Below are 138382 nucleotides of genomic sequence, written 5' to 3' on the forward strand. Positions count from 1 at the left end.
CTGAGTGCTCTAAAATGCTTGTGTGAATGACATGGTCCCCTTGAAACTTTCAAGGAGGAGTGAAGAATAACACATCATTTGTATCTAAACCCACTGACTACTTTGAAATCCCACATACAGACCTATGCACTTTGCAAGTCTATTCCAGCATATACTCAAAGGCAAGAGGGCACCACAGGAGAGGAAGAAAACAAAATCTTCAGTGTTTTCTGATATACAAAGCACACATCACCTCTCTGGGCTGGCAGCCTCCTTCATTAAGTTGAACTATAGTATGTGGAGAGAACAAATCCTAGACGGACATAAACCTACCAGAGATTAGGATTCTGCCTCCCCGGGAGACAGATGGTCCAGGTAGAGGATATAACATTCTTGCAGACCTACCTGGAAAATTACTTTTCAGTCCAGTAAAAAGCCAAGCCTCCTCTCCCCCACAAAAAATCCCCCAACACACACAAAGCAGGAAGAACAAGATGGATACTTTTCAAAACGTTTTTTAATTAAAACCAAAAAAAGGAGCACACACCAGAGCTTGGCATGGGCTAGTCAAACTGCTGGTCACTGGGACGTTGAACTGGCATGAGGAAGGCTGTGTTTCTGCATATCTCAGGAGCAGGGACTCCCAGGAAAGTACTCTGCCTGCCAGGATACTGTTGCTTTGTGCTGAGCAGATTTCTCAGATGGTGACGGGAAACTTCATCCCGAAGCCCAGACTCTTCTCTCAATAAACAGCAGTCCCAGAGACTGGGGAAAAGACTGTGTCAGCAAATTTGCATGATCCAAGCACTTCCAGAGAGGATTCCCAGTTGTTTCTCCTGCCTCCCCTGGCAGGTTACACAGGTTTACATGGAGACTCATCTTTGGCAATAGCCACACAGTTAGGACCTGGTTCTGATTCCACTGAAGTCAATCCATATCCTTCCCAGGACCATAACTGCAGCTGCACTGGGGCTCATGATCACTAGCCAGTTGTGCTTTAAAGTTAAATCCTCATCCAATCCATCTAGCCAGCAACTTCTGAGAGCTTCTTGTGAGTGTGTACCAGTAAATTCAGGTAAATGTGAACATTTTGGCTACAGCAATGGTGTGAAGTTTGTAAATATGCCCAAGAGATGGAGGAGCCAAAGTTTGTTTTAAGACGTGACTTGGGCACTAGATCAGGTATTGAAACCTCCCTGCCATCTAATAAAGCAGTTTCCAAAGCTGTTGGTGTGTTGCTCCACCAGCCTGGTTTCTTTACCAGAAAGGCTGGGCGAAAAAAGTGACACATTTTTCATACACAATTTTTATCAGTTAGAATTTACTAGATATGCACCTCATTTGTCTGTCAAATATTTAAAAAATACTTCAACCTGCTCTAATAATCACATTTTAACACATGCATCAAGTTTGGATCAGAACAGCATCTCTGGGATAATCTGTAAGCCCAAATTGCTGATTTAAGGCCTAAATATCAGTCACTGGCCAGCCAGCCACAATAAGTCACTCTATCCTTGAACTCTTAGAATTATTTTTGGCTCAGACTAACCCTTGTTACCATACATCTTATCCTACACACAGAAGAAAAGCGTATGTGTTTTTCAAGGCTACTGTTGCACCACAAGTTTACATACAAACACAACTTTTGCAAACATGAGACCAGAGTAAGATCTCACGTGTCCCAGGGTAAGTCAGAAAGTCCTCAGGAGTCCACGGAATGGTAACTGCCATAAAGGATCAGGCCTAATACATGCATTACAGAAGCAAGGTAGCTCCTTTGCTCGAGGTCTGGCTGATTCACTTTGCACATACCACTGCTTTAGCATTACATCCTTATCTAATGGTAAACCTGTTTCAACAACATGCAATACATATTAATGCAATATGCACTGCAACACACAATATGCATCCAAAGAAATATGCCAATGCAAAACTCTGATTGCTCACACATAGCCAGGCTAACAAAGAAGAGTCTTTTGTTAAGAGACAATCAAGAAATCACCTGAAACCATGAGACCTGAGGGGTCTCAAGCAATCAGCAATACTGAGACCTAATAACAGATGCTTATTCATGAAAGAAACACAAACAGTGGGACTGAGGTAATGGCAGAGATTTCATTAGTGCAATTACATTTAAAATGGTATGTTCTTTAATAGAATTTAAATAAGGCTTTGAATAATTACACACACTAAAACTAACATTCCATAACCTTATTCCGCATGGAAAAGCAGCAGAAACAACTCTCTGGACTGTACAAGGTCCAATTAATGAACAATTACATTCAAAAAGTAGATCAAAACAGAAACAACTCTTTCCCCCAAATGCTGCATCATCTTTAAAGTCAACTTTCTCCCCTAGTGTGAGAAGTATGAAGAACAGATGAACTGGGCTTCAGCCCAGCAGATTTGGCCTCATCAAATTACCAGCAGTGCTTTCCAACCCAGTCTCTCCTCATTTCTTTAGGGTGATGGAAGCTCATGGAAAAAGAAGTGAATTTCCAAAGCAACGGAAGATGAGTTGTCCTTTCTCCAGGCTCAACCATGTACATAAATTATGGAAGCTTGAAAAAAACTGTTACATTACACTGTGGCATGTGTTTATGATGCATGTTCTCCTTTAGAAACTACTCACAGACAATGGGGCAGGGTGGGTGAAAAAAATCAAAGCAGCATATGAAATAGTAATATACTGTTTCAAAATCTGCACCGTCCTGCAGAACCAGGATTTATAATTTATTCAGATTGTTCTCAACAGATCCAATCTACGCTGGATATGTAAAACCCAAGAGACCAAGTCATCAAGGAAAACCAAACAAAAAAACCTGCACACTGCAAGAGTTTTTAAAAAGAAACAAAATAAAAAATCCCAAGAAACACCGCCGAAAGCTCAGAAAAATTTATCATCAATTCTGAAGTGGGGCCTTGTGACATCATCCGGATTAATAAAGACAGAGATGGACTTCCCGGGGTTCTCAGTCACTAGCTGTTGCAACTTTTTGGCTAATCGGTCATCAGGCTGGTTGGTGTCCCCTCCATCTGACTGCGGGGAGGGGATGCTGGTGGTGCTGCCCCGCCGCTGGAGCTCAAGTGTCAGTCGGTTGGCTGCTTTGACATGTTCTATGGCAGTTCGAAGGTGCTCGGCAGGGTCTGAGCGGACCGAGGACAACTTCCGTGCGTGCAGCATGACGGTCTCTTCAGAGAGGTGCTCCAGCATATTGCACTGGGGGATGAAATAGTTAGGGCACATCTTGTTGACCAAGCAGTGCTGGAGATCGTCAATAAGACCCAGGAGGAAATGGGCTGCGTAATCCTCCTGGGCCAAGTAGCTGGCTGGCAGCCTGTCACAGGCCCACAGCATCATGCTCCGCAAGTGATATGGACTAATGGCTTTGGGGCGGGACAGCAGTTTGATGATGATAGCTTTGCAGGCCTGATAGGCTTGCATGAGGCTGCTGGAGATGCACTTTTTCAGCTGCACTTCACTCCTGGCAAATGACAACCTCCATTCGTTGTCCTTCTTCCCCTTGTAGGAACATGCAGGCACTAAGTAAAACCCACTTATGACTTCCTCCTCTGTGATCTTCCCATCCCAGAAGTGGTTCTCCATCAGCCAGCTCTGTGCCACAGCAGGCCAGCCTTTGAAGGACACCACAGGGACAATGTCATACAGCATGCGGCTGCTGCCCACTCCCAAAATGATGGATATGATAGTCCCATTCTTTTCTACCTTCTCCACCTTGGGCATCCCTCGTTGGGGCTTTTTCTGGATCTCGGAGAGGACAATGCTAATGGAGTCATAGAACCAGTCTGCCACTTTTGTTGGAGAGAAGAAGTAATTGGTAGCTCCATTGATATGGTCCACGATCGTGCAGCAGTCCTTCCATTTGCTGATGGTTCCTTCATCAAACAGACGCAGGCTCAGCCAGGAGTGGCACAGAGCCGAGTGGCGCATGTCCAGCGTGACCGGTTGGTTGCGGTCGTGCAGCTTCAGCGCAGGCACAAGCAGGGTGAAGTCCATGTCATAGTCTGTGCCTCGTGCATAAACATTCAGCTCATCGAGGTCAATGTCCACCACGCCTTCCCGCACACCGCCTGAAAGCAGCAGATACTCGTTGGCTACAGGCAGCTTCTGGTCAAGTTTCTGAACCATGCCTGCAAAAGACAGAAAGAGAAGTCCTTTCAGAAAAAGGCAAACAGATCTGGGATACGGGATTTAACCAGGATTAAAACCCATTCCATACCCAGCAGGAAAGAAAGGCAACCAGAGGTATCCATCATTGTTTGTGTGACACAAACATACATCAGGCCCAGCACTCAGACAACTTTTAGTCCCACCTGACTCATGCCTTCCCTGCATTCCTGGGAATGGGTGAAGTCCACCCTAAACATCATACTGAGAGCAACGGAAAAAAGCCGAAGCCTCTGGTAAAACACAGCAAAGCTACTTCCAGGACTAAATTTAACTTCTTAAACACCTTCTAAACCAGTTTTTCACCATATTGACACTTATTTCCATGGTATCAAAATGTTCCACCAACAGTTCAAAAAGAAAGGAGAATATTAATTCTTATTTTCTCTCTGGTATAATAAAAGAGCTGGACCACCAAATGAATAGCTACAAATGTTAGTTCAAGCAGGTCTAATTCTACAATCTGCTTTACATTTACTGATTAACAAGGCAATATGAACAAAGGCAATGCATCCTCCTCTTATGGGCGAATGGAGACAGGTTAAGGGACTAGGCACTCAGAGAAGCCAGCTCTGAAATTGGTTCTTCAAGCTGCAATGACAGTATCATGCCATAAAATATCTGATCAGCTCCCCAGAACACAGACATGAAGACAGATTTCTATTTTCATCACCAAAAGCAGACACTTCCCTTCACCCTGCGCTGCCCTCACCAGTTGCACAAAGCTGATTTTTCACTGGATATTCTATATATACCCCTATACTGTGTTCATAGAACACGAACAGCAGACTGAGAAGAGACTCCACACAGTAGCTGAGATATTAGCACCTCATTCAGTGTTCAAATTAGGTTTAAAACTGTGCTCTGCACTTCAAATGCTCTGTAGTCTGCTCCTGCTGTCTGGGCTGTTTCAATCCTGGTGTTTGCCTTGTGGTTAAATGCTCTTGGTTCCTTCCCAGCCTCAGTTCAGCCAGCACACCCAGGCCATGAGGGAACAAAGGCCAGCAACTCTGAATGGAGATGCTGAAGCTGTTGTAAGCACTGCAAAAGGCATAGACCATTATTCCCTACAAGCACAAACGTATTAGTTTCTGTTGGCATGCATTACTGACTCGAGCTTTTGAAAGGCAATGTAGCTTGTTTGTATCAAGGGTGGTCAAATGGAGACCTTCCACTACAAGGAAGCCAGTCTTAGAGAGACATCAGTGGGAATAACTAGCCAGAGGCATAATGGAGTGAGCCAGAAAGCTGCCAATCACACTGCCAGCCCAGGAACCACAGACAGACACATTAGGAATGTTTTTTACTGAAACACAAACTTAAACTGATCAGAGCTACAGTTTAAGCACCCATCCTGGCATAGCCCCAGGGACTGCAGAGCATTTCCTGAGGTAATGCATCCCCATGGCATCACATTCACTGCCTGAACTGAGTGGGTCTCCCTAGCAAAGTGCAGCAGCAGCAGCACCGCAAGGCACCAAGGGCTGCACTAGGCTGAGTGGCACTGCAGTGCTTTGGGAGAGACTCACCTGTCCTTTCCTGCTTGATAGGACAGGAAAAAGGAAATGCTATCTGCAGGCACAGAGGTAAGCCATGACCAGAGCAAAATCTAAAGCTATGCAGACACTGATTCCTTGGAAAAGCCAAGGAGACTGCAGGAAGAGGCCTGTGTGTGAAGTAGAATGTGTCTTGGGGCAATATTCAGTGTAACTATGCAAACCCTCATGTGAAATTCCTTGTTAAATACACTTTATCTGTTTCATTCCTTCCAAGAGCACTGGACCCAGTTCATTTTGCTACACTGAGCTGGGATGATTTTCCTGCCAGGCAGGCAAGAACATAACCCTTTCCATTTCATGCAGCTGCAGGGGCTGCAAGAGAAGGAAATAGCTCTGAAGGAGAGCTAAGAAACTCTTCCTGTTAAATCCTGAGCTAATCCCATTCTGCGATCTTGCCACATGCTGCCCTGTTCATCCTCAAAGGGTAATAACCAGGAAAAGCTTCTGTCAACCACAAAAACGTTCTCTGAGGCTTAGATACACAGTGAGCTACGTAACCCTGATTGTGGAGTGGCAAAGCCTTGCACAGGCTTCTCTATCCCAGAGGCAAAATAAGTAGCAGTCACTTCTTCGTTGTACCCAGAAGGGGTTTTCTAACAGGTACCTAAATTGATGTGACTTCTGCAGCCACTACTGACACGCTGCTTCTGAATCCTGTCCTTGAAACAGTGCAAGCAGCCTTAGTGCTTTACAGCCCACCTGTAAGTTGAGTTCAAGACCCATGAAATAGAATCTGGGTCAATCACATCACAGAGACAGGGAGCAATTGCTTTTACTTCCTAAGTCACTACTGGCCCTGACTGTGGGGCAGCAGAGCTATTCAGGATATGTAGGGTTCTGATGGCCAATCCTGCCTCTACACTGAGCCCAGAATTTTCCACTCAGGACTGTTCCTGAGATAGGCATACAGAATGTAACTATCCTACAGAAGAAACTGTTCAGACCTATAGGACTCAATAAAGTATGCACTTTTCTAAATATTTTTAAACTTGAAGGATGAAAAGTGTTCTGTAAAGTTCTGCAGTTTGCCCTTTGCACCAAAACTTCTATCCTCTGGTACAGCCAGAGCCTTTAACTGAAAAAGAAAATCATATGATTTCTCTAAAAGGTAGAGATTTTCCACTATGGAATCTACCATAAGATGACTTGCTCTCCCTGGCCTGAAGAGATCCTTTGACCTTATGTGGGAGCAAAATGAGTCTTGTCCCATTCAACCAATAGCAAGATGGGCTCAAGTCCTGCTTTCTAAACAGCCCATGTTCATCTGCCTGGAAAATAACAGTGAACACACATGACCCACCTCCAAAGCCAATTGAGAACAGGAGCCACTCCTGAAATGTCAGTTCTATACCATCTTATAGCACTCCTGCCTCCACTAACACAAAGCAAAACTTGCACTGGACAAAACCTGCACTGCCTGCTGTACTGCCAGAGGGGTCACAAAATACCAGCTAGCAAAGAAGAGACTTCTGCTCCTGGTGAGTAGCAAACACTTCACGAAGAAGCATCCCATAGAGCCAGAGACACAGCTCTCCAAGTACTGTCAGGTGGGTACTCCCACCAAAAAGATACTTTTTCCCACAGCAGAGAAAGAAAAAGAGAAGACCAATTTCAAGCGTATTTGCAATAAAAAATGCTTTCTGCCCACAGATCACTCTTTACACTCCCTCTAGAAAGAAAATGTTTTGAGTGCTAACCATTAAGCCTAGTTTGCAAGGCTGAAGACTCCTGACAGGGAAAGGTGTTGTACATTGCCAATAATTCTCTTGATTTTTCTCTCCAGAACTCTAGAACTACCAGTAGAAGAGGAATATGAAAAAATAGTACAGGAAATGATCCAATATATCATCAATTTCTCTCTACCTGGCTGGCTGCGGTTTAAATCCAATCCTTGAGCTCTGCCTGGCATATCATTTCCCCTTCAAGGCCTAAAGCAAAAACATCTGCAGCTCTGCCACAGAACTAGAGAAAGAATTTTTGCTAACAGATCACAACAGCATTGCTGATCCAAATGAAGAGGTGGAGCAGGGAGCTGAGGTCTCCTTGAGGAAAATATATTTAGAATGGGCATAGAGTGTTCTATAAATAGTTGAGATGGCCAAATTCAGGATTCACTAAGGCTTTAGGGGTTTGCAATGTCTTCAGACTGCCCCCCCCTTACTGAAAAATTTATTTGAAATGTGAAGGGATTTCAAGGAATCCCATTAGCCAACACTATATGACATACACTACCCTGGCACAAGCTTTCATCCCAAGTTTCTAGAGCCCAAATGCCAGCTGAAAGAATCACATGAAGGTACAACAGAATTAGGCACTCCAGTTCAGCAAGCATGTAAGTGCAAACACAAAAAAGGAAAAATATCAAGATTGGTACTTGACCCAAGTACTTAAGATAATAGCACCACTGGGCCATTTGAGTTCTTTCCATCTCAGTACCAGGACCACCTGGGAGGAGGAGGGAACAGAGGTTACAGACAACCTTATGAAATTTATAGAAGTCCCATGAAATTGTCTGTAATAACCAAACCCAGAATTTGTAGGGTCAAACACAAAAAAAATTATTTTAGGTGAAGGACCAGCTCTCATGGCATCAAAGTAGGTTCACAGATACTTAAGAAGCCTGCTGCTGCTACCAGGCAAAACACATAATTTGCAGTTGCACCTTGTGTGACACGTTCTTTTGAAAAGGTTGTTTGGCAAAGCTGGTATTTTTCTAAGTAAGAGACTGGTGTTCAGTTACCACTTTCATCCAAAGCACCTTAAAGGACTTCTGTTTTCCTAGAGTTGTAACTTAGTCTAGGACCTTCCCAAGCTATTAAATTTGGCATCCTAACAGCTAAGTATGCTTACAATCATGAGAAAGGCAGGGAATGTGAGAAGCAGGAGCAGCACCTGCAGGCCAAGCTTGATGGTTGGCCATCAATTCAGAGTAACACAGGTGAGCAACTGAGTTTTACCAACAGAATTTCATTCCATTGTTGCTTCTTCAGTGTCAGGAAAAAAGGATTTATTCCTACTCCAAGCACTGTGACACAATGAGAATAAAGACAGAGAAAAGAAATTTTACTTTTATATAACACCTACATTTGGGACACATCCTTGAATGAACTGTGACTGGCACAGATGACACAGACTATTCTTCCCATTAAAAAAAAAAAAAAAAAAGGCAAAAAAGCAATGCAAAGATGCTCTCTATCTTTGGAAATTACAGAATTTCAGATGAACTGATTTCAGGACCATTGCAGTGTGTGTTGAGATCTGCTACTATTTCATGACTAGCTTTGTGTAAATAAGGATGAACACAGATTTGTCTTTGAAGAAACTGACCACAAGAAAAAAATTACATAAAAGCTTATTTATAACATATGCATTTCCTAACTCTGGGTTCCTTATTGAAGTCTTCCTTCCTGATGCCTTAGATAGGCAACCATTGTGACCAAAAGGAAACATAAGCAAAAAAAGATGCTGTTGTTCTGTTAGTCTAACTTGGTCTCACCAAACTGAATGGGGTGACATTCAGGGCAATCGCTGAATTCAGGGAGACTTCTGCTGCATGGGAACAAGAGAGAGGGCAAACAAGCAGTGGGATGCTCAGAGAGGCTCCACAAATGAGAATCTGCAGAACTTTGCACACAGAAGAAGCCTATCACGGGAGTTCTTCTGGGAGTCAAGCCAGACCCAGGCGCTAGCTCTGCACTGCTCCTGGTCTCCAATTTAGACCTCAGCGTCTGCAGTAGCCTTGATTGTGTTCCACATCACCCTGCTGGCGAGGAGGCAGTCCACTCAGGGCACAGCCTCAATTTTCTTCCCTGCCCCCTGCATCACCCACTCCTTCTGCACAGCCTGCAGGGCTTCCTGTAAGCTGCTGGGACCATGAGTCCTTACAGACTTTCTGTGTCAGGAAGGGTTTGCAACCCAGCCCAGAAAGCTATCTTGGTCCCTCACAGATCATCTTCAGCTTCTTAAGATCACAAATGTATTCTATACATTACCTGCACAGGAGGCAAGTGAACCATAAAAAATACTGTGGACAAGCTGCCAAAGACCTTTAGGGGCACAATGATCCCTGGACATGTGTAAACAATATGCACAAGCTTATCTGTGGATAAGCCAGGAGCTTGCCTCTTCTCTCCAGGAGGAAAAGACTGCATGCTAACAGTGAGGGGCTGGCTGCAGCCCTCAGGCAGCTGTGCTGTGCAATTCAGCAAGCAGAGGTGATGTTTGCTACTGCTCTGCTCACCTCTTGACTTTGACATCTAATCTGAGATGTTACACAAGTCTGTGTAACATCAGATGTTAAAAATAGCTGCAGCACAAAATAAACATGCCTGGTACCTGCCCTTCAGCCCCACACTGGAGTTCTGAAGTGCCAGAGTACCCTCTCAAAGAGTACCCTGCTCAAAGACCCAAAGCACTGTGAATTCAGTGTAGGCAGAGTGCTGTCTGTGAGGGATCACAAGAACTAGGACACAGATGCTTTACACACTTCAACACATCCACCTGGACAGAAGGGAGGGAAAGGAGAATTGGAAAAAATTACAAATGTCCTTCTCCCAGCTTCTCTCTCTCCCTCATGCACCAAGAGAAAGCCTACAGAATTAAAACTGAGATTTTCTCTAGAGAAACACAATACCTGAGCTGGCATTCTCATTGATACCTTCTTCCCCCTTTTCTTTCTTTGCAGGTGACTTGATCTCCACAAAACAAGAGGTTTGGATGATCATCTCCTCAATCGATAGCCATGATGTGGTGTTCTGGCACTGATCATTGGCTGACCTTACATTTCAAGTGTGTCCTCTTCAAACCATTAGCTTGTGCTCTAGCATCACTTGTAGCCAGTCTTGCACAGACCTGACTATTATCTTAACCAACGTTTTTTTAGTAATCATATTGAAAGAAAGTGAGCATAATGCTGCTCCTATTGCAACCCCAGCAAGGGGGAAGAAATATGGGTGGCCACCCCTGATAAAAGCAATCAGGAAGTCCCCACTGACATTTATAGGGCTGTATGTTTAAATTCCTCCATAGACGCAGCCAAGGCTCTGGGCAAGTGAACTCCCACACAGGGAAGGCCTCCAGAATGGTTCCAGGAAGCAAACATTTCTGAGGAGACAGTGCTACAAATTGCTTTTGATTCAACAGATGTGATTTGCTCTCATTGGTTCAGCGCTTTCAGCAAGAAGCAGCCCAGAGCCCTTGTAGGGAAGCTTGCCCTGTGACCCTGCATGCCCCAGCTCCAGGCATGTTTTCTGGGACGTGCAGAAATGTGTCACTGTGAAACTAATCACACTTTGTGGGGATGTAGAGCCTGAGCTCAGGATCTAAGCCAAGCTGAGTCCACCCAGGTTTGCAAGGAGTTGACGTACTTGCTGTCAAAGGTTGGGGTAGTGCCTATTCATTTTACTAGGGTGGACAAAAAGCACTGTGCTGGGTGTATGCCCCCCTTGTGCTCCCTGACAGAAGGGAGAAAGGAAAGAAAAGACATATAGAAGGGTTCTTCCTTATACATGTGATCTCTTTTCTAGGGAAAGCTAGGGATCATCCACATATACCACTGCCTCCCTCTTTTCTTCTGCTTAATCCTTCCACAGGACCCAGCATAGCAGGGCTCTTGATTTTTTCCTCCCAAGTCTACCCAGTTTGATGCATATCCTTGGGAATGCCTTTTTTTCTTCTATATGAAATCATTACCATCTTGTAAGCCCCAAAAGCTAAGGAAGCCTGACCTCCTGGATGATCAGAAAGTGCTTGGAATTGCTCAGACAGCACTAATCACACACCAGATGCTATTAGCAGAGAACCAATTTGTAAGCTCAGGATCTTCCACACTGGCCAGGCAATTCTTATTCTTCACTGCTATAACAAATACATGAAACCTCAGGCTAGTCAAAAACCAAAAAGCTTTTGTCACTTTCTGTAAAGACACTAGACAGGGACTCTGCAGTTCCTCGACAATTCTGCCGCAAACAGCAGATCCTGCAGAATAGGAATGCTGCTCAAAGATCTCTGCAGAGGTCTCCCAGCTATGCCCAAGCAATGCATATTGAATTTCAGAGGCTTCTTTAAGACAAGATGGGAGGCCACTCTGATACATCTGGACTGCACAGATTCTTCTGTTTCCTTCAGTAATTGCAAATCTATTTATGAGCAGCACAGGTTTTTGTTACGCAGAAGAACTGAAAGAGTCAGCTCTTTAGGGGAGTCTTTAGTTACAAAGCACATTTGGAGAGGACTGCTGGCGGAAGCAGGCAGGGGGTGGGAGAAGAGTGGGGAGACTGAATCCTGTGATATCAGTTTAGTCAAATATGGGAGGTAAGTGAAGGAAGCTGCTCCTTGCAGAGTGATACACCAGTGTCCTACTAATTCTGCTCCTTTTAGAAATCTTGTGACATGGTGACAGAACACACTGCAGGGAGACAGCACCCCCTCGTAAAAGAAATCAACTTCTTTCTCCAAAGTCTTCTTTAAAAACAATCTTAAAAGTAGTGTCCCAGTTTTTTTCCCAGTTCTCATGCGTCCTGGTGGAAGCCACCCACCTAGCTGAAATCCTGTTTGCCAACGGGAGATGGGTGTTTCATGGTGCAAGCAGAAAAAAGGGGAAAAAAAAAAAAAAAAAGAAAGAGCCCAGATTGAAAGGGTGAGCCTGTACAGCAAAGAGTGATGCTGTCACAAACACCCAAACCCACCCTGGCACCAAAACCAGCAGCAGTGGTACTGTAGTGACCTGCTTGGCTAAACCAGTCAGGTCTCAGAGACCACAAAAGCAGGACTAGATTGCTTCCAGAGCTGGAACCAGCATTTTCAGAGGGAGTCCCCCCTTCACTCCTGTGTACCTCTGCTTTGGGCCAGGAAGAGTTTGACAGTCATGTTCCAAAACGATGCTGGGTTTCCAGCCTGCCAGTCTGCTTATCCAGTGGACTTACTTCAGAGTCACATTAGCCAAACTAAGGTTAAGAGTGATGAAAGCTCAAAGGCTACATAGAAAATGAAGTGCAAGTCAAAGAGGTGCTCTAGAGTCTGAAGAATACGGGTGATGAGGTCTGAGAGCAGCTGACAAGCAGAACAGAAGGAAGAGAGGCAGAAAGGATACTTATAAGAACAGCTTGCTGCTACACCCTGCTTAACACTGTACACTGTGTCCATACGGTGTCCATATTTTCAAGTGTGCATAAGACATAAAATTCCCTTTGGAAATGGCACAAGATGCCATCTACCCTGGAACTGCAATCCCAGAGACAAAATATGCCAGGGTACAGATTGCTTTAACAGTTCCACCCTCTGGGAGGCAAGGGCTACACAGGGTCTAGATGGGCCATTTCTGCTCACACCCTCACAGAGCACTGCCAAGTATTCAGCACAATGTTACATTGAGGGAGACTCACCAGGATTCCTCTCTTGGATCTGCTTACAAGGTAACAGCAGTGGGCACAAACCAGGTTGAGCATCTTGAATGCAAACATGCAGCTCCTTGCAGGAGAGGCTGTTCTGCCCTTGTTTTCCTAGTCCTTTCATTGTTACTGAGATCTTTACAAGAGCACAACAACCTCAGTGAGATACATAACACGTCTACCTACCCTAGAATCCCGTCTCAGACAACTTCTGCTAAGTGCTTTCAGGGGAAGAACATAAGAGTGAGGAAAATACAGCATAATAATTTTCCCTCTGCAATCTTCAAGCCGTCTCTGGCTTTGCGATTTCCCAAACCAGACACAGTATTTGCAGTTTTAACAGCACCGACAGACTTATCTGCTGAGAATGTCTCTCATTGCTTTCTAAATCAGTTATATTTTTGTTATAGTCAGTGCCTTGCAGCACTGTCTTTCACAAAGCACATGTTGTATCAAAAGGACTTCATTTTGCTGGCTTGCTAGGAGACGAAGAAACCTACCTAACCACGGTACCTTCTGCAGATCACTGAAGATTTTACATGACTCCATCAGTCATCTTTCTTCCATGTTGAAAGGGACAGCTTATTTGAACTTTGTATAGCTTACTGTCCTTCTCTGCATTTGCATGGGCCACTGTACTGCTACACTCCATGTAAAACTCCATGGCACATGACAAGGTGACTTCTGGGTGGATGTCTTCCCAGTCCTCTGGGAAACACTTCAGCAGCCTTGCTTGCTAAATTAGCCCCACTCCACTGCAGGTTTGCGCAATGTAATGGAGTCTTCCTCCCCAAAATTTAATTTCACCTTCAGGATATTCCCCTTGAAAAAGTCAACACCAATCCCATCACTTTACAAAGGATGTTGCTGACACTGGAAAAGAACAGTAGAAGTAGGACAGGGTAAGGTTTTGGAGGCTACATAGGAGAACAAAGTCCCGAGCCTCCCTCAAACTCTCATCCCAATCTGACTAGTCAGCGCCAGGTGCCTCTCACAGAAAACACGTGGCAGCTCTCCAGTGATGAGCAAAGCCATTCCCTTCCAGACCTGGGAACAAATTCTCCTCTTGCTCCAGTCAGCCAGAGGGACATGAGTACATATCAGGTAGAACTTGACTCCAAGGTTGCAAAAGCCCTTTGGGCTTCTCTGGGATGGTTTTCTGTTCTCAGTTACTGTCTAGTATCTCTTTGCCCACCCTGAAAGGGCTAAGTTGCTACACCACTTTATGTTCTGGTGCCAGGCAGAGAACTGTGTCCAGAGGAGTGCCACCACACCCTCATATCCTCTAAATAACACAAGAGCCTCCACTGTAAATGCACTTTGAGTTGTTCTGCCAAGCCTCCTGCTTACAGTTATCCAACACCCCAGAAATTCTCTCCCCAGCTGCTAAATTACCAGCTTGCTTTCTGTTTCTTTAGCAGCTGTTTTCTACAAAGATAAGTCACAGCCAGAGCAAATCACAGCGCTATTCCTTATGAACTGGGCCTGAACTAACATTGCCCATCCTCAGCACCTGCCTATTCTGTACTAACAGCTCTACCTCACTGCAGAGCAGCAGGAGATTTGTCCTTGACTCAACAATTCTTCACTAAACTTACATGTGGAGTATACATGGCAACTAACAGCCATCAGAAGGCTGATGAATAACCACAGCTGTAATTCACCTAATGTTCTTGACTTTCTCTAAAAATCAATCAAACTTGGTTCCTGGGGTCAATGACAGGATTGGAATGGCATCCCCTTCAATCACTTTCATTCTCTTCACCCACCAATGACTAAATCCATTTAGGTTTATACCATGGGACAGATCAGAAAAAGAGGGAATGAAGGATGATTCCAGAAAACCAGCCAAGCAACAGAAGAGTGCTGGACACGGGAAATCTGTTCTATGAGTACAGAAGGAAAGCAGGTGCCTTCAGAAGCTTTTCTGAAAACATGAAGCGAATCCTCTCTCCAGCCCCCAGAATTCACTGGACTCAATTCGTACAGACCTAACCCAGCCCCTTTGACAAATCCTGTATCCAAACACTGGGAGAAGCCAAGACAGATAGGCCAAATACACCTGAGACAGTCAATGCCAGAAACACAATATCATTTTTCTCTGTCCTTCCACATGAGCATGGATTGGACTAGCAAAATGAGGCAGGGGATGCAGATCATTGTCAGAGAGTGCTGAAATGAAAAGGCTTAAACAACACAGCTGTTTCTGAGATCATGAAGAGCAAGTTTTTCCGCAGTACTAACCAATTTCCCACCCACCAAGAATACTGGCAAAGCCACGTGGAGCTGGATCAAGTCACCTATATGAAATACTTCTGTCAAGGCCCCATGCACAGCATCAGCTGTATGAAAAGTGCCGGTCGGCTTTGACATTCATGCAGAATTCCTCTTCATCCACATCACCAGGAGAAGTTGTTGCAGGCCAAATTTGCTGTTGGCAGAAAACAGAGCAGCTTCTCTGAAATGAATGGAAACACCTGGCAGAAATTTCAAAGGCATTCCTTCCCGCTTTCACTGGGAAACAGGCAGAGGAAAACCTAAGCCCTCCAAACTTGCCTGTCCATGTCCCATTGCTCCTACTGTCCTACCCCAGCTTCACCTTGCAGAGATCATATCTGACAGCACACAAAAGCCAGTAGAAGTTTCTAATGGTGATTGTCAGTCCCAAATTTTCAGATTTTATAGTCATTTATGTGCAGCTGAGCACCGTCATCTGTTAAAGAGTGTAACAGGAAGCACTGTGTGGATTTGATCTTCATTGAGCATCAAGCCCACGGCCCCAGCAGCTGTCAAGGATTTCTTATCCCTGCAGGACAGACAGCACTTCTCTGTTACCAGAAACAGGGCTTGAAATGCCCTTTGCACAGTTCTTTCATCCCATTTTGCCTGCTCTCCTCACTTGGGAGAAATTCCAGGGGACCAGTCACATTTGTTGCAAAGCCTTTTTGTTCTTACCTGGAATGAAATAAAGCCTCACACACATATTTATTTAAAGCAGGCCTGGTGATCTCTCAGCTCATCAGGATGACAGCTACATTGTGAGGTGAAGGAGAGAAGAGAAAGTAAAATTGTTGCTGATCAAATAGAAAATTCACAAAGAATGTTCCAGGAAGCCATCCCCTCCAATAGCCTATCCCGAAGTAATGCCTCATCTAAAAATCTAGTGGAATATGGACATAAGCAAGATTTGGGTCCAGAGAACTGTCACAAACTTATGCAAAAGACCTTGTGAAGTAGTATCTCCGAGTCTCTTGTAATGGAAAGCTGATGACAATCAAAGCTCATTCTTCAGTTCTCATCTCCTATCAGGGCTGCTTCACCTTGCTGACTCTGAAAGCTCAGACGAACAGAATCCCATTCACCAATCCTCCCAAGTTTTAGGAAGCAGTGTCCCCAGCCCAAACATACATGAAGAGACAGGCCGTGAAATCACAGCAATGCCTTCCCAGTTTCATTTTTTTTCCAGACATTATTGCAAGAAGGACAAAGGAAAGGCAGCTATCGCTCAAAATTCAAGCTCAACAATACAGTAAATTCAGTTAGTTCGCTTAGCTTTCCCCTGAGAATATGAGAACAAGAAATGCTCTATTTACTCTCTACTTCATTTAACAGAGAACCTCACATCACTCCAGAAATAAGCCTTAAGGAAAACCACAGTGTACAGGTAGAATTTTCATAGCAGGTCTGTTGCATTTGAAGTTTCTTTCAAAAATTAAATTACTTTCTTTATTGTCTTACATAGTTCATAATCATGAATTTTAATCCTACAGATTCTCTAATATATCTGTAGCATTAATGAAATATGCTAAAAAGCTTTGTTCACAAATGCTGATACAGAAATTATGCTTAGAAGAGGCAGGCACATGGAGAACACAGATCCTTCATATTAATTCAGTAATTAGAAATATCACCTGTATTTTATAGACGTTGCTGTGAAAATACCTTGTAAAATTTTCCCATGGATTCTCAGCTCCTGCAAGGCTTGCTATCCCTTCCATGGAAACACTTCCCAGCACAATGGGGATGGATATTGTTTGAATACAGTCCTGCTACACAGAAAGCAACGATTAACACAATCCTTGCTAGTTTCCCACTGACAGCTGGTCCCTACCCTGTGATTAACAGACAAAGAAAGAAGATTATAGACCTCCTAAATTTGCTAACACAGTCTGCAGAATTAATTGCATGAGGTAGAAGTTGAAATATGAGGGTGTGAGCTGGTCCTGTAACACGGATGTTCATCCCTGAAGTCAGACAAAGCTGATGTACACCTCGTACCCAGAAGATACCTGAGCACAATCCTACTTGTTTGTTCCTGGCTGCACCTGAGGAAGGGGCTGGCTGGGGTTGTTCTATTTGTGCCCACATAGACCTGCCTTGTATGACAGCTGGGCCAAGAGCTCTTCTACCCAAATACACGTTCCTCTGCTCTCCCTGGCTCACAAACAACCCACTGGGAGGAGTGCAAAAAGACCTTTCAGATTTCTGTCCCCACCAGGGATGGAAGGTGTCATGCTGAATGGGATTTGGGGCACTTCCTTGCTAAGCTCAGACATCAGCCAGGTTTATCTACAGGCATAGCCCAGAGGAGGGCAAAAGTATGCCGATTCCCAAAAAGACAACATTTGGTTGTGCTCAGACGTGTCACTGGCATCCTCTGCCTATAGACAGGGGCACCACTAGGAGGACCCTGTAAATTAAAATTGGTTGCTAAACCACAGCTTCCTTCCTCAAATTTCATTGTGAACACTCAGCAATTAAGCAAGAAATATTCCACAGAACTCTGTGGTTGAGGAAGAAGCAGCATTTTACCCCTTCCCAGAAAGATGTCTTATGAAATCACGGTGCTGCTAAAATATCTCTGTGCTTTCCCACATTCTGTTTTGCTGCTGGTCCTTTAGATCATCATATCGAGCTTCAAATCTTACTTCAAACTTTACTGTCGGTTACTCAGTCACCTTAACACGAAGAGAGGAAACATTCCGCCTGGCTATGGGCACGGTCATTGTCCTTCCGTGTAGGAGATCCCACAGCTGCGAAAACTCCCGGAAAACTGGTGCGTGCAGTGCTCTGTTCCGCCAGCAGATGGCAGGAGTGCACCGGGATCAGGGAGCGCAGGGAGACCCGGATCCCGGCAGGACTTAACGGGAATGTTTTCCCACTGCTGTGGGGAAAGAGCCTCATGCAGGCACACAAACATCTTTCCCCGCCACCTGCTAGGGTTTACAGTGAAGAGGAAGCCAGCTCTGACACAATTATTGGTGAGAGAGGAAGGAGCCATGCTACCAGCTACCAACCCACATTTGCTGCATCTGGTGTATGCCAGAAGTTCTCTGGTAGCAAACAACGTAGAGACACACACATCTTTAAGAGGGGATAAGCCAGAAGATAGACACCAAACCTGTCTACAAATCCTATTTAATGCCAGATTTCCAGCTTGTGACGGCTGAAGGGAAAGGCCAGCATTTTGTCCGAGCCATCTGTACAGGGTTCCTTTTGTGTTGTTTGTTTCTCTTGGAGTATTTATGCCACTTTGCACAGCAGCACAACTCAGCAGGCATTGAGCACCACAGCTTCAAAGCAGAACAATTGCTGTTTATAGAAGCACTGTCAAGAATTTACTGCTTACGTATTTTGCTAAGTTATGAATATAGCAGTGCTCTGGATGAGTCATTGCAGGTAAATTTAGTTCAAAATTTAGATTTCCTATTTCTTCATTGAAAAGCAAGCAAACTCACAGCAATCACATGCCTGCACAGGAGCTGTTCCTGTGTTCAATAGAAGCAGAGACTTCGCTTTAAGGACAGAACCCTCCAGAGTCGGACTAAAGGTGAAACCAACATCTAACTAATCAATTTCCCTGTTTTATTTTCATCCTCAGAACAGAGTGAATACAACAAAAGTAATCTAGAAGCATTCAAAATTAAATGCAAAGGGGATCATCTAGGAATGCACATACACCCATGTGTATTTGAAGAGCAGAACTGGGGTTTTGGAACTGCTTCAAGGCAATAAATGGAGAGTCTACCCAGAGATGAGGGAGGAGGAGAAAGCATTAAGAAAGAAACAACAAAAACAGTGTTCTTGTAAGTTCATGTTTGCATGTATAAAATTTGTGAACTAAATAAATTTAAAATGCACCTAAACAGCAGAGAGAAAGGAAACCAAAAAAAGCATCTTATTCAAGGAAATTTTATGCCTATTTTGTCAGTGTAACTCCTCAGAGATTCAAGATAGAGACCCTCTTCTGTGAATAATGTAGATGTGCTGTGAGCTGCAGAAGAGGTAGGAGGTTACAGCATGACTCCACCTGTAATACCAAAATCCAACCAACTTCCCATGTGTCAGCTGAGTTATGGACCAGCAAAGGAACAAAGAGTGGGAAGTGGGTGCATTTAATGCAGCCTCAGATGTGTTTGCCCTAACAGACAGTTATGAACATCTGGCAGTGTATAACACATCTGGGATGAGGGAGCATCAAAGGAACAAAACCAAGCATCCTTTGAGTCTGCAGAAATAGCAAACTAGCTACCACAAGCACTGTGTTAGTAATGCTGCCACTGCACGCACTACAGCACCGTGCCCAGCAACAGCATCAGCTCCCAGGGGGGCTGGATATCTCCTACAGACACCTCTGAAGCTGCATTTAAATAGCTATTGTCACACCCACACAGTAGCTGTAAGGCAGCACAAACCTTAATGGATGACACAAACACATATTTCTCCACTCCAGAACACTCCCCACCCTGCGAGCACTGCTCAGACACTGTCATAGGAGATACTGCTGGGATACAACCCACCAGCAAGCCCATTTCAAGCTCCAGAATTGATTTCCAAGTATTGAAACATAATTCCCAGACAGCACACCGATGCTCCAGGGCAGGATGCAGAATGTCCTGTCATGTTCTTGCTCCCCCCATAACCCATCTTCAGTCAGGAGTCTGGATAACAGGGAGGTGGATGGATAACTCTAAATCTGCATACTCATTTTCCTATTCCACTCCAGTTGAAAGGGATGGTGTGTAGGGCATGTCTGCCCAGCCCCAGCAGTCACTGTGAGGGGCAGATCTCTTGTTGCAAGGGGGCTGGGTGGAGGGCTCGTTTAAAGACCACGGGAGGAAATCCTCTCCTTTGGGGAAGTGAGGGTAGCAGGAAAGTCAAAGGTCCTGAGGACCTGGAGCACATCCAGAAAATAGCAGAGGAAGCAGGAAAAGTGAATGAAGTAGCAAACAGAGCCCTCACATGGTTACAAAGCTTGCAGATTTCATGAGGAATAATTATTGAATCCAATGGAATGTGGTCTAGGTTTAAAGCAAAATTGTGGCAGACACATTCGGGTTTTAAGCACTGAACAGCAACACTCACTAGAGCTCCTTGATTTTGTTGCTCACTCTGCCAAGAGTAAGATGAGCTGGGCATGCAGCAGAGAGGAGGCAGAGACTGCAATTCAGAGTCATGCTTTTGAAAGCCCACAGTACTTCAGCTCAGAGGCCTGAAACCAGAGTTTGTGTAACAGAAGAAACAGATGTGGAAATATGTAAAGCAAAGGCCACTTAAGGCAGGGAGGAAATGCAGCATTGGGCTTTGGGGGAATCTGGGTTGCTAAAGAGCAATTGCTTGATTGCATGAAGGACGAATGCTGGGAGATGGATGGTTCTCTTGCCTGCTTGAGATGCTCAGCACATAAACAGCCCTGGTTCAGTGAGGCCCAAACCACAGCTGCACTCCCCACACCAGTGGCTCAAGTGAGAGCAGCCTCTCTCACCTTTTTCCCCTTCTGGCTCAGCTGAGCTCATCTGAATACGTAACCATCGTGCAAGCCTTGTGTCCCCTGCAAGCTGAAGCACCTTTCCTGCTTTTCCCAACAAGTCAGCTAGATCAGAGGCTTCTCTGCCAACCCTTATGTTCAAAACCTGGAACACGGAGTTGGCCCATGGAAACACGGAAGGAACATGGGGTCCATTACTTGCTCCCAAGCTACAAGCTGTCAGACTGCCTTCTTGACTTCCTTCCCCTGCTCAGAAACAAAGCTGGGATTCTCACAGCATCATCTACTGGCTCAGAAGCTGGAGTTTTAACGACAGCATGAAATTTAAAATCACTCTTGTTTAAAAACACACCAAAAAAATGCAATTATGAGTTGGCATCATTGCAAGGCACTCAGATAGTATTTTGCCCCCTGCACTGGAGAATGGCAGGGGCATGGTCCAACTGCTAGAGCCTTGCACCAGCTCTGGTGTAAACCCCCTTGGCCCCTGACTGCTCAGGGCAGAGTTGGTGTGTGATGGTGGAGAGCCAGCCCCTCTGCTGCCATGGCAGTGGCATGGCATGCCAGCAGCCTCCAGGGTAACAGGGGAAGACATATTTTACCTCTTCTCTGTTCCTTCAAATGTGTATCTTCACACACCACTCCACTGACTGCCCTGTGGTCACCCTGCAAGGTCACACACACACCAACCAGGCACAGGCTGGGACAGCCAGCCACACACTGCCGGCAGCATTCATGCTCTTCCAATTTTACTGTCTTTTAAAAGCTGTTAACTTGAAGCAGGGAGAAAAAGAATCGATAAACTGAGGAGTTGCAATCTCTTCTGAGTATCTTAAGAGCCTGGCTTTTGGCTATTTTCAGCAAATTAGTGTGGGGCTCTTATGCACTTATTTCTGCTCTCTGCGAGGGGAAAGCAGGACTGCCGCCAGCTCTGTGACTCACACAAACACAGGGAAGGAAATATAAACCAAGCTGCCTGCTTGCTCTTTCCCAGGGCTTATTCACACCCTTTGTAACTATTTGATGTGCCTGCTCCGGCACATCCTAAGTTGCAGAATGAGAACAAGCAGGGCTGCGGCTGGGCTTAGACAGCTTTCGCACTAAATTGCTGTCAGAGCCAGATCTCAAACTTCCCAGTGAACAGAGAGAGGAAAATGGAGACCTATCTGCACTTTTGAGACAGCAGTTCTCAATAGTCCCTGCCAGCTGGACAGAAATAACTGTTATGTTCTGTTACAAACCATTTTTGGCTATGACACACAAGATCCATTCTCATCCATCACCTCCATGTACCAGACACCTACAGACCTGTTCTTCTCAAAACCTCCAAATCCAGAGCCACCGACAAGTGTTTGCATTGCATTAAGGTCCAGGCCTTTGGCAAAGATGTGCTGGAAGTGCCTGGTAAGTGTTCAATATTCAGCATTTGGCCATATAACCAATTCTTTCTTACCTGTCTTCTGTCTTTTTCTGAAGACCCCAGCTTCTAGAGTCTTAAGATGGGACAAAAGTCTCAGCTTAAATTTATGAAAGAAATGAGCAATTCCTACCCATCACAGCTGCAAATAACCAAAAATACCATGAAGGAGATGAGGCTCACCCAAAAAGCTGAAGAAAACAGAACAGAAATAAAAATACATCAAGAGCTTTTCAGTTTAGAGTCCAACTGAGCTTCTGAGTGCCTCAAGTTTAGCAAACCAGTTCATTGCTCTTCTCTCTGAGGTTCCCTTTGGATGTCTGGCATCAGCTCTCTCTATAAATTTATTGAATAAAATAACAGAAAGTAAAACACACTGGATCTCATATAGAGATGTGGAGAGATGGCACTGCTAGGAAAGGGACAGAAGGATCTCATGTATTATTCCCTGGGACAGTGATGTCCCAGAAAAAAACTCTCCAAAAAGGGATCTGCCTGCAGCACTAGAGATGGCAAAGATAAGGGTATATTCTTTTCAAGACAGAGACCTTCCTTCTGTGGAGTGCAGGAATGCAGTGCATCTTTACTCAGCACCTAATGGTCCTTGCCTTGCTGTGATCTTCTAGGTGCCCACTTTCACATCAAAAACTCTGATGGATTTTCTATCATCCCCTTCAAAGTTCTTCCATGCAGCCAAACTCTCTTCAGACTCAAAGCAAAACAGCAGCAATGTACACTTGTACTGGAAAAGTTAGAAACGCCACAGTGAGCAGAGAAGAAAGGCTCTACTCCACTGCCTTCCTGCCAGGTCCTGCAGTGCAGCACAATTCGGGTGCCTCTGCCAGGGACAGTAGCAAGCGGCTTCCAGGAGCCTAAAGAGCCCTCACTTGCTCACCAGCTTTACTGCTGGGCTCCTTGCTTGCTTCCCTGCTCAGCCTGAGTTAATCCTTCCCATCAGAGTGCCCTGCTTGCTGCACTGGGGCACCTGGAAGAAGCATTCTGACAGGGCAGAGTACTGTGACTTGGAGCAAAGAGGGACAGAAATTCAAGCTGAGTTCAGCAGTTATTCTAACACGACACACATCAGCATATCCAAATGCCAGCTCCTGCCTTCCCTTCCAGCTACTGCCATAGCTCTCACAGCCCCAGACATGCCAGGCGAGGTGAGGCTCTGCCCAGGGCTCTGCACACCTCCAGGCTCCTCCACCTTCAGCTGAATGTCCCAGAACATCCCCTGGGACACTGACCAAAGGAAGGGCACAAGCCTGTCAGCACCCCACTTCACCCAGCTCTCAGGGCTGGCAGACTTCTGCTGATACCCACAGCATAGCAGCAGAAAACCTCTGCAAGCCATGCTCTAACACCAACAGCTGCAGCCTTCATGCTGCTTGAGGATTATCCTCCTGTAACCCCCCCTCCAGCTCCTCTTCTGTGATCTGCCCCCACCACTCCACAGGCTGGCACAAGGCCAGGCTCCCCCGCCTCCAATCTCCGTTACTCCATCTGTCCAAGTCCTGGCCTTTTTCAGCACTCATCTGATGCATCAGGGGCACAGCAGCTCAGCACCAGAGCCCAGAACCTTCCACCCTTCAGACCCCTCACAAAGGGTTCCCTCAGGGGCTCACAGCCTGTGACAAGACAAGGTTTTGAATGCAATGGTCCCTGAGACCACTCATTTTTCCTTCCCCTGCCCCATCTACATGCACACAGGGAGCCCAGAGCCTCACTCTCTCACTATTTCTGGATGTGGCCAGACCCCCCTCTGCCTCTGCCATTGAAGATGTCAGACATAGCAGATAGGCCAGCTCCTGGCATTTGGTTACCTTCCAGGTTCTGTTTAGCTTCCATCCAGAGATAACAAATCCCTGCCAAGAAACTTAGTTGTCAAGGAGACTTCTTTCAAACAACAGTTTGGTAAAAACTATGTTATTATCTAGGGTAGCACGTCTCCAAGGTAGAGCTCTCAGGGTAACTGCCTGCTAGCTCTGCTTCAGCTAAAATACAGCCTCAGAGGCAGAGGAGAAAACCAAAATGAAGTTGGCAGCATAACCGAGTCCCAGAGTTCATAATTTTACATACAAAAAGGATGCTCTGGAGGCAATGCAGAGGTCACCAAAGAGTGCTGTGCTCCTCCTAGTGCCATGGCTCAGCCTCCCCCACACTCTCCTACATTGATTTTATATTCAACCCAAAATGCAAAGAAACAGATCCCAGCCTTTCACTAACATTGACTGAGTCTCCTCTGGGAACTGCATATTTCAGGTGGCAATATTTAACCTAGAAACAGATGAAAGCAGAAGCCTCTATGCAGAGAGAGCACAAGACCAGACAGGTGGGTCGAGATCCATGCTCAGCAGAGGGCTGGCAGGCGCTTCTTAATGAAAGATGTAGCCGAAGGGCATGCAAAGAGTTTCACTCTATGGATGCAGTTCTCTAGCTCCTGCTGCATGTTTCCTCCCAGTCCTAGTAGAGGACAGGTCTCTAGAGCAATAAAAGTTCCTTTTTTATTTGCCTCTGCCTTCAGCAATAACAATTTCTACCTTCTCTGTTTCTTTCTTCAGAGGCTGGGAGAAACTAAGAGGGAGAAATCTGCCACTTCCACCCCTCTTCCACCTCAAATAAAGCTATCTCACAGCAGCCTTACTAGCTACCAATAACTTCACCAACAGTGAAAAAGCAGGCAGAGAATAGCAGCCAGGAACAAAGACTGCATGTGGGTAATAAGGAAGGGTTACCCTGCATGCCATCTTCAAAACCAGCCAGAAATGAAGCAGTTGCAGGAAAGCGAGATATTTGCAAAACTACCGGGTGTCAGCTGCTCTATTTCTAATTGCCTGAAATGACAGCTCCTGACAGCATAAAGCTAATCTTTCATCTCTCAAGAGGAGTTTCGAAGGTGGGAGACATTTCCTGGCATGGGGAAAAAAATGAGCTGGGATTCAGGATATAAGGCACACAACAGAGTGGGAGCCATTTTAAGGTCTTCAAGCACTTACTACAACACAGAGCTTTATTTGGTGCAGGCTCTTCCATACAAAACATGTAAAAATAGCAACTGGTGAGACATGAAAATCAGAGAGAGTGAGCTTGTGCCAGAGACATTTAAAGGGAATGATGATCTGCTGTTATGGCTTCAAGCAGTGATTTAAGACTCCATAATTAATTATGTGCTCTACACTGGCCATGAATGAGGGGGGAAGTACCAAGGTTTATAGTTCCATCCTCAAGATAAAACAAGCCTGAAAGTGCATTGCATATAAAGGAACAAAATTCAGCAAAGAACTCAGAATGTGAAGCTGAGAGTGTTTTATTCTCATATCAAGTTTTTGCTCAGTCTCCTACTATCACAAAGACCTGGATAGTTAAGCTTCTCACGTAGTTTGTCTAGAGATGAAATTCAGCATCAGTTTATTACATGGCAAGGTCTTCTCTGAAGAACCTTCCACTAAAAGAGCAGAAAGTATTAGCAGGTAAATTGGTAAATCCTTTTTACTTGACACATTTATTGAAATCTGAATTCAAGCAACAGGGTTAAACTACTAAAGAGTACAGTAAAATTTTAAGTCCCCAATTCACACTTTCCTCCCAGTAATGTATATTTAGGATCTCTGTCAATTTGTATAAACTCTACCAGTTATCACACTGAGGGGCACTTTATGCCTCAGCACCATGTTGAATGCATGGTGACTTCTTTTAACCAAAGTGGTATGTTCTTATCCTGGGAAAACAGGTTCACAGCCCAGCACCAAAGATCATTTGGTCCGTTGATGGGCCACTGGAGGCCCCTAGAATTAGTGCTGAGTGGAGGGAGAAAGTAACCTTAGAGTGGAAACAGCAACTCCAGAATTGTGACTCCAGTGAAACAGCATGTCTTAGAAAAAATTTGGAAACAAAAGGTAAAATTTATCCTCCTCTGTACTGAACTCTGTGTTTGCTAAATATCAAACAAATCCACAGAGTAGTACAGAAGACAGAAATCCATTATGACTAAAATTTAAACATTCTAAAATTTTACTTCCTTTGGAGTTAAAACAAAGGACATAAACCCTCTGAAATTATTCACAAGAGGAAGAATCTAAAAATATTTCAGACATAAGGGTACAGGAACAACAAACAGAAAATATGCAAAACATTTCAAAAACTTCAAGTGCTCTGTTCCAGAAAAGAAACATCAAATCTTGTTATTTTTCCTTTACAATGGAAAATTGAGGCAATGCAGTTTTGTGAGTTACTCCCTTCAGATGAAAAATGATCAAAGGTTTTTGCAACAGCTCTGCTTATCAGGTGTTTAAAACAGCTCCACTCAAGACCTTCTGCCTTCCACAGGGGAACACTCTTGACTTAAAGGCCAAACTGTTGGCCAAGGGCAGCAGAGGTAAGCTTTTCCCTCTTGGTAACCAGCAGAGGACACGTGTGTAGCTTCCTCTTCCCTTGCTTTTACACAGGGGAGAGGTCATGCCCATGCAGACGGACAGGAGTGGGATCCCATCCGACAATACCGGAAACCCACAGCCAGGCTTGGCTGCCCCAACACGCCCAGGACAAAGGCGAACAAGCTGGAACCCAGCCCGGAGCACTCTGCCAAAGCTGTTTGCCAAAGGGAAATCCCAAAAGACTATGGCCTGGAGCCAAGGATGTGGGGAGAGAGAATTAAAGAAGTCCATCTGAAGTTGACTGAATTTCCCCCTCCTCCAATTGCTATGCAGCGTCCTCAGGACTGATGGGAAGTAGTTACAGGTCTTTCTGCAGAACAGGTATCAGGACAAGGAGTGGACCTCCTCTGGAAAAACCCAGGAGAATGGGCAGAAATATTTGTGAAAGTGCCTTACCCTCAATGCAATCCACTCCTTGCTTTCATGCCAGAATGACCACACAAACCACTGCTTCCATATGAACAAACATCAGTGTCTTGTGTACCTAAGTGACATAAATGAGCAGGCAGCACCACATAAGGACTTTGGTAAGATTGAGTGCCAAGATAGACACCAGGCAGCTGGTTCAGGACCACAAAACAGGACTGGATTTTCAACAGAGCAAGAAAGGACCCAGACAAACCAAGTAATTTCTAATCCTGGAAAGTGCAACAAAACCAGAGAGTTTGGTATCCACAGTTCACATCAGGACTTGGCCCCCTCTGCTCAAAAAAAAAAAGCCCTAGAGATACTCAAACAGAAAGAAATGAGACAGGGAGATCAACCAAAACCAATTAGCAGACTCCAGCCAGAAGGCAGAATTATCCTAGCCATCACTGGCATGCTGAATGTCAGCTGCAGATGAAGGCTTGCAAACTTTGACAGTAGGAGAAAATCAGCTTCAGGCCTTCCAACAGGCTGGTCCCAAACCACATAGTTAGGTTTATTTAACAAACAAATACACTATAACTAGCATTTTCTCTTATCACTCTAAACTGGGGATTTTCCAGGTTGTTTTTCTTTAACTCTTTGTGGTTTCCTAAAAAATTCCAGGGGAGGCACTGACTTTCTTGCGAATATATAGCCTCCAGTAAGCTTGTTTCTCTCATTAACCTTTCACAAGCCCTGGAGCAGCTGAACATTCTTTTTCTTTAAAGTTACTTGAGTTGGTCTGAATGAGCAAGATGTCAATCAGCAAAGCATCAGCATGTTCTTAGGGCTCAAAGATCCAGCAGGGTGGGGTAGAAATGAAGATCCAAAAAGGATGTGACATATGCACCCCCAGGACTCAACAGATCATTTTAGTGAGATCCCGCTGGCCTTTCTTTACATGGCCAGTTGTCCATACTCACGTATGTGTGTGGACAGGCACCAATCCCCCTTCTCAGGATGTAGAGCAAGTAGTAAACCCAAAATAGCTCTACTGACATCCAAAAGATTTCTCCAAGAGTAAGGTACAACTCAGTGAGAGCAAGGACACCAAGGATAGCTCATAGCAAGTCCGTAGTTTTCCTTCCCTGGGTCGATTTATTAATTTCTTCTGTGCTGGTGATTATAAAGAAGGGGAAGGGAGTGAGGAGACAGAGACAAGGCCCCTGTGTGCAATGAAATTAAATGCACAGCAGCAGCCATCATTAATGATGCATTATGGAGTAACAAAGGGAGCCTAGTTGATTGACACTCCCTAACAAGTTGTGTATAATAAACACTTCTCTCTAGACAGAAGGTTCCTGATTATGGGATATGTTCCCCCTCATGTTAATGATGGATCCATTGTCATAGACGCACCCCACTTGAAAGGAGAGAGACACCCAAAATAAAAGGAGGATTGACTGGGAGATGCTTGAGTGAAGAAGCCACGAGGCCACCTTGCTGAGATCTGCACAGAGCAAAATGCAGAAGGCTGAGAAGTCATCCAGGAAAATAAATGGCTGCAAAACAAGTATGAAGATCAGGGGTATGGATACTCTGGATTTAGCTTCCTCAGAACAAGATCTGGACAGTATTTTTACAATCTTCTCTAAATGGATGAGTATTAGTGCAGAACCTTGGTTCCTCACACTGCACATCAGAAGCCGCCTGGGGAGCCTGCTTGGAGGTACAAGCAGCCCTGCATACTCACATGCTAAGAGGAGCACCCCGACAGAGGAGACAGGCTCATTTCCTTCTCTCAGCACTGGCCTGGCTCAGGGGTTCACAGACTGAATCTGGAGCTTCAGACCTTAACCAGGACAGCCCACCCTGAACTGGTGGGGATCTAGCCAGTTCATGCTGACACATTCCTGGCCCCCAGGATCTCACTTGCACTCAACAGCTCCTCCTTCTCTCCTCTGACAACTCTCAGTACAATCACTATTATCACCTTCCTGTACCCCTGTAGGAGTACTTTCTTACCCTTTCCATTTGACCCTAGTGATTAGAGGCTGCATAGAGGGTCCATAGGTGACAGACTGCAAGCTACTACTGGCTGGGTTCAAGCCACAGCCCCTGAAGCAGGTAGAGTTTAAGACAAGGACTGTAGGGTCCTCACAGGACTGGGACAGATCGCAGGCCACTCAAACCATGCAGAACTGCACTAGTTCAGACTTCCAGAATCCTTTCTCACTAGCAGAGGTGACATCTCCAACAGAAACAGGCTCACCTAGTGGGGGACAGAATTCTCTTAAAAGGAGGGTTAACTTCACTGCAGGTTGCAAACACTTTTTGCTCCTCAAGATTGAATCCGAAATGAAATGGGATGAAAGGATGCAATCTCAAGAGAAGCAGAGGGATCATTCCTAACCAGAAGTGTTCACATTCGGAAAGGCATCTGAGCAAGCACTCCAACCAAGCCCATTTCCAGGCAATGCAATAAGCCAGAGGTAGGTATAGCCAATGTCATAAGGAAGTTTGCTGGCAGACATTAAACAGAGTGTAAACTCTGAGTTTCCCAGAGAGCGATTAAAAGGGAAAGGCAGGAAATTTGCAGCTCTGTAATTAATGCCAGCAGAAGTCAGAACAGAGGGTGACATCACCACAGCTAATTACAACTAGGGGGAAGGGCAGGACTAATCGTTATCCTGACCCTGTGATCCATATCTGACTTGATTCAATTGTGCTCCTGGCTAGACTTCTCAGGATGAGCGTGATTCCCATGGCATGTTTCTGGCTCTGCTCATGCGAAGCACGTGTGAGTCCAGACCCCACATATTTCACATGGATGTTAAAAAAGGAGAGTAGTTAGGAGTGAGTCTGGGGACAGATCATACGGTGTTGCCCATGGGTGTTGCAGCAAGATACTCAGCCCCTTAAGGCTTCTGCTGTAAGGAGATCCTGTAAGACACTGAGGAGCAGCCAGGCCTGACCTCTCTTCCCCTTCCCGCATTTAACTGTCCAAATCCCTTTTTCCACACCCACCCCAGAGCTGGCATTACTCCAGTAGCCAGAAATAAGCAGACATCTGGCACCAAAAGCGAGTGAAGCACTTCTGCACTCCTTATGCCAAGACAATTCTCCCCAGGCTGTCACCATCGGTGGCCTGGAAGCTGCTATTTCCACATCCACACAGAGGATGCATGGCAGGGCTCTATAGCTCATTGCCATTGCTGCATAGATAGGTCACTCAGAGCAATAAAGGACAGGAAAAGCAGGAATTGCTTTAGGAAAGTCTGCTCTTACCTGCCAGTCAGGCCTCAGAGGACACTATTGATACATCTTGTCCTGATGCTATCAGTGTTTGGGGATGAGCTCCTGAAAAGAGCTCTTTGTCACCATGGGATAGTCAAAGGATGTCCCCTTCTGAAAAGCAATTGTAGTGCTGCACAAGGTCACTAAGACTTTAGGGTACCAAATTTTAAGCCAAGGGCTTCAGCAGCCCCATTCAGCCATTGCAGCTGATCCTCACAATCTGTTTAAACCAGTGTCATTTCAGCTCTCCCACTGCCATGCAAAAGGATACCGGAAGATTGACAAGTGGTCTGCAGAAATTTAACACTACAACAAAAAACCTCTCTGAAACAGGAACCAAAACAAGGCAGCCAGCATACTGCAGCTTGTGCCCTTCACCACCCTAAAGGGACATGCATCCACTCTGCCACATAAAGAAAATGATTTGCAAAGTTGTTTCACAGAAGTGGCGTATCAGTAGCAAGAGCTGTCAGTTCTAAGGAAAACTAAATAAGGTTAAAAATTAACCAGGTAGAAAAAGCAAAGCTATATCCAGAGGAAAGGGAAGGGAAAATTGCATGGTCTTGGTTTTATAAGGATTTTTCTTTGTAGAAGATGTAACATTAGTGTCTGGAATCACTATTTTGGCACTGCATGAAAGCAACAAGCTCAGTGCAGAAGCAGGGAAAGTAGCCTGTTTCTGATGAACTCTTCCCAATGAATCCACTGCAGCAAGTTAAACCTGACAGCATAAAGAAAGAAAACCCACCACATAGAGTTCTACTTTGAGTCTTGATACAGGAGATGTTAGTAACACACAAATTTATTTTTAAACGCTTTTCTAAATCGCTGTGTATATGCAGCACACCTGCCAGAAATATTTTACTTTTATATTGAAACATTGTCAGAGACTGCACAGATTATAAGTTAGTGAAAATTTTTTGGTAGCATTTAGATATGCTTCAATAGTGCTACAAAGATTAAAAACATGATGGAAATGTACAGCATGGCTTCAAAGACATCAGTCAGTTTATACAGAAAACCACAGTAACAGACCTGTAATACCTAATAGCTAGTCTGCAAAGGTTCATTACAAATTCCTTTTAAAATCTTTCTCACATCCTCCTCCCCTTTCCCTATGCTTGTTTCACAAAGACTGTAGGAATCCCCTGGATTAAGGGAGAACTCACAGCATGCAATATTCAGTCAGTCCTAAGGCTATTACAGCACGCTGCTCCCATGCAGAGATAAGCAATGGTTTAGAAAAATATCTGAGCAGTTCCAAACATCAAGATGATTTCACACCCCAATGGAAAATATGCAGGCTGGTATTGCAGCAGTCATTATGGCATTCAGCATACAGTCATGCTAAAATCCACAGAAGAATATAGCTACATTCCTTCATAGGATTAGAAGACTGATCCATATACCACTGAAACCAATAAGATTTTTTTTCCATGAAGTGGGAACTGGGTTGGATCCTATAAAACATTTACTCAGTGAGCTTTCACAAGACATGAAAGTGCAGAACAGCTACATTGTCAATGCCGAGATACACCAGCATGCAGTGATTTGTAATGCAAACTGCATGGGCTTATTTTCTTTCCTAGCAGATGTGAAGAACTGATTACAGAATGGAGTAAGCAATGAGGTTACATAGCTGGGCATTGCAAATAATAAAATAAACAGGAATAAATAAATGAACTCATGACCAGTTAAGGAATAAAGCTAAGGTAAAACCAACAGCACCTCTTTTGCATATGCCAGAAAGGCTATGCATGCAGCTTTTGAGAACAGTCACATTTTAATGTGATGTTTTGAGAAGAGGGTTTAGATGAAACATGCAAGTAGTCCTAAAGGAATACAACAGTTCTTCTTAAAGAGCTTTAAGTCGCAAATTTTTGTAGCATATAAACTAGTGTTGTATGATCTCTGAGCACACATAGGCTTCTAAAGTCTTAGAAACACAGTAAGGAAACCTAACACATATGTATGGCCTTAAAAATCAACCCAGCCATCTGTCTAACCTGCTGCTGGAGAAGAAGCTGACCCAGTGTGGGTTTGAAAGTCTCACTCGAAGCCCCATGGTGGGTGCTAAGGTGACAGGGGCAGAGCAAGAGCTGGGAAAAAGAGGTGCATGCATCAGAAATAAAACTGGAATAGAAACACAGCAGCATTAGTGTGTGTGTGTGTGTATGTGTGTGAAGAGTTTGGTATGAGGAAAAAAGCCAACACTGAATACTGTCAGGATGCCTCTTCCTAGCAATCCTGGCCAAAAGGTAGCCAACTGCAGCAGATACAGGTCAACAGCCCAGCATTTCCAACATGGAAAGTCTCTTTCCACCCTGAAGTTTTGCAGAAAAGACACCAGAGCCTGAACCCCCACCTAGGAAAAAGCCATCTCAACAGAGATTTAATGAAAGGCTGACGATATTCCTATCTACTAAGAAACATCAGATAAATTTGATGAAAAGCAATTAGCAGAGGGGATAGTGGGTAGAAGAAGGAAGGCAGAGAGACACACAACCAATCAGGCCCACAAATAAGAGCTGTTTACATTTGGTCATAATGTTTGTTCCAGCAAAACAAGCTTTATGAATAACATGTTCTGGATTAAAATTCTTAAGAAAGCCTGTGACCCACAGTCTGCTACAGAGCATGTTCCTAGCTGGTCCCAGAGAGAAGGATCTGTGGTGTACAAATCACCCATCCAGACACTAGTTAAACAAGCAGCAGGATCACCTTCCCAGCAGCAGAACTCTTGAGTTTCATATCCAAACCCCTTGAAACAGAGGGTCTGAAAAGGGGGTTGAATAATATACTTTAAATTCCACTGCTATGAGTGAAGATAGTTAAGATGCCAGAAAACATGCATTTATCTCTTCAGCATTTATCTCTTTAACATACTTGTAGATCCTGGTAGTCAAAGTGTCAGAGACAAGGGCTCAACAAATGAAAAAAGAAGATAATGAGCTGCAAAATACAACGGCGGGCACACCAAAGAAGCTCACACAGGTGAAAAGAGACAAACAGTTGATCTATCTGCACAACTGAACTGCTCTGCTGTTTATTTTTAAACACCTTTATTGCTCATGATACTTGTGTCTACTTTTCCTCTCTCACCCACACTGGAGCAGCTGCCCTACGTGTGTGAAAAAGGAACTTGTGGCTCCAGCGCTCATTAGGGCGACGCCTCACACAAGCAGGCTCTGACTGGGATGCCTGTGACAAGTGGATGGGAGAGAGATCGTGGCAAAGCAACAGTCAGTGTTCAACAACACTAGAAAAACAATCCTAGGTCAATTCCCCAACCATGGACTGTCTGACAGAGACCAGGAGTAGAAACTTCAGGGGAAAGTGTGAAAGGGTAGAGTAGCCTACAGCAATGCCTCCTCTGGCACAAGCTTCCCCAGCTTTCAGCAGTGCACAGCTTCAAGATTTCTGCATGAAGACTTGTAAATGTTAAAGAGTCACTGGCAGACAAATTCTCTATGAATTTGCACAACTTCTTTTAAATTCATTTGTATCTTAGCCTTCATGTGTCATGGGGCAACAAGCTCTGTGCTGCAACTACGGGTCAAGGGAAATGCTTGCATTTTGGTGGCCACCTGCTAAGTTTATTGGTGCCTGTAACTCTTCTGCAGCACGGAAGACAACAAAAATTCATACTGTATCATCCTTTTCACCCCATTATCATTCCCATCAGAGGGAAAAGGAGACTTCTCCTAGATTGCAGTAGCAAATGCCATGGATCATTTCATTATTTTAAGCTGTTTCCTCCCTAAAGAAGTATCTCAACAGTTTGGGCTGCTGTATGGGTGCTTTACAAGGAAGAAAAAGATTATATTCCAGCCCAGCCTCATGATCAGAAAAAAACCTTCTCTACTAAGCAATGACAGGTCTGGGCAGACTGCTTCTGTAAGTGGTATGAGTATTATCAGTCCAGACAAATCACTGCATAACAGAGACTGGGGCAAAGAGAAAGGGCACCAGGGCACACACATCCCTCCTGGCACTGCTGGCTAACAAACTCTGCTCCAGGGGAAAGAACTGACAAACTTTGTCTGGCTTGTGCATTGCTAAATTAAAGCTGATATATGAGAGATTAGTAAGAAGAGCTGTACTAGAAGAATGCTGTCAGAATGAAAGGGAAGATATGAGGATTTGTTAGCCAAAAACCCTTTCTCTGTCCATGCCACTCTGCTGACATGTATCAGTCAGACTAGAGCTACAACCACCTCAGAGAAGAAGCAACTGCCTAATGAGTCCATCACTCTGCCTGCAAAGCCAGTTGTCTGGTTCTTTCAGGAGAGGAGGAAAGACCACGAGGTTTCTTCTAACTGTACTGCCCCAAGACACCAGAAAATTATTAATCTTTGCAGCCCGTGGGGTGACACTCCCCAGAGTCTGCTTCCATCCTGGATTCCAGGATGGCAGCACAGAGCATCAGCATCCTACAAAGTGGGGCCTGACAGCTTCGTGGTTCCCTACGCAGTGGCTGGGACCTTATGCTTTGTGGAGGTCAGCAGCTACTCGCATTCCTGAGGAGCCATCTGACACGGGTCTGGCTGGGAATCTGTGTGCAGGCTCCTAAAGGTAGACTCTGCTCCCAACTAGAGAGAAATCTGTGGGCCAAGCAGGGGCTTCCAGGGCACTGCAACCCCTTGTTTGCACTTCCCAGCAGCACCACGTGGATCTGCACCAAGCTCTGTCTTGAAAGGCAGGGTGAAGAGAGAGCAGTGCTGCATAGAGATTTCATTTCCATGAAGCCAATAGCATCATGGGTTATTGGAAGCAATTTTTCTATCCAGGACATTTCAGGCCCAGGGCTAGCACTTCACAAAAGGAAAAAGGAGAATAATACTTCACAGGTTCTGCTTTCCAGCCTTTTCTTTCAAGTGTCCTCTAAGTCCCAATACACAGTAGAGTCCATACTTACTAGCATTGCATACAAATACAACTATCAACTCAGTACTGTCTAGAGACTGACAGAAAAAAGAAAGAACAAGCCTGGCCCATTCTGAGACAAACTCTCAGTATGGGTTGCATTTCTGGTGTTCATAGAATCACTGAATCATTTGGATTGAAAAAGACTTTTAAGATTATCAAGTACAACCATTAACCTGTCACTGCCAAGTCCATCACTAACTCATGTCTCTAAATACCACGTGTGCACATCTTTTAATTACCTTCAGGGATGGTGACTCAACCACTTCCCCAGCCAGTCTATTCCAATGCTTGATGAACCTTTCTGCAAAGAAATTTTTCCAATATCCCATCTAAATCTCCCCTCATGCAACCTGAGGCCATTTCCTATTGGACTATTGTTTGTTACCTGGGAGAAGAGACCGACCTCCACCTTTAGTGGAGAAAATCAAATCGCTGCTTTAGTGAAGAAAATAAAATAACTTATTCAAGCTATCTTGCAGTGTAAAAACCCCCGTAAGGATAATTGGGCAGTAACCTCTGTTAGGTAGTGTTGTAACCTCCTCTAAATACAGTTGTAAAGTCTGATACCATCTAGTGTTCTGATGGATGAGAAAAATTGGCTAAGTTTTGCATTTTTGTATTCACACTTACTCCAGATGTTTTTCAAGGACAAGAAGAGTGCCTGAAATTAGCATCTATGATCCAGCCTTTCTCAGATACCCCAGTAGAGTTTAACAGCCTGAATTCCTGCTCGTTGGGTAGACAGAGTATTGCTTTTTATCTAACCTGTCCTTTGCTCTGCTCTGTTTTCTATCTGTTAAAACTAACCCAGCCTAGGAAATGTGCTGCCACTTATTACTGAGAGATCTGCCACCCTTTAACCACCTTAATGCATTTATTATAAAGGAAATTACTTTTAACTTACTTTCCTTCCTTCCTTCCTGCTAGTCCCTGCTTATAGCTTTGCTTTTGAAACTAAGCAAACATACTCCTAGAGTAGCCATCTGCATAATCAGATCAGCTTGTGGTACTATCAGGTATTTAATAACAGATCAGCTCCATCCCCAGCTTCAGGAGGTTTTCTTGAAGCAACATTCTCCCACTCAGCTGCTCACTTCACCCACAGACTAGTACACACATGACATCTTTGAAGGCTGTCTCCCATCAACTACATCCTTGTCTTTGTATTCCTCACCCTTGGTAAGCTCTTGCAGGTATTACACACTTTTGTGCTGCCATCAAGCAGTCTTCTGCTGTTTAGAGGCACTTGTTGCCTCCTCTTGGAGCTTGGTGATGTAGGAGTGCTGGGTTTTCCCACCTATTCCTGTTGCTAAGGGTGAATTTGTCTTGAAAGGCTCTTTGCATCACCTCAAGATCCTCCATGCCATAAGTGAGAGAAAGGAGATCAAAACACTGAGTGGAGAAACACAGGGTTCTTTCTGGTGATAATTTTATTTTCAGTCCTGCAATCAGAGGGTCCCTGGGGTGCAGGACAATTGTGCCTATTAGGGACACTGTGTTTAACACCTTACCAGTCTCTATTGCTTAATATTTCAAGTGATTAATTCTGGAACAAACTCCCATTTAGCTCACAAGATTAATTCAGTACCAACCTCTGCTCTTGCCTAGTGCTTTACCAGCCTCACTTGCCTTTCTTCTGTTCCTGTTTGGCTAATTCTTTTTCCAGGCCCCTGGAGCAGCCTTGCCCTGCTACCTTGCTCAACTTCACAGACTACATTAAATGCATTGTTACATTGTGGTGCTGTCTCTTGCCTTCATCTTATGTCACCCATTACAGTTTAGGAAGGTATTTGGGCAGCTCCTTTAACCCTTTCTCACCTCTATTATATATGTTCCTACGGTTTATAGCCACAAATTAAAGAACCCCGTAACTTTAAATCACATCATCATGCTTCAGTGCAACCCACGATAACAAAGTCCCTATTTCTCCTCCATTATGTGGGTTTGGCAAACTTGCACCTTGCATCACTGCACAAAGCCATCTTTCTTCTCCCTAGCAGCTGCCTTCTTTTTACCTTTGCTTAAGGCAGAGCCATTCCCGCTCTGAAAAAATTCTAGCTTTATAGACTTTATATCAGCTCCCAGATAGCCATTTATCTGACAGCTCCTTACTAGCTAAGGGAGAATGTAATATAATACACAGAAAACTTGAAATCCACAACTGAAGAATGCCCCCCATCAACCTTACTGGTGCCAGAGTGTGCCCCAACCATTGGTTTATTACTTAAGACACTTTTAAGGGCCTGGGAAAGCCCTTAAGAGACCATCTGCTCCTGCCTTCTGTGGCTGAGCTCATAGAAGGGTTGTTGGCCACATTTTATTAGTCTGAGATCAATGTATCACCCCCTTGGCATTTTTTAACGTGCTGGTTACTGCACTGCTTTTGTTTCCAGATATGATACTTAGAGGGAAACCTAATCTTCATGCAGGCACCTGCTGACACCCCAGGAGGACTCCGAGGCAGTAGCTGTGTGCAACCCGACCTCTTACTTACACCAACGGTTCCAGGCTGGACATAAAGCACAACACACCCAGCCAGGAGCAGGGCCACCTAAACCCATTAGAAGGGTCTTGGCTGTGACTAAGCAGCACAATGAGATTAGGCAGGAGGAGCGGGGGATGGGGAGGGCCCCGCAGCCCTGTGCTTACAGCCACAAGATTTTAAGCACTATACATAACAGGAGCAAAGAGTGGATGGGAGACAGGGCATGCTTTGAGTCCAGGGGATAGGATAATTTTGGGGTTTCCCTGCAGGACTCCTGCTTAGTTTGCTGCAGCCCTGATCATGGTGGTACACTGGCAGTGAAGGGCTCCTCCAAGATAGGAGAGTGGAGCATCTGGGTCAGTACAGCTGAGGCACCTACCCTGAGGCAGAGGGGAGAGCGTGGCTACCACAGAGATTTGCCTCCTCTTTGAAAGGGGCACAAAGGGATTCTGAATCTTCTGGATTTAAATCCTGGCAGAGGTCAGTGCCAGGTTCTTTTCAATATCCCCTAAGAAGGTCAACTTGATAAAAGCTCACCCCCTCAGTACTCAAAGCGATTAGCAAACACTTGAACAGCACCAACAGCTTCTCCTCCTCTCCCCTAGTTTTATTACTAAGCAAGGCTGTGAGTGGGTTCAAAGGAACAGATGTCTTCATTGTGCCTTCCCCCTCCTTTTGCTCACAGGAAGAGGTGGAGCAGAGAGAAATTAATTTCCTTCAAATAATATTTTTTGCCTACTGTATCCTCCCCACTATTCAATGGTTACAGAGCTAGGGGAGGAACTGCAAACTTCTGATATTTCAGCAACTTAATCAGAGTGTGACTAAAAACTTTAACACTTTGAATACACAAAACAGCCTCTTTATCCAAAAAGCATTCACGCTTCCATTCAAAATCCTTGTGGTGAAAGTAAATAAAAACTTGGTAAATACATTTTGTTTCATTTTTGCATCCACTTGGGCTTGGGTTTTTGGTTATTGGGCGGTTTTTCGCCTACCAAGGCACATTTCAGTCTTCAATATGCAGCATTTTACTGCTTACTACCAAAGCATGCATGGAGTTCTGAGTGAAATTCCAGGGGCCACAAAGTACACTGTCATTAAAAAGAACTTGGTAGCAACAGAAAAGCGCTATTAACCCAGCCTCTACTGCAAGCTCTTCTGTCAGCACTGCCAAAAAGTGCAAGAGATGCTATTCATGATTAGCTGAGTGTTGCCATTGAAACCCTGCAGTATGAGCCCAGTCTGTTTGCCACTTGGTGACGCCTTTTGCTCAGACACCGGCAAAGGTAGGAAAGAGTCTTCCTGGGAAAAAGTGCAAGCATCTTGGAAAGATTTGCTGACAGAGCCTGCCCTTACTAACCTGAAAGGACACTGAGCCTCCTGCTTTGAAAGCACCAGCCCCTGCACTTTGAGCTACGCGAAAATCTCCAGTGGCTGGATAGAGAACAGACAACCTTAAACACAAAAGAAACCACTGAAGCACAGCTGGGACCCCAACTGCCTTATTTAATAATTACATAGAAAGAGACAAGCCAGAGTGTGCAAACACTGCTCCCTCCCCAGGCAGCCAGACTCTAGAGGCACAGAGTGTGGGGAGCATCACTGTTTAAAGGACCGTCATCTCCCACAGAATACCAAGGTTACATAAAACAGTATGCAGGAGCCCAAGTATACCACACTTGACCTCTTCCAAATTACCAGGAGCTGTACCCATGGCATTGAGTAGAGACTGGCTGCTCTACTCACTGGCACAGGAGATCTGTTTATAGACCACAGCCCAGGAACAAGCAGCAATAGGGAGGTATCCTGATTTCTAAGGGAAGGCAGGTAGGGTTGCTAAACCATAGAGTGAGCTCTCAGAGGACAGATACTGAGAGTAACTATTGTGCCAAGCTGTGAACTGCTTTCCCATGGGAACAGAATGACAACTCTGAGTTTCTCATCTCCACCCCCTCCTGACTCAGCAGTTGCAGAAAAAAATCCACAGTTCCTATAGTTAGTTCTCTTTATTAAGGCAGAATGTCATACATATTTCAGCAGAAGACTAATGGAGCTTAAGGTTTTCTGGGAACACAGAGAGGAGACAATCCCCACCACCACTTGTAGACATTTCTTTCCTTTGATGCACCCATGAGTGAGGCAACTAGTACCCCGTGTTCTGGCTGCTGGTACCCTGCAATCATTTTGCATAAATGTATTTTCTGACAGTCATAGACACAACACTATAGAATCCACATTCTCCAGTGCCAAGACTTGCTACTTGGTATTCACCATAAATGCCCTCTGTGCAGTAAAAGCCGTGCCTGGTTCAGCAGTTGAGGTTAAGATTTCCCTATTATGGGTTATAAAACAGCCAGTTTCTGTGCTTTGGGCTGTATTCCCCAGGCCCCACCACCAGCACACTTCCCTTGGACTTCACCCACGTATAAACATTTAACCTGATTTAGGGTTAAAGTGCTCCAATTTATATCAGCAATAAAGTCCAAAGAGCTATGTTGTTAAGACATACTGACAATTTGATGAAGCACTTCAGCTCATTCTCCTCAGTCTAAATACATATAAGTTTTAAACAAACAAGTGGGCTTTAACTGTGCCAGATTTTCAGGCAACTGCCCAGTCCCATCTCTGGCATGAGTCTATATATACTTATAGCCTCAGAAAAGCTCATTTCAGTGGCTTTCTGAGAAACTGCCAAGTGTGACTGCAAAGGGAAAAACAGGTGAGCTAATCACATTCCTATTTATCAAAACAGAATTTTCTCCATCTCAGCAGAAGGTGGAAGGAAATACATTTGGCCAAGAAGGCCCCAGTGATCTCTATGCTGATGGTATTCGACTGTAAAGGAACACTTGGAGGGAGAGAAGCAATGTGTAATTTGGCCACAAGCTGTGTATAAGCACCTCCACACATTAACCAAGCCTATTGCAAAGGTACTTCTGTATTCCTTTCAGGCTCCCAGGCTGGCAGCACCCAGTTCTGGACACACATTTCCCATGTTTCCCTGACCTCATGGCACAAGACCTCTGTGTGCACCCGTCATCCCATCACTCTGTTAGACCTTTGCTACATCAAAGGGAACTGTACCTGACATGGCTGCAGTTACAGACACGGATGGCAGAGCCAGCCCAGCATTTCTATCAAGTTATTTCTCAACCTGACTGCCAGCTGAGAGTTCTGGAAAACGTTTTGGCACCAGTCTTAGCTGAATCATCTAGTAATATAAGATACATCTGTCCCACACACTTGATCTGGAAAGCATCTTTTCTTTAGCTCCTCACAGGAGGAGAAGGTAAAATTGATAGCAGCTTGGCTTGTGGCCTTGAGCACACAGCAGACCAAGGGAATCAGCTTTTCTAGTCCAGACTACAAAAGGGAAATCAATCCAGTTTATTCTCCATAACTCACTAAACCACCTCATTTATTACTAGAGACAGTGAGCAAACCCCAGCCAAACTGCTCAACAGGGGAACTTCCAGAAACAAATAAGACAAATCCTGAGGGATGATCAGCAGGGATTTTTGCTGAGATGCAAAAAGAAACAAAAAACCAAGCAACTGCAAGAAGTTCACTAAATGGTTAATACAATCCAGTGAAAGTGAAAGTTAACAAAATAGCAGAAGGCACAGGACTACTTAAAATGCTGCTGCTACTTATACCTTGAAAACATCTTCAAAGCAAGATTGCAGTTTTCCATTAATCTTTTCACAGACTTGAGTACTACAGGGCTCTGTTCCCAACCAAGAACTCCTAGAGGTACTAGCAATATAAACCAAAAAGCCTCTGTTTCAACATGTAAACGTGGTTTAGAGTATTACCGCCACCATTAACCTGACTCTTGTGGGATGGCTTTGCTGGATGCATATGAGACAAACCAGTACTGCTGGTTCATTCCCTACCAAGACATCACCAAGGCAGTGTGGGTGCCTCTCTGGCCACAGCATCAGGAGCTACATGAAGATGCCCGTCCGCAGGACATTCTTCTGGGACAGAAATCTTGGGTAGCAAAGCCAGCTATCGTGTTGTCTCTTTTCTGAAGTGTGACATGTGGCAATCTGGCATGTACAACCTCGCCTACAGTAATCATAACATGCACACATCTTCTGGTATCCAGAAGAAAAGACTAAGGGATGGAGGAATCCGAGCTCCTTGCAGGGTGCTCAGCACCACCAGGCACAGCACACCATTTCGGATCAGTGACTGAGCTCTCAGCTCTTCAAAAGGCAGATTAAAACTCCTTGCTGCATTGGGACAGAAAGAAAAAACAAATTTAAAGAAGGGAAAGATTTAATAGCTTTACTCTTTCACAGTCCTCCTTGATGAAAAGCTGCAAAGAGTTAAGGTAGAGACTGACTAAAACTTAAGTTTTGCCTTCATCAACCTTTGCTGCACATTTTCAATGCCAACAAAGACCAGAGTTGGAAGAAAAACAAAGTGAGAACAGGCAGATAAGAGGATTCCACAATGATCCAACCAAGCACTGCTGTCTTATATTGTCCTTGAAAAGGGAAGGGAGAGGTCTTTTTGGAGAGAGCATTAGAAGCACAAAAGTGATATGTCTAGGAGCATTTTAGGTTGCAAAGGCCACATTATGACCTGAATAATAATTAAAAAAATCATCCTTCCTTTTCTCTTGGGCACTACGATCAACTAAGCCAACTTGCAAAAAAAAGAGTGAAACCTTCCATGTTCTTTCCTTCTCTCTCCTCAAATGCCATTTCATTATATCCTAGATCTAGTCTTCCCTCATGACAAATTACCACAAAGAAGGTTTGGTCTTGTTTGTGTTTTTTTTTTTCATTTAGATACTGCTCAAATATAGAAAAAACTGAGCCAGTCTGGACTGGAAACAAAATGTACTGTAAACTGCTGTGAGTGATTACAATTACTTCGAGATTGGTCTTAAAAATAAAATGGTGGGGGGAAAAAAGGAATAAACACCTTTCTAGGCAATTGACAGGACATAACACAACTAGTTTCAGAGTTAATCTGCAAATGAGTTCAAGGTGACGAAGATCCACATTAAGAAGACTGTGGTGACTTGGTCAGGCCCTCTGTTGTGTGCATCTGTCTTCTCAACTCTTTACTAATATATGCAGAGACTTAAGTTTGTCTCAGTAGTTGGAAAAGAACACTTTACAAACCTACAACCTGTCAAGAAATGCAAGAACCATTGCTCCATTTACTATGAATCTTCCCCAGGGAGAACCATGTATAAATCAAGATGCTGGGGACAGGAAAAGATGAATCAAATATTGATGAAGCACCATACATTACAATGATTTAGGAGAAGAAAAAGTCCAATTCCAACCTCAAAGACTACAGTGGAAAGAACTGCATCAGAACATGTGTAAAAGGAGACATACACATTCTGTTACAAATGGGAGCTAAATCTAAAGCACTGGAAACCCCAGTGCTCCCTCCATGTTTCCAAATAAATGTTCCTCTTTTGAATGTCTACTGTTGTTAGTTCAAGATTTTGTATATAATGGCTAGAAACTAATTTTATTTTTTCTTAAAAGACTAAAACTAAAAGTAAACATTCCCAAAAGCCCCAAGTTTACCTTCTCTCCAGGAATTAGGAATTTGTACAAAGTGTCCTTGACCTGACAAAAATCACAGTTTAGAAGAAGGCTACACAGCAGCAAAGGGGGACGAATAAGTCTCTGTACATGTTGTATGCCTTATGATACAGTGCTATGTATATACCATGAATCACAGTCAGACAAATGTTTTCCTAACTAAACTTGTATGTCCATGTCAAACTACTGCACATTAATTAGCCATCCCTTCCCAATAGCCAAATACAATAGTTGTTTATGGCTAAAGACATTTTGTTTCAAAATAGTGGAATGCGAAATTTACAACACTGAAGCAAAGCAACAAGATACTAGTTTGCAAGTAATCCTGCCGGCCTAGGAGATTAGCATTCCTGAATTATTATCATTGTATTATTAGAAAGAAAAGAGCTTTGCTTTTGCAGAAAACAATCATGTAATTTGGACAGAAAGCGATCACACCTCCAGAGGGATGGAGAAAAAGGAGGAGGGAGGATCAGAGAGAGGGTGAAGCTTGAGGGCAAACCCAACCCTGCCTATGAAACTGAAACAACTGGTGCGTTTTCACAGTGGCTGGACAAGCAAATATGTACCTCCTTGGTCTGTGCAAACAGATGCCACCAGGGAAGAGAAGCTATCTCTCTGCGGCAGAACATGCTTGTGGAGTGACAGCCTGGTGGCTCTGTCAGCTGTAAATACACTTCCAAGCATTCATAGAATTTCACCTCCAAAGCAGGCTGTAGTCTGGGTTGGTACTGCACATGTACCTTATTTAGGAGTGCTTCTGGCAATTTACAGGTAAGGAAAATACGGGTGCTGGGAAAAACAGATCATAAAAAACCAAGACTATTTAACTACAAAATAAAATGCAGCAAAGTGCACTTTGTGGCCACAATAAGTCCCTTAGGAATCCTGAGAAACTTCCTGACAGATCACTGGCAAGCACAGACTATTTCTCCCTCACTTAGACAGCTAACAGGATCCAGTCCTTCCCACCACTTAAAATTCAATATTGCAAGAGACTGCCGACTCCTCTGTACATCGGAAGCAATGGGGGAAGCGAACAAAGCTGCTTTACTTTCTCTAATCTTTCTCCCTTGTGTGCCTGCACCAGATGGTGCCGAGCTGCAGGTTGGAGAGAGATAATAAACCCAGAGGAAAAAAAAAATGGTAATATTAGGTTATAAAACAGTTGACCTTCAAATATGACGTCAACTCCTGTTTAATTGATGGGACAGGTCCAGGCAGACAGACGCATGCACACTGGGATGTCCATATTCAGCGCCTTCCTTTCTAATATGGGAAGAGGCCATACGGCAGCGCTGTTAAAATGGTCTCCTCAACCTTTACAGGTGTGAGAATAAGCAGAGAAAAAGTCAGTCTCCTTTTAACTTGAGAGAGGCAGAACCACTTGTGGAAAGCATTCTTGCTGAGAGTGGTTTTGCTTAAACCTCTGCTCCAGGATCACCAGTCCCTACTGATGATAGCCTGCCTCTCCCACCATAAGGGAAGTGGAATATCCCCAGAGTTAGAGAGCACAGATCTTCCAGAAGATGAAAATTATCAAACACAAGATAGTGTTACATTTCTGGCTACTCTGGTCAAAAAGATTGCTTCTAGTTGCCATAACTGCAGGCACTGCTATGAATAGTGGTTTAAAACACCATATTAAGGACTGGACTTATCCTGCTTTCATAAAACACAAGCTCTGGAAAACTCTGTCACAGCATACTCTAATTTTTCACAGCCTTTTTTGATATGCTGATGTCAAACAATTCCAACCAGCCTAGTCTTGGATTACTATTTTTTATGATGTCCAGCCTTGAGTTACAGCAAAACACTAAATAGTACTCAGTTGATGAAATGGAAAGCCCCACGCTAGGTTAGTGTGAGGAAGATGGAGCTGTGCAAAATGCACAGGCCTGAGAGTGGGAAGCCCTGGGTGGCTCTCTGCCTCCCCTGCAAACATATGCAGCAGAGAAGGTATCTCCCTCTCCTTGGCAAGGAAGTCATCTCCTGCCCACCTGCCACAGCTGTCTTTGCATGTTGATGAAAAGGACTTTAAGACTATTAATTGATTTGAGAAACATTAAATTCTGTTTTAGTCCTTCTAGTACTCTCTAGGCAAAGGTGACAAGTCTCAGCTAGAACAGTGTGCATCTCATGCCATACCAGAGGAAGCAGCCAGCATTGTACAGAGTTGCAGGACTTCATGGCCACATTTTGCCAGTCTCAAGAGAAATCTACACAGAGGCTTCCAGCAGCAAGGGACAAAGCCACATTGAGTAACAACACTGAGCAGTTCAGTATTTATTAGACATGCACAAAAATAAAATAGCTCGTTGTAAGCAGCTCTGTGCTGAAACACTGAATTTCAGTTTTCTTTCGGTGTCAAAGATACTTCAGTCAGGGAGGAATAAAGCCAAGGGCAGAGACACTCAGTCACTGTGTCCCAGCAGACTGTCTGCACCCAGACACCGATACAAACATCTCTCGGTCACATCACTGCTGTACCAGGTCTGCCTGGCTCTGCTCTCTGCAGCCAGACAGATGCCTGGATGTTGGCCAGCACACAGGTCCCTCACCAAACTAGTGTTTCATCATCCTGTGAACTTGCTGTTGTCCTTCTCAGAAACCAAAGGTTGCTGCCAGGGAAAATGCCTTCCTAGGAATTCAGAAATTCTGCATAGAGCTTGGAATTGGGGCAGCAGTGATTTAACATCTACCATTAAAAGCAGTTTAAAATTTTATGGTCAGAGCATAATAAATCCTATCCAGACACTTGCAGCTTGCAAGCCAGGCCGTAAGCAGGGCAGAAATAGATTTGCTGCAAGATGACCAGGAACAATTTTAAGTGTATTTTATAGAGAACAGAAGCCCTGGATTGCCTCAAACCACAGCCTTGTCCAGCACCTAGATGAGAAGACACAGGGTCACGAAAGGAGGTACTCAAGTAACCAATATCTGCTTGTTAAAATAGATGGGACCAAGAAATGAGGAATGAAGCAGAACAACGCTGAACCATAGTGCAAAACTGGAGCATTATCTTCCTTGGAGCACAGAAGAATAGCAACAACCCCAAAAATAACCTAGTATTTTCCTCTAGAATCACACTGGGTTCTCATTTGGGTCCAGGTTGTTTCTTATACTTAGCCTCTCAACTTAAACCACTGCCTAGTTATCAAGTGTGGCACTGAATGCCTGCACGTGCAGGAACTCTGTGCTAACTGAGTATGGATGAGACTCCAAGATGCACTGTTGGGATCTTTCAGAGATGCTGGTCACAAGGTTGTTCTGCCATGCTGAGGACACAAATTGCTTTGCCTTCCTTTGTCTCCTTTGCTGCTTTTCAAAGCAAATAGGAGGACTTTCAACTATTCACCAGAATCAGAGCCAAGGATTGACCAAGGAGGGTACTCCTTCACCTCCCAGTTACCATATCTGCCAAAAACCAAATCCACAGACTCAAGCTGCCTTGTTGTGCGAGACACAAACACAGCAAAGACACACACTTCACAGAGCTGTGGACAAAGCCAAGCAGGTGGCAGGGCCTGTATGACCAGCTTCCTATCTTCCTCCCATATGGGGCAACAGCAGACCTCCCACATCCTCCAACTGGAACAATTTAAGTAGCTGGAGGCTAAAGATGGGATTGCTTCAGCATGGAGGGGACATCAAAAGAGAGAAGTTTGCATCAGTGATACCAGCTCCATCCACCCACAGGCTTTCTCCTCTTACCTCCTTAGATCAATTGCCCCTGTAATTTGGAGCAATACAACACTAACTACAGTCTCTTCACTATTCTGGTCACTAAAGTTGTAATGCCTTAAAAACAAAGGGATTGGGAGAGGGGATGGTAAAGGGAGAGAGATGTGTGTCCCTGTGCTGTGTCAGGGAAAGGGAAGAGGCCTCTCTCCAGTTCTTTGATGCTGACTCCTGCTGTTCTAAACGGAACCTTACCCAGGAAAATAAATCTTCAGTTAAATAATGCTGCAAACAACCACAATGGGGCTTTATCGTGGCAATAGCAACCCCATGTCAGATTCTAAGGCTCTTAGTTGATCAGAGGGTGAGCAGCAGCAACACTGTGCTGAAGTCCACATTCCTAAAATTCCCCAGTGCATGCAGGCGTGCTCAGAGAAGGCAGCTTAGGAGTTATTAGCTGAGAGTTCAGGTTCAGTTTGTGCCAAAAGGCAGAGCTCAGGGCATTGATACAGCCCCTTGTCTCTCCTGGACTTTCATTTGAAGATCTTCAAGCGTTCTCAGTGTAGCACCCTTGGTGTCCTCTTGCTACCCACTACTGCACAAAGCAGTTTTTGCCTGTGTTCCTCCACTCCTTACAGCCTGAGGACGTGCTGTAAGTCTCTGGGGCCGGAGATCCACACTGCAGCAGCCTCCTGGGAGGTCTCATGAAAACAGCAGCAAGCAGCTTCCACCCTACCCCCCTGATAACCACTACATCAGCGTGAGGGAGGAGGAGAGTGTTAATGCAGCAGGAATCAACAAGCCTGCTTGTTTCTAATTCCAAAGCGAAGACAAAGGTGGGGTTTGTTCAGCTAGGGAGAACAGCCATTCCTTGCAGGGAAGGCTGAAAAAAATCTGGGCATATTTGATTTTGGTTTGGACCGAGTACCTTGAAACAGGATGAGCATGAAGAAAAGTTACAAATTTGAAATGCAGAACAAAAATATTTCTAAGTGCTCTACACCTGTTCAGTAACACTGCTCCTCTGGAGACAAAGAGGACTGGAAGGAGGGAGAAAAGAGGGAGAAAAAAATCTGATGCTTCAAGCTTTTATTATCCTAACTACAGAACAGAGCAGAGTCACTAAACCTTTCTAAGTTTTAGAGCAGAAGAGAAATGGCAACAAACATTTGATTTTTGGGTATATTTTAGAAAAAATATGGCCCACTAACACTAAAAAAGCAGAGCTGAAAGGTAGCAGGGAAGTCTGGACACAGAACAACAAAATATGAGAGTGAAAGAAGGTCCCTAAATGCCACATATAAAAACTGGAGAAAAAAACCTGAAGGTAGGGATTTAATTCCAATTATTTTGTAGAAGGTCTCTGATGAATCAGTTTGCTAGTTAAATAACAAATTTTTTTTTTAAGTTATTCATTTCAAGTGTTTAATAGGAACATTCTCAGCCTTAGACTCTGAGCTGCACTTGCCAGCTACAGTGCTAATAATAAACTGTTAAAATATCTTGCTCCTTCAGCTCACCACCTCCCTTAGAATGTCTTATAGAAGAAGCCAATGTGCTGTTTGACCAGCAAATTAGTTGTCTTGGAGACATCTTCACATACTACAGCAGCTCAGTCAGTCACTTTGAGTGACACCACCCAGCAATCTGCACATTACCTTCAAACACAAAATGAAGATATCAAAGCCACTGAAAGAGAAATCATCACCTGCAAGAAACATGCTGTTTTTCTCCCATACACTGTTAGCTGAAGGGAGAGCTGTAGCAAGATGAGAGTTTTGATCTCAAAATGTTCTGCTACCTCCCCGCATAATTAGGTCACTAAGAGGCTAATGGTGTTCCTGTTCATACAATCATTTATAGGAAAATTATAATCTATGCTGTTCTTGCAGAATCAGTTTGAGGTCAGACCTGCAGGCACCACTTCTAAACCAGAAAGTTACCAAACAGTTGGACAAAGAGGCAATCCAGAAGTGCGACCACTTAGTTAGAACTAAACCTCATGGATTAGAAAAAGGGTTATAACTGCAAAGCCGTTCTGAAGTACCAGGCATCAGTTTACAAAGACTACAAAATAATTATTTCTAAGGTAAATCAGTAATCCTATGTTATATGACCTGATTAAATAAGATGCTTAACTTCTAGGCACCCTAAAGGAATGCTAAAAAGGTGCTATTCTTCCAAACAAAATGTGGAACCAACTCTACCCAGATCAAAGACACAGACAGTAATGGATCAAACTCCTCACCAGCTCTATACACATACACAAAATGCCAAGGCAAAAAGTGAATCAAATGCCGGACAGATTAGATTCATGTCAGTGCATGTTTGGAATCCCAAACAACATGTCCAGAGTTTAGGATTACGAACAATAGGGCATAATGTCTTTAATTGCCCTCAAAACACCTCTTACCTGGCAATACGCCTCTGTTGAGCTTTGTCCTGCCCCAAATAACAGTTGGTGGCCTAGCAGGTGCTGGATCTAGTGGACCAGAGACATTAAGCATCCTCAATTCTCTTAAGCACATGGTGTGATGATCTAACATGGTCAAACCTGACAGATGCTTATTCTCCTCCTGAGCCTTGAGGTTCACTGAGATGGTGTTCCCTGAAGGCCTTATGCAAGCACAGAAGGATGCACTTAATGTAGCCACATCTTTGCTAACTCAATGGCTTCTGAAACCACAAATCTATTAACTGTGTGTCTGCATATTTGCAGCACAGAACATACAGGCAAGTCTCCTGCATAATTTTGTTAATAGTATCAGATATGACTTCAGAGTAGTCCAATTCCTATGAAAACAGGGGTACATGTAAAGGCTTAAAACCTTCAGGAAGAAAGACACAGTCCCTATATAGAACATTCCTGCCAAGAGCTCCAGTTATGGGGAAAAAGAAAAGCCTTGTCCCAGCTGTAATGAAAGGTTCCCCTGGGCAGCAAGAAGAGTAGCTTTGCTCACAGAGTATGTACATCTCAGCTGAATTAGTTAATGCGTGCTGAACACTCTGAAAATTGTGAAGTGGTATATAAATGCTAAGGATTGTTATTTATTATTGTCTTGGTGCACAACAGCGGAAACCAGTGCCATTTACAGACACGAATTAAGAACAACAGGAGGTCTATCAGCATGCTGTGGGTCTGAAGATTTTGTTCAGTTGTCTCCCTCACTCCTGTCTTCCTCAGACAGAAATCTCTTCCACACAACTCCTACAGTCCTTGCTGAACAGTGCTGGCTGGCTTTGGCCCAGTGAAGCCTGTCACACTGGAACAGCTCTACTGGGAGGGGATGAGACCTCCACCTCCACACCCACGTTGTAGCACTTCTCAACAGCACTCTCTACGCTCAAAAGCACTGTCATCACCACCCTTGAACAGCAGATATTTCCCACGTAAATTAACTGTTTGGGGAAAAGTAAGACATAAAATAAAATAAAATAAAGGCAGATACACGTTTTAAGGTAGAGAAAGGTTTAGTAAAAAAAAGTAGAGAATACAGTGACGTACACAACACAGTAGAGTGATTCATATACACAAGCAATGTCTTACAAGACTGGTCTCAGCATAACAGCAGATTTTTATACACTGATTTCTTTAGCTGCACTGTTAAGAAGCAGCCCAGATAAAAAGATGATTCTAAATCGCCTGTATGTGGCTTGGGTGAAGGAGCGAGAGGGATTGTCTAGTTTTTGAAGTAACTCAGGAATGCCCAAGTTCAGAACCAGAACTTGGGTTTAAGAAAATAAAAATAATTTTTTTAACTTCAGTTTTCCCGACTAACCTGTAACTTAACTCTGCAGCTTTGATAATGTGCAAATAGTTTTACTAAGTGCTTATATAGCACATATGAACCTCTCCTCAAGACAATTAAAATAACTGTACAGACACAGTCATTCTTTGATCTTTCAAGCCTTTGTCAACGGAGTTCTTTTCACTATAACATTGCTGTTTCAACTGCATACTTTACACATTCAGCAAATCCACAGGATATTGGGAAAAATGTGGTTCAGGATCAAGCTTTTACAGACAATTTAGTAGATAACACCAAGTCTCTGATAGATGCTAAATGAAATTGTAATAGCTCCTTTATCTCCATAATGCACTTAGATGTGCATTACAGCTTGCACATTGGAAGAAAAACACAGGCATTTAATTCAGCTTGTCAAGAGACATGCTGCGCTGGCAGAGAGACTTGCATTCCCCTTATTTTCCTCAAGTTGCTGATTGCTTAGCACATGGTTGTCCTACTGTCTATGAAATACAGACATTTCAGCAGCTCGATCTTTAAGGGCCTTATATCAAGGGGCCAATATCAATACCTGATCTGCCATTCAGCACACTGTATGCAACTTTCAACAAGCAAATTTCAGAGATAGAAGGCAACAGAGCCTCTGAAGTGTTGTTACAGTGACATTCCCTTCTCCGTTTGCAGAGCTGCACTTTTTTTTTTCTAAAAAATTCACAGTCCATGCTGGACTAGAAGCAAGCTCTGCCGGTTGTATCACAGGAACCAACTACTGCAGAGTAGTTGCACAGCTATCTCTGCCTACAGATCTGCATCCAAACCCAGGCTTCAGAATCACATAGAACAAAGAGCAGTGGGTTTAGGCACCTTTGAATCAATATAACCACACCACTCCGAATGCTGGCAAAGCAGGATGTGTATTTAGAAGACAAGGGTATTTCCCCCCTCCTCACGGGACAAGCTGTACTTTATTTGGATGCAGTCAGTTAGCTCTTTGTTTGCACTCAGCCCCAGATTCCTCAGTGCACCAGGCAATCCTGTAATCACATTCAAGAGTAACGATGTACAGAAAACGTTTACATGAATTGGTCACAAAGTGCCTACAAGAGCTTGCAAGATCCTGCAAAATGCCCTCTAGAACAGGTTCCTGTCACACTGAGCTAGGGACAGAGATTAGAGTTATCAGCTTTGACACTCAGCAGGAATGTGTCACAAAGGATTAAATCATTATATCATGAAGTGTCAGCAAATGCAGTTTTCCTGCTGTTCTACCAATAAGTTATACATTAATTAGTGAGGTACAAAACAAACATGAAATATCTCCAAGCATGTGCCTGTGGGTCAGACACAGCCAGAGCTATTAGCACAGGATTCATTTCCAAGAGGAGTCACCCAAAGCATCTCTAGCTCTTCGAGAGATCTATTAAAATGCAAAGAGTAGAAGTGCTGAAGGGAAAAGTGCTGAAGCTAATTGCAATGTTTGTCTTAGCATTTTTGATAGCTCTTTAATACAACTCCTTCCTCACAACCTCAGCACTTGATTTTCTAAATCAGGTCAAATATGCAACACTGAATAAAAACATCCTTCTTTGACAGAGTTGTGGAGCAGCGTCAAAAGATCCTACAACAGGAACAGGAGAGTTAAGATTTTTTAGAACAAAATAAGCATATGGCCTAAGACACGATGCAGTAAAGTAAGAACTGACTTTGTTATGTCCAGATGCAATGGCAAGTGTTTTCTAGCTGCTCAGCAGTTCTGGACCAAATCATTTATGAATTTTCACTCCATCAGTGGGTGGAAGAAATTCTGCATGGTCTGACTGCAAGCCACAGTAGAGAAGATCTAGGCACACCAATGACATCCCACACATAAACCTCTACTTTTCTTCTAAATCATTACTTTAGAAATGTCATTGGACCCAAAAAAAAAAAAAATAAATTCTCTGCCAATTCCTTATGGCTATCCTGGCAGGATTTCTAGCTTTGGCTGTCTTGTATTTTACTCTTGCTTTCTGTCCCAAACTGCTGCCTTCTCCTGATTGGCATTGCCTGACTCTGACAAATTACATCAGTATGAACACTGTGGACAGGATGTATTCTTAAACTAATTTGTCCCAATTTTTCTTTGGGATCCTTTCAGTATAAAATAAGATTACTTGCTAGAACTGGGTCAGGTTGTAATCTCTCTCACAGAGGCCGAATTGTACTTGATCTCAAAGCCACCAGATCAACACCAAATGACAGAGCAACTAGTTGCCTTCACTATTTAAATGCTTTTTGTAGCAAGACTCACAAGACCAGACTTCCCTTTCCATCTTCAGTCTCAGAGGGTTGCATGATTAAACCATCCTATCATGAAGAACCTCAGCACCACAATGTTCCACTATTCCAGTACCATCCCACCTTCCACAGACTGCTGAAACACAGGAGATGAGGAAGGCTTCTGGTAGTACCAACACCCTACTACATAGAATTATATTCAGAAACTTGCACAGGTCTGTGTAAATTTGGGGGCGGTTCAGAACAGAACAGTGGTCTAGGGTGTCCTGACTCAGTGTTTCACCTATAGAGTAATTTTCTTAGGTTGCCACCCACCTCCTGTTCTACAAGCTGGAGCCATCCAGTGCTGTGCAAATGTCTGCCCACAGCCCTAAACACGAGTGGATGGCAGTAGCTACCACTGCTGTTTCAAAGACATGGATATTATGAGCCTTACAGTAACTAATCACCCCACTCAACAGTATGCAAATTGGACTTTTGACACCAACCTGCTTGTAACAAAATGCATTAACGATCTTCTAATTAAATGCTTTAAATTAGGTTAAAATCATGCGGTCTGACAGTTGAAATGCAACGCATTAACAGGACTGTTGTAACTTAGCATCAAGTGTTTATTAAAAGCTCAAAAGTCAATATGTTGGGGAGCAGGGAATTTATCTTCTTCAAACTGAATTCTACAGCACACACTGATTCCCTTAAAACCAGAGAGACACTGAAACACTGCTTCGAAAGAGCTGCAGAAAGTTTATCTAATTCAGAAGTACATGATTCAGGGACCTGTCAAGTTGGCTGAAGTACTAAGGCACAGATTAATCCACTCAGTCCAGGACAATTGCTATTTACAGTAAAAGGGAATGCAACACAACAATAGAAATGAAAGCAAACAGTGGAGTTCTCTTAATGAAACAGAGCAAAATCCATAGCAGCATCTGTCAATTGCAACATCAGCTGCTGCTGAAAGATTTATTTTGAATGTCTCATAAGCTGCCTTCCGGCTGCATTGGCAAGGGGAGTGAAGCCAACCCCCATATTTTTGTTAGTCAGACAGCAAGAGAAGTTTGTGCTAACAGAAGTCATAAACCTTCACTGGATATAAAATCCATAGTTAAGATTAGGAGCCGTTGAGGTCGTAAGTTCCAATAAAGCCACAGTTCAGCTCCCAAACTCACATCACACTACAAGTGATCAGGACAAGACTTGGGCAAATAACTTGAGACATCCATCTAAAGGTCATTTTTCAGCTCTCTCACCCTTTCTCCCACGCAGGCACACTGCTCTTTTCTCAATAAAGGACGTTCTCTGAATACAACATCCAAAGCTTCCTTCTGCTTTAGCTCTCATAATAGGTCCTCTGCTTTTCCAAGGGAAAACAACAGGGCAGATACCCTTCTTTGCTCCCCCAGAACCCCACCTACTGTACTGCTTTTTTCATACACCAAAGATAGGCAAATTAAAGACAGACTAAAGGTAATACAGTATGTTGTACACATGAACAGACTGTCACTCTCAAGGAATTTTCTCCTTGTTCACAGGATAGCAGGTCAAGCTACCAACGGGCAGAATTAATGGCTTTCTTTTAGGACATGGAACTTAACCCATCCCCACTGTTGCTAAGGAAAAACCTGGCTCAGAAGGTATGTCACCCTTCATAATGCATTCAACTCTTAAGCTTCTCTTTTCATAGCAAATGAGCTGCAGCTCTTGCTTCTCAAGTGAGTTTCATACACACAGAAAAAGGTAAATGGACTCCATGGTGGTTCATTTTTCTTAAACTCAGAGAGCGTTGAGAGGTCTATGGCAGAGCCTCTACCTGCAGCTGCACCACAGGGTGTCACACAGACATGCTTGGAGTTACAATTTGTCACCTCAATCACTGCTCACACTGTCATGCTGAAGCAGCCCTTGCAACTGAAGACCCCTTGACTGGAGGTGACAGCTAATTTCTTGGCCTTAACCACATTTCTTCCTGGCACTTTCTCACCTAACCAATCTTGCAGAGTACAAACAGGGGCTGACCTGGGCAGAAGAAGGTTTCAGAGGTGTGCCTAGGAAAACCATTTTTGCAGCAAAAGGACTGGGACATGCACCTAAAGGTGCCCCTAGATGCAAAAGTGTGCATGTCAAGGCCCAAGAAAAGATGCAAAAGTGACAGCTGTACAGGAGATAGACAAAGCAGAAACCTGGCATTTGTCAAATAAAAATTATGACAGACAATCCCCACTGCCCCAAAAAACTGCACAGCTTGGAGATTCCCTTTGCGAAGTCCAAGCAAGACTTTTACATCTGAGTCTCCTCTAGACTGGACACTGCCTGTGGGCTACTCTGGGTCTCTGAGTACACATCTGTCCTGGAGATTACCAAAGCTATAATAAAACATGTCCTCCAGCCTTCCTGAACAATGTTGGAGTTGTCTTTAATTAAGCTTCATCTATAAAAGTACCCAGCTGCCTAAATGAAAGTTGAACGACTGGTTTTCTGAGTAGAATTGCTCCAAGTATTTTAGCATTCATTCAAAGTCATGTGGGGAAAAAAGAAGTCAAAACCCCAACAACTCTTGTATCCTGGTTACCATCCTCCACTATAATTATAAAATTGTCCTTAAGACATAATTGCATAATTAGGCTTGGCAAGTATTCACCCAAATCTTTTACAAATATTTCCACAGAGGGAAGGAACAGGCGGTGGGCAGTCTGACAAGCCTGCCATGAGAATTTGTGCCCTTAGGACATGTTCCTAGCTATTACACTAAATACTTTGCATCACAGACTAATGTTTCAAAACAGTAGTTGAGCAAGTGAAATACCAGCATCTCAAAACAAATTGAGACAAAGATTTTCAAGCTATTTTCACTGACACATAGATGAACCAGCAATCCCTTTAAACAAAGGGACAGAGGAGGGTACCGAACCTTTTTAACTAGTTACACAGACAGAATTCCCAGTGAGATGAAATTGGTTGATTTCTGGCTAACAATGCCTTGCTAGGGTTACTTTACCAGTCTAGCACACCGTCCGGTAAGAAAAAAACAAAACAATAAAATAATAATAAAAAACAAAAACCAACCAACCAAACAAAAAAACACTAAACAAAACACCAAGAAACACCCACAGCCTCAAATTCAAATACGGAAACATGTGGTCTGCAGGGAGAGGAGACACAAGCGAAGCCAGAAATGAAATCTGCAATACAGTAAGGTTGTTTTTAACAGCTGTGCATTATGCATTCAGCAGCACAGGGAATGCCAGCAGGGAGCCTTTATTAACATAGGCCTCAGAGTACAGTGTGCTCCTATCATGATTGGCCTCTCTTGAGAGAAGGCGAACACACATAAAAGACTTAACCCTAGAGAGATCACTCCAACCCTGTTGCTATTTCATCAGCTCGACACTGCAACAGAAACCAGAGAATTTCCGTGATGTATCATAGACAAACAGGCAACACTTCCAACAATGCCTGAAATCTAATCTACAATAGGTTTCATCAGCAAGTTATGACAGGTAGGGAAAGGGAGAAAAAATGCCACACAACAGTCACACTGTCAATGTTGTTCTGCTACACAGCCCTCGGGTACAGGGGAGGACTGTAAAATTCTTCTCTTGTAGAAGCTGCTGATAAAAGCAAGCTATTGTCAGGACACCTGTGTTCTCAGCACAGCAATCTGAACCTCAACTGCACGCATTTTAGGGGTCCATCAGTCCAAGAAACAGCTGGAAGCCTTGCTACAGATGCAGGGGCTCAGCAGGGTAACTCACTCCATTTGGGAAGCTGGTATTGGCAGCAGAAATAATTTGCTGATGCCAGCTCTGCCTCCACTCTGAGACTTGCCTCTATCACAGACACTTGCTAGCACAGCCAACACAGTACCGGGCAGACATCAGAGAAATAGGAAATGCTCTCAGAATAAGCTCACCACCTCTCCTGTATCAGGTGCTGAGACAAGCTCTCTAGAGGTCTTGTCAACAGCTCTAAGTTGCAGCTGGCTGCAGATTCTCAAAGTGCGTCCTGTCCTGGTGGGCGGTTCCCGCAGAAATGAGATGTAACCAGGGAAGTGAGGAAAAGATACACTAGAGGCGTTGAAATAATAAAAGGCCACTTTAGCACTGGTTTAAACCAGTCCTTTCCCTGACCCGGGGGAGAAAGGGCAATGAGAGGAAGGAGAATGGCATGAAATGTCCTAAGCATCCCTCTTCTGACTCTAAAGAGAACTTTCCTGATAGGAAAAGGAAACAAAATACCAACTTGAAGAGCTTGAGAACTGCTCTAGATGACTGAACACTGATGTGTACCTGAAGTGGAGGAAATAGCTCTGTATAGTCTGTACTTATTCATATCTCCTTGCTCTTTTCTCTTGTTAATAAGCAAAATGCTAGGGTCAGTATCCCTAATAACATGAGCTGGTTTAAGGCAGCAATAGCACTAGAAATTTTAAGGAGTTTTTTAATATGCAGTGTTATAGTTCCCAAGAGCATAATACATGAATTTTTTTAAGCATAGCATATCTATGCATTAAAGCATTTTTTACTTAGGTGCTGAACAGAAAGAGAGAGGTAGTGTTTATTAAAGAAGTTTTCTGAAAGTACTTGTACTGCAGAAACAATACTCTCTAGGTTAGGTACCCCTAAAAGGTTTTTAATATGACTGCTATGCACCTCTCATCACAATAGTAGCAAGTGCTTTAAAAATCAAAATATCATTGACTGTAATATCTTTACTTTATAGAAATGCTCCTTTATCACTCTTTAAGCACAAAAAAAAAAAAAAAAAAAAAGAAGAGCCTTGGTCTCTCAGCCAGTCCACTGCCCAGAAAACAAGACTGTCTTTTGTCCACTCATTTTCTTGATTAATTCCCCTCCTCTGAAGCTCAGTTATACCTGAGTCAAAGAGACAAGTATTTATCAGGCACAGCTCAGTGTGAATACAGACAGTTACCCAGCAAAGGCAACAAAAGACACCTGTTGTTTCAGCGTAGGGTGTTGGCAAGACCATATGGTCTTGGTGACTGTAAATGGGACTGTGAATGCCCAGGAACTGCCCACATTAAGAAAATACTCACTTCCCCCACCAGAGAGGTAGCTCATTTGCAGTCCTGTTCTATTGGTTGGCGCACAAGATTTTGGACAAAGGCACAACAAGCAGTACCTCTCCCTAATTTTCTCGTAGCACAGCTCTTTAGATCTTCCTAAATTCAGCTGCTAACAGCCAGGGCAAGACAACACAGACGAAAAAGAGTTAATACAAATAGAAAGCAAAGATCTGACCTAGAGGGCAAGTCATGCAGAGTACAAACATCTGAGATTCTGCACAAGGCCTCCTCACCTATCATTCATCCACCAATTACACACCAACGTAATTAAATCAGAAAAGGTACGTTTAATTTTCCTGTTATCGTCCGATAAGATAAGAGCAGTATGTATGGGAGGGATGAGGCACAGGGGAAAGAACTATTTATTAATAAGTTAAATCCTTTTAGATTTAAGAGCTTCTCTAGTTAAGAAGGATCTGATCCACAAACACAACTTCTGGGTCTAATGCAGACAAATCAGACACCCCATCTCCATTTCTGTCCTGGGCTTGGTCATTAAGTCTCTTCTTTTATTGAGAAACAAGACTTATTGAAAATTACCATGCATAACTTAGACAGACATATAGCCTTTGTTTAAACCACAGGTTTAGCCTATACATTTAAAATTGAAGAAGGCTCATCTCCCAGTCATTATATTAACAAAGACAACCACATTAATTTATGTTGTATCTAAACAGCCTAAGGCTCCCTGTTTCATGAACAGCAAGGCATTAGAGTGCATTTGCAGAAACATGAGGCATGCTCCAGTTCATTCTTCTGTCTTCTATTGCCTTCTTTGGCATGAGGCAGAAAGAAATGCTGTGGTCCCTGTAACCTGCAAAGACTATTAATGCTTAAACAGGATCATACAAAGCTGTCTCTACTTGCTAGCCACACACCCCAAACTGCTGCTATGGCTGTTTTCTCTCCACTCTGCTTCATCCCAGCCAGCCATGCTTCCTCAGCCAGTTATTTAAAGCCCTGACTGAAAAATGTATCAGATCATAATAGCGGATGACTTCCACTGGATCAGGTTTTCAATAACAAAATCCTACAGGCTTTGATGCAGCCACAGCTTCACCACATCATTTATTTTTCTTTTAACTGGGAAGGGAAAAATATTTATAACAGCAACTATAAATATACATGCTACTGACTTTTCAACTTGTTGTCCTTGTTCTCAAGCTAAATTTAGTCTGCTATATCCTGTCCAGCCCTTGGTGAAAAAGCAGTACACATATAAAATTGTGCAAATCCCATACAGCAGGCAATTATACTTATCCAGGTACCTTACAAGATAGCCAGCTGGACACACAGATTCTCATTACTGAGTGTAGGTATGTTCATGGCTATAGAGGAAGTGGTCTATTATAGTGACTATCCTTTGATACAGAAAATAATAATTATTGCAATAGGAGAGCTCTGTGTTTCTGGATGACAAAACTGATGTAGGTTATTCACAGTGGACATGTAGACCATACACTTGGTTTGTGTCAAATAAGCTTTAAGGGTGTATGTGCACCTCTGGGCCACAAAGAACCATTCACTGGCCACAGCAGCTGTTTACACATGTTGGTTTTTTACATGCAAAAATATTTCAGATAATGTTTGTGATAATGATTCAAACTTGGATGACTGATTTCAAGGTCTAATCTGCACGTAAAAGAGCATCATTTTGTGTACTGAAGGCTCTCGTGTGAGTGATTTCTTAGTCAATTCAAGATAAATATTTATCAGAAACTGACCATCTAGAGAATCAGAGCTGTTAGTCATTCCACTGTTACTCTTAAGAAGCCTTAGTCATGCCAGAGCCCAGGTGATTTCTGCAAGGGTCAACGCATGTTTCACCCTAGTGTAAGGATCCCTGCCCGCGATTCAAAGTTTCACGCAGATGAGGACTCCCCCGCCACAATCTGACTTATTCTACTCGCAGCGAGTTTTGCAACCTAAGCAAGAAAGGCGGTTCAGAGGATGCTCCTGTTCAAGCATCAGCCGGTCTAATAACCAAAGTATGCGGTCCGGAAACAATATTCGGGTTTACTACAGCCTTGATAGTTGGGGAGAAAAACAATAATGAGCCCGGCTCGCCTCGCCTCCAGCCCTGCTGGCTCTGCGTGTTTCTCGGGCACCGGTCAGCTCTGCAACCCAGCCTTTCCTCTGTGGTTATAAATACATCGCTGCTAAAGGCTAGTTGGATAGAACAGGAAAAAATAGTTTCCTGGGGATAAGACCCGCCCTGTGACCGGAGAGCCCCCCAGCCCGGCGCGCTCACGGCGGGGAAAGGGTCCGCCGGTGCCGCACTGCCGGGAGCCCTGCCCGGGGGTTCCCGGCCGGCATCGCCCCATCCCCGCCCCGCTCGGTCCCTGCCCTACCCAGCATGGAGAAGATGAAGTCCTTCGCCGTGTGAATCTCCAGGGCTCGCTGGTCGTCGTACTCCCTCTGATCGTGCTTGGTGAATTCCTGGATGAGTTTATTCAATTCCTCCACCCTGGCTCCCGATCGGAAATCCAGCTCCGGGAAGGGAGGCTTGCTGGTGGTGCCGGCGGACCCTGCCTTGCTGGCGAGAGGCGCCGCCATCTTCATGCAAAAAAAAAAAAAAAAAAAAAAAAAAAAAAAAAAAAGGGAAAGAAAGGGAGAGGAGGGGAAAGAAAAAAAAAAAAAGAAAGGAGGGGTTTGCAATGTTGCAATGGAAGGAGGCGAGCGGCGGCGAGCCCGGGCGCGGGGCGGCCGCGGGCGGAGCGGGGCCTGGAGCGATATCAACAAGCGGCCGCGCGGGCTGAGCCCCCTCCCGCGGCACCGCGGAGCCGCCCGCCCGGGGGGAGCGGAGCGGGGGCTGCTGCTGCTGCTGCTGCTGCTGCGGGGCCGCGGCCGCGGGGGGGTTGCTCCGCTGCCGGCGTCACGGCGGGCGGGTGCTGAGGCTGGAGCCAGAACGCTGGCTCGGGATAGAATTCTTTTTTTTTTTTTTTTTTTAATTTAGATTTAATTTTAAACTTCAGCGAAAGCCTTGTCGTGCAAGTGGATTAATAACCGGCTGGGAACTCTGCTCCTCCCACATGTTCCCTAGGCATTCTATGTTTGTTTTCTTTTTTGATTCTTAAGGTGTCCGGAAAATTGCTTTATATATACACACTTATATATATGAAGTAATTTTACCGTATGTCTTAGGAATAATGACCAAGTAAAGTATCCTTACTGCTGTGCTTGAGACCAACCCTCCCTCGAAGCTCCTGGGAGCTACATAGACAAAGGGTAGGAGAAATGGGACCTCAGAAGACTTGCCTGAGGTCAAGCAGCCTGTGGCAAGGAGCCCAGACTTCTGATCTCCATCCATTTCCCCCATCGACAAGACTGCATTCTTTTCTTCTATATGTATTTTTAATGCCTTCTAACTTTTCAACCTGGAGTGGTTTTCTTCTTTTTACCTGGTCTTCTGTGCCTTGTCCCATCATTGAACATATGTAGCACAGTCCATTATATACCTTAGTGCAACCTGGAAGAACTGTCTGTCTTCCTGCCCTGGGAGCATACAAATATAATGTGTTTGCCTTCTATAGGGCATTTCAGATGCTATAGCACTTATGCAAACTGTTTGGCTATGTATTATCCTCTCAAGACTCTTGGCAGGAAACAAAGCTTTCAGCTCAGTCCCAGACTATGGTAAATTGTGTCTTCCAAAATCAGGCATGAGCATTCAGAGAAATAACTGGAAGATGAAACTAAGCTCAGTTTGAAGAGATTACAGGCTGGTTTCCCCGATACATAGTAAACACAAATGATAGTGTTCAGACCTGATCTTAGAGATGTGGCTTAGATCCTCTGAACCACCAATCTTGATAGAAATGGGAGTTCAGCACCTCTTGCAGTGGGACCTTATCTGAAACAAGAATGAAAATCAAGGGTGGGTTTGGATTCTGTAATAGAAAACACAGACTGCTCAAAGCAGAATGGCTGATGTCTCTGGCTTTGTCCTGTAACCACTTACACAGCTTTTGAGGGCACTGATATGCTCATTATCTAAAGAAATGATGTCCCAGAGGTAAAAGTAGGAGAGTGTGTGTGTGTGTGTGTGTGTGTGTGTGTGTGTGTGTGTGTGTGTGTGCACATGCCCTCTGCTGGGTACACAGGCCCTGTTGTGTTCAGCCACTGCTCGACTTCATTCACCATTGGAGCTTTGGTGATCAGCTGCATTGTCACATGAACCTCTCACTAGCACAGTCTGACTTTGGCCAAGCACCTTTCCTTTTCCTCCTTCCCTCGAAAAGCCTACAAATAAAAACAACTAACAGATAGTATTAACATAATGCAGGATCTGACTTGCAGAGCAGCAATTAACTTTGTGCAGTGTTGGTGGCCTGCCCTGCAGGATTAGTTCTGCTAACCCGGCTCAGCCCATGCCCTCCTGTACTAGCCTGCCGTGACCACTGCCTGTCTGAGCACTCAGGACCTCTCGCCTCCTGCCCCTTTCAGGGTTTGAGAGCCCTGGTTCTGCTTCCCCGCGGTGTGTTTTTAGCTGGGGTGACAATCTCATACAGGCGGACAGCTCCCTCTTGTGATAATGCCGCTCCCACAGAAGTCACAGTAGCTCCTGAACCCCAGCCAACTTCAAGACCTTCTGTTTTGCCCTGTTCATCTCTGAACACCTTGTCCCCTGTGTACCTGCCATAACCATTTTTAGCTGGGTGGGTATCCTTGTTTCCCTTTCACGGCATGTGAAGCACTGGCAGTCATGCTTTGTGCCTCACTGGCACCACTTGGTAAAGCAGACAGATCTTTTTGCACCAACTACACTTTTCATCCCCAACCCTCTTGCCTCATCTTTTTCAGACTGATGTTCTCCACAGGCTTCATGGACTGTGTGGCTCTTTCCTAACCATATCTTATATGCTGCATCATATTTCAATACTGGAACTTCCAGTATTCTTCATGAGCATTTTGTCTCAGATTCTGTCTTTCAGTGGACTTCCAAATGATCACACCAACTCTCCACCCACTCTCAACCGTAGACTTACAGTATCATTTTCCTCCCTCTTCATTTAACGGGTTTAAATCCCTTTCAGTGACAACTTCATAGCTAGCTTTCATTGCCTGAAGTCACTAAACACCTATTGCAAACATGAAACTTCAGCAACAGCCAAAGCCAGAAGCAATGACGATTTCAGTTTGATTTTCAGTCTTTTTTAATGGTACCTCTGCTTGAAGTTATAGTCACCTTCATATTTAGAGAAAGTTTTTGTTGGATCAGAGTGTTAACTGCTCCATTCTTCTTGCTCATCTGAGTTTGTTACATTCCTGGTACTACTCATTATTCAGAAATTGCTCAGAACTAAAAATGTGCTTCGTTTAGTGTCTGAGCTCAAACCAAGACTGTTCAACAAGAACAGCATCAAGCAAGCAGTTTTAATTTTCTTCAAGAGTCTTTGACAGGTACCACACCTCTCTGCCTCACCTCAGTGCTAGGGCAAATTCTCCTTCATGAAAAGCAGTTGTACTTGTGAAAGAAAGAGCCTTCATCCCACCTTCTCTGAAAATCTTAGAATGGGCTTGGGTTCCTCATTGGCAAGCGGGATCTACCACACTGTCATATGCTTGTTAATACCCTTGAAACTGCATCAGCTTGCAATTTTACCTCATCACATCAGTGTAATTTAAGATCTCTGAATAAATACACAGTTAATTCAAGTCTTACGTAAATCAAGCACTGGGGATTACTTGAGCAAATAAATGAGAATGAGATTGCAAGTACGGTTGGCCACGAGTTTTCTACTAAATCTTTTTTCTTTCTGAAATGGAACTCTTTGTGGAAAAATTGCAGCATCAAAGCTCCTCTTGTGAGCATTATTTGGGACCTAGGAGGAATCCATGGCCTCTGCCATACTGTCCCCAAGACTTACCAATGAGGACATTCACCTTATTTGGGATAGGGATTGAACACCCAGACTACTAAGGTGTTTCTCTCCTGCACTTGAGTCTGTGCCCTCCCTCTCACATGCACTCTTCCTTTCTCCCATGTGTTTTCTCTTTCCTTCAAACAGTCTTCCTCTTTTCCTCCTACAAAATAGACTTCCTCTTCTTTTTCTCCTGCAGAACAGTTATCCTCTTTTCTGCTCAGTGCAACGTCCAGCATTTAGAAATAGAATAGGCCACAGTGAAATGAAGTGAGAGAGAAGAAATAACTGTTCTCACTTCTGTAGCATGACCTGAGACCTCAAAATGCTTTTCACACTTGGCTTTCTCATAGGCTCTCTCAAAAAACTGCAGGATAGCAAGTGAGTATTAATACCACGATCCTAAGAGTGGCAAAATGGTTCTGCAGTAGCTATGAAGAGCAAGTGGCCCAGGATACCAAGGATGAAAGACCAGGAAACCCAGAGCCTGATCTTCAGTGCATCTCATTTAGATGCTCTAACTGGTAGGGGGAATTAATTGGAACAAGATCCAGAAATAAGATGGAGCCTGAGATACATCATCTTGGAATATTTCACTGCAGCTGGTAATTAGAGCATAGTGCAAAATGAGCTAAATTAATCCCTCATTTCATAGAAATTGTACCTATTTTTTGAGGTTAAAAGTAAACTCCAAAAACACCTTCCTTTTCTGTACTTGACACTGAAGCAGCTGTAGCTCAAAGCTTCTTGTGGCATGGGGCTTCACCAGGAACAAAATTGCTGACTGGAAGTGCTCTATTTTTCCAACCTGATGGCTGCAATTTCTGTTTCATATTATTGCAGTACCTTCTAAGCTGTTCAAGGGTCCTTTGTGTGTTGTGTTGCAGAAACTTGGTCCTGGCCTACAGAACAGGCTGTCTGTGCAGATAAGAAGAGTGACAGAGCAGGGAAGTGAGCTATGCACAGAGAGAGTCACTCAGTGGCAGACCAAGGATCCTGCTGTGCCATCATCCTCCCTCTCCTTCACTGGCTCTGCACTCAGCTCAGCTCTTCCTACTGACAGCTGAATCCTGGCCAAGATTTCTCCCTTTTCTCCTCCCTGAGCACCTTCTCTGTGTGACCTCAGTTCCCAGATATGCACCAGTCCCAGCAGGAAGGAGCCCAGGGAAGCACCAAACCTAGTTTCGCATTCATCAGGACCTCACTTTCATTTGACTGACCTGGTGATATCCATCCTTGTGTCCTTCAGCTGCTTCATTGCTCTTCAGGTCTTTCCCTCCACTAGCAGTCCCTGGTCTGCTTCTGGAGTGAGGCATTTTGGGACTCCTGGGCAGGACTGGAATGTCACATCATGCCATGATGTCACCAAAGCACTTCTTGTGCTTCTTTGGATCAGGTCTTCCCCTCTTTCTAATGCCAGAAACTCTGCCTCTATTTCACATACATGAAAAATATCTTCAAAATAGCACTTACAGGTAGCAGTCTTCAGGCTCCACAAGGCTGGGATTTACAAAGGCTGAGTTTAGTGCAGACTCAGGGCAAACAGAGCCTTTCAGAAGAAGTCTGGACTCATGATCTCTCCCTGGTTCTGCTAGTCAAGTTGCATGCTTCAAAGGGGCAAGACTTGAAGGAATGCCAGTGAACATTAAGTCACACAGCCCCACCAGAGCACTCCCAAACTCTGGAGATCTTGAACTGACAAGGAATCAGGCTCCTGCTCTGTATCCAGGGCTCCCTCTTCACTTCCCCCATTTCTGGGGAAAAGTCATTACAATTCTGATCCAGGGACCTCATTAATTTCACCATCTGGAGCTGTCTCCACATGGCACATGTGTGGTCCAAACTGAGAAATTTACCAGCCAAAGCAGCACGGATTATACTCCACAGTGTCCCTCTCCAATCACCTACTGTCCCCCACATGTCTCCCAGAGACCATGAGAAGCTCTGACCCTCCCACCCCCCACCCCTAATTCCTCCTCCAGGCAACACTTTGTCTAAGCTAGTGTCTGTAAATAAAAATTTGGGTGATTTACAGGCAGAATTTCAGTATGCAAAGGATTATGACGAGCCGATGGCATCCAGCACACACCACAGCTTTGAGACAGTTTTAAAAAGGGGTGTGTTGCTCCCTTGACAGACTTAAAATTTTTCCTCCAGATTAAAAAATTACCTTCCCCTGTGAAGAGCAGTGATCTCCTACATCCTGTCAGTAGAACACAGCATCGAGCCATCCACATGGCAGTAGAGCTGTGCTCATTAAAATCTTCTGAAACAATAGCATCGCATGTCGCTGCCAGCCTCAAAGTACCCATACTCAGGATGCTTAAAGCATTTTCTAAAAGGATAGTAGATGCTTTTAAGTAAGGTTCTAAGAAGCAAACTCCTGATTCTCAACCAGCTTCAGACACTACTGAGAGTCCTCAGATGGATCATTTACTATTCTTCCCTCAGTGTCTTGTGTGTGTGTGTGTGTGTGTGTGTGTGAAAATATACTGGTGATCTGTTTATCTTGTTGTTGTTAAGTGTCATTAGATTGTACCCAGACACCTTGAAGTTGATCTGATAAACTTCATAGTCTCTAAGTGGGTTGTCTCAGGGCTTCTGTAAGAAATGTTTGGATATATTTCTGCTGCTCATTTCCTGGGTTTATGTTAATTTTCTGTCATTAGTTTTATTTTTAAATTGGGATTATCTCAAGCAGTAAAATTAGGATTCAGATCTGAGCAGTTGCAGTGCTGCTGGAGCTAATGCTTTGGTACAGGGATATGGCCAGAACATTAAATCCCAGATCTATGTGCACATTCCCCCTCCATGGAGAGGATATAGGTTTGTGTTTGGGTTTTGTTCCATATATAATAAATAAATTCTGGTGGGGCAGATTGGAGAACACAAACATCTAGACATGGTCCTTTACACATCTACATACATTATGTATAGCTTGACACTCGTTGTTGTTCATTTGTAGCTAATTGCTTATGTTACAATAATATCAAAAGACACAAATGAGAATCAGGGTCCTATTGTACTGGAAACCAGATATAAACATAATGAAGAAGTGGTCATTAGCACTTTGTTTCATTTCACTGTGAGCTCAGAAACCTCATTCAGCAACTCTCTTCCTATCCTGCAGCTTAGAAACGTTACTGGTGGGTCTGTGCCTGCAGTGGTGTACAGATCTAGGATGAGAAGAACCAATTACACCATTTCTCTTGAGCCACCTCTCTGCTCACAAGGTGACTACCAGCAGCAGTTTAACCTTTACATCATATTCTGCAGCTCTTGAGCAGATTTCAACAAGCACTTTACATGCAAACTCAGTAAAATAGCAACTGTCCTTGTGATTTAGACATACCTCCTACTTCTTTGGAGCCTCATAATGTACCAGTCTCAGCATCATTTCTTGTTTAAAATCCCACCTTGAGTTCACGGGTGACTCAGTTCTCCAGACCACCGTGTAGTGGTTGTAGCTGTAAAACACTGATATTTTTCCGAGTTTGAAAACAAGAAACACTCCAGCACCCAGACTCTTTCCTATGGAGAGCTTCTTACTTGTTGTCGTAAAGGTGTGGGACAATGGAGGTTTGCAGGAAATGCTACAATTCCCTGTGGCAGCATCCACACAAAGAAAAAACACAGTCCCTTTGTCACATGTTGAAAGCTGGTAATCCCTTTCCTCTGCCTTTCCCTACATTCCACTTCCTATTAGAATACCCCAGCCTGTATCTGATTATCAAACCACTGACTTCTATATCAATTTCGTTTTCATTAGCATGAAGATCTAAGAGCTTTCTGAGTGTCTTTCTATAAAAATACATTAATATAAAATGAAATCCAGGAGGCCTGAGCTCTGTACTGGATTTAACTGCCCTACTTCACTAAAAACCTTTCTGCATTTGGCTACTGCTGACAGATTTTTAAGAATTCATGTTTTGTATTGCTGAGAAGCAGCATTCAGCACAGCTCTGGCTGGTAGACAGGTTCATATCTGAGGAAGCGAAAACCTGAGGCAGATAAACAAAAGGAAACAATGATCTATGATAATAAAAAAAATCTCCTGTAATGCTTGTGACAGCCTGAAAATGTGTCAGATAAAACATTTTCGTGATAATAAGGAGTAGGAGTTTGTGTCCTGAACACAGAACTTGTCTATCTGCCAAGACAGACAGTTGCAAATGAAAAATAATTAGAAAAATGGGGAGGGGAGATGGGGAGAGAAAGGAAAATTGTTGAAAATCCAGTGAGTTCTGCTTTTCACAAAAGAAAGATATTACTGAGTGAGGACTTGGTCAGAACTGCAACATATATGAATGGTTTTTCAAGCATTAGTTCAACTTATAAATCTAATAACTAAATTTGTTTTCTACGTCTAGTACTGAGCGTGCTGTTTTCTGCTTTCTGGAATGGTCTGTATTTGCTGTTAAATGTTTTGTGCTAGCAGCTGCAATACAAATACCTGCAAAATAAATGGGTCCCTGGGAAATGAAAAGCATCCTTTAGTCTGAGATTGTCAAACACCTTTTGTCATGTGGACTTTCAATGCATGGCTATGCAGTGTTGGGACACCTGCCACAGAATGACCTTTGTAACATTTTCCTAATTTAATTTTTCTCAAAAAAAGCCACAGTATCCTTTGATGCTAAAATCCCTCTGTGACTCCTGTTGTGAAAGCCTGACATGTTGTCACCTGGAAAGAAAGTCACATAAAGTCACTGTGTTTCCTCTTCCCTCCTCAGCGCTTTTGCAGAAACAGGCAAATCCTGAAGTTGCTGCTGTCATCTTTCTTCCATTTTCCCTGTTGTGAACTCGCAAGAGGTGAATGAGAATAGATGCCTAGACATTTGCTACGACTTCTCTTGTTCTCAGCCCTGCAAACACTTGCATCTGGCAGCCTTACTGTACAGCTTAAACTCAGGGCAACTCTGGCAGCGTGTGCTGGTGTCAGGCACCATTCAGCATGTTCCCCATCAGGTGGTGAAATAACAAATCCATTGAAAAGCACACAACTACACTCAGCAAGGTCTTTTCCTTCAAGGTTCTGTAAGAATAGAGCAAAAACAGTTTGCATAAACAAAAAAAGGAACAGAAACGCCCATTGGAAAATGAAAAGTCCTAAAGCAGATGTTGTGTGGCCATTACTCAAAGCAAGCCTTTCGACCAGGGGGTTTGGAAGTCGAGCTTAGCATTGCCCCTAAATACACAAAGCATGTGATAGTGCTCTACACACTCGGATTAAAAGCATTCCTCAGAGTCCTAAACATGTTGACAGTGAGGATGGATCTGTGTAGGAAATGACTGCACAACCATGACGCAGATTTCCCTGGAGTTATGTGTCAGTATTTGTGTCTGTGAGGTGGAAGTGAGGGCAGAGAAAGGTTGAGAGAGTCCTTTTCTGTCGGTGCAACAAGTACTAGGGGAGTAAGAAACAGGGAGTACAGCACAGTCTGCTCAGGAGGGATCCGTGATTGCAGTTGAAAGACCAGGCTGCTCAGCTAAAGGAAGTAAACTGCTAAAGGAAGGAACTGATCAGTTATTGCTACATTACATGGGCAATCATGGTTTCTTTCAGGCAAGCTTCCAGGGTATGATCAAACTCCATAATCAATTTACAGTATTTATGAAGCCGTAATCCAAAGTAAAGCTCTTTGCACCTCCCTAAAGCTGCAGAGTTAAGGTGGGAACAAGGATCTGCCAGCACTCACTCCACACAGGATCAAAAGCTTAGCTTTTTTTATGCATTTCTTGACTATGTGATGTATTTCCATGGGATTAGGAAGATGGTATCTTGGGATTTCATGCTGTCCTTTTTCCCAGAAACCAGTTCATTGGTCTCTGCTGTCTGTTTTTGCTTTTCTGACTCTAATGAGTGCGCATTATAAACAGAGGTGTATGGCATAATGAAACCCCCTGGAAGTAGTCATAAATAAAAGGCTTTTAGAAACCTTTTATAGGGAAGCCCTATAGACATTAATAGATAGTGAAAACTTTTCTATAGGTATTGTTTTTCCACTAGTCTATACAATTCAATAGCGAATTAGATTCCTGCTATCACATCCCAAAGGATGATTCAGAAAACCATTAGAAAGGATCTAATTCTCTGTAATTTTCTGCAGTAATTAAGATAAAAGCCTTTCAGGGTCTCCTCTATTACAGTGCATGGGATTTTTCCACAGGAAAACAAATGATGAGTTTAAATTCTCCTTGGCTATTTAAGCAAAGTAAATACTGAAGGTTTATTAAGATAAAATTTCCTTTCATTTCTGTGGGAAATTTTCTTAGTTTCAGGAGACAGTGAGAGCAAGGATTAGGCTCCCTGTCTATGATATAAAAGGACATCAAACTCCACTGTCTGCTACAGCCAAATGGTTTCAGTGATTTTGCCACATCTTCTCTCTGGACTGGCAGGGAATGTGTCCTTTGTGGAGGCACACAACAGCAGGTGCCATTCCATTAACACATGGAGGCTCAGTGTAGCAGTGAACTCAGAGCTCTGAGAACCGTGGCATGTCTGGAGAGCTGCAGAGTGCTAATTGAAACACCACTAGTGTTTTTCCCATTGTGTGCTTGGAAAGCCATCTGAGGACAAAGAAAATGTTTCTAGAATGTTGGGCTGAGCTCCTGTGAAACCCATGTATTTCTTTGCCCCTTGTCTCCACATTTGCTGCCCCAGGAGAGGCACTAATGACCTCTGCAGGGAACTCTGCAGAGCCTTAGGAAGAGGTCACAATATGAAGGAAGAGTGGATCATAAAAGCCACGGTGACATCTCGAAATGCTTAAAAGCAAAAATCACTCCTGTGCCATGCTTTGTTGGAGCTCCCCTTGTGAGGCTGTGACCTGTACTTTGGACTACATAAAACTGAGGTCAGGCCTCTGTGAAATCTTGACCTTGCTGACAACAGTGAGAGCTTTTTCATTGACTGTTCTGGGTTTCTCGTGTGTAAGATTTGTCCATAGCCCTATCATAAGTCTGCTCCAGGTAATGCCCTCTCTGCCCTTTTCCTCCAGCCTCCTCCACTCCACCCTTCTCTTCCACCACTCTTTGAGGCTGACAGTGAACTGCCCATGGTAAAACAACAACAGTAATAGCTTCTGGTCTGTGGCATTTCTCATTCCCAGATCTCTTCAGAGCCAAGTGCTTTAATACTACTGGCCTTTTACTTGCAGCTTATAGCTGGTTCTTCCTTGGAGAAACCAGAGCCAAAGCTGGATACAGAATACAGCACTTTGGATTTAGTTGTCTTCACTAATTCTTGTACCTGTATCTTGCCCTTTCTCATTACCTTCCTCCCAGACACAGTGTGAAAGGAAGCTATTCCTATTTCTAGGAGCTGTAGATGGCAGCCCCCAGCTGATAATGCAAGAAGGTCATAGGGTTTACTAGGGCTGTGAGAAACCACCCCTTACCTTAACAAAGAATGAAAGCCTACAGAAAATGGCTTATCAAAGATGTTTATCACTTCTGCTTCTCAGGGGTGTTTTGGAGGTGCTGAATACATTCATCAGTTACGAGACTTCCTGCTGGAATTGCTGCATCAATTAGCCACATGAAAACTGTGCTGTCTCCACTTTAAATAGATCCTTCCTCTCAGTATCTGATGTGTCCTTCATCTTTATTCCACAGTGATTTACTTCATCTGGTGGCACATTACAAAATTTCCTGGTCCAGCATTGATACCAATGACTTATTTTGCTTCCATGTACCAAAGTTTAACTTTGATTACATCACTGTCTCAGCCACTCTAAATCCCAGCCACTTAATAGCAAACTTAAAGTAGGTCACAATGAGTTCAGAAACAACTGACTTAGATAAATCTTCACTCCAAAACATCAGTGCCAGTACTATACAAGTAAGTAAACCAGAAATCCTCACAGCACCACTACAGAATGTCATTGTACTACTCCAGAGACCAAAGGAGAGTCCACTCTCTGTGCTAGCTGTTTCTGCTTTTGTTAATTTTAATGGCTTTTGCTTGATGCTTTATAAGATTACTGTAACTCATGAGTGGTGCTCCTTCTTCATTTGACACTGTAAGAGTGGGGGAAAGGGCATGATTCAAGGGGTTTTCATTTTGCTCTAGACTAAGTAGTTCTGTAACCTTAGGCAAACCCCTCCACTGTGTGTGCCTGCTTTCCCCACTTGCCCAGCAGGAACATTTGTGATCCAGGTGAGCTGAGTGCCATTGAACTTCATTCATCAAGTATCTTAAGAGGCTGCCTACCTTTTGAGTCTATGTGGCAGACCTTGGGGGAATCTTGCAGTGGCTTACAACCACAGTGGACTTCATGATGCTTTGAACCTCCTTGCTAAACTGGAGGACTCAGTCCATCAGAAAGTTCACTGTGATCAAAACACACAACTAGTAATTCCTTCTCTAATTATTTTTGGTTAGGAGTTTGCACAAGGCTCCAAAGTCTTCATTTCACATGAATATTTTTGTATGTTCAGAGTGACAGAAGTCAGACTGCACCAGTGTCTCTTTTGCAGAGTTTCCAGGGGGCTTGTTTTATCTATCCGTACAAATAACCATTCAGCTGTAGCCAAACCATTATAAATCATTTCCTGATATTTTTACAGACAGCTATTTTGTTCCTACATGACATCGAGTCCCCACATTTTCAAAACCCTTCTTCTCAAAGGTGGAGTTTGCCTTAGTGTAAACATATAAAAACACACTGTAAACATACAAAAGCTCCTGCGATATTTTTTGGTGAGATTTTTGCTGCACACAAGTCTTTCAGCAGCCCCTTTGCGTGAATGAATTTCATACACACGAACACAAAATAGTTTCAAGATTTTGAGCTGAAAAGCACTGTGTAAGTGCCTAGGGTTATTTTCAATTAACAATATCTAATTCCAAGTACACCGTGAACCACATTTTTCTTCTCTCTTTAGAGCCAACAAGTTAATCCTTTGAAACAAAAATGGCTGCATTTTAATGAGAGTTTAAAAGGGTGAAAGTTCTGCTCTAGTACACTGAGCATAATAGAATATTTTTGTGATGTATATCTTCCATCCACTCACTTTAATTTTCAGAATAATATCTAGAGAGCAGCCTGTTTTATCTCTGGTCTCTCTTCCTTCACTGCACTTAGCTTTCAGTGTGTGTATCACAGTTAATTTGAAGTTGATATTTGCCATTCCTTATGGGCAATAGGTTATAATAACACCAAAAAGATTACAGTGTTGTCCTCTCCAGGTTGGCTTGCACAACGTATCTCAGAGAAGTATTTATTTTAATTGTGTTTTTACACACTGTTTCCTGGCACTAGAGCATAAAGAATTCCTTGTTAGACTAAGTCCTAGCGAAGACATGGGTTATTAGCATAGAAAAGCCTTCCACTGTCTGGCACAGACCCCATATGGGTCAGCAGTGGATTGGCCCATGTCTGTCCTGCAGTGACAGCTCAAATCATATGATGGAGTTTGGAGAAGACCTTGACCACCTGTGAAATGCTGTAAACCAGCACTATCCAGTAAGCATAGGAGAAAAGTCGCAAGCTAAGAAGGAAATTTCCTATCCCATTCATGCAAGGCACCAAGCCCAATACCTTGTCCACAGCTCCTCTACAGTTTTAATTTGTCCCTCTCATAGCCTGGTTCTCTGTTGCTTTAGCCAGTAGTTGGGTCAGTAATATGGGGGAAAAAGGGATGTCTAACAATACCTTTGTGTGCTCTTTTGCCACTCTGTGCTCTAGTACAGTGCTGAGAAGTCTGGGTAGGTGTTTAAATTTCATTTTCTTGCTGGCAGGTTTCTCTAACTACATCAGATTGCCTTTTCTAGCCAGCCTACAGTGTGTTAGGACATTCCATGCAGTGTGGCTTCCTCAACCAGATCTGTGTGAGCCTGCAAGAGTAAAGAGAGAAATTTCAAAGTTGGTTATCTGTGTACTTGAGAGTCTAGCAACCCAGAAGGGAATATAGTCAGCAACTATGCACTCTCCAGTGAAAGCAGAGGGTGAAAAGAGGCCTCCAAATTTCAAATACAATTTTGTGTGTGAAAATCCTTCTAGATGCAAGAATTTGTACCTGCCCAGTTTTAAGGATGGGATGGAACTGTAACTATAAGGATGAAACAGACAATGACAACAGAAGAGCACCTGTCAATTTTATTCATACACAGAAGCCCTCAGATGTTCTGTTGTCATATGTGAGGTGAGACATATCCTCCATTAACAGTCTGCTGAAATTTTTAGTCCATTTTGGATTATAGATGAAGTTACAGTCCCTTGCATTACAAGGGACACCCTAAAATCACGTCACTTCTTCCATTAGATTTGCAGATGGACACAGTTCTCTCCTGGACTGATTCACACAGTGTCTCTGTGCTTCTCTGCCGGATCAGGTCCTCCTGCAATTTCCTTTCTCTGCCACATCCACTTACCCTGGCTGCAATTGCTCTGGATGTGACTGATGTCACTTGTGTCCAAATCAACTCAGGACAGGAGAGAAGCAGTAGACAGGAAAGGACAATGCTAGCAGTGTTGGCATGATTATTTGTAATGATGGCTGGATTCTCATGGCTCATTTAGACTGAAGCAAATGAAAATTAGTTCGCTAATGGAAATTAACTCTATAGGCATAACAGAGAGCTTGCAAGACCTGATCCTGTTATCACTCTGAAGGATTTCAGATGTAATTTTTACTGAGTTCAATAGAATTTCCCTGGTTTTAGCAAGGAAGATCAGTCCTTGCTTTCAGCATATTGTTTAAAATATACATGAGAATTCTCCTCTCCATTGTGGCAGAACAAAAGCCATTCTCACAGCTCTGGCTGGAGAGGCTTTGGGGCAAAATGCATGTCAGCATGTTACCTCAACTGACTGATTTCTTTGTTGCACAGATGAGTAAACTAGCTCAACTTCAGCTCATCACAGGCATCAGAGCACCTGTCCCCTTGCATTCTGTGCTCTGAATGAGATGAAAGAAAATCAAGTAGATCAGTGCTTGTGAAGCAGCCAAGTGTAGCACTGAAATGGTCTTTCAACACCCCTGGCCTGGCCTGGCCTAACCAGTCCTTCTGGACCCAGATTTACACCTCTGACCATTCAGGTAATGAGGATCAGTTCAGTGGTCCTACTGTCTCCTAACCAACATATTCCCTAAGAGTAGAGACAGCTGGCTCTTAATAAGCAGGTGGGAGGTTTTATTATTTTAGTAGAGAGAAAGAGAAACTGGAAGGAAGACGAGACTTCAGAGCATCACTTCCAGACTGTTTCATCATATCAAGTGTTTAGCAGTCATACTGGTTCCCACACTCATTCTAGTAGTACTGCTCATTCCCATTCACTTGCTGCAATGAACGATCTCGGTTGTACAAGGGTCAAGATTTTGCTTAAGGGACCAGCAGTAAGTATACAGTTTCATTATTTAGCCATTTATTTCTTCAAAAAGTTGTATCATTTCTCTATTCTGGTTCTCATCATGAGCCTCAGGAAGAGTTACACTGATACAACTCGGTGGGTAGGTGGGGTGAGAGGAAAGCCATGAATATTCCCTAGTTCACTGACTTTGCCACATCTTCAGAACATAAAACCCTGCCCCGTAATGAGATCTCAAAGGGTGGAATTCACCTGTACACAGAAGCCCAGCACAAGAGCAAGTTTTAAAATGCAGTTTTAAAAGTCTGATTTGTTCTTAAATATTGCTCATGTCAGAAATGTTTTACGCTGGCTCACAAGAGCTGGTTATGAATTCAAACCTTACTGTGTCAGATGCTGTGCCAAAAAAAAAGAAAAAAAAAGTAGGATCTCTGCTTCAGAGAGCTCTCACACAAGCATAAATCTGTGAAGAAACACAGAAGCAAGGCAATACTGGCCAGCATGACAGATGGAGAGTCCTGCACCCACATTCACCCAGCATCACATTCCTCTTGGTGTTGCAGAAAAGGAGACTTCAAAAAAAAGTGAAAATCACAAGTTTATTTTATTTTTCTCCCCTCACATGGAAGTCCTGTAGAAATCTCAGGTTTGTATCATCTGTCCAGGTGGATTGACGTGGTTTCAGTGGCCTTCAACATATCTGAACCTTTTGTTGTGAGACTCAAGGCATCAGGGACCTGATAGGAATTGTCCTGTAGCCTCACCATATTTGAGTCTGATTGCCCTTGGCCAAACTGGATAACTTTGCAGATATTTTTTGATCTCTTCTCAAAGACAGATACTGAAAGCTACAGAAACAGAGCCAGGCCTTGTCCACAGATGGTGAAAACACACACGTACACACAAGAGTGAAAACCCTAGGAAGTCTTCCAGAGTTGCAAAAGGCCAATATTTGCCTTGCTGTATTTCTGTCATGAAATGCTTTGTTTACATTGTAGAGCAGAAGTAAGTATTGAGATTAGGGACACTAATTATGCATTTTTTCACAGGTCTATCATCCATAAATAAAATACAACCTTTCCTTATAGTACAGACAGCAAACTTCGTCTCAAAACTTCTATTCCTGCTGCAAAACAAATTCAGACCAACAGTTTCCTGCTCCAAACAAAATGTGTATTTTGGCATCTTGGAGGCATGGCTGCAGTGTCACTAATGTCAGTCAGCTAAAGCTCTCATAAAGCTCTGGCACTTCAGCTAGATGCCAAAAGGAGGGTTTAGAAGACTAACTCTAAGCAGAGACACTTGAAAAGTTGCCTGGCAAAGTTAAAACACATGCCATTTAAGAAGAGCCACCAGTCTATTTTTGAGCTGATATGACACCCACTGAAGACCTCCAGGTAAATCCATTTATTGACTGCACTTTGCTGTGGATGGCTTCTTATGAGACAGAGCCCACAATGAAGTAATAGAGTATTATTATTGAGAAAGCATAACAGATGGGGATACATGGGGCTTCTAGAAATCACTGGAAATTCTGGAAATCAAGGCAGGATAGCCTAGAGCAATGTAGCAGCCATTTCCTACAGCCTTGTGGCCAAGCAGTTTCACAGGACTCTTTCCCTGCTCTGGATCTTTGCCGTTATTCTGGTACTGATGTGGTGTATAACCTCGGGGACTGATAGTCAGGGAGATTTTGAAAGGCAGCCTGCAAGACAGTAAGTTGCAGAGTGAAAATGGAAAAGCCATTCTTGATTCACTCCAAGGGGAAGGGCTAGTAACTCAAAAGCAGTGTGTTTCCCTCAGAGCAACTCTGAACCTTTCTCTGAAACCAAATCAAAGGAAGTTAGTACTGGATACCTACAAAAATCACCTGAGTTTCAAGAGGTGCTGCTCCCATGGACAGCCAAAGATTAATGGATTTAAGAATGTCAGTACATCTTGGATGAGCAGAAATGTCTAGATTAAGAGACAGGCTTTGGTGAAGTGTGAATTCAGCAATGAATCAATATTTCAGTCCCTCAACCATCAAGAAGGCTCCTGCTTCTCTTTCCAACAGATTAGACAATGAGGTGAAATACTGGGCTCAAGGGTAGCTGTTATTCACAGATATATCCTGTGTGTCTTTGCATTCAGAAGCAATTTTGCTCGTCTGTCAAGAGAAACAGGTCAAGATAAATTTCGAAGTTGTGTGGGAGGACACAGCCATGAAGCTCACAGCAACAAGACCCCAGCATGAGCACCTCGTGCTGGCCTGAGAAGATGGCAAAGGGGGAGTGACATACTGGGGACTGGCTGGACAGGAGCACGACTTTGTTTCCTGCACCAAGATCTATGCCAATCATGCTGCAACACTGGCTGTAGAAATTTAATTTTGGGAATTTCCCCCACAAGTCTGACCTAACGAGATATAGCAATGTCTGTGTGCTGCTTCTGCAGCTGCATTGTCATTAGAGATTCTCATTTCCCAGGTGGGCATGTGATTTCCCATTTCTCTGGGTTAGGAAAACAGTGCAATTATACTTTGAATTCAAACCTGGTCTGTTTTAGGGAGAGGCAGTGTCTGATATGCATAAGTTTTAAATGGATGTCACGTTGCCATTGCATAGGCAACACTATCAGTTTGTCTTCTATATGAATTTTTTCTTTAACATTTCAAGAGTTACTTTCATTTATACTTAAAGTCCGGAATGAATCAGTGTTAACATGAACTTTGAAAAAAAAAAAAAAGGCATGTCCAGCAGAAATTAATAGATAATTGACTATCTAGCTTCCTGACTTCTCTTCAAGGAGTCAGACTAGTAGCACTGGTGACCACAGGAACATAATCATAATCTGTCAACAGATTTTCATTTTCATGCAGATATTTTTTTCATTTAATTTTAATTTTCTTTTCTCTTTTTAATTTAGTCACTTTGTACTTGACTGTGATTTTGCACAGTGTATATCTCATATTTAAAACATAAATCCATGATTTTACTGTAAAACCATGCAGAACTCTCTTCTTTATATAGCTCCCCCATTAAAATTTCACACATCAGATATTCAAGCACTGGACTCATGCAGACCTGAGCCATAAACAAACCCTCTGGACTGGAAAGGCCCTGATTTTCACAGACACTTTACTCAGAAAGGCTTTGGGCTTAAAATGCCCATGGTTGAGAAATGGAAATTAAGTTGTAAGCTGCTGGTTGGAGATATGCCAGCTCTGTTCTGCTTTGCTTCCCTTTTGCTGGGCTAGAGGATCGTTGACCCAGGCTGGCCTTGAATTTGGATCGAGAGCTCTCTTCAGCACTTCGCTGTGGCCTGCTGTTCATGCAAAAGGGTACTATGTTTTATAGATGTGTAGTAGTCCAAAGCTTAGGCTAAGGTTGAAGAATACCCACTTTTAAGGGACCAGGTCCCATTTGTGATGACAGGATGAGCTCTACAACTTACACTCCTCTCTCCAAATTCTGCTTACATCCCAGCCAAGCTGCTTTCCTTCCCTACTGCCTTAGGGCGGCACTGCTTCTCCTGTCTCCAGAGAGCAGAGTATGTCCTCTTCCCAGCAGCACCCCACACTCCTGCCCCATATGCAACCACAAGGATGTTCTGATTGCCTCTTTCATTAGGAAAGAATGAAAGCCTCCTCCCTGTGCCCTAGAAACAGTGAGTCCCTGCTGGCCTTACAGGCTGCCATCAGGGCCATCAGTCCTGCTGGTTCTGTGGGTAACAGAGCTCTGCAGACATTCCCTAAGGCCTTTCCTGCTGTCCCTTCTATGCTAATATGTTATCTGGACTCCTCTAGCTCTAAGGAGATCATTTCCTCTCTCATTTGTCTCATCTCATAGAACCCTGGAGGTTTGCTCACATTTATTTTTGTCTCTGGTGGAGCTGATTTCCCTGTTTCAGTTTGATTTATCTTCAGTCACAGACAATTATATTTCCTCTTCTTAGAGAGACCAGTTCTTGGATTAAATAAAACCAACCCATTCTTACTGGTATAACTTTTCTAATCAGCATTTTTCTCCTTATTCACTGGGATGCTGGATACCCTGTCTCCACCAGTAAACTACCACTGGCTGAAAGGGCACCCCAACTGTGCAGTCACACATGCTGTGAGGACAGTTCCCTATCCCACTTAGGTCTGGATTGAAGGCTCCTATACTTAAGCTGAAGGATGGATTTCAAGCAGCAGCAAAGCCAACAGCTCTGCCTTCAAGCAGGAAGCAGACAGTGTGGGCAGGGGATGTTTGCCCTGGCACGGAAGGAGTGCCTGGAGAACCACTGAAGGTGGTTCCTCTGGGAGTACAGAGTGGTGCTGGGACAGACTCCACATAGTACGGTTTGAGGTCTCCTGGGTGAAAACCCCCTCTCTGTCTCCCACCTAATCAGGTTCATTGGGCAACCCAACTAGTTTAGGAGATTTCCAGACCATTCTCATACCTCCACAGGAGCAGATATCTGTAGGGTTTCTCCTTTGGAGAGTTCAGCTGCTGGTCTTTTGCCCACACTCCCTACATGGCACTGGAAGTGCTTGGCTGCTGGTAGCAGTTGGATAACGGGAGCTGCATGCAAAGCCTGGGAGAAGGGCACATTCTCGTGAGGATGGAGCTGCCCTGGGGTGGGCAATCAGCATAGACAAGTGCAATCTTCTCTCCCAACTCTCAGAACATGGCCTGAGCCCTTTGGGTAGAAGTTCACTGCAAGTCAGTGCAAGGAATGGTAGATCAAATGGGAGACACAAATGTGCTCCTAGGGCTGCTACAGAGACATCAGAGGGTGCATCTTTGATCCTTACTCCATTTGGACTGAAGTCAATGCAACTTGGACAGACAGGGACATTATCCCTCATCCTCTAAGATACATCTCTAGAATCCACGGACTGGGCTGGGCTTTTTTAACCGTGGGGGATAACATGCTTTGCTCCCACTGTGGAAGGCACAGCTCGAGCCCTGCAGACAGAGATAGTGAGTGGAATATTATCCCCTACATCCAGCTATATACTTTGAAGAGCAAGGGAGAGCTGCTCCCTCCCCCTCCTCATGCTTCAGGACAGGGATTATGATGTCTAAGGAACCATGAAGGAGAAACTCTCTCGACAATATTTCTAGTCTTCTCTGCAGCCTGTTCTTGCCACTGTCCTGACAAGTGTAAATCATGTTTTGGTGTAAATATATACCCAGTACATCTGTCACATCCACGTGGCAATGTTGGCTACGCTGTTTGTAAATCCACTGAGAATAATGTATTTGTGCTGTGGGACAACATCCCATAACGAGATTGTGATATTCCATAGCCCAAGATTTGCTATTTGTGACAAAGATGGATTTCATGAACAGAAAGGCTGCTGAGAAATCTGCTGGACTTAGGGGATGTTCATAAGCTGAGAATCCTTCTAACCTACTGAGCCATAACTCAGATACAGGGGAGACAGTTTCTGTAGCTTTAAAGAGCAACAAATAAACACCATTACCTACATATCTGGCCATATATTTGTATTCAAAACACCACAAAGTACAAGATAACTAAATGTACAAAAGCACAGTCAGGAACTGCGTATATTTACAAGCCAGCCTATCGCATCAATCCAACTACATTTAACATAGAGAGCATAATAGTAAAAAAAATCATTTCCATGTCTAAAACAACTCAATTTTTCTTCTCCTCGGAGATTTAGAAAATGAATCCTTTTTATAATGACATTCTACTTTTTTTTCTTTGTTCCTAGTTGTAGTTTAATTAGGGAAAGCTTAAAAAAATTTCTTCTTCCTTGTTTGTGTAAATACACATATACCACACCCTTCCCTTCTGCATAGTGAGCAGAAGCTGTATGTGTGTATTTATGCACATGTACAAATCTGCATGTAAATTCATGCCACCCCTCTTAGCAGTGAAATAACTTACACCTAAGTTGTTTCCTCTGCCTCACTGGAAATTAATCATCCTGCACTTAGTAAAGTAGGTGAATTAATACATTTATTAATAAATTTTAAAGAAGCAGCCTTGGAAATGCTGTCTTGTTCAAGGCTAGACAGTAAGAGAAAAATTATTGAAAACACAACCTCTGTAGAGAGCTCAGTAGAATTAGGAACTCAGCCTAAGCCTCTTGAATCTCAGTCTTGTTTCTCTGAGACCAACTGTTTCATCTTTATTTAAATGCACAGTTCCTTGAAATTACTATTTTATGCTACTACACTTCCTGTTCTTCACTTACATCAGCACAAGTACAAACATAGAATATAGTTTCATGTGAGTTGATAAAATAAAAGAGAAACCAGGGTATAATGCAAACTCCAAATCCCCTATCCATGCAGCAACTGGGTCACAGACATCCCATTTTGCAGGTGGCAAAAATATGAAAAAGCAAAGTGAAGCAATCTGTCTGTGGCAATGCAACATGTCTGTGACAATGCAGGTCAGGTCTCAGGATCTGTCCTGTCAGTCCCTGCAGCTGAAGCTGCATGGACTCCTCCTATGCTGGGTAGTCTATGTGCAGATGTGTAAGTAAATGTATTTCTGTTGGTTATTTGCCCTGCTGCCCACCTCCACACGTCTCTTAGCATAACAGCTGACCAGGGCTGCAGATGGGTAAGAGGTGCTTACACATGAATCAGTACATATTTGAAAGCTGCCACCTTACAGGACTGTCCTACAGATCAGGGCGAAAACTTGCACTGAGGAGGAGTGGACAGAGTTTCCCTGACATCATCAGTGTTGTGTCTCCTGAGCCTCAGTGCGTGCTTGGCTCAATCTCTATGGTCTCAATCAGGCAAAGAGCTTGTAAAGTGACGTAAAAGAAGCATTGATGGGGTTTAACATAAAAGCTAGAATCAGGCCACTAAAGCTGACCATTTAAATCCAGCAGGTCACTGATTCTTTTGTGCTGATCTGAACTGGAACAATCAAAACCTGGCTGGGTTCCCCTTGCAGTCTCTCCATCACATGTTACTTACCATCTGAATTTCCCTGCATTCAGAGAACACTCCCACCCCCTCCTGTCCTGCTCTCTGATGGAACAGTTAGTTTGAATTGTAAGATCCTTTTTAACAACATTCTCTCAGAAATCCCAAATGCCACAGACTGCACATCAGTCTGTGAAATCTCAGCCATTCATATGCACGCATCAGTGATTTTTCCCATCTCTTATATGTCAATACTGTTCACAAAGTAATATTTACATATATATTTCTGCCCTTTAAAAAACTGTAGCAGGGTGTGACTGCAGTGACAGTCCCACATGACTGCAGAGGTTCTGTTCTAGAGATACCACTGCCAAGGGGTGAGCTTGCCTGTAAACAAGAGGCTCGTGCAGCCCATGGGCATGGTTTCTAGCTCGTGTTTGCAAGAGAAGTCCCTTAGGTTTTGTAAAGCAGGTAATGGAAGGGCTTTTTTTTCTATGTTTTTCATATTTCAGGCTTATTATTACCAAAGGACAGAAAACTCCCCTTGCATTACTCATCTTTGTCATGAGAGAGTGGAAGGCTTAGACAAAGTTTTAAAAAGCAAAGCCTTGCCGGTGAGTCTCGAGGTGGAGAAAGGACTCCCTTGCTTTCTAAACTCCTTCTCAGTGAAGGAGTGAGGCTGAATCCTATTTTAGCCTCAGGCTGTATCAACGGCTTACATTTAAAGGAATTATAGAGGTATGATTAAACCACTTTGTCCCACGGGTTTTAATGATGGCAAAACAGATATATTTATATAAATGAATTACTTATTATGACAAATTAACAAACAGGTGAACAGACAAAATATCCTGATCAGAATTACTTACTACATACTGTAAAAGCTAAAAAATCTACCAGTAAATTATTATATAACAAAGTAATAAAGTTCACTGTAACAAAGCAATTATGTTAAAGCAATTGTATCAAAACTGGCAAAAGAAATAATTATTAAGTAGAGGCTGATGTAACTCATCATATGAGATAACAGGCAGATCTCTCTCTTTCTCTTAACCCCTGGGGCATAACCATGAAGAGGTGTCCCTGCTTCATGGGAGAAGCTCCACACTTCAAGGAAGTATGTGGAAGAATCTTCCATAGGGGAGCTGGACTGGGCTTTTGTAGTTATGAAGTGGTGGACTGGTAGTCACAGATTTACAAGCTCACAGGCTAGTTTATCTGTCACATCTTGTTTAAAAAAAAAAGGATATATATTTGAAGTCTGGTGAACCAGGATGGTCTTAGCATAATGGCTAAGACCCTGGTGCCAGCAGCTGAACTTGCATGATAGCTTGCATGACAGCCTGCATGATGGCTTGCACAGTATGCATTATTGGATTTTAGGTCTGTTTAGGGTGGACTATCCTGCCACAGTCTTCAGCAAAATGTCATGGCCACCACCACTGAAAATATTAATATCAAATTTATTTCTGGAGTCTGGAAAAATGCCATTCTGGTGGTATCTTTAGCACACCTGTCCAGACATTTGCCTGGAGCTGGTTTCTGCTCCCTAAGGGGAGGCAGTGCAGTTGTGCTGGTGTATGTTAGCTGACAGATATCCTGCACTGAGGCTGGTTCTGCAGAACATTTGATCTCAGCCAGTGTTTTACAAAAGAGAAGAAAATTGGGGGAAATCTTAGAAAATAATACTTGAAGACAATTTCCAAAAACCTGGGATACTGCTGAGGACCTCATAGAGTACTTTGAGAATTTATTTTGCATCCAGGCCCTCTAACTTCTACATCTTATCAGTGTATCAGCCTGAAAACTTAGTAGCACAAAACTGGAGGTTTCTCCTCTATAAATGATCATCACAAAGAATGCAGTGTTTGGAAAAGTCTTTTGACAGGACAAGAGGAAATGGCTTCAAGTTGCACGAGGGGAGGTTCAAGTTGGACATTTGGAAGAATTTCTTTACTGAAAGGATGGTCAGGCATTGGAACGGGCTTCTCAGGGAAGCAGTGGAGTGACCATCCCTGGAATTGTGTAAGAAATGACTGGACATGGCATTTAGTTCTATGGTTTAGTTGACATAGTGGTGTTTGAACAAAAGTTGGACTAGATGGACTTGGAGGTCTTTTCCGACCTTAATGATTCTATGATTCTAAGTATCTGTGCTAAATGTGTTTATTTATTTATTTAAAATCACATTTCACTGCATTCTACCCCACATATTCAGTTCCAGGTGTTCTGATTTCCATGCTGGTAGCTCAGCATGGGACTGCAGAAGCTGTTCCAGTTGGAGATAGTGGGAACAGTGGGAAGGTAAGGCAATGAGGCTGCCACAGAGGGCAATTTGGGATGATAAGTAAATTAGCTGGATGGTTCTGTAATATCATCTGTGGCAAAATGGAACTGATAAATGCAATGTTATGGTAGCAACAGTAGTAACTCCGTTGTAATAATTGCATAGGGATGTCTCAAAACTGGTTTCCCACACTGTTTGCCATATCAGGAAAATATTATTTTATCAGTGGTATATTTCTCTTAAATTTCTGAGATTTTCCCCACAGCTATAAGCACTTGTGATATTTGTCCTCAACAATATCTCCCTCTGCAGAGGAATGTCACATGGCAAGAAACACTGAAGGATTTGGCTGGTCCTAGGGCAGGGCAGTAGAGAATAAGCAGGCCTGAGTCTCTCAAAAGACTGCTGCCAACAGCAGTGGGAGCTGTGCCTGCTTGCAACAGCACTGAATTCACACTGCAAAAAAGCCTAGTGATGGACTGGAATTGTTCTCAGTACAACTCTCTTGACTTCAGTGGATTTTCCCTTGCAGTGAACTTGTCCTGACACACTCACATTGTGCAGTCAAGCAAAGCTGCAGAGGCTGTGGCTGGCAGGCCATAATCAAATTCCACTTCAAGTAATCCAGTCAGCCTGCTGCCAGGGGTTTGGAGCAAGGAGAGAGGCAGCGTGTCAAAGCCATCTCCTACAGAACTGTATTCTTCCCTATCATTTAGTTATACTGATGCTGACAAATGTATTTTCACAGACTAATAGAAAGACTTGGATTGGAAGGGACTTAAAGATCGTCATTCCAATCCCCCTACCATGGGCAGGGATGCCACCCCCTAGACCAGGTTGGTTAGGGCCCCATCAAACCTGGCCTTGAACACTGTCAGGGATGGGGCATCCACAACTTCTCTGGGCCACCTGTGCCATTGTCTCACCAGCCTCTGAGTAAAGAACTTCTTCCTAAAATCTAATCTAAATCTCTAGTCTTTTAGTTTAAAACCATCCCCCCTTGTCCTATCACTATCCGTCCATGTAAAAAATTGCTCTTCCTCTTTTTTATAAGTCCTCTTTAAGTACTGGAATGCTGCAATAAGGTGTCCCCAGAGCCTTCTCTTCTCCCAGCTGAACAAGCCCAGCTCTCTTAGCCTGTTTCCATAGGAGAGGTGTTCCAGTCCTATATTTTCTACTGTCTGGGGATATCTCACCAGTGTTCAAAGCTTAGAATGGCTTCTGAATAAACAGTCAGACCACCGTCCATGAAGCTCAGCGTTCAGTCTCCTGCAGTGTTTTCTGTGGTTCCATCCCACACCAGCAGTTTGTGCTGGCTCGTCTCCAGGTGCCATTTGCTCCTGTGGCTTTGAGAGGCACTACTGCTCCCCTCTGCAGGGGCAGGATAAGTTCCTATTACTGAGTCTGGCAGTTCCTGCCTTAGTAACAGGAGGACAAGCAGAGTCTGTTCCAGGTTGCCAAGCAGAAACTGAGTAAGAGATGCAAATTACTTCTTCAGAAAACAGCAGCATGAGGAAGAAAAATAAAGCTAAGCCCTTTTGGGATGAGCATGTTTATTTCTCAGGGCATGGGACTAGAATGCTAGAATGACTAGAGTCATTACCCATTTTTACCTCAAATTCCTGTAGGATCTTGTCGGGAAGAAATAAATGTATAATGCATGATATTATGCCTTGTGACAGGAGATTCTGTGTAGAAACTGTTGGGAACAGATAGGCACAAGTCTACTGTAGGGCTGGTATGAATTTCCCTATTTCTTTTAAAATGCTGGAAAAAGTCATCTCACTGTGATTTGTAAGAGCTGAGAAATGAGACCACTTCCCTTCACTTTCACACAGAAATTCTCTTCACAATTTCCAATGAATAAGGTTCTTCCTTTCCTCTGACAAATTGTGACCAGTTCTCTCCTTACCCTTAAGAAAGGGAACCTGGCTGTTGCCAAAGTCACCAGCAGATAATCATTTCCACACACTGAAGTTTTACCTTCCCGCTGCCAAGGAAAATGGCCTCTCCTGTTGCTTCTCCCTTGCCTTTCCCAATTAGTACCAATGGCAAAAATTAACAGCAAATTATCATGGAATTCTCTTGACAGCCCAAGTGGTGCCCAAGTCAGAGGCAACAGACTTGGTTGAATGAGGTTCCTCTTTGAGGAAAAAGTGATTGCTTTCCTTGTTTCCTGACAGAGGAGGACTCAGACACTGGTATCTCAATGGTTGCTTAGTTGCTGTGATTGCAGGGACTGGGTTTGGTCACTTTGGAGCTCACTCCCCACCTGTGTTCCTTTGTCTGTTGCTGAGAAATAACAAGATTTGGGAAATTGAAGCTGAACTTCCAGAATTGTAGCAGTGGGTGTCCAAAACCTACTCCTGCATTCTTGACAACATTCTACAAATACTCTGTCTTGCGTGAACTGCAAGTCTGGACTGAGACACCATTCAATCTTTGCTGTGTCTGACTTGCATTCAGATTTTTTTGTGCTCTGTTTGTTTCTCATGAGTGCAGTAGTCAGTGTGCATCCCAGGGCAGTGTACTGGAAGCTGTATCTTGGAGCCTGTGATTTAGAAAAAGCCAGCAAAATACCTTTCATTCACTGGACTGAGCTGAGTTCTGTTTTGCTCTAAAAAAAGGTCTTTAAATTTTTAAGTATTTTCATTTTTTATTATTTAAAATTAAATTAGCTGTGGCTGAATAGACTGACTTTATAGCTGGTAGAAATGTCACTGTCTGGTATTGCAGGTGCAAAGGTGAATGTTTACGGTAGCTTAGTAATAGCGTTATCTTCTAGATAAATGCAATTGTGATTTATAAGCTTGTAAAGCTTGGAAATTCTTATAACAAAAGGTTGTTCATGGGTTTGTTGTTGATGCTGTGGGAGTGGCCTTATGAACTCCAGGGCTGGCTACTTCTCATGGCAGCCCCACAGCCCCCACTGGTTGCCAGTCTCAGACCAGTGACCAAGGATTACAGACTGTCATCTCCTGGTGCAGCTGAGCAGGAGCCACGATTTGATTGCTCCTGGAAGTCCTGGGGGAAAGACTTCAGTCCTTCTTAATTTAAAATTGTAGATAACGGAGGCAAAAAAAGTATGTACGAGAACATTAAAATCATCTTGTCTAAATGAGCTCCAATGGAAAGGTTTTTTTCCTTTGTATAAAATTACAATTAGAAAGAGAAATGCCAACAGGTTTTACAGGATAACAAATGTGCTTTGTTGCAGCCTGAGGTGAACGGAAATAATGACTACATCTACCACAGAATTAGAATCACAGAATGGCTGAGGTTGGAAGGGACCACTAGTCCAACCTCCCTGCTCAAGTAGGGTCACCTGGAACATATTACACAGAGCCGTGTCCAGTTTTTTAATATCTCCAGGTAGGGGTTATTTGAGAGAGATGACATGTCCCACTAGGGACCCAAAAGGGAGAAGATTTCCTGTCTACACAAATGCATCCTCTGCCAAAGGCTTATACAGCCAGCACTTTCTTATGATTACAATTTTCTTTTAGAGAAAAACATATTCTAACAAGGATCTCTTATTCCTTCAACTACTGCAACAAAGAAGCCTTAGAATAAGAGTTTCTGCAGAATAACACTTTGGAAATATATGTGCCAGGAGTGATAAAAAAACTCTTTTATACTTGGAAAACAAATCTGTTTCAGTTGGGTGCACTCAGACATTCCTTATGATTTGTTTAACATGCATCTTCAGTCCATCTGAAAAGAGACCAGCTTAATGAAGCCCAAAGATGTAAGACTTTTAGATCTTTTTGCAATATTGTGGACAAAGGAAAAACAAAACTGCTGTAGGGTAGTGAGCATCAGAGAACAGAAATAACATCAATATGTGCCTTGGTTTATTTTATAGCAGCCATATGGCAAAGTTTTTAGTTTCTGAATAGATAGCAGAATTCTCTCAGAAGTTGCCACACAGGAAATCCCTGAGGAATCCTCTCAGCAGAGAGACAGGTGGCCAAGAGCTGCCCCACCACACATGCTGCTGTCAGAATGGAAATACACCCGTAACAGAGCTGCAGCTCTCTGCCCCACAGTAGTAACCAGTTCCTGCCTGCCTCATCTGGCATTGCTTCCTTTAGGAAAGAACTGCTCTCTCTGCTGTGCCTTCCCACTCTCTGGTTTGGGTCAGCTCCAGGGCAGAAAGGAATTTGTAGAAGCTGGCAACACTGTCAGCTGCAATCAGTGAATACCTTCCTCATCTTTGGGCAATGAGTTTTGTCATCTCATCCTTTCCTGTTGGCATCCTTTCTTGATAGACACTGAAAATTTATTGAGTCATCTTGTGAGTAGAACATTTTCATGTTCATGAAACAAGATAAACCCAATTTAAATATTAACATTTATTTGGCTGCAAAAATAAGTTTTTCACCCAATAACCTCTCCCGTATTCCACCCACACACAGATGCCTCACCCAAAATATAATTCATGTTTGTTGTCCTGTCAATCTAGACAGTCTTGTTTGATTGAGGGAGGATTTGATGGTCAAAGGCAGAGCTCTCATTAAAATTCTTTCGTCTCCCCAGTGGGCAGGACTAGTGGAGACACTGTGCTTGATCTCTGCTATGATAACACATTGACAGAGAGGTGCTCTGTAAGCTAGAATGGGTCTGGACCTAATGGTTTCTTAGATTGAAGTCAGTGAGTAATCTGCTAGCAGAATGGAAACCGATGCATTTTATTGAGTCATGACACGGTACAAGAAAATTACATTAATTAGACATGGTTTTATTGCCGCTCACAGACTGTGTGTCTCTGCCAAGATCAGGCTTCACGTCAGAAAAGGTGTAGTACAGAAGTGCATTAATAGATGGGCAGTGCCTGAAAGACCTTGAGTCCTAACAGATGAAGATGAGCAAAAGATAATTTTTGTCTCTATGCTATAAGCAGACTATAGAGGATCTCCAAACTGCTGCTCAGGGCTCTGAACCAGCTGATAACACCTAGTATTACTAAAAATCACCATTTGGACAGGCAAGGGTAGCACCCTACAACATTACCTTGAGTTAGCACACCTCTCATCCCATCTTCATAGAATCATAGAATGGCCGGGGAAGAAAGGGACTTAAAGATCATCTAGTCACAGCCCACCTACCGTGGACAGGGACATCTTTCACTAGACCTGATGCTCAGAGCTTCATCCAGCCTGGCCTTGAACACTCCACAGCTTCTCTGGGAAAGCTGTGTGCCAGTGCCTCACCACACTCAGTAAAGAATTTCTTCCTAATGTCTGATCTAAACCTACTCTCTCTCAGGTTGAAGCCCTTGCCCCTTGTCCTGTCACCACATGCTCTTGTAAACACAGTCTCCCTCCATCCTTTTTTTAGACTCCTTTTAGGTACTGGAAGGGCACAATTAGATCACTCCTAAACCCACCCTTTTTCAGAGTGAATAAACTTACCATATCTGTGCACTGTGAGTATGGCTAGATTGTTTCCAGACTAAATTGATTACAGAGACACTCTGACTCTCCAACACCCAGTTTCCTTCCATTTCTTTGCAACAGAGTTACTGTGGCCAAGTCAACATCTGGATGTACACTAGAACATCTACCCACCACTCTGTAAACAGGTTGTAAGAACCAGCTTTTAACCATGGGTCTTCTGTCCAGTTTCTAACTGAAAAGAAACTTTCAAGTTGGCCTCCAGTAAAGGGGCATGGATTTCAAAGTTGAAAAGTTGACAGAGGGCAATACTTAGTTGCCCACATTTCACCATCAGCTTGTTCTAGTCAGAGGAAGATTCAAGTTTCCTGCTGGCAGTAGCTGGGCAATAAAACTGTGATCTTTCTTTAGCAATCACTGCAATAAGATCAGACAAAAAGATTTCATTGTTCAGCTTCATTCCTCACCACATAAGTCACTCAAAGAATCCTGATATAGAGAGATGATGAAACATCCTAGAAGAAAAAGTTGATTTTCCTCAAAGTTGAAAATCTTTTCAGAAATTTGAAGAAATTTCCTAAATGATCTTTTATAGATCTCTTTTATATTCCTAAAGAATCTTTTTTGTACCATCTTTCTTCTATATATACCTCAGAGTATGTCTCTTCTATATTGAGACTAGTTTTTACTAGGGCTCATGATTTGGGACGCTCCTATGCTAAAGCCTCTACCTTGGCACACCTGGAAATGTTGAAAAATATTTAAGCTGTTTAAGCTGCACCATCCATTACTTTCAAATCAGAATGACCACAGGCCGTTTGTTCAGCCCCTACTCTGCAACATTAACCTGAGAGCCAGACAACTCCTAAGCTTTCATTTACACTCTGCTCTCAGTCATGCAATGTCAAAGTGCACCAGTTGGAGGATTCCTTTCATCTTTGTACTTTCTACAGCTACGGTATGAGGCAATTAAAGAACATGACTCAGGATATGTCTACACAAGGCAGTGCAATGCAGAGATTTTCAGCTACAACTGATTCATCAGATAGTGGAAGTTCCTCTGGCCCACAGGAGTCATTGAAAAAATTACACTATGTACAGCTTCCAGAGTTGAGACTTGTGTTTCAATAGTTTAGATCTTTCAGTGCCTTCAAAGTACCAGGAATTATGTTAGGTAACTGAAAATAGTTAAAATATTTTCATGTTTGGACAAACATTTAAAAGGCGCCCTTTTGTACCTCCTAGTCAAAGGCTGCCTAAAAGACCAACAGGTACCTGGTAGAAACTAACAGCCTTCCATTTTCAAGTGTTGGGTCTTCAAAATACTTCACTTCTCCTGCCTAGCTTAAAAATACCCTGAAGAAGCTCGGTTTTCAGATGCCGTTAGGAGCTTAGCAGCTGAATGTCTTGAAATGGAGGCAGTCAGAACAAATACCCCCTTTTGAGAATTTGAGTAAATAAAAGTAGAACTCTGCTGCTGTCTTCAGTTACTAATGATGTAGCCAAACTGAACAGTTTGGGAAAACATTTTCTAAAGTATTATCAGCCTCAGGTTGGCTTTTTCTGGTGTACCCCAAGCAGAACACCAATCATTTAAAAGAGACACCCTCAAAAGGAGACAAAAATTCTACTTGGTTTGTATTTTAAAATTCTAGTGGCCTTCTCCTCATTAGAGGCTATGTTCCATAGATTATAGCTCCCATAGCTGACTTGGCATTCCTCTCCGCAAATCAGACCTGCCCTTCTATTTATGATATTGAATTATGCTGATTTTACCCTGTGAACACCCAGTTCTTTTGCCCTGTCACCTTCCTGTAAGTACAGCCTGTTCTTCAGTAACAGACAGACAACTGTGTATTTCCCTTAAGTGAACATGGCATGTGTATTACAGGCACTACAGATCTCTCTACCATCATTCTATAGGTTTCCTTATCCAATAAATCCATAAATCTGTCTCACTTGTACACCCCATTAGTCATGATTTTATGGTTTCTTCCACATCATTGGTCAGAATATTTAGCATCATGCACCCAAGAACTGAGCCTAAGCTACACACCCAGACTGAGATAATCCCTTGTTAATAGTTACCCACTGGGGTTTAGTAAATAATTGTTGTGGAAAAGGAACTCCTCAAGAATTAAAAAATTCTCACGAAAACATTTTGCACAGTACATAGGATGTGGCTTTGCTAGAGGAATGCATTTATTTCAAACTCTACTGACTTCGAGGTAGAGACCATGTAAAAATATTTTTACTCACAATGTTTAGTCAGGTATTCACAGCATGTGAATGAACATGCACAGAAATCTTGTCAGACCTACAGAAGCGGGACATCTCTTTGAAGACATCCTTAGACATCTCTACAGCCTAAAGGATCTGCAAGTTTTTAATTAAAGGACCACAGCACAGTTTGACCACAGCCACCCTCTACAGTTCTGGGATTATCCAGTCATTATTGCAGACTGGCCCTAACAGATACCCTCTCCCCATAGTCTTACCATTACTTCATTTTAGGCAGCTTCCTCAGTTTCTGGTGATCTCTGGAGACAGCAGAGGTGACAAAAATTAACAGGAATAACATCAAACAAGTAAACTAAAGAAATTACTGTCTTTCTTCTGTTACTATCCACATTTTTGATGCCAGGGTGTCTGACTCCATGAATTTTTCTTCCATCTATTGAAGAGAGAGTTGTTTGTGAAATCCAGCCCAAAAGTTTAGAGGAAAGGGAAGAGAGGGCACCTAAAGTGCAGAAACAAAAATGTCTGCCGAACATTGAGGAGGTTCAGCCTCAGTTTCACAGAATTCCAGGTCTGGAGTCTGCAAACTGTCCAAGAAAGTTCAAAAGGCTTGAAGCCTTGGCTAGGCTTACTGAGATCAATAGGGAAAAAAACAGGCTTGCCAGAAGATGTTCTTAAATCTCTTATTGAACTGGTCTGAGACACTAAATCTGCTCTTATTCAATCTCAGGAAATTAATCAAAAGGCAAAGGCCATGGTAGCTGGATATTTGACTTAGCCTTTGAAAATTGCCCAAGCATTTCAGGCCTGGCAAACATAACACCAACATCAAAACCTAGAGGGATAACTGAAACAATTCTTTTCTTGTTTTACTCACTTTGCAGATATCAAAGCAGTTGACAGCTTTGTACAGACATCAAGGTGCAGTGGCTTGAAATGAAGAGGTAACTCCAGAGATGCACAAACATGAACAGATCCTGGACTCCAGCCAGTTACGTGCTGGGCTGTGCTGTCACAGTGCACATCAGAGCTCACTCTTTTAAACACCAGGTATTGTGAAAATGAAGTTTGGACTCAAGGAAGAAGTAAGCAAGCCACGAGGTTGCTCAACACCTGAATCCCACATATTCAAATTAGACCAGACATCAGAAAACAAATTAAAGAGTGCCTCAGCATGAGCGAAAAATCACTATGGCATTACTGCAGGATGCCCTGAGTTCATAAGTCCCATAGGAGACTGTGTAGTAGGTAAAACCATCTCAACCTGGAGAATCTCCTCCTGTGAGGAGACAGGTGGTGTGAGACCCTGGGGTCCTGCACACCATGGCTTCCATCCATGTACCAACCTCTTCCTCTTCCCTGGTGGGGGAACCACATCACCAGCCCCCCAGCCAGCTGCAGCACAGACCCCTCATGTGCCAGCTCCGACCAGCCCAGGCAGTTCCTGACCCCTGGGCTGAGGCATGAGCCATCCTTAGGGAGGGGAATCAGGCTCAGAGGCAGCTTGGGATGGCTGGGCTCTGGGATCAGCCAGGACCCAGCCTGCAGGGCTCACAGATGGGCAGGGCCAGGCTGCAGTAAGCCCAAAGAGTGGCGCTAGGCTGGGCTGCTTTTTAGTTCAGGCTTTAAATACAAAAATTAACTCCCTACTGCTGTTACCACCTGTTACCACATCTCTGGCGCATGCCTCAGGCCACTGGCAGGTGGAGGAAATGTCCCAAGCAAGGCCAGCTGTCCCAGGGGCTTCAGTGGTGTCACCCACAAGTGATGGGCCATCCTCTCACCCAAAGCTCGTTGGTACTTACCAAAGCCAGGGAAGATCATCAGTGGCTCAGCCACTTGCCTTATGGGGAGAAGCCTCACCTTTCACTGCATTTTCCGGTGCACAGTTTTTATTTTCCTAGATGGCTGACACAGTGTAATTTGGCCACCTTCATGCCTTAAGGGCTGCTGATCTGCTCATGTGCCCATAGTCTCCATCACTGCCACTGTTTCACTTTGGTGGAGCTTGGGTGTTTTACAAATCATATGAATGCTCTAATCCCTGAGCTAACCAGGTAATTTCACTCACGTTTTTCTTTGGACTTGCTCATTTTCTGTGAAAAATTAAATATCCCCAGGCCAGGAAGCCAGGCTGGCTCACACGGAATGTGGGAGACTAAGGTACAAGAATTCACCCTGCAGAACAGACAGCTGATAAAGGAGAGGCTGGGCTTCCTTTTCCCGCTGTGACCTCTGGCAAGTCCTGTCATCTCATGCTGTTCCACCCTGAAAAATGAGAACAAACCAGTAGCTCTAAAACTTAAGCCTGGGGAAAAAAAATAATCAGAAATAAGGAGCAAACCCATGTGGTTTCACTGAGTGAATCCAACTACAGTAATTTATTGCACCTGGTCCCTTGAGCACAGTGGTTTGGTGACTTGTTCCTGAATGTCAGCATGCAAAGAGAGCCCAGAGTAACGTTTTACAGCTCATGGTTGTTTAAAAGATTTTTCTAGGTATATTATTGTATTATTTTCTTGATTTTATTCCTCATCTGGATTTACATGTTAACATAAAATGATAGATAAACTGTGAGATAAAATGAAAGTTATTTTCTATAACAAAATCTTAACTGATTAATATAATTTATTTAGGTGGGTTTTTTTGATAAAGCTTTTCTCACAGCTTATTCTCTACTATACTTCTATAGAAGGCCTGGAATAAAGGGAACTTGCTGGGACTTGGGGGTGTCACACAGTCCTTCTCTAAAAGGCCTATTCAAAACTATGGGGAAGATTTATGGGTTTGCCTTTTTTGGATGCCCTGTACTTTAACAGTGAGAAGGGAAATTGCCTCTGCTCCCGTTTCTGAGCTTTACTGGATGTTTCTCTATCATTGCTAACTCTCCTATTTTGATGCTAGTTGTAAGAAATTGTTTTCATAAAGTGAAACTTGTGGAGTGAATATTTTTGACTCAGGTGGTGTTATGCTTTAAAAAAAAAAGGGGGGGAGAGAAGCATTCTACTTTTTTGAAAATCTGAAAATATAACCTGTTGCTGAGCTGGAGGCTCAGAGCTTAGGGCAGCAAAGAAAATGCAGAGATGTGGGCTTTGTGATTATTAAGCTATCACGAGATGACTTCTGAAGCGCAACATGAAATTTTGAAATGGACAGTTTTAAGTCCTTCTCATGGCACAGATGCACTATGTATTAGCCAGGTAAATCTCATGTTCTCTCTTGTCTGGTTTGGTTATCAGAGAAAGGTCTGTCTGCTCTGTATTTTGTTATTCCCGACTAGAGCACATTTATAGGCACTTCTGCATTCATTTCTGAATGCAGGTGTGAAGAGAAGCTCATTTCATTATGGGTGTATGTTACTTATTATATTTAAAAGCCTTCATAATGGAGGTGGTAAAACAGAGGAATCAGTGAGAGACTCACCCAGGTCACGGCATTTCCATCTCGATTGGACAAGGCCCAGACCAACTTAATGTAATTTTGAAGCTACTTGGACTTTTAGCAGGGTGTGAACCAGGTAACTTTCAGAGTTTCCCTCCTCTAATGATTCTGCAATTTGTATGCACTGCCATGGACCTCTCCAGCTGGGGAGTGATGGTCGATACAATTCCAGATAAGTCAAAACATTACCACAGTTTTACTCATACATTTAGACACGTGGGCATGCTATCCTGAAATAAGGGTAGAATATTCTGATATTGTTGATCTGCTTTGCAAACTATAATATTATTGTTCAATTTCCTTATGCACAAGGAAAGAGGGAAGAAGGAAGACTGTGTGTGACAGATATATCTGTTTTCAATGAGGCATCACTGCAGGTGCCTAGTGAGAGAGTTTTCAAACGCTGCATTGTTAAGTATGTGAAGTTTGCTTATTTCTGTAGAAGCTTTCTGAGGTCATATTTGATTTTGGCATAATGACAATATATTTTATCTTTTCCAAGAACTATTTTCTTCCTTGCTTGGTGTTCTTTTCCCAGGTCATGTCCTCCACCCAGTCTCTTTCTTTCAGCAGCAAGAGGCTACGTTGCCACCCTCTTCTACCTACTAAATGCTAAAATAACATATCCAAGGGCTTTCCTCTTGGGTTGGAATTCACTGCTGCGGGTACCCTTTCTCAACAGATTATATAATATTTAAATGTTTAAAGATAGTTTCTTAATTTAGATCTAAAAGCATTTTATATGCTAGTGTTCTGTTTGATAATTGACATTTCACTTTGCATCATAATGATAGCTGATATTCTTCATCTTTTATCTATATGCATTTGACTTCAATTTTAAGATTCAGTGGAAGTGTGTAAGGTTTGAATTTTGACCAGTAAACCCAAACTGAAACATTTTAGCTTGATCAAAATATAGTTATGTTTTCTAGAATGTCCCAGATTGAGTGGACTCAATATGTTAGAAAATGCTATCCAACTGTCTTTGGTTTCCGGAAATGGAAATCACAGTCATTTACTTAAAGAAAAAAATCATCCCTTTTGGTCAGCTTAATTTCCTAAACGTTATTCACATAAATTTTTGTGTATATGTAAATATGCAAACACACCCAGCTGTCATCTAGAGAAGTAAATGCTTTGCTGATAAGGAACCCTGAGTACCTCAAGAGACGTAAGCCTTGGTTTTCTGCATAGCTCAAGTACTCTTGTGTAAATACAGTTCACTCCAAAGAAAACAGCAGAATTCTGATCCCTCTACTCTGAACCCATCAATGACACAAGTGATTTCCACTTCAGTTTCGTTTATTTCAGATGTAGAACTTGTAAAACAAAGTGCAAAGAGCAATGCATTTCGCAATCTTCATACTTTGCTAGGGTCTGGAGTGGGTTTGACTTTTGATCAGGGGGCAGACTGAGCAACAGGTTGAGTTTCCTGTCTCTCTCTGATTGTAAAAGCAGCAGGAGCTGCTAGGCTGACACTTCTCTTAGCTCAATTCAGTCACCTCTCAGTGGGTTTTTCTGTAGAGCAAGCAGGGAGGTGCCTGTGATCTAGGTAATGCAGAGCAGTGCACAGCTCCACTAGTCATGGGAAGCATAGGATTTAGGTCAGAAAAGGCCATATGAGTAGACTTTGACAAGTTTCTTAATTTTTAATTAATTCATAATTGTACATCTATATATATTAACGTGAATATGAAATTGCACTAGGATTTTTTGTGAAGTAACTGTAGTAATGAGGTTTAATAGCTTAATTGCAGAAGCCATTTAATATTCAGAGGGCTCTCTTACAGAGGAGGCTGTAAGAAGTGACCATACCTTAGAACCATACCTTGAGAGGAAGCAGATTTATCCAGGAGGTAATGGATGGGAGAAATCACCCTTTCTGAAATGACCAGGAAGAGTTAAGAGGCTTGCGGGATTAGTCAGTTCATGAGGAATTGGGTTGGAAGGCAAAGAACTGCACAAAGTCTTTTGGGATCTGTAGAAAAAAAGTCAACCAGGCACAGACAGTTGTTTAAAATCTGGTTCAAGTAAGTGAAAGACCTGCTATGTAGGAATGCTGAGGACAGGAAAGACAGGCTTCGTCAGTACCAAAGGAGCATGCAGTGGTGAGCTGAAAATTCAAACAAACTTCAGCATTCACTAAGCCAAGCCTGAGATCACTAATTTTAGACACAGCTGCTGCTGTAATACAAATAATATTTAGAGAATGAGCCAGGAGTCCCTTTTTTTAGACTAGAATGAACTAAGACCTATACTCTAATAAGAATGCTACATTTCATTTTGAAAATTATTACAACTTTCAGACCAGGAATGAGAGAGCTTGAATTTCAAATTGAAGCTTCAATTTGGAGAGCCAGCAGTTAAAAAAACCAACCTCAGCCTGTGTTCAACAGAACACAAAGACTTTACTCATCAGAGAAACATCCATTTATAAGACATTTTTTGTGTCCTATCAGTCTATCAAAACATGTTACTCAACAGAGCAAAAGTGGGATTACTTACACTCCTGTGTAATCTAAATATATCTGTTTATAGATTTATGGGTGCTGGTTGTTTGTTTCATAACTCCTTGGTGAATGTTTATCAGAACAGTGACTTGAGTGTAACTGCAACAATAGTCCAACATAGAGAGATTGCTGAAGAAATGGCAGATCTGTCAGTGCCTTCTCATCCACAATGTCAGTAAAGGTAGAGTGGAGCCAAAGGTCACTGGGAGTTCCAGAGTGACAGAGGTATAAGATGCTGCAAAAACTGACTTGGTCATTTGTCAGGATAGAGGAAGAAATTATTGCCTGAATAGAAACAACAGAGAGATCCTTTTGCTCACATAAATTGTATAAATTTAACTGAAATGGATGCAAAAAAACACTGCCATTAAACCTGTGCAATGCCCACTGAGATACAATCATACTGTAGGAAAATCAGATAAAGATGTTTGGTTTTTATGTGCAAATTTACAGAACCTAATGTATTCTAAATTAAGAAACCTGCACAGAATTCTGCTATTTAAGAACAGCCATTTAGTTAATTCATTTAAAATTTCTTCTAGATATAGCCTCAGAAAGAATAGACTCTGGGATATACATGTGCTGCAAGTGCATCCCAACAAGATACCAGCACTTCATATCAGCCAGCAACCTCTCTGCTTTGTGCTAGGTAGCAGTGTAGCAGTCTCTTGAAGGCTTAGGAGAAAGAGGTTTTATATATTTTCCTCCGTCCTTTAAGCTTTTCAAGCTTTCTAGCTTTTGACTGATTTCAACACCATAGGCTGAGCATTAGCCACACAGTGAATTGCAACTGCTGTTCATCGGAGAACACTTGTATTCAAGAAAATGGAGGAACCAGATTTAGGTACTTGAGGACAATTACATGTAACTGTGCAGTGAGTTGCACTAGACAGCACTCAGTAGAATGGGTGAACTGCTGAGTTTGCTTCTTTCGTTTTTTGAGTTGTCTTGCTTGGGATAAAGTGATCAGTTTGACTGTCAGGAATGGGGGATACTGTCACATCCCACTGGAATCAGATGGCAAGTCATTTCCTTGTCATCCTTCCTACATGGAAAAGAGGTTATTAATATTTGCCCCTCCCTGAAAATCTTTAATGAATACTCCAGTTCACTTTTCACAGAGTGCCTGAGATGCCATTAAACAGGAGTGACAAAGTCACAGAAAAGGTCCCACAGCATGGCTGAAGAAGTGTTTGTGGTGCTGCAGGGCCTCACATTTGCTTTGGATGAGGAGGGGTCAAAGACAGTGCATCATGTGAATGGATAAATGGATGGATGGATTTAACAGAGGGCTTCTTTCTTTCCAAGATAGACTCACATCTTCTTGTCAGAATGATACAGAGCAGCACCAAATTAATGAAATATCCCTAGTCTGCAGAAGGAAAGCGTGTGCATACATGGAGGGCTCCTTGCTCTCCATTACAGTGCTATGGACAGCTATTGCCCAGATTAACACTTGCTGACCATCACCTCAGCAGCCCTGCTGAAAATGCAGTGTGTCAATGAAACTTGTACCTGATGGTCACTTGTATTCTCCCTCTCACATTAAGCTCTTCTCAACTGAACTGGAAAAGTGTGGTCAATGGTTTTCTGCAGGGAATTAATATTTTGTCTTGAAATCACAGGAATTCTCTTCCCTGTTTACTGGCTGGCAAAAGTACACATATCTTCCTAGGAAAGGATTTACACTGGAGAGGGATTATTGTTAGTCAAGTGAGCATCTACCCTCTTGCTTTGCAAAGGCTTGTGTAGAGCATGAGCTTGTGGCAGAATGCAGCCCCAGGCTCATTGTCAACACATCAGCTAACATCTAACTTGAAATATTTTTGTGTTTCTGCTTAGCCTCCATTGATCTGTCCCTATTTCTCTTGTTTCTGTACATAGCCTCCTTAGTTACTTGTTTATGAGCAGAGTGAAAGGGAATTGAAGAAATTCCAGGCTTAATTTATGAAGGTTTCATTATCTTTATCATAAGAATATTATTTAAAAAAAAGAACCATTGTCTGGGGTTTCCAGGCAGTACAAGGAAATGCTGTACACTTTCTGACACTCTTTTGATTCTCATCAGTCATGAAATCCAAGTGAAATAGGGAACTTGTCTGCCTTTGAGCCATATTTTTTTTTCAGACCCCAGTTCAAGGAATGCTGAAAAACACCAGAACAGTAGAAGTCCAGGTGACAGTGGGGGGGATCCACCTGCTTCTCCTGGGCTGTCAGCAACCAACAGACTTCATGGAAGCCCAGAAAATGGTCCTTTATTTTTTAGCAGGGAAAATGTGGTATCAGTAATATTTCAGCAATTTCCTGAATTGTGCTCATGAAAACTTAACTGTTGTGAGTAAATTGAAGTCTTGTTATCTGCTCTGCTTAATGTTAGTTTCAGAAAGGGAGCAAATTCAGTCAAAATGAGAAATCTCACTTATACTGGTAGTGGAAGCTGGGCAGGAGTTTTAAAATGAAATAATTTGTGTTGCTATCTATGTCAGAAAAAAATCCCTTTAAAACTACAGGCTTCTTTAATATAAAACAACAGCAACGAAAATTGCCAAAATCACATCAATTTCTCCAGCAAGCAGCTAAGGGTGACAAAACAAGTGACACAGAATATGAGTATTCAGTTCATAGGTGTTTTTCTCAGGGTAGATAACACAGGGAACATGATACAGGGTTGGACAGATTTTTATAATCACCTCCACCCTCTTGTCAATATATTTGTGTGTTTCACCATAGGTCGTCCTCATTTTCTCCTTGCTGAGTACAGCTGGTGGATTACTATGCAAACCATACCACAGAGAAGACTTTACTCTGTGTTCTAGCATGGGGACTCTCTGGCATTTACAATACACTCTAATTTTACTCTGTATTTCAGTGCTGAATACCACAGGGTAAGTAGCCCAGCAATGAATATAGCCTAATTGAAGAAGCTTAGCTGTTAATGATAAATATCCTTTCTTCGCTTTTAAAATGTGGAACGTTTCTTCACTTTTTAAATGTGGAATGTTATACAATTGAACCACGTCATTTTAAAAAAGAGATAATTGAATTTTGTGGTTACCTAATTCTACACTGGCTCCTGTCTGAGAGAGAAACCTGTAACATGGATTTCTAATGGCACATCTGAAGAGGAGAGATCTGGACAAAATAACCACAGTCATTATAAAACTCTTTGACTCTGAATATACTGATAGTAATCCGTGGCTTAGGACTTGCATAATGTGTAACAGTTTGAAGATTACACTGAATAGAAACCAAGTGGAAACTTCCCTCAGCTTTTGCTTTCTCATGGTAGAAGAAATCCAAGAAGAACAATGAAGAAAACTTTCTTATTTTATCTGTTTTTACATATTCTTTTTCCTCATTATCTTTTAGCTCAGTCTGTTTTAGAGTTGCTTGCTGCATTTCATTGCATCATTTCATGATGAATTCATTGTGATATTTGCTCCTAATGTCCCTAGTTTTCTGAATGTCATTGCTTGGATTTTGAGCAGTGTGGACATTCATTGTGATGCATTCACTTAAGGACAGAGTCTCTAGACTGTGTCAAGTACAGTAAGAATAATTAAGGAGAGGGCACCACAGAATTTGGAACTGAAACCTACCACCTGAAATTATGCACCACAGTCAGAGTATGTCAAGAGCCACTGTTGTAGCCTTGTAGTCATGGAAATCCCTTCCCTATGCAAAACACCCCAAAAGCAGAACCATTTATGCTGTGATATGTGGTGGGATTTTGTCCTTGTGTCAACTTATCTCTGCAAGACTTTGTAGCACACAAGGACTGTGCATTTGTAAATGCTTTTTTTGCAGCAGCAGCAGCATTTTCAGGGTAAATCAGAAGAGCTGAATGAAATGAAAGTTTTGTGTCATGGGAGATTTGCAGCAGTTAAAGGAAATATGTAGCCTTCCAGCAAATTACACTTACACAATACACTATCTTACTGGCATTTACACACTTTGCTTTGAAACAGTGGGGATAATAATGACATGAGCAAGTTAATAGAAAAATGTTTGATATTATCCTGATATTATCTGAACTGTGCTATTTCCATCCATCTCTTCCATAGCTCCCTGTACCTAGTAGAACTCTTCTCATTTCAGTTCAGTGGGATACAGAGCAGAGAATCCTTCCACACTAGATGAAGTGAACATATCCCACCTTTGACTCGCTCTCTGAGCTTTGTCAGGAAGAAGTTCCATATGGGAAGAGAAAGTCAGATATGGATCAAACTCAGGGTCTATTCAGTTATTCAGTGAAACACCCAAAGGCAAAAGCTGAAGTCCCAATATGCTTTCTTAAACAGTTTTTGAGTCATTAATTCCGCAAGGGCTTCACTCTGTTGCTTTTCTTGGCAGGATCAAGCAAAGGCCAACTGGTGGCTTGAGAACATGGGATCCTGAAACAGGTAACTGCATGTCATTAGTGGTGTTAACATCCAATTTTGAACATACTAGCTCCTCTTCCTCACTTTAATGTGTTGCATTTCAGCTTACCTCACCAGATGTGATTTCAACAATAACTCAAGACCATTTTGTGACTGGACCCAGCCCTGCAGTATCAACCAGGGGCTGTGGATACGGACAAAGCATGACACTCCGACTGATGGAACAGGTCCTGATGGAGACTATCCTGATGGAAGTAAGTGCTTGGTTGTGGCATTGCTGGTTTGTTTTTTGGTTTTTTTTTTTGAAGACAGCTTGACTTACCTTTATCATTTCTTTGGAAGAGAAAAGAGATTCTTAAAACTCTTGAAATGCGTTGGTTTCGTTTCATGCTGACACCTGTTTATGACTTTTCACCATATCAGTTAGGAGTAATTTAAATTGGGTTGCCTATCATAGGTCGGATATCTTTATCAGTGCATGGAAGTAGAAGGAAGCTAATTATATCATGTTAAGACCTAATAGAGAATGTAGTGCCATGTGACAGACCATTTTTCAAGACAGGGTTTGTGGCCAAATTACGCTGATATCAGTTAATGGCAACAAATTTAATGATCACTGTGCTGGCCCTAGATAAAGTTCATACTGGAAAAGTGTTACAAAATCAAGTCTGAAATTAAAGAATATATTTAAAAAGTCTGTCCTCAGCTACCTATGATTTTAAAACTGGAGTCTGACATGGCCATATTAGCAAACAAATGCTCCATGGCTCCATCTCTATGTGCTTGAACCACTAACCTTGCACTAGAATATCCATTTATGGGGATCAGTTTGCAGTCATCCTGCTTCTTGTAATTATCCCAAGACTGAAAGGTCAGCTACTGTCAGAGTCAGCAAGCGGATTAGAATGGTATTAGTTCGGATTTTTGCTAAATAATTTTCTGAATTTTTAGTATTTTATAATAACAATTAAAACTGCCTGTTGGAAGAAGAAATTGAATGCTTTTAATTTGGATTAACACGTATAATAATGTTTTACTTTTTTAATTGACAGAGACCTTATCACTTTAAATAGTACTTAGATTTTCTTGCCAACTTTAATATATGACTGAATGTGTGGTCATTCATTTATTTTTGATTTCTTTCCATAGTCAGATGGGAGAAACTTGACTCCAGCTGCACTGGGGAAATGTAACTTTGATCTTAGTCTACGTGAAGCAAAATACTTCAAGCCTAAGATCAATCAGACTAAAGCATTTCAAATCCTAAAAGAAACATTGCAAGTTTCTGAATTTGAAAAAAATTCCTTCCTTTTCATAATGTCAAATATAAATATTTTGAATAAAATATAAGCATTACTTTCTATTTCTTAAATTTTGAGACAAAACCAAATGCTGACAATGCCAGGGATTTACTCATCTTGAAACCAAAATCCTTAGGGGAAAAAAAAAAGTTATCCCACATGAGAAGGTGTATAGCAGATTACATTATTCTCCTTTGAGGAAAGCAGAAACTGAACCTGGATCAGTGTGGCACTGTGTCTGGAGGTGCTGTCTCTCGAAAGAGTCCTACGTCTTTAATTGTGATCCCAAAATAAGTGTTCACATGAGATGAAATATATTTGCTTTGCTCTCAGGCTCACATTCTACTTTGGATAAGTATATGGGGTTAACCATTGCAACATGAAGTCCAAACACCCTCCACTTTGCTTCTTTGCACTGATAATGATGCCCTTGATTTCTTGCAGAGTTGGGTTGTACTTCAATTTTAGACAACATCTAACAAATTAGGAAGATTCAACTGTATTTTTATTTTTTTTCACTCTGCAGAAGGCTATTTCATCTACCAAGAAGCAAGTAATCTGATCCCGTTCGACACCAACAGGCTGGAGAGCCCAGAGACTGTTGTTTCTGAAAAAATATGCGTCGACTTCTGGTACTATATGTTTGGATCAGAGGAGATGAACGAGCTGAGAGTGCTTATCCAAGATGGCACACAGGAGTCTGTGATATGGCATCGGAAGGGAAACCAGAGCTCTTTTTGGAACTATGGTGCCATCACTCACACTTTCCCAACACAGAGAAAGATAAAGGTAATATATTTTCAGATTGAATTTCTTTGTACAATGTCAGTATTTGTTCTCCATTTGCAGGTTGCAAAATACTGTGCATGTAAGCTAAAACTATAACCAACCAAGATTTTGTGAATATAATGGCCTCATGATTTGTGTCAATGAACTAAAAGAAGAAACAAACAACCTCCTAGTTTCAATAGTGCTATTAGTTAGGGGATAAAATTTAATTTAGTTTTCTCTCTTTGCCCTTCCTTCCCTCATTAATTTTATCATGAAATCAAGGACTTTAGATGTCTTAATTAAATGTAAGTTTGTCGGCTATGAGTTTGAAGGTTTGAACTTTGGGATGCTGCCTACATTGGACTCCTCTGTAGAATTCAGACAACTAATTCTCGTAAATCATTTAGAAGTCAGCAAAATAGAGGACAATGTTTCTTGCAGTCCTTACCTTATTACAGAATATATATTTTAGGCTTCTGAGGGAAGTTAGGAAAACTGTTATAACCTCAGCTGACTTGATGCCTTTAGCAATAAACCAGAGAGTTTATTTTGAAAATAATGTTAAGAGAAATGGTCTTGTGTTTGCCTGAGCAACTCTGATTCAGTAACCACTCTGTGTCCTGCCTAGGTAATTTTTGAGGCTGTCCGAGGACTAACAGAGTATGGGGATACAGCACTGGACAATGTGAGAGTGAGGGATGGATCCTGTGGTAAGTCTGTGTTTGCAGCTGAGTGTGTCCTGCTTCTTCATCTCTGTTTAAGCTGTTGACCATTACTCTGTTCCCTATACAATACAGCAACTCCTCAGAACCTCGAACCACAAAAGAGAAATGGCAAAAACTTTACAGCTCACTTTGAGTGTTATGTGTTTTGCTGTAGTTTCTTCCCAATTCTTTCCTCATCACCTCAAATGTCCCAAATAAGCTACCTCCCTTTCTCTGCACGTGACCTTTTTCACCAGGTCCAGCAAAGTTTACTTCACTTGTAAGTCTGAAGTGCATCTCTAAACCCAGAGCAGGCTATGCACACTGAATTTGGATTCCACATTAAATACACTGATAAGCATTTTACAGGAAATATCAGTTCATACAAACTCATCAAATACACAGTACAGCCATATATCACAAAAAAATAACAGTGAGTCAGTAACACCAAATTGCACTGTCAGCTTTGACTATAAATCAGCAATTTGAGCTTGATCTCTGACCCTGTAACAAATCAGCCAAGACTGGCACAAGCTGTGGGTGACTGGGATCCACTTTTACTGACAAGCACACAATACTTGCAGAATGTGAATTGAACAAGAAATTTGCAGAAAAACTTACAGAAAGTGTCATTTGGTCTTAATAGGTCTTCTTCTCTGTGAAATACTACTTATTTAATAACATGGGATGTTTCAAATTTACACTACCCAGGACAAAGTTTTCCATTCAGGTCCATACCCTGAGAACATATGATTTTATTTAAAATGCCATGAACAAGACTTGGGGCCTTCTTTTGTTTGAGGGCTAGGGAGAGCCAGTTCTTCATTTTTCCAGGTGTATTAGCACATGATTCAGCCACCGGATGGTGCACAAACATAACTCCAAGAGACAAGAGCTTCTCTGTTCCTCTCGCTATCAGACCTGCCAACACTTGCTGCCAGCAGGACCTTCATGTGTCTTAACATACAACAGAGGGAGTCACATACCCGATTCTGAATACAATTCCAGCTCCAGAGAGGCCGTCCGAGCTCAGTTGTTGATCAAGCTAACAATCAGATGAGCTTCCCTCAGTGCTCAAAAAACCCACATAACCCCAATTTTAAAAAATAGGCAGTTCTACTTACTTCACTGAAAAACTTCTAAGTTTATGCTGCTGAAGAGTAAGTTATAACTAATGTATGTTAGCGTGTAAGTAGTGTTCACCCTGTAATGTAAAAGCTCATTGTATTGCCTTGTCTTTTCCACTAACAGAAGCTGATCCTACACCTGAACCACCTACAACTACACCAACAGAGCCTACACCACCACCAGTGACAGGTAATTTTAGACAACCTCGTATGCTAGTTAATGGTTTGTAGGACACCAGCAATTTTTACCACCGCCACTTTGCTTCAGTTAGTTTCTATAGGTATCTCTCTGGCATTGCCTTATGCCTTACAAATCTGCCTTTCTGTTTCAGTTCTTCCAGATGTAATCTATACAATTAGGATGATTGTGTTTTCCCACTACAAAACGAAGTGGGCTTTCTGGATGTATCCATGTGTTAATGAGAACATATTCCTTTTTCCTGTCTCCAGAAGCAATTTGCAGTATACATGGAGATCCTCACTATAACACATTTGACAAGCAGCTACACAACTTCATGGGCACCTGCACCTACACTCTCTCCAAGCTGTGTGAGAGCAACAGCTCCCTGCCCTATTTCAATGTGGAAGCAGCCAACGAGCACAGGGGGAGCAACACTCGTGTGTCCTACGTCCAATACGTGGATGTTGATGTGTATGACTACAGGATCAATCTGGGTAAAAACAGAGCTGTTAAGGTAAGGTTGGAGCCCACTGTCTATCAGCAGTATCTCATAGCATGAATGAAGAAATTGTTGTACAATGACTACAAATTTCCAGCATCCATACAGCAATATTTAGACTGTAGTCAGATGTTTAGGAGCAGAAGTAATGTGAAGTTCTTAAACACTGGAATTTCAGAACTTAAAGCACAGGCTAAAATTTTGTGCTGTGTTGTTAAAAGGTGGGGTTAGAGCTGACACTCCAGGTGTGGTTGGTGGCCTAGCTTACTTTTCTAACCTGCTCCCCGTGCTCAGCCTTGGTGTGTAACAGGGAATAAAAAGGCCTTGCATTAACTGAGTTTGTGCTGGTAGTTAGTTCTTGATCCTGTGTGGCAACCTGTAAAGCTTCATATTCATCCCTGATTTCTACTTATTCCACTTCATTGTTAACTTCACTTAACACCTGGCATTTACCATAAAGCAGGGCCAGATGAGAGTCCCGGAATGACAATCTGATGACTCCTTACACTGCTTGTGTCACTTGGCCAGCTATTGTATTTTAAACCTTCTTTATGGATCCTTTCCATAATGGGCCAAGGCAGCAGAAATGTTTGAGTCAACCCCCCAGCAAATGAACAGGTCAACTTACTTCATTTACCACCCTTCTTACAAGAAAATAGTACAGCGATTTAAATGACAGCAGATAAAGATTTGAATGTACACCAAAACCTTTCCCATCTCATCTTAGAAACATAGAAAACTCGTATATCCAGAAAAGCCAGACTCCAAAAGAGTCCCACAGCCTCTCTCTTGTACCTTTCCCCTGTATTTACTGTTTTTATTACATATAGGTTTCTAAGCAAACCAAACTTTCCTACATTTCTAATAAGAACAAAGGAGTAGATACTAATTTTAGTAAATTTTAAATAAATTGAAAACTTTGCCTGGAACTTTGCTTTCTTTTGTCTGGCATTTCAAATGTGAAAATTAAAAGAGAAAAAAAAAGAGAAAAACCAAAAAGATGCTTTTCCAAGATTTGTCCAATCCTGAAAATCTTCTGAGAATCCATTATAACTACATTTTTTAATCTGATTTGATTTTTAAAAAAAACCCAAAGAATAGGTTTGTAGACAGTTGCTGCTGACCATGCTAAGTCTTGGAGTTCTGCTAGCTGCATCTAGTTCACCAAGATCACACCTGTAAGCTATGTGGCCACATTGTTGTGGCCTCAAGGCCCTCAATTATGTGTCCATATACAATATTCATGTTAAAAAATACCACAGTGTGAGTTCTTACTGCTCACTGTGCAAGCCTTATGCTCAATATAGGGATCTAAGAAAGTCACCATTAAAAATACTTCTTTTCAAGTGTTTATAATGCCTGTCCTTCTCTGTGCCTGCAGGTTGATGGAGTCAGCCAGGTGGTCCCTCTGACCTTGGCACCTGGTGTAAATATTTCCTTCAGTGGGCAGTATGTTGTGGTTGCTACTGACTTTGGGCTGCATGTCAAGTTTGATGGAAATCACAGAGCAGAAATCACTCTTCCCAGTACCTATATGTCTAAAGTCTGCGGAATATGTGGAAATTATAACGGGCATAAAGCAGATGACTTCCTTAACCCAGATGGAGAGATGGAAGAAGACTCGGCCAGCCTTGGCAACAGTTGGCAGGTTTACAATGACTCGAGGTAGGTCTCAGCTATTGGCTATGCAATGACTCGGGTTTTAATTAGCTGTTGTGTGGGGGTCAAAAATGTCAAGCACATGGGATAAAATATATTCTGGGTAAAGTTTCACAGAAAATTTAACTGTGCTTAAAAAGAGAAAAATTCTCAGAATCTTAGAAATTTTTAGGCTGGAGAAGACCTCTAAGATCATCAAGTCCAACTGCTAACCCAGCACTTCCACATCCACCACCAAACCATGAGCCCAGGTGCCTCTAGACATCTTTTAAATATACCTCCAGGGGTGGTGACTCCACCACTTCCCTGTGCAGCCTGTTCCAATGCTTAACAACCCTTTGGGTGAAGAAATTCTTTCTAAAATCTATTCTAAATCTTTCCTGGTACATCTTGAGGCCATTTCCTCTTACCCCATCACCTATCACCCAGAAGAAGAGACCGTGCCCCATCTCACTTCAACCTCCTTTTAGGTAGCAGCAGAGAGAGAGAGAAGGTGTCCCCTGAGGCTTCCCATCCCCAGCCCTAACAACCTCAGTTCCCTCAACTGCTCCTCACAAGACTCATGTTCCAGACCCTTCACCAGCTCTTCTCTGGACATGTTCCAGCACCTTAATGTCTTTTTGATAGTGAGTGGCCCAAAACTAAACACAGGAATCAAGGTGTGACCTCACTAGTGTTGAGTACAGGGTAATGATCCCTTCCTTCTTCCCACTGCAAATTTTACTCCACATATTCTTTGTGCCCAAAGAGAGTCCAGCTGTGGTGGCTTGTTTTTCTTTTTATTCCCTCACATCATAATGATTCACCAGGAAAAGCTCAGGCTTTTGCTGGGCTCAGACAGCCAATAACATTCTTGTGACCTTGCCATGAGAAAGGGCTTTGTCCCTGTTTTTTGGAGCTGGATCCTGCCAGGTGCTGGGCACTGCACCCATAGCTTCCATACCTTCACATCACATACCCCAGGAGGGACCTCTGGGCTTGAGTTTTAGGGTTACTTACACATTGGGGTTTTCAGGAACAGCAGCCACTTAAATCAGCAAAAAAATACTTGTTTTTGAATGTGTCTCTGGGGACATTGATGCAACCCAGGGAACAAAAGTGCAAGCAAACAATACTCCCATATAAGAGAGACACTCCCTTTCTCATTTGCTTTGCCATGCTGACAGGAGAGAAAGGCCATGGGGGCTTCTTTCCTCCCCTAGTGAAGTACTGTTTGAGCAAACACAGAGAATACATCAAGTACAAATACAGGCCAGACAGGGAGAATGGAGATAGAGCCTGAAATGCCATGCACAGCTGAATCCACCTGTGGGTTGCAACAGATAAAAGGAGGTGCTATTTCCTCAGCCAGGAAGGCTTTCCTTTTGCTGCCCAGCTAAAAGACCTAGATTTACCACCAGCAAGTTTCAGGATGCTAATTATGGTAATGTTTTATGTAATTTATGACTAATTCTTAGACCTGAATGATTTTTCAATGTACCTAGCAGATTGGATAATTGTTCTCTTGAGGATTTCCTAAGTAGCAACTCAGAAAATGTTTTTAATGGTATTTTTTTTAATGGCATGCCTTGGCATCAGTAGGTGTGCCTTGATATCAGTAGGTGTGCCTTTGGTTTGTACAGGTTTCTAATGTCAAAACGATTTCTTCCACTCTTCACATAATTAAGAAGCAAATGGTGATGGCAATGGGTATAAATGAACAAACCTAAGTCTCTCCTGTAGTACTCACCAGCGGGAATGACTTCACTGACAGGGTTCAGTGCTATTTTAAATTCTGTGGGTTATCTTACCAAGAGATAAGATCAACCAGAACAAATGAGTCTTTCATAAGTCTTCAGCCTTCAACCAGATTTCTTGGAGACCCTTAGGCATCTCAGCACTGGACTGATGTGTCTAGGCAGCTGGATTTCATCCTGGTTTTTTCAATTCTGTGTGTATGAAGAGAAAAAAATAGGGAGAGATTATTAAAGTTCCTTAATTTATTTAGCCTTCCTAGGAAGCATATTTGTGGCCATTCATGAGTATCACATCTACATCCTGAATCACTGGATTTTCCTCCCTCTCCATTCAGTTAGATGCTAAATCTGTGTCTTGAACACACCTCACTAAGACCTTGCTTGTACTCCTCGCCAAGAGCTTGCATTTTGATTTCAACTCAGATGAAAATTGTCAAGCATGGGTTTTACTAATGGCCTGGCTAGTTTTCTTTTGTACATTTCAATGTACATTTCAACACACATTTCAATGTGCATTTCAACATTGTTTCAACTCTTCTGAGATACTTTACTCTTTATTTATAATTTCATAATATGTTATTCAATAATCATAGTGGTTTAATTTTGAATGCTTCTCCTTTGTTTCCCTTTCCATGTAGGCAGCCTGACTTACCAAAAAGCCAAAAATGGGTTTCTTCCAGGTCTCTCAAGTATTACCAGGCTGAGATCATATTACAATCTGATTTTCTTTCCTAAGAGTTCGAAATGTAGGGATTTAAAATATGTTATGCTTAGTCTGGGAACAGAACCTGTAGTTTTGTTAGATGTGATTTGAAAAGCACCTTTGGTGCTGGTGAATCCGAAGTTCGTCCGTTAATTTTTCCACTTTTTTTTTCTTTTTCTTCCACATTAGATGCTCACCAGATTATGGCCATACTCCAAATTGCACTACTGATGAAAAACATATGATCCAAAGCAATGAATACTGTGGTCTGATCACAGATCCAAATGGTCCATTCCAGAACTGCCACTCAGTAGTTGATCCACAAAGTTATTCTGAAGGCTGTCAGTATGATCTCTGTGAACTTCATTTGAACAATGCAGCCCTCTGTGAAAACCTACAGGCTTATGCAGATGCATGCCAAGCTGCAGGAGTCCAGCTGGCACCATGGAGAAATGCAACTTTCTGCCGTATGTATCAAAGATTACTGGAAATTACCACTTGTCAGGAGGGTATTATGAGGACTTCCTGAAGACAGAGCATTGCAATACACTGTTTTGAATTCATGTAACATTGAGAATCTTGACTGATCAGGCTAAAGATTTCAGGGTTATATGTAGTCCTCAGTTTGACTCCTTTGGTAAGATTCTAGAGAAAATAGTTAAGCTGCTTTGAATGTATAAGAGAGTAGAAAGTGTCATCCCTATGGATGTGGAGGAAAGCATTAGAGTGTTCTATAAAGGTATGCTCATCCATGGTTTCATATGGGAAAGGAGGCAACACTGATAGGTGACCTGGAATTAAAGGCCAGGACTGAAGTAGGAAGTCTGTGTAATGGAGATTGTAACCACACAACTGAAGGTGGAAAAGGTAGTGAGGGTGGAGAGGAGAGGGAAGGGAAAGAAACACACAGAGACACAAGACAAAAGGCATCAAGTATGTCTTGATAGATAGATGTCTCTTCTAGGGAGTAAATGGGAATAATAACCCTTCTTCTGTGAGTATTGGTAAAGAGTAAATAAAGAATATTTCAGCCTCAAGTGTTCATGCATACATTATAGATAAAAACCACCCATATTATTTTTAGAACAAGATTCAAATACTGTCTGAAAGTCCTGAACAGATCTGCTCCCACCAGAATGAAAGGAACAGGGAATAGTGATTCAGTGACCTATGTGCCTTCTGTGTTGAAGGAGATGGGGAGACTAAAGAGAGTGTCTGAAAACACTGGAATGACTGAAGCCTGATTTCATTCTGACTTTTGTTTCACATTTGGCTTCAGTATCTATCTGGAGCATATTATCAGCTGAGGACATTACTGAGGCTTTTTCTCACATAGGTTATGTGGTTTCCAAGTGGGAGTGAGCTGTCTCTGCAACTGTTTTTTCTGCTGAAGGAACTTGCAGGACCTCTCTTCCCTGCCTTGCGCTGATTTAATTTAGTGGACCTGAACATCTAGAAGCTGAAAAAAATATTACTCAGGAAACTCCAGTTCTCACGTCTTCTTAACAGAATATAACAGTCTTTAAAAACCCTAATTACCTTGGTTAGATATATGTCATATATGTAATAGAATCCAAAAAATAGAATAGAACACTCGTACATCTTGATTATTTAACAAACATTAAAGTCTTTGGTGGAGTTAAAAAATATGAATTAAGAAGCTAAGACATGATTAGAATTAAATATCAGGACTATAATATAAATATAACCCATGTTTAGGACAAATAGCTAACATTACACTGATACCTTCAGTGCAGTGCAAGAATTCAAGCAAACATCTTTCTTTGAGAATAAGAGGTATCCTAGGAAATGCTCTCTATGACTGAAACCTTAAACAGCCCAAATCTCAAAAGAAATGAGAGTGTGTCAAGACAACAAAGGCATGTATCAAAGTGCCTCTAATTCCAAGATATTCCCAAACATTTCAAAAGCAATCACAATATGATATTTAAAAACTCCAATACTTAAGTAGTTAAAAAAAGGTTAATATATACCTTTATCTTTTACTACACAGCATTAGCCTGTCCTGCCAACAGTCACTATGAGTCCTGTGCTACTGCCTGCCCTGCCACCTGTTTTGACCCAATGGCTCCAGTCACCTGCAGCCTGCCGTGCGTGGAGGGCTGTGTGTGTGACAGCGGGTACCTGCTCTACCACGACCAATGTGTGCCCAGCCAGCAGTGTGGGTGTTGGCACAACGGGCAGCACTACCCCGTGGGCTCTGAGTTCTGGACGGACAACAGCTGCTCCTCCAAGTGCACGTGTCCCGCACGGGGAAGCAAAGTCCAGTGTTTCGAAGCCTCATGCCCTGCGGGCCAGTACTGCGGGGTGCAGGGTGGGAAACCCGTGTGCCTCGAACACTCCTACGGCACCTGTCACGTCCACGGGGACCCTCACTACAACACCTTTGACAAGGTGACGCACAACTTCATGGGCAACTGCACCTACACCCTGGCCAAAGTGTGCTCCAACACCACCTCCCTGCCCTACTTCAATGTGGAGGCCAAGAACGAGCATCGTGGCAACAGCAGGGTGTCCTATGTGCGCGAAGTGCTGGTTGAGGTGTACGGACAGCGCGTTGCCATCCTCAAGCAGGAGAAGAGCCAAGTGCTGGTAGGCAGCGGGGCTGGCACGGGCGTGGTGTGGGTGCAAGGCAGGGCTGGCTGTTCTTGGCAGGGCCTGGCATGTACCAGCTGCCTCCACTGTTCCAGGCCTGGGGGGGTTCCCCTGAAGCCACTGGGTTCCTCTGTTTTTCCCTTCCAGAGGGGTTGGAGGAGGAAGAGGCAACCGGGGAATGTGCTCTCTGTTGAGCAGAGGCCCCTGCAGAGCGCAGGACACAGACACGGCTCTGTGGGCCCCAGGGGTGTGGGGTGTGAGGGTATCCCAGGCAACTGTTTGCCGTGCCTGGCCTGGCAGCTGCTTTCCCCAGGCGGGAGACCTCGGGGAGGCCAGGGACAAGTCCAGGGCCCATGGTGCTGTGTCTGCCCTAGGTGAACGGCGTGCGCCAGACCCTGCCGGTGAGGGCAGCGGGAGGTGCGATCACGGTGAGCAAGAGCGGCCGCTACGTCGTCCTGGAGACAGACTTCAGCCTCACAGTGTCCTATGACACTGACCACTCGGTGGAGGTGAAGGTGCCCACCACCTACTTCAACCTGACCTGTGGCATGTGCGGGAACTTCAACAACCGGAGAGACGACGAATACATGATGCCCAACGGGCAGCAAGCCGCAGACTCCAATGCGCTGGGGGAGAGCTGGCAGGTCCCAGACAGTGACCCCTCTTGCGGTGTCCCCGTCCCCTCCCCACCCTGCAGTGCAGAGGAGGAGGAGCTCTACAAGTCGGACCGCTTCTGTGGCATACTGACCAGCAGGCCCAGCTCTTTTGAGACGTGCCACAGTGTGATCAACCCCCAGAGCTACTTTGACACCTGCCTCTACGACCTTTGTGCCCTGAATGGTGGCCAGGAGTTTCTGTGTGCTGCTCTGGAGGCCTACGCTGACGCGTGCCAGGCAGCCGGCGTGACTCTTCTGCCCTGGAGGAATGCTACCTTCTGCCGTGAGTTTCCATAGTGAAATGAGTCTTTCAATAGCTTTGTTGTTGTCTTAAGAGCCTGATTTTAGCCAATAATTGACACAGCTTAAGTGTCTTAAATTCTTCACATAATTACAACAAAATATTGAGAAATAAAGTTCTGCAAAAGTCTTGCCATTATTGTTTTCTGCCAGAGAACAGAGGAGAATTTTGTTCATTATCTCAAGAATCTTTGTCAAACTAGTACTAGTATGCCTCTGTTAATGTGAAATCACCTCTGAGTTCTAGAAGATGTTTTGCCTTGAATCGACTTGCTAATTTCCAGGCTACATCTAATCCATTTAGCAATCCCTATACTCATGGAAATGTATTGTCTGTGTACAAGATCTAGTGTAGAGAGGCAAAGTTTTTATTTGGATTTGGAGATACTTAATATCCAGGATATATTGTTAGACATTCATGCTTTTTTTTCCGTGTGGAATATTTACTATATTACTTTCCGATAGGGGGCAGAACTTCAGGCTTCAAAAAAACCCTACAGTTGTCACTAGGGCAAAACAATTACATTATTGAATAGTGGTTTCCTGTGAGTTGTGATTGTTAATTCAGTGCCTTTTATTGTTTCTCAGCTGTTGCATGCCCTCCCAACAGTCATTACAACCCATGCACCAGTGCTTGTCCAGCAACCTGCACTGATCCTCTTGCATCTAAGAACTGCAGCAAACCTTGTGTAGAAGGATGTGAATGCAACAATGGTTTTGTCATCAGCGGGGGACAGTGTGTGTCCATGAGCAACTGTGGCTGCCTTCAGAATGACAAATATTATGAGGTTTGTTCTGGCACATAGTCCTGGGGCTTGTTTCACAGTTCAACATTACCATTAACTCTTCTAATTTGTATTTATTTGAATTTCTCTAACAGAAAGGAGAATCTTTTTGGCAACCAGACTGTGTAGGCCAGTGTGTATGTGCTGGAAATGGGACTGTAGTTTGCAATTCAGACACATGTGAAGTAAGTGAAGTTTGCAAGGTACAGAATGGACTCTTGGGATGTTACTCATTGAATCACAGCACCTGCCACATTTTTGGGGATCCACATTATATAACCTTTGATGGAAGACTGTACCATTTCCAAGGAGACTGCAATTATACTGTTGTTGAGAGATGCACAAATTCTTCTGAAAAGTTCTCAGTGACTACCAGAAACGAACATAGAGGAAACCCGAACTGGACAGCCTTGAACTCCATTTCTGTCACACTGGAAAACCTTCACATTGTTTTGAAGAAAAATAGAGAGACCTATGTAAGTGTTCTACTTTTAGCATAAACAATCTATCACTATGCACTTTACATTTCTGCCCAAAAGAACTGAATCAGCCCTCTCTGATTTATTCACCTCCAAGACCGCACATGCTAAAAGTGCCATCTTTTTTTTTTCCCAAAAAGGCAGAAATCAGCATAGCTTCTTTTTGTCTATTCAGATATTTTCTAAATGAGCTTGTAGGATGAAACAGCTTCATCCATGACTTCATCTATAATAGAAAGCTTTTACTGAACTAAGTCTCAAAGATTTAGCTTTAAATTAACTATTCCAAGTATTGCTTTGTGTGTAGTTGTGACAGCACAAAGCTAAACTTGTGCTACAAGGCACTATTCAAGGTAGAAAATAAGTGTATACTGCTTTAGTCTCTGCTTAACCTCAAAATTCTATCTCCATTGTTCACTAGAATAAGGCTGACTCAGTGGAGAAAACTATAGTGCTGGCAGTGCAGACCTCCCCTTTGTTCCTGGGAGCTTTATTGACTTACCTGGTTTTGTGGGTTTTGTTTTCCTTAGGTGGATGGAGTTCAGGTTAAACTTCCTGTGGATTTGAACCATGGAGCCAGAGTAGCCATAAAAGGACACTACGTGGTCGTTGATACCTCTCTAGGGATCCAGGTTAAGTTTGATGGTGACCAGGAGCTTTTCATTCTGGTTGATGAAAGTCTCAAAGGACAGCTGTGTGGTCTTTGTGGAACATTCAATGACAACCAACTAGATGACTTTTTAAACCCGGATAAAGTCCTAGAACAGGATCCAAATAAATTTGGTGACAGCTGGATAGTGAAGGATGACAACAGGACGTAAGTATCAGATGATACTTTAGGAAACAGCAAAGTACCTGAAACATAAATCATGGAGTTATAGGCCTAATATACATCATTTACATTCCATAGTAACCCTTCTTTGATATTACTGGTTTGCTATTGTTTTCACCTTTGAATGAGTCCAGTTTTCAACAGAAAATATTGACATTTTAAAATCACCCTTCAGAGCTTTTCCACATGAGCTTTATAGATTTTACTTGAGATTGGGCTCCTTTTTATGCATATAACTTGAATTTTTCCTTACTTTCTTATCCTAAAATGTCTCCTTTATATTCCTCCTTCTTGCTATAAGAAGTCTAAATATATCTCAGATTCAGATTATAAGATAACTGCACCTTGCTTAACAGGCAAGGGGCATTTTTTGTCTATTAATGCTTTCACATACAAATTACTGCCCTTACTGTATGCAATAAGGAATTAAAATTATCTTACTTGTGTTGGATAGCTAATTTGTTGGTTTCTTCTGGACTTCATTTTATGGATAGACAGCCATACATTGCAAATTCACTGTTATATTCTTAATGGGGTGTTATGAGTTAAGTTGTAATATTTCTCACTTTTGGGTTTGCCACACTAAAGATGACTGTACACAGCAAATCTGCACAATTTGGCATAGGATTCTATTGCACTTGAGACATGCCTTGCAGGATATAACAAAATACAAAGATTTATTCTATAACCACTCTGCTATGTACTTTCCATGCAGGTGTAATGCAGTTTCAGTTGTGCCGCCTGCTTGTGACACAGCAAAAGAGAAAGAATATGAAGAACTCTGCAAAATTGTTTTGAGAAATAGTGGACCTTTTCAGGCCTGCCATTGGCACATTCCCCCACAGCTGTACTTTGAGAGCTGTGTCTATGATCTGTGTGCCACAGAGGGGGATTCTGACCAGTTCTGCAAGATTTTAGAGGCATATGCTGCTGCCTGTGAACTTGGAGGTGTAAATCTGGGTGAATGGAGGAAAGATACCATCTGTGGTAAGTCGTTAGGTCATTTAGCAAATAACCATCCAATTAAGTCCGTATACTACAAATATAAATTCAAATATTTGCCTGAGAAGTTGAACAGAATTTCAGAAATGGGGATTCAATGAAACACAGGAAACTTTCAAATGCTTAGCATCTCTGTAAATTTGGCTTCTAATCTAAGCTTCTAATGGGCTTCCTGTATTCGCTTTAGAACATGATGTCTGAACACTTTTGACCCAAGACTATTTTTCAGAACTGGGTTGGGAGAGACAACATACACTGTCAGCTAAGTGTTCAGCCAGGGACAATTGAACATTTGTCTAACAAATCACCACTTTGGCTTTAATAAAATATTTTATCTTTTTGAGAAATGTTAATGTATCACTTACCCAAACTATCTACAGCTCCAAATTTTCACCAAGCATAAAAAAGGGCTTTAAAACTAATAAAAAGAATCCTGCAGCTTGAGATCCATTCAACCTTAGATCCTTCTTATCTAGGCAGACGAGTTAACACAGAGGTAAGGCTAGAGGCACGAAATTCATAGAATCGTAGAACAGTTTGGGTTGGAAGGGACCTTTAAAGGTCATCTAGTTCAACCTTCCTGCAACAAGCAGGGATGTCTCCAACTAGACAAGGTTACTCAAAATCCAACCTGACCATGAATATTTCCAGTGTTTCACCATCCTCATTGTAAAAAATTTCTTCCTTGTATCTTTAAATTGCTTTTTCTAGAACCTCCAGAGGTGATTACCAAAGCGAGCAGAAATGACAGCATAAGTATGAGGCTATTACATGAAAAGCCATTCTGTAGTCTCTTTCCAATTCCAAAACAATAATTCTTATACCAGTTTATAAGTAGTAAAAAGAAATGTCAGACAATTCTCATTATGAAGTCTAGATTTCCACCTAAAAAAGATTTTGAGAGCCAGCTGAATACTACTATGCCAAATAGGACATCTTTGAGCAATTTGCAATGACAAAGGATTGTGACTGACACAGTGTAAAAATATAGGATCTTAATGCATTATGATGACAACTGAGGAAGGGATTTGTAAAAAACCACACATTCTCAGACACTTAAAACTTCATGTTTTATAGTCAATTTTTCAGTACTGGTCACTTCTACTCATTTCATTATAACATCTTCAAATTTTTCATGAATACGTGTTCATTAGACCTAGAAGGGCATTGTCAGAACAATTGTCAGAACATAAACTGGTCAAGGAGGATTCATTTCTTTATATCATTCTCTCTTTCGTAGATATGACTCCAACCACACCAGGCACCACCATCACCACACCTTCAGAAGAGACACCCACGTCAACACCCATGCCAGGCACAGGTAAGTACAGACCAGTCATGGGTCAGATGCTCTTTCAGCAAGGTGATCTCGGGAGAAGAGGCAGCAGAAGGTGCTCAACTAAACTTGCCCTCTGGTCTTTCCACTGTCAGAGACCTGTGTGGTGGAAGGAGACCCTCACTACCACACATTCGACAAGCAGCTACACAACTTCATGGGCACCTGCACCTACACCCTCTCCAAGCTGTGTGAGAGCAACAGCTCCCTGCCCTACTTCAATGTGGAAGCAGCCAACGAGCACAGGAGAGGCAACACTCGTGTGTCCTACGTCCGATACGTGGATGTCGATGTGGCTGACCAGCGGATAAGGCTGGGGCAGGGTGGAGTGGTGACGGTAAGCTCGAGGGGACAGCCTGTGGGGCTGTGCAAGAGGAAAGAGCTGTGCCAAATGGGTTGCTTCAATCCTGTCTTGCTTCCTGTCCCTCCAGGTGAATGGAGTGGCAGAGATCCTGCCTTGCAGCCCATCCGCAGGTGTGCAGGTCTTGTCCAGTGGATTCTACACTATGGTCATGACAGACTTTGGCTTGAGAGTGAAGTTTGATGGGGTCCATCGGGTGGAGGTGACACTTCCAAGTACCTTTGGGCAGAAGGTTTGTGGCATGTGTGGGAACTACAACGGGATGGCAGCAGATGACTTCCTGAACCCGGAAGGGATGCTGGAGCCAGACTCTACCAGCCTGGGCAACAGCTGGGAGGTGTCCAAAAACAGCAGGTGGGTGTGCCTCCCCAGCAGGTCTGGGGATACATCAGGCAAGGGGAGGAGGAGGCACCAGGAGAAGCCCAGAGATGACCCAGGGGCCCTTCTCCCTGTCTTTCCACAGCTGCTCAGCCGGACCGCTCCCCACCCCAGCCTGCAATGACACGGACGAGCAGGTGGTCGCCAGCAACCGCTTCTGTGGGCTCCTCATTGACACCAGTGGCCCCTTTCAGATCTGCCACGCTGTGCTGAGCCCCAGCAGTTACTTTGAGACCTGCTCGTATGACCTGTGTGAGCTGGGGCTGGACCAGGAGACCCTGTGCAAGAGCTTACAGTCCTATGCGGATGCCTGTCAGGCACTTGGGGTCCAGATACCCGTGTGGAGGAACACAACCTTCTGCCGTAAGTCCACACGTGGTAGCACAGATCGTTACTCTCAGGAAAACGCAGGACAGGAAGGAAAAAGTGAGGCGGAGAAATATTCTCACTGTGAGCTGAGGGGATTTACAGGCAGTTGTCTGTATTAGAGGCACCATCACATTTGCTGTTTCATTTGATCGGGTAGGACTGAGAACACACATGGAGCCAAGCAGACCAGAGGGAAAACGGAGACCGTTACTTTTTCAAAGGGGAAAATACCTCAAAAGAAGTGTTGAGTTATGTTCTGCCAGTAATTGCCACGTCTTCTGTTTCTGCAGCGATCACCTGTCCGGCCAACAGTCACTATGAGCCCTGTGCTGCTGCCTGCCCTGCCACCTGTTTTGACCCAATGGCTCCAGTCACCTGCAGCCTGCCGTGCGTGGAGGGCTGTGTGTGTGACAGCGGGTACCTGCTCTACCACGACCAATGTGTGCCCAGCCAGCAGTGTGGGTGTTGGCACAACGGGCAGCACTACCCCGTGGGCTCTGAGTTCTGGACGGACAACAGCTGCTCCTCCAAGTGCACGTGTCCCGCACGGGGAAGCAAAGTCCAGTGTTTCGAAGCCTCATGCCCTGCGGGCCAGTACTGCGGGGTGCAGGGTGGGAAACCCGTGTGCCTCGAACACTCCTACGGCATCTGTCACGTCCACGGGGACCCTCACTACAACACCTTTGACAAGGTGACGCACAACTTCATGGGCAACTGCACCTACACCCTGGCCAAAGTGTGCTCCAACACCACCTCCCTGCCCTACTTCAATGTGGAGGCCAAGAACGAGCATCGTGGCAACAGCAGGGTGTCCTATGTGCGCGAAGTGCTGGTTGAGGTGTACGGACAGCGCATTGCCATCCTCAAGCAGGAGAAGAGCCAAGTGCTGGTAGGCAGCGGGGCTGGCACGGGCGTGGTGTGGGTACAAGGCAGGGCTGGCTGTTCTTGGCAGGGCCTGGCATGTACCAGCTGCCTCCACTGTTCCAGGGCTGGGGGGGTTCCCCTGAAGCCACTGGGTTCCTCTGTTTTTCCCTTCCAGAGGGGTTGGAGGAGGAAGAGGCAACCGGGGAATGTGCTCTCTGTTGAGCAGAGGCCCCTGCAGAGCGCAGGACACAGACACGGCTCTGTGGGCCCCAGGGGTGTGGGGTGTGAGGGTATCCAAGGCAACTGTTTGCCGTGCCTGGCCTGGCAGCTGCTTTCCCCAGGCGGGAGACCCCGGGGAGGCCAGGGACAAGTCCAGGGCCCATGGTGCTGTGTCTGCCCTAGGTGAACGGCGTGCGCCAGACCCTGCCGGTGAGGGCAGCGGGAGGTGCGATCACAGTGAGCAAGAGCGGCCGCTACGTCGTCCTGGAGACAGACTTCAGCCTCACAGTGTCCTATGACACTGACCACTCGGTGGAGGTGAAGGTGCCCACCACCTACTTCAACCTGACCTGTGGCATGTGCGGGAACTTCAACAACAGGAGAGACGACGAATACATGATGCCCAACGGGCAGCAAGCCGCAGACTCCAATGCGCTGGGGGAGAGCTGGCAGGTCCCAGACAGTGACCCCTCTTGCGGTGTCCCCGTCCCCTCCCCACTCTGCAGTGCAGAGGAGGAGGAGCTCTACAAGTCGGACCACTTCTGTGGCATACTGACCAGCAGGCCCAGCTCTTTTGAGACGTGCCACAGTGTGATCAACCCCCAGAGCTACTTTGACACCTGCCTCTACGACCTTTGTGCCCTGAATGGTGGCCAGGAGTTTCTGTGTGCTGCTCTGGAGGCCTACGCTGACGCGTGCCAGGCAGCCGGCGTGACTCTTCTGCCCTGGAGGAATGCTACCTTCTGCCGTGAGTACCTGCCTTGCCGTTGCCAGAAGGGAAATGTGCCGCTCCCCTTGCCCAAAATCTCTGGCCAAAGACAGTCTTTGGTCTTCCCCCTCCCAGAAGGCCTTCCTTGCTTGAAGTCTTGCTGGTCCTGATTGTCCCCTCCCCATTGCAGCCCTGAAGTGTCCTTCCAACAGCTCCTATGACCCTTGCATGACCGGCTGTCCTGCCACCTGTGTTGACCGACAAGCCCCACAGAACTGCTCCAAGCCCTGCGTGGAGGGCTGTGCGTGTACCTCTGGCTTCCTCCTCAGCGGAGACACCTGTGTGCCCGAGGCCCAGTGTGGCTGCCTCTTTGAGGACAACTACTACAGCGTGAGTGAAACCCCTGCCCTGGTTTGCACCCCTCCCAGGGACTCCTTTCCCTCAATTTTCCTGCATCCTACACTGATGTTTGGCATTTCCCTGCCTGCAGGAAGGCGAGTACTCCGTGAACGAGAATTGCACTCGCCGGTGCCGGTGTGAAGCCAACGGCCAGATGGTTTGCTCTGCCTTGTCCTGTGGCGAGGAGGAGGTCTGCAAGATCCAGAACGGCCAGAGGGACTGTTACCCAGCCAGCACTGCGCTCTGCCACATCTACGGTGACCCGCATTACAGCACCTTTGATGGGAAGCTTCACCACTTCCAGGGCTCCTGCAACTACACCGTTGTGACAGGCTGTGACAACTCCTCCATCGGGTTCAGTGTCACCACCCGCAACGAACATCGTGGCAGCCAGAGCTGGACAGCTCTGAACTCTGTGGCACTGTCCCTGGAAGGCCTCCACGTTGCACTGCGCGAGCGCAAGGCCGTCTACGTAAGCCCCTCACTTTTACACCTGGGAACCACAGATGCACTAAGCACCCCTAAATACCACTCTGTCCTCAGGGAGAGCTTGCTATTCCCTCCGCCTGCTGTGTGCTTGCAGAAGAGCCTGGCAAGGCTCTGAGTGAGGCAGATGTGGCTGCTCGTGCAGCCGCAGATTTTTGACTGGTGTCCTGACTTTTGGGTGGGCCGTGTGTAGAGCTGCTGGTGTCCTCATAGGCCTGGGCAGGGTTTCTCATGCCATCAGTGCTTCTGACTCACTGGGCCCTGGCACCACCCCAGTGAGGAACAGGGACTTCTCAGCAGAGGGCACCTCTTTATGCTTCCCTCTTTCCCCCTACTCCAGGTCAACGGTGCTCTGGTCTCCCTGCCTGCTTCTCCTGCCCCCGGTGTGACCATTTCCCTGAGCGGCTCCTACGTGCATGTTTCCACCAAGCTGGGCCTGCAGCTGCAGTTCAACGGGGACCACGAGCTCCTCGTGAAGGTGTCTGAGAAGCACAAGGGCAAGCTCTGTGGGCTGTGTGGGACGTACACTGGGAGCCAGCAGGACGACTTCATGCGCCCCGATGGAGTTGTCGTGCCTGACTTCAATGACTTTGGAGCCAGCTGGATGGTGCCGGATGATGAGTGGCTGTGAGTCCCTGATCTATCCTGCAGATGAAGGACAAGAGGGAGTTTGGGAGAGGGGAGCTATGAGGGCCATCAGGAGGAAGGGTTGGTGATGGCAGGCATGGGCCTAGGGAGAAGAGGCAGTTTCTTGACCTCTGAGAAGGTGGTCCAGGGCCTGGGCATGACACTTTTCCCAAGTTGTTGGGATCACAACAGCCTGAGGCATTTTCTCTCTGTCCACCTGATTCCAGGGGTGGGACTGGTGACTGTGGGCCATGCGTTCCACCCTTGCAAGCGACGCCGTTGGTGCCTGTCTTAGGGGGGGATCTGGGCTCCGGAAGCTGAGGTTTTGTCTGGGGAGTAGGTGAGGAAATGGTGTGGCTGCGGTGAGCTCAGGGCTGTCTGTCTGCTGTGTAGGTGTGACCCAGCCATCGGCCCACCTGTGTCCTGCTCCCCTGCCGAGGAGGAGGCAGCTAACGAGCAGTGTTCAATCCTCACGCATCTGGGTGGCCCGTTCCAGCCATGCCATGCAGTTCTGTCACCCCAGACCTACTTTGAGAGCTGTGTCTATGACCAGTGTGCCACGGGCAACAGCACGGAGCAGCTCTGCAATGACCTGGGGGCCTATGCCACAGGCTGTGTGGAGGCAGGTGTTGCCCTGGGAGACTGGAGTGCTGGCACTGTCTGTGGTAAGTCTTCTGTCCATCTCCTTTGATTTCCCTGACTCTCTCCCTCATTCAAGGAATGGGGCAGCTGTGCTGGAGGTTTCCCCACCTGCCACCTCACTGGCCTGGTGTGCATCCTACAGTTCTTTTGCCATGGTGTGGTGGTGTTTGGGAAGGGTGCAACATTCCCATTTGAGAACAGATCCCCTTACAAAACACGCCTTCTCCACCTCTGGTTCACTCTCTTTCATTCATCAGCTCCTACACCCTCGCCCCCCTTGCCAGACACTACAACACTGCCTCCACATACAACAACCTCACCGGCACCTGGGACAAGCACAGGTACGGTGGTCTCCCATCCATGTTTTTTACTGGCTGTGCTAAGCCTTTCCCCTTGGCTGGCCGCCCTCACCTGGCCACGGGCATACCATGGGCGTGTATGCGGCTGTACGTGAGCACTGTGTGACAGTGGGAAAAGGTGGCCCCACCTTCACTGTACAACCTCTGCTTTCCTTTCTGCACCACATCCAGCTCCCCCGACAGACTGCAATTTCACCTGCACATTCGACAAGGACTTCTGTGGCTGGGTCCAGGCAGACTACAGCAGCATTGACTGGATAAGGAACAAAGGTCCAACGCCCACACCAAATACCGGCCCCTCCTCTGACCACACAACTGGAGGTAAGAACAGCAATCAGGACACAGGTTGGGGAGTGTCCCTGGGAAGATACCCCTAAACTTCTGCTAACAGCAAACGCAGGCCACATCTTTCCTGGTCTTGATCCAGAGAAATTTAAAGCAGTGTCTCCCAGAGACGGAGGCTTCCTTTGGGAAGATTTCCAGCCCTGGGAATCAGTCTGTGGTAGCCACAGGGCAGGCCAGGGCCTGCCATGCGGGGGAGAAAGTAATGCAGAGCTTGATGAGCCGTTTGTCTCTGGGGAACAGGAATGGGTCTATCTCTCTGTTAGACAGAGAGGCTGGCTTCTCCAAACAACAAGGTGAGGACTGAGTCTCCAAAGCTGCAGAGCCGCGCAAGGGCTGTGGCAATGCTTTGGAGGTGGTGCCGTTGCTCAAGCCAAGGCATGCAGCTGCCGTGGCCCAGAGAGCACCTTTGTAGGGGCACTCGGGTCCAGGGAAGCTTGTGGCTCGTGAAGGACCTGTGTTTACTCCCCCCTCCTTTTGCCTGCCTGAAACTGCAGCTTCGGCACTCCCAGGACTGGGCTTGGGTTGTCCCTGGCTGCTTTGTCTAGATTCGATGTGTGTGTGACAGTGTGGCCCATGCTTGGTTTCAGACGGCTACTACATCTACCTGCAAGGGACTGATGATGCTCTCTCCGGGTTTGTGGCTGTCCTGGTCGGTCCGGTGTGCAGCTGGGAAGGAACGCACTGCTTCCGCTTCTGGTACCACATGTACGGAAACTCTGAAATGGCCCTGCGGGTGTACGTGGCAAAGGACTCTGAGCAAGTGGAGGTGTGGAATCAAGAAGGGAACCATGGGGACATGTGGCATTTGGGAGAGGTGACGGTGCACATCACAGGAAATACGCAGGTAAGGGCACAGGCTCTCACTGCCACCTAAGAGGAACCGTCCTTTCTAACGGCGCTTCACACGTGCGGCCAGAGCTAATGCTGGGAACAATTCCTTCCCTTAGATTTTGCTGGAGGGACAGTGGGGCGAAGACGCCCGGAGCAACGTAGCATTGGATGATCTGTCCATTGAAAAGGGATCCTGTGCAGGTACAAGGCTTGGCTTGGGAAAGGGCAGCTTGAGACATGTCACCAACTGAGCTGGCAGGCTGTGCTAGAGGCAGGAGCACAGGTTGTCTCTGCAGTGCCCTGTAGGGCACTGATGCCCCTGTGCCCAAGCCGGCTTTCTCCTGGGAGACTGGAGCACTGGCAATGCCTGTTTTAGTTCGTGTGTTACAAGGCCCACAGACAGGACATTGACCGTGGGACTGAAGTGCCTTACTTGCTTTTGTCACCCAGCTGTGCTGCTGGCTGAGCCCTTGGGTGGGAGGGTTCTTCCTGAGATGACACGCTTCACTGTCTCTTCTGGGCATGCCTGGTAATGGAGTTGAGTGCTTCAGAAGGGTGAAGGATGCAGCTGCCTGCAAGAAAACTCCCATGTTGGTGCACATCTCCTCTAACTGTCCCTTCTGCTAGGTGAACCAACAGCAACACCCACGATCCCACAGCCAGGCACTACAACGCAGACAACATTAAGACCACCAACAACACCATCGGGGACGACCTCAGGTACTGCCCTGGGTCTCTTGAGTCAGAATGTTGGGTTTTTCGGGAAGGGTGGACCAGCTGCATGCAACAAAACGCCCATGCTGACACTGCCCATTTCTTCCTCTGTCTCTTCATAGGTCCACTTCCTTCTACACCCTCAACCCCACTGCCTAACATCACGACTCAGACAACAACAAGACCACCCACAACACCACCGGGGACGACCTCAGGTACTGCTACTATTGGTAGCACCTCACTGGTCTGGTGTGCCAGGCCTCGGGTGAAGAGACTCTTTGGGACGGGGACACTGAGGAATCCCTGTCCTACAGTTCTTTTGCCATGGTGTGGTGGTGTTTGGGAAGGGTGCAACATTCCCATTTGAGAACAGATCCCCTTACAAAACACGCCTTCTCCACCTCTGGTTCACTCTCTTTCATTCATCAGCTCCTACACCCTCGCCCCCCTTGCCAGACACTACAACACTGCCTCCACATACAACAACCTCACCGGCACCTGGGACAAGCACAGGTACGGTTGTCTCCCATCCATGTTTTTTACTGGCTGTGCTAAGCCTTTCCCCTTGGCTGGCCGCCCTCACCTGGCCACGGGCATACCATGGGTGTGTATGCGGCTGTACGTGAGCACTGTGTGACAGTGGGAAAAGGTGGCCCCACCTTCACTGTACAACCTCTGCTTTCCTTTCTGCACCACATCCAGCTCCCCCGACAGACTGCAATTTCACCTGCACATTCGACAAGGACTTCTGTGGCTGGGTCCAGGCAGACTACAGCAGCATTGACTGGATAAGGAACAAAGGTCCAACGCCCACACCAAATACCGGCCCCTCCTCTGACCACACAACTGGAGGTAAGAACAGCAATCAGGACACAGGTTGGGGAGTGTCCCTGGGAAGATACCCCTAAACTTCTGCTAACAGCAAACGCAGGCCACATCTTTCCTGGTCTTGATCCAGAGAAATTTAAAGCAGTGTCTCCCAGAGACGGAGGCTTCCTTTGGGAAGATTTCCAGCCCTGGGAATCAGTCTGTGGTAGCCGCAGGGCAGGCCAGGGCCTGCCATGCGGGGGAGAAAGTAATGCAGAGCTTGATGAGCCGTTTGTCTCTGGGGAACAGGAATGGGTCTATCTCTCTGTTAGACAGAGAGGCTGGCTTCTCCAAACAACAAGGTGAGGACTGAGTCTCCAAAGCTGCAGAGCCGCGCAAGGGCTGTGGCAATGCTTTGGAGGTGGTGCCATTGCTCAAGCCAAGGCATGCAGCTGCCGTGGCCCAGAGAGCACCTTTGTAGGGGCACTCGGGTCCAGGGAAGCTTGTGGCTCGTGAAGGACCTGTGTTTACTCCCCCCTCCTTTTGCCTGCCTGAAACTGCAGCTTCGGCACTCCCAGGACTGGGCTTGGGTTGTCCCTGGCTGCTTTGTCTAGATTCGATGTGTGTGTGACAGTGTGGCCCATGCTTGGTTTCAGACGGCTACTACATCTACCTGCAAGGGACTGATGATGCTCTCTCCGGGTTTGTGGCTGTCCTGGTCGGTCCGGTGTGCAGCTGGGAAGGAACGCACTGCTTCCGCTTCTGGTACCACATGTACGGAAACTCTGAAATGGCCCTGCGGGTGTACGTGGCAAAGGACTCTGAGCAAGTGGAGGTGTGGAATCAAGAAGGGAACCATGGGGACATGTGGCATTTGGGAGAGGTGACGGTGCACATCACAGGAAATACGCAGGTAAGGGCACAGGCTCTCACTGCCACCTAAGAGGAACCGTCCTTTCTAACGGCGCTTCACACGTGCGGCCAGAGCTAATGCTGGGAACAATTCCTTCCCTTAGATTTTGCTGGAGGGACAGTGGGGCGAAGACGCCCGGAGCAACGTAGCATTGGATGATCTGTCCATTGAAAAGGGATCCTGTGCAGGTACAAGGCTTGGCTTGGGAAAGGGCAGCTTGAGACATGTCACCAACTGAGCTGGCAGGCTGTGCTAGAGGCAGGAGCACAGGTTGTCTCTGCAGTGCCCTGTAGGGCACTGATGCCCCTGTGCCCAAGCCGGCTTTCTCCTGGGAGACTGGAGCACTGGCAATGCCTGTTTTAGTTCGTGTGTTACAAGGCCCACAGATAGGACATTGACCGTGGGACTGAAGTGCCTTACTTGCTTTTGTCACCCAGCTGTGCTGCTGGCTGAGCCCTTGGGTGGGAGGGTTCTTCCTGAGATGACACGCTTCACTGTCTCTTCTGGGCATGCCTGGTAATGGAGTTGGGTGCTTCAGAAGGGTGAAGGATGCAGCTGCCTGCAAGAAAACTCCCATGTTGGTGCACATCTCCTCTAACTGTCCCTTCTGCTAGGTGAACCAACAGCAACACCCACGATCCCACAGCCAGGTACTACAACGCAGACAACATTAAGACCACCAACAACACCATCGGGGACGACCTCAGGTACTGCCCTGGGTCTCTTGAGTCAGAATGTTGGGTTTTTCGGGAAGGGTGGACCAGCTGCATGCAACAAAACACCCCTGCTGACACTGCCCATTTCTTCCTCTGTCTCTTCATAGGTCCACTTCCTTCTACACCCTCAACCCCACTGCCTAATATCACGACGCAGACAACAACAAGACCACCCACATCACCACCTGGGACGTCCTCAGGTACTGCCCTGGGTCTCTTGAATCAGAATGTTGGGTTTTTCGGGAAGGGTGGACAAGCTGCATGCAACAAAACACCCCTGCTGACACTGCCCATTTCTTCCTCTGTCTCTTCATAGGTCCACTTCCTTCTACACCCTCAACCCCACTGCCTAACATCACGACGCAGACAACAACAAGACCACCCACATCACCACCTGGGACGACCTCAGGTACTGCCCTGGGTCTCTTGAGTCAGAATGTTGGGTTTTTCAGGAAGGGTGGACAAGCTGCATGCAACAAAACGCCCCTGCTGACACTGCCCATTTCTTCCTCTGTCTCTTCATAGGTCCACTTCCTTCTACACCCTCAACCCCACTGCCTAACATCACGACTCAGACAACAACAAGACCACCCACAACACCACCGGGGACGACCTCAGGTACTGCTACTATTGGTAGCACCTCACTGGTCTGGTGTGCCAGGCCTCGGGTGAAGAGACTCTTTGGGACGGGGACACTGAGGAATCCCTGTCCTACAGTTCTTTTGCCATGGTGTGGTGGTGTTTGGGAAGGGTGCAACATTCCCATTTGAGAACAGATCCCCTTACAAAACACGCCTTCTCCACCTCTGGTTCACTCTCTTTCATTCATCAGCTCCTACACCCTCGCCCCCCTTGCCAGACACTACAACACTGCCTCCACATACAACAACCTCACCGGCACCTGGGACAAGCACAGGTACGGTTGTCTCCCATCCATGTTTTTTACTGGCTGTGCTAAGCCTTTCCCCTTGGCTGGCCGCCCTCACCTGGCCACGGGCATACCATGGGCGTGTATGCGGCTGTACGTGAGCACTGTGTGACAGTGGGAAAAGGTGGCCCCACCTTCACTGTACAACCTCTGCTTTCCTTTCTGCACCACATCCAGCTCCCCCGACAGACTGCAATTTCACCTGCACATTCGACAAGGACTTCTGTGGCTGGGTCCAGGCAGACTACAGCAGCATTGACTGGATAAGGAACAAAGGTCCAACGCCCACACCAAATACCGGCCCCTCCTCTGACCACACAACTGGAGGTAAGAACAGCAATCAGGACACAGGTTGGGGAGTGTCCCTGGGAAGATACCCCTAAACTTCTGCTAACAGCAAATGCAGGCCACATCTTTCCTGGTCTTGATCCAGAGAAATTTAAAGCAGTGTCTCCCAGCAACGGAGGCTTCCTTTGGGAAGATTTCCAGCCCTGGGAATCAGTCTGTGGTAGCCGCAGGGCAGGCCAGGGCCTGCCATGCGGGGGAGAAAGTAATGCAGAGCTTGATGAGCCGTTTGTCTCTGGGGAACAGGAATGGGTCTATCTCTCTGTTAGACAGAGAGGCTGGCTTCTCCAAACAACAAGGTGAGGACTGAGTCTCCAAAGCTGCAGAGCCGCGCAAGGGCTGTGGCAATGCTTTGGAGGTGGTGCCGTTGCTCAAGCCAAGGCATGCAGCTGCCGTGGCCCAGAGAGCACCTTTGTAGGGGCACTCGGGTCCAGGGAAGCTTGTGGCTCGTGAAGGACCTGTGTTTACTCCCCCCTCCTTTTGCCTGCCTGAAACTGCAGCTTCGGCACTCCCAGGACTGGGCTTGGGTTGTCCTTGGCTGCTTTGTCTAGATTCGATGTGTGTGTGACAGTGTGGCCCATGCTTGGTTTCAGACGGCTACTACATCTACCTGCAAGGGACTGATGATGCTCTCTCCGGGTTTGTGGCTGTCCTGGTCGATCCGGTGTGCAGCTGGGAAGGAACGCACTGCTTCCGCTTCTGGTACCACATGTACGGAAACTCTGAAATGGCCCTGCGGGTGTACGTGGCAAAGGACTCTGAGCAAGTGGAGGTGTGGAATCAAGAAGGGAACCATGGGGACATGTGGCATTTGGGAGAGGTGACGGTGCACATCACAGGAAATACGCAGGTAAGGGCACAGGCTCTCACTGCCACCTAAGAGGAACCGTCCTTTCTAACGGCGCTTCACACGTGCGGCCAGAGCTAATGCTGGGAACAATTCCTTCCCTTAGATTTTGCTGGAGGGACAGTGGGGCGAAGACGCCCGGAGCAACGTAGCATTGGATGATCTGTCCATTGAAAAGGGATCCTGTGCAGGTACAAGGCTTGGCTTGGGAAAGGGCAGCTTGAGACATGTCACCAACTGAGCTGGCAGGCTGTGCTAGAGGCAGGAGCACAGGTTGTCTCTGCAGTGCCCTGTAGGGCACTGATGCCCCTGTGCCCAAGCCGGCTTTCTCCTGGGAGACTGGAGCACTGGCAATGCCTGTTTTAGTTCGTGTGTTACAAGGCCCACAGACAGGACATTGACCGTGGGACTGAAGTGCCTTACTTGCTTTTGTCACCCAGCTGTGCTGCTGGCTGAGCCCTTGGGTGGGAGGGTTCTTCCTGAGATGACACGCTTCACTGTCTCTTCTGGGCATGCCTGGTAATGGAGTTGAGTGCTTCAGAAGGGTGAAGGATGCAGCTGCCTGCAAGAAAACTCCCATGTTGGTGCACATCTCCTCTAACTGTCCCTTCTGCTAGGTGAACCAACAGCAACACCCACGATCCCACAGCCAGGCACTACAACGCAGACAACATTAAGACCACCAACAACACCATCGGGGACGACCTCAGGTACTGCCCTGGGTCTCTTGAGTCAGAATGTTGGGTTTTTCGGGAAGGGTGGACCAGCTGCATGCAACAAAACGCCCCTGCTGACACTGCCCATTTCTTCCTCTGTCTCTTCATAGGTCCACTTCCTTCTACACCCTCAACCCCACTGCCTAACATCACGACTCAGACAACAACAAGACCACCCACAACACCACCGGGGACGTCCTCAGGTACTGCCCTGGGTCTCTTGAGTCAGAATGTTTTTCGGGAAGGGTGGACAAGCTGCATGCAACAAAACACCCCTGCTGACACTGCCCATTTCTTCCTCTGTCTCTTCATAGGTCCACTTCCTTCTACACCCTCAACCCCACTGCCTAATATCACGACGCAGACAACAACAAGACCACCCACATCACCACCTGGGACGTCCTCAGGTACTGCCCTGGGTCTCTTGAATCAGAATGTTGGGTTTTTCGGGAAGGGTGGACAAGCTGCATGCAACAAAACACCCCTGCTGACACTGCCCATTTCTTCCTCTGTCTCTTCATAGGTCCACTTCCTTCTACACCCTCAACCCCACTGCCTAACATCACGACGCAGACAACAACAAGACCACCCACATCACCACCTGGGACGACCTCAGGTACTGCCCTGGGTCTCTTGAGTCAGAATGTTGGGTTTTTCAGGAAGGGTGGACAAGCTGCATGCAACAAAACGCCCCTGCTGACACTGCCCATTTCTTCCTCTGTCTCTTCATAGGTCCACTTCCTTCTACACCCTCAACCCCACTGCCTAACATCACGACTCAGACAACAACAAGACCACCCACAACACCACCGGGGACGACCTCAGGTACTGCTACTATTGGTAGCACCTCACTGGTCTGGTGTGCCAGGCCTCGGGTGAAGAGACTCTTTGGGACGGGGACACTGAGGAATCCCTGTCCTACAGTTCTTTTGCCATGGTGTGGTGGTGTTTGGGAAGGGTGCAACATTCCCATTTGAGAACAGATCCCCTTACAAAACACGCCTTCTCCACCTCTGGTTCACTCTCTTTCATTCATCAGCTCCTACACCCTCGCCCCCCTTGCCAGACACTACAACACTGCCTCCACATACAACAACCTCACCGGCACCTGGGACAAGCACAGGTACGGTGGTCTCCCATCCATGTTTTTTACTGGCTGTGCTAAGCCTTTCCCCTTGGCTGGCCGCCCTCACCTGGCCACGGGCATACCATGGGTGTGTATGCGGCTGTACGTGAGCACTGTGTGACAGTGGGAAAAGGTGGCCCCACCTTCACTGTACAACCTCTGCTTTCCTTTCTGCACCACATCCAGCTCCCCCGACAGACTGCAATTTCACCTGCACATTCGACAAGGACTTCTGTGGCTGGGTCCAGGCAGACTACAGCAGCATTGACTGGATAAGGAACAAAGGTCCAACGCCCACACCAAATACCGGCCCCTCCTCTGACCACACAACTGGAGGTAAGAACAGCAATCAGGACACAGGTTGGGGAGTGTCCCTGGGAAGATACCCCTAAACTTCTGCTAACAGCAAATGCAGGCCACATCTTTCCTGGTCTTGATCCAGAGAAATTTAAAGCAGTGTCTCCCAGCAACGGAGGCTTCCTTTGGGAAGATTTCCAGCCCTGGGAATCAGTCTGTGGTAGCCGCAGGGCAGGCCAGGGCCTGCCATGCGGGGGAGAAAGTAATGCAGAGCTTGATGAGCCGTTTGTCTCTGGGGAACAGGAATGGGTCTATCTCTCTGTTAGACAGAGAGGCTGGCTTCTCCAAACAACAAGGTGAGGACTGAGTCTCCAAAGCTGCAGAGCCGCGCAAGGGCTGTGGCAATGCTTTGGAGGTGGTGCCGTTGCTCAAGCCAAGGCATGCAGCTGCCATGGCCCAGAGAGCACCTTTGTAGGGGCACTCGGGTCCAGGGAAGCTTGTGGCTCGTGAAGGACCTGTGTTTACTCCCCCCTCCTTTTGCCTGCCTGAAACTGCAGCTTCGGCACTCCCAGGACTGGGCTTGGGTTGTCCTTGGCTGCTTTGTCTAGATTGGATGTGTGTGTGACAGTGTGGCCCATGCTTGGTTTCAGACGGCTACTACATCTACCTGCAAGGGACTGATGATGCTCTCTCCGGGTTTGTGGCTGTCCTGGTCGGTCCGGTGTGCAGCTGGGAAGGAACGCACTGCTTCCGCTTCTGGTACCACATGTACGGAAACTCTGAAATGGCCCTGCGGGTGTACGTGGCAAAGGACTCTGAGCAAGTGGAGGTGTGGAATCAAGAAGGGAACCATGGGGACATGTGGCATTTGGGAGAGGTGACGGTGCACATCACAGGAAATACGCAGGTAAGGGCACAGGCTCTCACTGCCACCTAAGAGGAACCGTCCTTTCTAACGGCGCTTCACACGTGCGGCCAGAGCTAATGCTGGGAACAATTCCTTCCCTTAGATTTTGCTGGAGGGACAGTGGGGCGAAGACGCCCGGAGCAACGTAGCATTGGATGATCTGTCCATTGAAAAGGGATCCTGTGCAGGTACAAGGCTTGGCTTGGGAAAGGGCAGCTTGAGACATGTCACCAACTGAGCTGGCAGGCTGTGCTAGAGGCAGGAGCACAGGTTGTCTCTGCAGTGCCCTGTAGGGCACTGATGCCCCTGTGCCCAAGCCGGCTTTCTCCTGGGAGACTGGAGCACTGGCAATGCCTGTTTTAGTTCGTGTGTTACAAGGCCCACAGACAGGACATTGACCGTGGGACTGAAGTGCCTTACTTGCTTTTGTCACCCAGCTGTGCTGCTGGCTGAGCCCTTGGGTGGGAGGGTTCTTCCTGAGATGACACGCTTCACTGTCTCTTCTGGGCATGCCTGGTAATGGAGTTGAGTGCTTCAGAAGGGTGAAGGATGCAGCTGCCTGCAAGAAAACTCCCATGTTGGTGCACATCTCCTCTAACTGTCCCTTCTGCTAGGTGAACCAACAGCAACACCCACGATCCCACAGCCAGGCACTACAACGCAGACAACATTAAGACCACCAACAACACCATCGGGGACGACCTCAGGTACTGCCCTGGGTCTCTTGAGTCAGAATGTTGGGTTTTTCGGGAAGGGTGGACAAGCTGCATGCAACAAAACGCCCCTGCTGACACTGCCCATTTCTTCCTCTGTCTCTTCATAGGTCCACTTCCTTCTACACCCTCAACCCCACTGCCTAACATCACGACTCAGACAACAACAAGACCACCCACAACACCACCGGGGACGTCCTCAGGTACTGCCCTGGGTCTCTTGAGTCAGAATGTTTTTCGGGAAGGGTGGACAAGCTGCATGCAACAAAACACCCCTGCTGACACTGCCCATTTCTTCCTCTGTCTCTTCATAGGTCCACTTCCTTCTACACCCTCAACCCCACTGCCTAATATCACGACGCAGACAACAACAAGACCACCCACATCACCACCTGGGACGTCCTCAGGTACTGCCCTGGGTCTCTTGAATCAGAATGTTGGGTTTTTCGGGAAGGGTGGACAAGCTGCATGCAACAAAACACCCCTGCTGACACTGCCCATTTCTTCCTCTGTCTCTTCATAGGTCCACTTCCTTCTACACCCTCAACCCCACTGCCTAACATCACGACACAGACAACAACAAGACCACCCACATCACCACCTGGGACGACCTCAGGTACTGCCCTGGGTCTCTTGAGTCAGAATGTTGGGTTTTTCAGGAAGGGTGGACAAGCTGCATGCAACAAAACGCCCATGCTGACACTGCCCATTTCTTCCTCTGTCTCTTCATAGGTCCACTTCCTTCTACACCCTCAACCCCACTGCCTAACATCACGACTCAGACAACAACAAGACCACCCACAACACCACCGGGGACGACCTCAGGTACTGCTACTATTGGTAGCACCTCACTGGTCTGGTGTGCCAGGCCTCGGGTGAAGAGACTCTTTGGGACGGGGACACTGAGGAATCCCTGTCCTACAGTTCTTTTGCCATGGTGTGGTGGTGTTTGGGAAGGGTGCAACATTCCCATTTGAGAACAGATCCCCTTACAAAACACGCCTTCTCCACCTCTGGTTCACTCTCTTTCATTCATCAGCTCCTACACCCTCGCCCCCCTTGCCAGACACTACAACACTGCCTCCACATACAACAACCTCACCGGCACCTGGGACAAGCACAGGTACGGTTGTCTCCCATCCATGTTTTTTACTGGCTGTGCTAAGCCTTTCCCCTTGGCTGGCCGCCCTCACCTGGCCACGGGCATACCATGGGTGTGTATGCGGCTGTACGTGAGCACTGTGTGACAGTGGGAAAAGGTGGCCCCACCTTCACTGTACAACCTCTGCTTTCCTTTCTGCACCACATCCAGCTCCCCCGACAGACTGCAATTTCACCTGCACATTCGACAAGGACTTCTGTGGCTGGGTCCAGGCAGACTACAGCAGCATTGACTGGATAAGGAACAAAGGTCCAACGCCCACACCAAATACCGGCCCCTCCTCTGACCACACAACTGGAGGTAAGAACAGCAATCAGGACACAGGTTGGGGAGTGTCCCTGGGAAGATACCCCTAAACTTCTGCTAACAGCAAACGCAGGCCACATCTTTCCTGGTCTTGATCCAGAGAAATTTAAAGCAGTGTCTCCCAGAGACGGAGGCTTCCTTTGGGAAGATTTCCAGCCCTGGGAATCAGTCTGTGGTAGCCGCAGGGCAGGCCAGGGCCTGCCATGCGGGGGAGAAAGTAATGCAGAGCTTGATGAGCCGTTTGTCTCTGGGGAACAGGAATGGGTCTATCTCTCTGTTAGACAGAGAGGCTGGCTTCTCCAAACAACAAGGTGAGGACTGAGTCTCCAAAGCTGCAGAGCCGCGCAAGGGCTGTGGCAATGCTTTGGAGGTGGTGCCGTTGCTCAAGCCAAGGCATGCAGCTGCCGTGGCCCAGAGAGCACCTTTGTAGGGGCACTCGGGTCCAGGGAAGCTTGTGGCTCGTGAAGGACCTGTGTTTACTCCCCCCTCCTTTTGCCTGCCTGAAACTGCAGCTTCGGCACTCCCAGGACTGGGCTTGGGTTGTCCTTGGCTGCTTTGTCTAGATTCGATGTGTGTGTGACAGTGTGGCCCATGCTTGGTTTCAGACGGCTACTACATCTACCTGCAAGGGACTGATGATGCTCTCTCCGGGTTTGTGGCTGTCCTGGTCGGTCCGGTGTGCAGCTGGGAAGGAACGCACTGCTTCCGCTTCTGGTACCACATGTACGGAAACTCTGAAATGGCCCTGCGGGTGTACGTGGCAAAGGACTCTGAGCAAGTGGAGGTGTGGAATCAAGAAGGGAACCATGGGGACATGTGGCATTTGGGAGAGGTGACGGTGCACATCACAGGAAATACGCAGGTAAGGGCACAGGCTCTCACTGCCACCTAAGAGGAACCGTCCTTTCTAACGGCGCTTCACACGTGCGGCCAGAGCTAATGCTGGGAACAATTCCTTCCCTTAGATTTTGCTGGAGGGACAGTGGGGCGAAGACGCCCGGAGCAACGTAGCATTGGATGATCTGTCCATTGAAAAGGGATCCTGTGCAGGTACAAGGCTTGGCTTGGGAAAGGGCAGCTTGAGACATGTCACCAACTGAGCTGGCAGGCTGTGCTAGAGGCAGGAGCACAGGTTGTCTCTGCAGTGCCCTGTAGGGCACTGATGCCCCTGTGCCCAAGCCGGCTTTCTCCTGGGAGACTGGAGCACTGGCAATGCCTGTTTTAGTTCGTGTGTTACAAGGCCCACAGACAGGACATTGACCGTGGGACTGAAGTGCCTTACTTGCTTTTGTCACCCAGCTGTGCTGCTGGCTGAGCCCTTGGGTGGGAGGGTTCTTCCTGAGATGACACGCTTCACTGTCTCTTCTGGGCATGCCTGGTAATGGAGTTGAGTGCTTCAGAAGGGTGAAGGATGCAGCTGCCTGCAAGAAAACTCCCATGTTGGTGCACATCTCCTCTAACTGTCCCTTCTGCTAGGTGAACCAACAGCAACACCCACGATCCCACAGCCAGGCACTACAACGCAGACAACATTAAGACCACCAACAACACCATCGGGGACGACCTCAGGTACTGCCCTGGGTCTCTTGAGTCAGAATGTTGGGTTTTTCGGGAAGGGTGGACCAGCTGCATGCAACAAAACGCCCCTGCTGACACTGCCCATTTCTTCCTCTGTCTCTTCATAGGTCCACTTCCTTCTACACCCTCAACCCCACTGCCTAACATCACGACTCAGACAACAACAAGACCACCCACAACACCACCGGGGACGTCCTCAGGTACTGCCCTGGGTCTCTTGAGTCAGAATGTTTTTCGGGAAGGGTGGACAAGCTGCATGCAACAAAACACCCCTGCTGACACTGCCCATTTCTTCCTCTGTCTCTTCATAGGTCCACTTCCTTCTACACCCTCAACCCCACTGCCTAATATCACGACGCAGACAACAACAAGACCACCCACATCACCACCTGGGACGTCCTCAGGTACTGCCCTGGGTCTCTTGAATCAGAATGTTGGGTTTTTCGGGAAGGGTGGACAAGCTGCATGCAACAAAACACCCCTGCTGACACTGCCCATTTCTTCCTCTGTCTCTTCATAGGTCCACTTCCTTCTACACCCTCAACCCCAC

The 138382-nt window shown here is 44.6% G+C and overlaps 3 protein-coding genes and 1 long non-coding RNA gene across 4 annotated transcripts; 3 read left to right on the plus strand and 1 right to left on the minus strand.

The window, feature by feature from the left end:
• Window positions 1-478: 478 nt before the first annotated feature.
• MB21D2 (Mab-21 domain containing 2) lies at window positions 479-60739 on the minus strand. The gene is made up of 2 exons (XM_032698345.1): window positions 60513-60739; window positions 479-4131 (listed from the first exon to the last, which is right to left on the minus strand). The coding sequence occupies exons 1-2, from the start codon at window positions 60721-60723 to the stop codon at window positions 2867-2869; spliced, it is 1476 nt and encodes a 491-aa protein (XP_032554236.1). The 5' UTR covers window positions 60724-60739; the 3' UTR covers window positions 479-2866.
• A 52508-nt stretch (window positions 60740-113247) lies between these two features.
• LOC116791732 (alpha-tectorin-like) lies at window positions 113248-114731 on the plus strand. The gene is made up of 2 exons (XM_032698016.1): window positions 113248-113775; window positions 114153-114731. The coding sequence occupies exons 1-2, from the start codon at window positions 113248-113250 to the stop codon at window positions 114729-114731; spliced, it is 1107 nt and encodes a 368-aa protein (XP_032553907.1).
• Window positions 114732-119074: 4343 nt separating this feature from the next.
• On the plus strand, window positions 119075-129223 carry LOC116791733 (IgGFc-binding protein-like). Its single transcript, XM_032698018.1, has 22 exons — window positions 119075-119153; window positions 119264-119505; window positions 119600-119883; window positions 119993-120270; window positions 120567-121165; window positions 121543-122107; window positions 122259-122458; window positions 122559-122939; window positions 123294-123580; window positions 123974-124245; window positions 124480-124563; window positions 124753-124902; window positions 125514-125770; window positions 125874-125958; window positions 126385-126477; window positions 126594-126686; window positions 126901-126984; window positions 127174-127323; window positions 127935-128191; window positions 128295-128379; window positions 128806-128898; window positions 129015-129223. The coding sequence occupies exons 1-22, from the start codon at window positions 119075-119077 to the stop codon at window positions 129221-129223; spliced, it is 4827 nt and encodes a 1608-aa protein (XP_032553909.1).
• Window positions 129224-129227: 4 nt separating this feature from the next.
• On the plus strand, window positions 129228-130839 carry LOC116791387. Its single transcript, XR_004358728.1, has 5 exons — window positions 129228-129316; window positions 129433-129525; window positions 129740-129823; window positions 130013-130162; window positions 130774-130839. It is a non-coding gene; the product is annotated as an uncharacterized LOC116791387 (long non-coding RNA).
• Window positions 130840-138382: the final 7543 nt, after the last annotated feature.

Source organism: Chiroxiphia lanceolata, chromosome 10 (assembly GCF_009829145.1).
Source record: "Chiroxiphia lanceolata isolate bChiLan1 chromosome 10, bChiLan1.pri, whole genome shotgun sequence".
In the NCBI taxonomy this organism is placed as follows: Eukaryota; Metazoa; Chordata; class Aves; order Passeriformes; family Pipridae; genus Chiroxiphia; species Chiroxiphia lanceolata.

Bases quoted from the DNA above. Each gene is read 5' to 3' on its own strand.
- MB21D2 (XM_032698345.1), bottom strand. From the start codon at position 60,723: ATGAAGATGGCGGCGCCTCTCGCCAGCAAGGCAGGGTCCGCCGGCACC. The intron at 4,132-60,512 runs GTAGGGCAGGGA...TGTCTTTTGCAG, and splicing joins CTTCATCTTCTCCATGCTGG to GCATGGTTCAGAAACTTGAC.
- LOC116791732 (XM_032698016.1), top strand. From the start codon at position 113,248: ATGGCTCCAGTCACCTGCAGCCTGCCGTGCGTGGAGGGCTGTGTGTGT. The intron at 113,776-114,152 runs GTAGGCAGCGGG...TGTCTGCCCTAG, and splicing joins AGGAGAAGAGCCAAGTGCTG to GTGAACGGCGTGCGCCAGAC.
- LOC116791733 (XM_032698018.1), top strand. From the start codon at position 119,075: ATGACTCCAACCACACCAGGCACCACCATCACCACACCTTCAGAAGAG. The intron at 123,581-123,973 runs GTGAGTCCCTGA...TCTGCTGTGTAG, and splicing joins GTGCCGGATGATGAGTGGCT to GTGTGACCCAGCCATCGGCC. The intron at 126,478-126,593 runs GTACTGCCCTGG...GTCTCTTCATAG, and splicing joins ACCATCGGGGACGACCTCAG to GTCCACTTCCTTCTACACCC.